At 44.1% G+C, this 144,179-nt stretch overlaps 1 protein-coding gene across 8 annotated transcripts; it reads right to left on the minus strand.

Annotated features, from left to right (window-relative positions):
- Positions 1–14,888: 14,888 nt before the first annotated feature.
- PFKFB3 (6-phosphofructo-2-kinase/fructose-2,6-biphosphatase 3) lies at positions 14,889–113,622 on the minus strand. 8 transcript variants are annotated; one of them, XM_049882032.1, is made up of 16 exons: positions 45,061–45,587; positions 36,543–36,668; positions 35,277–35,373; positions 34,424–34,490; positions 33,734–33,808; positions 33,313–33,369; positions 30,868–30,992; positions 30,141–30,348; positions 29,617–29,763; positions 29,301–29,405; positions 27,221–27,350; positions 26,425–26,487; positions 26,235–26,299; positions 23,917–24,090; positions 22,167–22,189; positions 17,670–17,748 (listed from the first exon to the last, which is right to left on the minus strand). In XM_049882032.1, exons 1-16 carry the CDS (start codon positions 45,584–45,586, stop codon positions 17,742–17,744), a joined length of 1,995 nt encoding a protein of 664 aa, XP_049737989.1. In that variant the 5' UTR covers position 45,587; the 3' UTR covers positions 17,670–17,741. The 8 variants fall into 8 exon arrangements, with proteins under 8 accessions (XP_049737993.1, XP_049737991.1, XP_049737987.1 ...); XM_049882035.1 differs by lacking the exons at positions 17,670–17,748; positions 45,061–45,587 and adding exons at positions 17,758–19,392; positions 45,597–47,455; XM_049882031.1 differs by lacking the exon at positions 17,670–17,748 and adding an exon at positions 17,758–19,392.
- Between the last annotated feature and the right edge of the window lie 30,557 nt (positions 113,623–144,179).

Here is a 144,179-nt window from a genome sequence, read left to right on the forward strand (position 1 = left end):
GAACTAGATATGAAAATTGGTCTTCTATCAAGCTGACCATCAAAATAATTTCTAAAAAAGCAAATATTCGTCTTACTAACTTCTGAAAAATAATTATTTTGCATGAAATATGTTGTTCATAACGTGATGAGTTTATTCTCGTTGTTTTAAAATAAATTACTAAATACACTTTTTTAAACTTTTGAGTTTTAGTTTCAAATACACTAAACATCAATAGATATAGCCCACATAAGCAAGGGCTCTATGGGGTCCTTAATAATCTTTAAAGCGTAAAGAAATCCTGAGACACACAAGTTCGAGAACTGCTGCACTGACTTGCTTACACTGCTTTAATTGCCCTAAATTGAACATTCCAGCAGTAGCCAAGTTTCATCCTTGACAGAAAGATAGGGATAAAACAGAAACCCCTAAGAGTTTATGGTGCCTGGATTAATCATTAAAGGAGGCTTCCCCCCGCTTTTTTTTTCCTTTTGGTGCCCTGGAGGTGTTCCTACTCTGAAGGCAATGCACTGCCGGAAGATTTGGGGTGGCAAAGCAGAGAAAGAGTATTACTAATGTTAGCAGATCTCTCAGGCAATTTTAGAAAAGGGTCAATCCTTTAGAAAAGGGTCAACTCTGGAAGCTGAGAATATGGAAACAAATTCCTTTACTATCTATGCAGGTGTGCCTCTTGAAAAGTCTTCATGTGCCCCAGGAATAGAATACACCAGGACACACTGGTCTAGAGGCGCTGTTTGAAAAAGGTGGGGATGGGAAACACATAACCTTGAGACTGAACAGTCTAGTCTCTAAGGTATGTGAGTGTCCTGAGTCACAACCCCTCAAAGAATGTGTTGTTCATTCTGAATGCAGAAAGTTCTCTTCATAGCCCTAGGGACACAAAAGCCTATTTGCTAATTAATAGGGGACTCGTATTCCTGTGGCCTGCTGATTCATCTAGCAGGGCTTGGCTCAGGCCGTGGAGTCCTCAGGCTGAGTGATTTGGCTAAAAACAACCAGCCGGCTAGTCTGATAGACCTAGAGTTTATCTCCACTTCTGACTTGGTGAAATCTAGCAGGATCCTTAGGTTTTCCCAGCTTTGGTTCCACATCTGTAAAGTGAGGATAACGACGTCTACCTTGCATTTTAAAGTACCTGGCACACAGGTTGTTATTAGATTAATGACTACCTTTTCAGTGCTTACTCTGCCAGAATTGACAAGAGCCCTATATTTATAAGATTTAGCCCTCACAAAAAGCCTGACAAGTAATTATGGTATTTCTTCACCTTTAAAAAGAGTTTTCATCTATATTTTAACACATCTGAAATTGGAATTTGTCTTACATTTGTCTTACATTGGATGTGAATATAGTTTGTTCTATTTTGCACAAAAAAGTTACTGAACTGATATTGCATCTTATAATAAAAAATAGGGTATGAATATCCCCATTTTATGAATGCAGGAATATGAAGGAACTTGTTCAAGTCCACACATCTAGTAAGTGGTGGGATAGAGAGGTGAACCCAGAACTGTCCTGCTCCAAAGCCTAGGGCTATTTCATTGTCTCATTGTACCAGGCTGATGGCTGCCCCTCTCACCAACCCCTTCAATTCCTGGGTTGTGGAAATGAACCAAATTTCACATAGACCTTGAGTGCCTCCACAGCCCTTTGTTCATCAAAACATTCTTGCCAGAACCTTCACTTAAGTTTGGATCTCTAGGAACACACAACGGACAGTTTACTTACGAGTAAACTGTCCACCCTCCCCCCACCAGAACTGAGCGTTTACTGACAATACAATATTTTATATGTGCACCTGACATTTCTTCCCTGTGTCCACTCTCATCCCCACCACTAGGTTTCTAAAAGCCCACCACCTTAACCTGCCCTTAGTTTTCATTTCAGCCTATCTATTAAGATTCATTTCATTGAATTTTATATGGCTAATGATTCCTGTATGAAAAGGGACAAGGCTTCTGCTATCAGCACTCATGCCCATTAACACATCCCAAGACCTCTCTCAGGGAGTGTGGAGAGAGTCCTCTTTAACCCTAAATGCCTGCAGTACCATGTTTTGAGGTTTTTCTGTTGTCTTTACAATGGTTCTCTTTTAATATGATTTTAGGATTATGTAAGAACAGGTAAATAAAAACTAGTACATTTACAGATTATCTAGGACATCAATACATTGATTGAAAAGGTCTGTTCACACAATGAGAAAAACTTAATCCAAACCCGTTTACACTGTGTTGGAAAAAAGTGAGTTCAAAATTAAGTTTACGAAACAATCTTAAGAAATCAAAAGTATTATGTCAGTATAGAGAGTAGAGTTTAACAATGGTTACCAATAACAAGAGGGAACAGGAAAGACGGGAATTTTGATTAGATAGCATTGAGTTTCTGTTAATGGGAATGGATATTGTCTCAGGCTGGGCTCTCTAGAGAAGCAAAACCAGTGAAGCTGATGAACCCGAGATTGGCAGGTCAGACGGAAGGCCTCTGTCTTACAGGCTGCGGATGTCAATGAATCCCAAGATCAGCATGTAAATGGGAAGGCTGCTGGCTCAAGTCCCAAGAAGTGGAGTTTTGATAATGACAAGCTGAATACAGGGTCCATAGCATAGCAAAAGCCAGCAAGCTTTGGCAGAAAGTTCATATATATTGGATGCAGGCCATACCTGTCTTCCCAAGGAAATTGCCTTTCAGATTGGCTGCTCATAACAGAGCTCATCATGGAGGAGATTATATCATCACATAACTGCCAAACAACATCTTAACTCCAAAACAACTGAAAATCATGGCCCAACCAAGTTGACCCACAACCTTAACCATCACAGATATTATGACAATGAATGTTGGTGATGGTTGCGAAACATGATTGATGCAATTGGTTTCACCGAATTATACAAATGAAAAAGGTTGAATTGGCAAATATTGTATCACCTATACTGATGCAACAGAATGTGGAAATTATCGAATGATATCATTAATACCACACACAAGTAAAATTTTGCTAAAGGTAATTCAAAAATGGTTGCAGCAGTATGTAGACCAGGAGCTGCCATAAATTCAAGCCGGATTCAGAAGAGGACATGGAACCACAGATATCATTGCTGATGTCAGATGGATCTTGCCTGAAAGCAGACAATACCAGAAAGATGTTTGCTTGAGTTTTATTGACTATGCAAAGGCATTCAACTGTGTGGATCATAACAAATTATGGATAACATTGCAAAGAATGGGAATTCCAGAACACTTAATTGTGTTCATGAGGAACCTGTACATGGACTAAGAGACAGTCATTTGAACAGAACAAAGGAATACTATGTGGTTTAAAATCAAGAAAGGTGTGAATCAGGGTTGTATCCTTTCACCAAACTTATCCAATCTATATGCTGAATAAATATGTGAAGCTGGACTATATGAAAAAGAATGTGGCATCAAGATTGGAGGAAGACTCATTAACAAACTGTGATATGCAGATGACACAACCTTGCTTGCTGAAAGTGAAGAGGACTTGAAGCACTTACTAGTGAAGATCAAAAACCACAGCCTTTGGAACGGATTACACCTCAAGACAAAGAAAACAAAAATCCTCACAACTGGACAAATAAGCAACATAATGATAAACAGAGAAAATATTGAAGTTGTCAAGAATTCCATTTTACTTGGATCCATAACCAACGCCCATGGAAGCAGCACTCAAGAAATCAAACAATGTATTGCATTGGGCAAATCTGCTGCAAAAGAACTCTTTAAAGTGTTAAAAAGCAAAGACGCTACTTTAAGGACTTTGGTGTGCCTGACCCAAGCCATGGTGTTCTCAATCACTTCATATGTATGCAAAAGCTAGACAATGAATAAGGAAGACTGAAGAAGAATTAATGCCTCTGAATTACGGTGTTGGTGAACAATATTGAATATACCATGGACTGCCAGAAGAATGAACAAATCTGTCTTGGAAGAAGTACTGCCAGAATACTCCTTAGGAGCAAAGATGGCGAGATTTCATCTTACGTATTTTGGACATGTTATCAAAGGGGACAAGTCCCTGCAGAAGGACATTATGCTTGGTAAAGTAGAGGGTCAGCAAAAAAGAGGAAGACCCTCAATGAGATGGATTGACACAGGGGCTGCAACAATGGGCTCAAGCATAACAACGATTGTGAGGACGGTGCAAGAACGGGCAGTGTTTTGTTCTGTTGTACATAGGGTTGCTATGAATAGAAACTGACTCAATGGCACCTAACAACAACATATTTTAACAATAAAAAAGTAACAAAAAGAAAGGAAATAAAATATTATTTTATTTAGATTTTGAAAACTAATGAAGGCTTAAAATTTGCTTATGTTTGTTAACATACTTATTTTTAACTCAACAAAAGTGTTTTTAACTAAAGTTATTATTCAAATTTCCCTTATTCTGTGGTGAGTCTTCCCTCACCAAGCAGAATTAATTCTTCACTCTGTACTTTCAAGGCCTTTTCTCTATGTTTTTTATCTAGTACCTATTATTCATCCAGCAATATTTACTGAGAGCCTACCATGAGCCAGGTACTGTTCTAGGCACCAAGAATACAACAGTGAACTGTCCCTGTTTTCATGGAGCTTATATTCTACTGGTGGAAGATACAAAATATATGAGTAAATCCATAGAATGTGAAATGGTAAAGAATGATACACAGAAAAATAATGCAGGTAAGTGAAGCTAAGAGTGACTTGGAAGACAGACAAACCCTTTTTTAGCATAGCCTTCGAAGGCCTTTTCTATGATAACATTTTAACGGGATGTGGAGGAAGGGTTGGGGGAGTCATGGATTTCTGGGGGAAGATCTTCCAGACAGAGGGAATTCGTGTTGGAATGTTCAAGGAACTGCACTAGGCCTGTGTGGCTAGAGCAGAGGGAGTAAGGGAAGGAGTGGAAGAGAGTAGAAGGAACAGCGATCAGAGAAGAAATGGAAAGAAATCACATATAAGGCCTTGGTAGGCCATGGTAATGCCTTTGGGTGGTATCCAAAATGGAAGCCATTGGAGGATTTTGAGAAGAATGACAAGATCTGATATACATTTTAAGAACTCCTTCTGAATATTATGTGGATAAAAGATACAGGAGGGCAGAGGTGGGAGCAAAAGCCTAGGTAGGAAAATACTGAAATATCCATGCAAGAGATGATGGTTATCTTAGGCTGGGTTCTCTAGAGGGGCAAAATCAGTGAAGCACCTATGTAAATATATATAGAAAGAGATTTATTTCAAGGAAATGGCTCTGGAGGCTTCTTCTGACTCACTTGGTTGCCGGGGCTGACGAACCAAAAATCAGCAGGCCAGACGGTAGGCTGCTGGCTCACATCCCATGAACTGGATGTCAGAGAATGACGTGTCAGATGCAGGATCAGGAGAAGGTGAGCTTTGCCAGAACATCTATATATACTGGATGCAGGCCACACCCCCAAAGAAACTTCCCTTTCAACTGATTTGCTGCTTACATCGGATCACAAAATGGAGGATGATTACATAATATCTGCCAAATCACTGAGAATCACAGCCTAGCCAAGTTGACACATGACTTTAGCCATCACAATAGCATGTTAGCATACAGCAGTAACAGTGAAGGTGATGAGAAGTGTTTAGACTTGGGCATAATTAGAAGGTACTTCAGTAGGATTTGCAGATGGACTGAATATAGAATTTCAAAGTGAGAAGCCAAAAAACACTCCTGGATTTCTGGCCATTTACTGAAATGAAGTTGATGGGTTCACACTGGAACTTGATTTTTTGTATAGGTTGTTGTTACGTGCCGTGGAGTCGGTTCTGACTCATAGTGGCCCTATGTACAACACAACAAAACATTGCCCAGTCCTGCACCACCCTCACAATCATAGCTATGCTTAAGCCCATTGTTGCAGCCACTGTGTCAATCCATCTTGTCAAGGGTCTTCCTCTTTTTCATTGACCCAAGACAGATTTGTTCATTCTTCCAGCAATCCATGGTATATTCAATACTCTTCACCAACACTATAATTCAAATGCATCAATTCTTCGGTTTTCCTTTCATTGTCCAGCTTTCTCATGCATACGAGGTGACCGAAAATATCATGGCTTGGGTCAGGTGCACCTAAGTCTTCAAAGTGACATCTTTGCTTTTTAACGCTTTAAAGAAGTGTTTTGTAGCAGATTTGCCCAACGCAATACGTTGTTTGATTTCTTGACTGTTTCTTCCATAGGCATTGATTGTGGATCCAAGTAAAATTCTTGACAGCTTCAATTTTTTCTCCGTTTATCATTATGTTGCTTATTGGTCCAGTTGTGAGGATTTTTGTTTTCTTTATGTTGAAGTGTAATCCACGCTGAAGGCTTTAGCCTTTGATCTTCATCAGTAAGTGTTTCAAGTCCTCTTCACTTTCAGCAAGCAAGGTTGTGTCGTCTGTATATCACAGTTTGTTAATGAGACTTCCTCCAATCCTGATGCCACATTCTTCTTCATATACTCCAGCTTCATGGATTATTTGTTCAGCATACAGATTGAATAAGTATGGTGAAAGGATACTACCCTGATTCTTACCTTTCCTGATTTTAAACTACACAGTAGCCCCTTGTTCTGTTTGAACAACTGCCTCTTGGTCTATGTACAGGTTCCACATGAGCACAATTAAGAGTTCTGGAGTTCCCATTCTTCTCAATGTATGTAATTTGTTATGATCCACACAGTTGAATGCTTTTGCATAGTCAATAAAACACAGGTAAACATCCTTCTGGTATTCCCCGCTTTCAGCCAAGATCCATTTGACATCAGAAATGACATCCCTTGTTCCACGTCTTCTGAATCCAGCTTGAATTTCTGGCAGTTTCCTGTCTATGTAATGCTGCAAACGTTTTTTAACTACCTCCCACAAAATTGTACTTGCATGTGACATTAATGATATTAATACCATACTGTACTTGCTATGATGCTGGAGACTATCCCACTGGTTTCTCAAATACCAGCAGGATCACCCATGGTGGACAGGTTTCAGAGCAGCTTCCAGACTAAGACATGTGTGTTAGTCATCTAGTGCTGCTGTAACAGAAATACCACAAGCGATGGCTTTAACAAAGAAAAATTTATTTTCTCACAGCCTAGTAGGTTACAAGTCCAAATTCAGGGTGTCGGCTCCAGGGGAAGGCTTTCTCTCTCTATTGGCCTTCTCATCAATCTTTCCCTGGGCTAGGAGCTTCTCAGAGCAGGGACCCCAAGTCCAAAGGACACACTCTGCTCCTGGCACTGTTTTTTTGGTGGTATGAGATTCCCTGCCTCTTTCTCTGCTTGCTTCTTTCTTTTCTATCTCAAGAGATTGCCTCAAGAACATAGTCCTGTCTTGTAGACTGAGTTCTACCTCACTATCACAACTGCCGTCCATCCTCCCTAACATCATAGAGGCAGGATTTACAACATATAGGAAAACCACACAATACTGGGAATCATGGCCCAGCCAAATTGATACACACATTTTGGGGGGAACATAATTCAATCCATGATAACAGGCTAGGACAAAGGACCTGGTGGACTATTTCTGAAAAAAATTGGCCAGTGAGACGAGCCCCTCAGGTTGGCAGGCACTCAAAATACCACTAGGGAAGATCTGTCTCCTCAAAGGAGAGTCAACCTTAATGACATGGATGGAGTAAATCTTTTAGGATCTTCATTTGCTGATGTGGCATGACTCAAAATGAGAAGAAACAGCTGCAAACATCCATTAACGTTTGTGTAGGAGTATTCCAAAAATGTAGGCATAGAAATATACGTATATATCCAAAAACCAAACTAAACCCACTGCCACTGAGTCGATTCTGACTGATAGCTACCCTATAGAACAGAGTAGAACCACTCCATAGGGTTTCCAAGGAGCACCTGGTAGATTTGAACTGCCCACCTTTTGGTTAGCAGCTGTAGCATGCCATAGGTCTCAACCAGTGTACCACCAGGGTATATATTATAAATTCAGGCATTTATTTTCTTCAAATCAACTTAATTCTGAGCTTCTTCAATTAAAAAAAAAAAAAGCCCGTTGCTGTCGAGTTCGACTCCCAGCAACTCTGCAGGACAGAATGGAACTGCCCCACAGAGTTTCCAAGGAGTGCCTGGTGGATTCAAATGCTGACCTTTTGGTTAGCAGCCATAGCACTTAACCACTACACCACCAGGGTTTCCAGCTTCTTCAGTAGTGATGTTTAAACAAACAAACAAAAAAACCTGTTGCTGTCAAGTTGATTCCAATTCAGGACAACCCCATGTGACAGAGTAGGACTGCTCCAAAGGGTTTTCTTGGCTGTAATCTTTTTGGAAGCAGATCCCCAGGGCTTCGTGGTGCTGTTGGGTGGGTTTAAACTGCTAACACTTAGGTTAGTAGTTAAGGGCAAACCATTTGCAGCACCCAGGGATATGGTGTGCTCAGGCTTCCATAAAAGAGACAGATTTGCACTTTAGGGTTTCTTCAGGTTTCTACCTGGCTGAAATTTGAGGCAAGAAATCAGTGTCTCACATCGGACTTACATGTGTGTTAGGAAGTGGGGTGTCTGGGAAGAGATGGGTGAGATATTAATATGAGGCAAAAACACACAGAGATTTATCTTTTAAGAAGTTACGCTTCCGCATTTATGACTCCTCTCCCCGTAGACTGTAAACTTCTTTGGGGTGAAGGTTACTGCCCACCATTGTGTCCTCACATCAATCCCAGGCCATAGTAAAGGCATTCGTGTGATTGTTGTTGTTGTTAGGCGCCGTCAAGTCAGTTCTGACTCAAAGCGACCCTGTATGCACAACAGAACGAAACATATCCCTGTCCTGCACCATCCTCACAATTATTGCTATGCTTGAGCCCCTTGTTGCAGCCCCTGTGTCAATCCATCTCATTGAGGGTCTTTCTTTTTTTTTCGCTGACCCTCTACTTTACAAATCATGATGTCCTTCTCCAGGGACTAATCCTTCCTGATAACATGTCCAAAGTTTGTGAGATGTAGTCTCCCCATCCTTGCTTCTAAGGAGCATTCTGATTGTACTTCCAAGACAGATTTGTTCGTTCTTTTGGCAGTCCATGGTATATTCAGTATTCTTCACCAGCACCACAATTCAAAGGCATCAATTCTTCTTAGGTCTTTCTTATTCATTGTCCAGCTTTCACATGCATATGAGGTGATTGAAAACACCAGGGCTTGTGTGACAGTTAGTGCTTATCGGATACATTTCATTCTTCTACTTATAAAGAAATTGGGTCAATGGTTCTCTACTGGGATTTCTCAGAATCTTGTAGGGCAGCATCTCTCTCCTCCAAATACCACTGTAGCAGCGCCCTCCCCCAAAACAGATGTATTGTACCTTTGAATTATGAATCAGAATGTCCCAGAGTAAGACGAGGATATGTGCATTGTAGAAAATCTCTCTAGGCAATTCTGAGAGATAAGTCAGTGGGCTCTGACTTCTGCCTATTACGCATAGTCCCTACTCGGCTGGGACCCAAGCTAGGAGGTCATAAGGCTGACTTGCCAAGATTGGTACAGTCAGTGCTGCTCCCAACTGAGGCCTGGTCAGCTATGGGGTAAGAACAGTGTTCAAGATGACAAGTCATGGGTCTCCAGGGCCAGGTGGACTATAAGCACTCAGTCTCCCAAAGACAGTAGTGGAATGCCTTGTCACCACCATTTTAAACTTGTAGAGTTGACAGAATGATTTAAGAAGGCTCTGAAGAAACAAACGGAGGAAGCACTGAGACAGGAAGAGTGTAGTCAGAGGGGACAAAACGGAGGAAGCACTGAGACAGGAAGAGTGTAGTCAGAGGGGACCATGTAGCCACCCTCCTTCAGTGGTAGAAGTCAGGTATACTTACTTGGTCCTTAGTGTGAACCTGGCTGCTCCTCCTCAAAGGCCTGAGAAAGCAGCTCAGCCCGAGTCTGTGGGACTTCTGACCTCACGGCCCAAAGGTGCTGCCCCTCTAGAAAGTAACTTGAGTTTGGAAAAGCAGCAGAGTGGTTCAGCTAAGAATCTCAGAAAGACCATCTGCCCGGGCATGAGAGCCCACCGTATATGAGCCAGGCCCTGGTCACATCACAGCATTTCACCAATACATGCCCTTGTTTTTCAAAGGCAGAATTCCTGGGTGGTACAAATATTTCAAGCATAACAACGATTGTAAGGATGGCGCAGGACCGGTCAGTGTTTCGTTCTGTTGTGCATAGGGTCGCTATGAGTCGGAACCAACTCGATGGCACCTAACAACAACAACAAATAGTTAAAGCACTCAGCTGCTAACAAAAAGGCTGGAGGCTTGAATCCACCCAGAGGCACTTTGGAAGAAAGGCCTGGAGATCTACTTCCAAAATATCAGCCATTGAAAACCCTGTGGGGCAGAGTTCTACTCTGACACTCATAGGGTCACCATGAGTCAGAGTCGATGGCAACTGATTTTTTCAAAGGCAGGTCCTCACATTCCTTTTGATTGCAGAAACTTAACTGAAATTAGTAAAGAAATACAATAAATGTGTGGTGAATGAATAAACAATAAATGAATATATAAGTAATCTAAGCTCAGTGGGTTTGGTTTTTGGTTTTCGCCCATCACATCTGCCAATTCATAAAATTCAGCAGCCTGTGGTGTTTGGGTTTTTCTGCCCAGGGTCCTTCTGGTGCATACGACAACCTATTTTCGGGTTACTGTTTAGTTTTGTCACCAGAACTAAAGCAGTATGATGTGGTGGCAAGAGCCAGGCTGGGACTAGATAGAACTGAGACCCAATCGCAGGCCACCACTTAGCAGCTGCAGATCTTGGGTGCATTACTTAACTCCACCCACCCTTAGTTGCCCTCTTTAAAAGGCTGTAAAGGTTTGTACATGGGAGCCCTCGTGGTACGATAGTTAAGAGCTCAGCTGTTAACCAAGTATGGCCCTTCAAACCCGTCCATGACTCCACTGGATGACAGCACACAACAACAGTAAGTCTGCAGTAAGGATGAAACGAAAGCCTTTGTCCAGGTATCTAAAAGGGTCTTAGTGTTTTACTTATTGCTCTGTATATGTTTTCCTCTCAATTTTATATTTTAAGATGGAGGGGGAGAAGAGGGAAGGGTCAAAATTTTCCTAGCATGCTGTTTTTTCTTTTGTCTATAATAGCTTTTTATGACCTTGAACTTGAAACATTTAAATTGTGAAATCTCAATACTTCCTTTGTAACCAGAAAAACCAAACCTGTTGCCGTAGAGTCTATTCAACTCATAGCGACCCTACAGGACAGAGTAGAACTGCCCCGTAGGGTTCCCAAGGCTGTAATCTTTATGGAAGCAGACTGCCACATCTTTCTCCCACAGAGCAGCTGGTGGGTTTGAACTACCAACCTTTCAGTTAGCAGCTGAGCACTTAACCAGTATGCCACCAAGGCTCCTTATTTCCATTGTAGTTTCTTTTATTGTTTTTTAGTTGTTCTCTGTCCAAAATTAGATATTCAGCAATATTTTCTTTTCCTTTTTAGTAGTATGATTTTTTTTTTTTTTTTTTAACACTTAGATCAATGTGTATGGTATGCTGCTATGATCTAATTAGCCTTTTGCCTTCAAATTGTTAACCAGTTCTACTGGTATTGCTTTTTACATAATTCTAAGTAAAACATTCTCAACTGTGCCTATGAGAAAAGTGGAAAGTGAGGCCAAGGGCAAGGTGAGACGCCAAACTGGGCTGGAGCCTTCTGTCCAGTTCAGCCCTGGCATGAGGAATCAAGGCACAGTCCAGCCGCAGGCCACCACCACCACCAAGTTACCATAGAGTTGACTTCAACTCATAGTGACCTCATGTGTGTCAGAGTAGAACTGTGCTCTATAGGGTTTTCAATTGAGACCTCCATTTTGAAATGACTTCGTTGTATTCAAAGGTTGCTATCACAGGTTATTTCACTGCAGCAAACCCTTCCTCAGCACTCACTTGCTCACAGCTTTGTCCCCCGCTCACCCCCCACTGATCACCTACCAGAGGGGCTTACAGGGAAAGGGAAAAGTGACACAGTGGTATTTGCTGCCTCTTCGAAGGGCTAGTAAAATTCTTGATGGGAAGAACTATTGCCAAGATGAATTCTGGGTATTACCTGGGAACTTCCAAAATCTGGACAAGAGCCCCCACCTTCTCCTACGGGCTGCTTATGATTTCCCTGAAGGCTCTGATCACCAGGGCTGGGCTACAAGCTCTACCACTATGGGGCACATGACAGAGGGAAGAGCACACCTCCTAGCCCACCAGGCAAGCAGCTTAAAGCTGACCCACGTGGTGACCTCTCATATTACTGTGGATAAACCAAGTACAGGTGGAGGTGAGTTTTTTTTTTTTTTTAATGCCATGGAGCTTAGAATCACAGATATTTGGGGTTGAATTCCTGCTCTGAAATTTACCTGCCAAGTGACCTTGGGTAAATTACTTACCTTCAGTGAGTTCCAAAAATCTACATCTGTAAAATGAGTATATTAGTAGCCTTACCTCTTAGGGCACCAGTGAGGGTCAAGGAAGATAGTTAATACAAAGTACCTAGCATTGTAGCTGTCAGTATTTGGCATAAAAACTTTATATGCTACAAGGGAATTCTAGTCTGATTTTCAAGGAACCAAGAGCCACGTAGTAGTGCCTGGAGCATTTTTAGGGCTTCAATATTTGAATGGATGCCCTTCTAGCATTATCTGGCCCCTTCCTCCCACAACTCATCCACCTGGTTACTCATTCCTTAATATTTATTCAGTAATTGTAGACCTTGCCCAAGGTCACACAGATGAATCTCTTAGAGCTTGCCCAAATGCTCGTGAAAGTTTTGCAGGTTGCCATAACCCAGCAGGCACAGGACTTTAAAATCCTTATGTTGTTGTTGTTAGGTGCCATCAAGTTATTTTCAAGTCATAGTAACCCCATGTGACAGAGTAGAACTGTCCCATAGGGTTTTCTAGGCTGTAATCTTTATGAAGCCCTGGTGCTGCAGTGGTTAAGAGTTTGGCTGCTAACCAAAAGGTCAGCAGTTCGGATCCAACCGCTGCTCCTTGGAAACTCTATGGAGCAGTTCTACTCTGTCCTATAGGATCTGTATGAGTCAGAATAGACTTGACTTGATGGCTATGGGTTTGGTCTTTGGTTTTAATCTTTATGGAAGTAGATCTTCTGCAGAGCCGCTGGGTGGCTTCAAATCACCAACATTCTGGTTAGTAGGCACTTAACCATGAGCAACACCAGGGCTTCTTAAACACGTGCATGTCCTGTTTTAAAGCAGTCTTTTAATTTCCTTGGTAGATAGCCTCAAAAGACTGACCTGATTTGGGGGCAAGAATTGTGTCCGTCGAGGCCACTGCCGTATCCCTAGCACCCAACACACCTACCACCACCACGAGTTGCCATCGACTCTCACTCATGGAGATCCCATAAGTGTCAGAGTAGACCTGTGCTCCATCGGGTTTTCAATGGCTGCTTTTTTGGAATTAGATCACCAGGCCTTTCTTCTGAGGCATCTCCGGGTGGACTTGAACCTCCAACCTTTCAGTCAGCAGGCAAGCATATTAACTCTTTGTACCACCCAGGGACTTCACCCAACACATAAGGAGAACTAAAACACATGTTCAGAACTCGAGAAGTTCTGGCTGAAGTGTGGATGTGAGTGAGTGTTTACACCTGTCACTGGGCAAGGCTTCTTGATCAAAACACTCTGTCCCATCACCGTTGTCTGCAAATACTAAGTTTGGAAGTTATTTCAAAAGGGAGGTGCCAAATTGCTGACTCCTTCCTATTCTCTTCACAGCTAGGGTTGGAAAAGCGTAAGGAATGAAGAAAGACTAATTTGGGAGTGTGACGGTTAAGGTTATGTGTCAACTTGGCTAGGCTGTGATTCTGAGTGGTTTGGCAGATAGTATATAATCATTCTCCATTTTGTGATCTGATGTGAACAGCCAATCAGTTCAAAGGGGAGTTTCCTGGGGGTGTGGCCTGCATCCAATATATACATGGATGTTCTGGCAAAGCTTGCCTTCTCTTGATCCTACACCCAACTTATCAACTCCGGTTTTTGGGGCGTGAGCCAGTAGTCTACCATCTGACCTGCAGATTTTGGGTTCATAAGCCCCTGCAACCGTGTGAGTCAGAAGCCTCCAGCCTGATGCCTGACCCACTGATTTGGGTGGGACTAGCTAGTCTCCACAACTGTGTGAGCCATTTCCTTGAAATAAATCTCTAACATACATATATATACATATATATGTATACACACACACACACACACACATTCACTCGTTTTGCTCCTTCGGAGAACCCAGCCTAAGACAGGGAATAGGAAATGTTTTTGATATGGAGCAGTAGGGGTACTCTGGAAAAAAGTCAGCCCAGTGAGAGCACTCCAGGTCACGACACTCGCTGCCTGAAGGAAATGTTCGAGTGTTTCCTTATAACCATATGTAGGTTCTCATTCAGTGTCCTTCCCCGTAGAGATGAAGATACTGAATTTCAGAAGGGAAACAACTTTGGCAACCAGTTAATGGCAAAGTAGCTATAGAAGGTCTACTGTGAGAACTTAAGAGGCTAGAAGGGGGATGCTGTGGGACAATAGAGTGAAAGAAATGCATAATGAACTATGCCTTCCTGTAATTCTGCCTGGGCCTTGTTATGTCATGCAATGCTTGTATTAGAGCTGCTGCTGTTTCAAAGAGCTAGGAGGAAAGGGTATGCAAGGAGAGAAATAAAAATGGACGTGGCTTATTATTTCCCAAACGCAAGCAACTGACCACCTATATCAGAATGGCCTGTTTAGAGGAAGATAAGAAGTGGAAGGTCAAGAACGAAATGGTAGAGTCTGGTGCAGGGACCACAAATGTCAATTACAGACTCCTCCTCCCCCCAAGAAAGGACCAGAGGCGTACTTCATCAGTGTATCTCAACCAGGTATTTTATTGGTCTGGCAACTGCAAAATATACAAATTTCTGAAAGGCATTCCCTGTTTGAAAGCTAGCATAGCTTCATCCCAGGTAATTAATTCAGACAAATATACAGAACACAGATAAGTCGTAAGTCACACATAAAAGGCCCCTAAACTAATTAACAACTAAACCCAATCTATACACAGCTTTCTATTTCCAGGCTCCCTTATACATATTAAATAAATAAATAGCACATCTGCTATCAAAATAATAAAAAAATAAATTTCAAGTATTACAAATGAAAAACATCATTGGTGTGGTTCAAACAGTTTCTCTTCTCCTCCCAAATGAAGAGCTTTGCCCAAGGTTATACTCTCAGGACAGAATAAGGAGGGTGAAACTCATCCAAAAGCAAATACACAAAGTTAAAAAGACTGGCCCCAGTTTTTTTTTGTTTTTTTTGTTTTTTTTGTGGGGTGGGGTGAGAGTAGGGAGGAGAATGAGACTCAGCCCTCTCAGGAGAAGCTCCGTGACTGTAGCTCAAACATGCCCTCCAAACACCTCCCCACAGGTCAGATCACTGGCTTTCAAGTAAAGCAGCAACCGACTTCTCTCCAAGATCTCCCCTCCCCACGCGTGCACGTTTGTGTTCTATCCTTCCCCATCTCGGCCAGCCCTTACCAAATTAAAGTTCTATGTCAGGCAAAGCCCTATTTATTTGTGTATTTATTTTAAGTAGTCAGAGAGGAGGGGAAAATCCACCCTCTCAAAGCCCTCACTTGTATAAGACTGAAAAGTCTGTATTCAAAGAAGTCTGCTCTGACAACAAGAAAGAAGCCATTCTTGCCAGAAAGTGGGACGTAAGAAAACCATTCTCAAGAGCAAAGTTGTAGGCCCTTCATGTCTAAAAATAAAACCTACACACACACATTCTCTCTCTCACACACACACACAGTATTTGACAATACTCAAGACAGTGGGAAAGGGGGATAAGAATCCAAGACTTAAGTCGTACAGGAATGTATACACAGACATTCTCTCAGGCAGACAGCCAATTAAATTGGGGCAAGGGCAGGGAATAATTGAATGGTTTGGTGTGAAAACCACACAGTTGTAGGGTATCTGAAGCATGTCCCTGTTTCCCTTGATCCTGACCAGGGAAAGTGCATTCATTCTTTAAGAGCTTCTTTCTTTCTACTCCCAGCTTCAGGTGTCTAACTTCCAGTTAACCGTTCCCTTGAGATAGGAGGGCAAGGGACGTAAGGACTCAACTGCAGAAGACAGGAAAGAAAAGTGACCTTTGGCAGCAGTTTCCAGAGATCCTTAAAAGGGTCATCTGGACAGACTCTACCGCTCAATTTAGAAGTTGTTTCTTCTGGGCCTCGAGACACCTCTCTGCCCCTACTACTTGGAGGCAACAAGGAAAAGCCAATAGGCAGAAACAAGAGTTATTTAGGGCCACCTGTCCCATAAGCCCTACTTCCATCCTTCCCCTCCCCTCTACCACCCAATATCCCAGGGGCCATGAAGGCAAGGCAAGCACTACATTTTATTCTCTTGAGTTTCCCACAGTACCCAGCACAGAGATAGGCAGGCATACAGCAGATGGTTGACAAAAACCTATGGAACTGAGCTGGATCCCGGTGGGAAACCACAGACAGCCCCTTGGAGGAAGTGGCATCTAATGAGGCCTTGCTTGGGCCACTGTCTCCACCTGGGAAACGGGGGGGTAAGAAAAGTCCTGAAGAGAAGAAGCCAGGTCCTTGTGCTTCTCCATGCCAGCTTCCAGAGGCAGTCTTTAGATTACTTGAAGACTCGATCCCTGGTCAATTTACTGGGATCTCTCTGAGATTCCCCATCTCATGGGCATGCCCAATCCCCCATTCTTTCAGAGGCTCGAAGCCCCCAAGGGTATATAACCCAAACCCAAAGTTCCTTAAAGTGCAACTTTCTCGTCCACGTCTTCCATAACAAAGTGCAAAACCAAGCAGCCCCAAGAGAGTGATGCTCTCAGGTGCCTCCAGATACAGGCAGGAAACAAGAGAAAACAAGGAGCCCCCTGTGAGAGCGAGGCCCAAGCTAGCATGTTTCGGCAAAATAGTTCATTTGTCCTTTAACATCTCCGTCCAAGGCAGAACACAGACCTGGGATGTACGTGGAAACGTGGGAGTCACGGGAGTGTCACGGCTTAGCTGACAAGCAAGTCTCAGCTCAGGGATCTCTCTGGAAAAAAGTATTCATCTCTCCATATCCCAGCGTGGCTCCCACAGCTCCAAATCCCCACATGCCCAAGTCCATTCTCCATGAGGCTTCTTCTCAGGCCACAAGGCTCCAAAGAACCATGCAAAGCTTTTAAATACCCCTTAAACTTCAGCAACTAGCATCTAGCTCTTCCTTAGTTTGTGAATTCTGCTGCCACTGTCCTCTGACCAGCTGTGAACATCCCAGGCCAAGATAAAACAAGCAAAACAGAACGGAACGGAGGCATCCAACATTCCCTCCTCCGGGCCTTCTCGCATCTTATCCACCACTCACTCACCCTACTCTCCAAGCCTCCTGAAAGTCTCTGAGGCCAGACATCCCTGGAAGACTGGAGGGGGCAGAGGACAGGGTGGTCTGTAGAGCAACACAGAAAAGGCCTTTGAGTGCCTCGGCCCCCACACGCCGCTGGAAGCGCGGGTTCTCTCCCACCTGCAGACCCCCTTATCGCCACCCCCACCCAGTCATGGAAGAAGTCCCCAGGATCGCTGTGGCCTCAGGCTGATGGAAGAGCACAAGCAAAGCTTCAGAAATGGAAATGGGCTGGAACCGGATTCGTCTCTTCAACGTCCCCTGGGGGAGGTGTCTGTGCTGCTCTGGGAGCCTTCATGTTCTGTTTCGGGGAGAAAAGAGGAGAGGGGGCAGGGAATTATTATTTCCTGTCAACTATGCCTCTCAAGCAAAAGACTCAAAGCCAAGCAACTGAGAACCCCAAACAAGAACAACCCCAGAAAAGCATGATCAACTAAGTAGGCTGAAGTGGGCCCAGGGGTGGTCCCAGAACATAAATGTAAGATAACCCATCAGAGCCACACCAGAAGAAGGGGGCTGGGCACAGTTGGGAACCCTCTTAGCAGAGAAGCCTGTCATCTGCCTGTAGGAGGTGAGGGGGGCAGGCAGAGGAATACCACCTAGCTCAAAACCAGCAGCTGTTCCGGGAAGAATGGTGAGCTGGCAGGAGCTGGGTGCTGGTATTTAAGCAAACGTCATCCTCAAGGTCCTTTAGAAATTCATGGCTGCCCTCTACCCCCCACACAGTGAGCTCAGAGGATGAGCCGGGGCCTTCTAAATAAGCATTGGCATTCTCCTCCCAAATTAGCTACCGCCACACATCCCCAGCTCTTGGGATCCAAATTCTGGGAATGCCAGACTGGCAAATGACAACACACTGATGACTGGGCTGGGTGGACACAGCAGAAGGCCCAGTCGAGGTGAGTGGGGTCTGAGGGGCCACAGCAGAGAAGGCAGGTGTCACAAAATCTCCCTTTCTAGTTCTAATAAAAGTGCTCTGAATAGGAAGCCCTACCCCTAAGAAATTGCCAGAATCAAAACTCTTCTTAGTAGAAAAATTGAATCATCTGGGGACAGATGATGGCTCCTACTGCAGGTAGAGGACTCTACCGACCCTCTGTAATCTACCCCTCCAGAAGAGAAACACACACAGGTTTTAGAAGTATTCTCTAAGACCCTGAGTGTCTCCACCGAGACTCTTTTAAAGGGAATGGGAAGAGATAGCAGAACCCAGGCAAACAGATATATAAGGATCACCATGGTCCACTCCTACGGCCAGCAGAATTGAGGCTCCAAGGCCGGAGAAGTCTCTAGGTAAGAGAATCTCAGGGCTGAGGCAGCAATGAAGCCAACTTGGATCTGGGCCTGCTCTTGCACAGACTCAGGAACCCAGGTGACCTGGTCCTCAAACCACCACAGTGAGAAACCTTCCATGAGTGGGTAGGTCTCCTGGAGGGTATGGTACCCAGAACCCTCCCATCTAGAAAGAACCACAGCCACCTTCTGGAGCTGGACAGTGAGCTGTGCTGTTTCCCTCCACAGCTGCTGGCTCTAACCTGCCCTCGGACAACACCAGCTGGGGAGCACAACTTCTGACACCCACAAATGATGGCAATGCAACAATGACAGAGGAGGACCACAAGGAATGGGCTATATCCACAGCACTCACTCACGGTGCCCCTGGCTCAGGACACATGGAGGGGGAGGAGGAGAGACAGACCGGAAAGAGGGAAAGATAGAGAGGACCTCAAGACAATGGTGCCGCTCTTAAAAGAACTCTGGCACTGAGACATATGAGCCACAAACTTCACAACGGCCAGTCTTCACACAGAGCAAGATGCCTGAGAGGCTGAGATGCCAGGACTCAGAGATGCAGTGAGGACAAAGGAGGGGCATGCACCGAGTCATTTACCTTTTCAAGGCTTAGTAAGGAGAAAACTTTGAGAAAATGTGACAGACAGTTCGTCTTTCAAGCATAGTGGGGAAAAGGAAAAAAAAAGGAGGTTAAAAAAGAAAAAATCTTCAGTAGTACTCTCTTTTCAGTGTGCATTTATTTGAAATTTAAAAACAAAGGGTGTATGCATCATGAATGCCAGAAGGCCTCTGGGTCCCCGAGCAGCCAGTGCAGACCTGGGAGAGGGCCACATTGCCCTCTGTCCTGGGCTCTCTTTCCCATTTTACTGGGAAGCCAAGATTACAGGCAACAGACCTCAGAATATGGATAGTCGGGCCACAACCCTTATGACCCCAGGGACTGTCCCTACTCCCACGTCTTTGGGTGCTAACGCTGTCCTTGAGAAGGAAACTCACTGGCTTGGTGTAGAATACAGAGTGGTGTGGCCCAAACCCAGTGACACCTAGGCGTGTCTACAGTTAGAGGGCACCAAGTCACTCACCCAAAAATCATAGCAGCTATCGGCCATTGGGCACTAACTATGTGCCAGACATCGGGCTGAGTGCTGTATCTATGTTCTCATTATCACACCACTTTATAAAGTTATTACCTCCATGTTATAGGTAAGGAAACTAAGATCTAGAATTGTGTTACTTGCCCCAGAGCTCTAAAGATAGAGTGTAGTAGAACCAAGATTCAAAGCCAGCTCGGTCTGACTTCAATGATTTTGGTCCTGGTGCCCAGGTCAGTTCCCAGAATCAGATGTGTCTACAATCCTGATGGTTAGTGCCTCTGTGAGCATCCCACTGCCAGGCTGGCCTGGGCATGGGACTCCAGGGTAGAGTCAGGAAGGACGGGTCCATAGAGTATGTTTTTGCTGAGCTAGAGGGAGTCTAGCCAAAGGCGCTATTAATCTTGGAGGTGGGCAAGTTCAACTTTAGAGAGTTGAGGATATACTGCAGATGCCACCCTCCAGCAGGAAGATTCCTTCCCTGGCAACATCAGGCTATGGTCACAGGACCAGGTTATGCATAGTTGTAAAGCCACAGGGTCCAAATCCAGTTTTCATACAAGGTGAACCCTTGATTCTCAAGTATTCCATGTATAAATGCTAGCTTCCAGGGGATAACAGAGATAATGGACTGTGAAGATCTCTTACTCTATAAAGACGGAAATTAATGGAGAAAATCCACCATTAAGTAAACAACATTTAGTCACAGCTGAAAGCAAGCAGGTGCAGGGGTGAGGAGGCCAAGTCAAACAGACCTGGGGCAGTGCCCCAGGGGCTGCAAACATCAGGTACCTCTGGGGCCAGGTAAGTAAATAGTACCTTGACTGTTCCCAGAAACTGGCAGAGAAAAAGAAGCCGCCTTTCAGAATTAGGAGACTCGTTCAAGACCTGTTTCTACTACTTCCTAGCCAGATGATCACCAGCATGTACTTAACTTCAGTCCTTATTTATTAAATGGAGACGGTAACTGCCCTGCCTACCTCGAAGTTATGTTAAGGCCCAAAGACACTGGACGTGTGCAAGCAGATTCTCCGTGAGCTGTAGAGCACCACAAAATACAGCACTGCATGTGGTACTGCACTAGAGTCCCTGGGTGCTGCAAACGCTCAGCTCCTATCCGTAAGGTTAGACGTTCAAGTCCACCCAGAGGTACCTCAAAAGAAAGGCCTGGCAATCTACTTCCAGAAAATTAGCCATTGAAAACCCTATGGAGCACAGTTCTACTCTGACACTCACAGGGTCACCATGAGTCGGAAAAGACTTCATGGCAACTGGCTTTTTGACGGTACTACCACAAGCTAAGTACGATATTAAAAAAACTATTTTCCAAAAACAAGCCACTTTTTTAAGCTCATCAGGCTGAACTCTTCAAATGTTTTCAGTTTCAGCATAAATCAGTCAAGGGAACCTAATGAGCACAAAGGGGACAATGGGGTAAGAATGACTTGGGAGTGGGGTGGGGTAGGGTGATATTTTATGGTGGCTGTTATTAAACTCTGTCATGTGAAGGCCTTGGTACCTGCTGTGGTTGGGGATTACTGAAGCAATGAAAACAGTGACTTATCCAGTGGCTGCTACAACTGGTGCTTCTCCAGAAACTTTCTGCCACAGAGCTTTGGCTGAAGGAAAGGGGGACACCAGATAGGTCTATTTGAAACCTGCACCCAATCCTGGACATGACTATTAAGGTGGAGCAGATTCAGATACAGAACCACCTGACCCAGAAGAATGGTTTCCACATGGAACCCTCCCGTGCATGGAGGGCTCCTTGGAGCCTTCTAGGGGTCGCCACCAGGATAGGGAGGGAGAGGCTGCAGGGCTCCAGGCCTACAACACACTCTCCACCTGAGTACTTCCTAGGGTATTTGCTTTGCAGATGAGGCTGTGGGTAAATTTCCTTTCAAAAGGAAGGCGGTCTACAAAGGGAGGAGAAGGAGCTTAAAAGACAGCTATAGCAGGCACAGACCTAGCCTGCCATCAAAATCTGACTCTAAGAGAGAAACACTGGATTTAAGCCAAGCCACAGACCATTCCAATTGCAAACAGCAACCCAGAACCCTGAGAGGGACTGAGCGGATGCAACCTGTAGCAGTAGCAGCAACAGAACACAGTGACAAACTGCTGGGCCGCAGTTATTCCTTGTACATCCTTTTCTGAGAAGTCGTGGAGTCCCTGCCCCCTCCTCCCATCCCCATCTTCCCTTTCCCCCATGGAAGACTTCAGACTTCACAGGAACCATCGTTAGCCTCAACATTTGAACAGGAAGGGGTTCAAACTGGCAAGCAACAAGAAAGAGGTACAAGCACAGCAAAATGATTTGGAGAAAAATACTTACAAACAGGCTTTCCCTAGCAAAGGCTGCAGAGAGAAAAAGTTGAGAGAGAAGTCAGTAGGGAGACAGGGCACAGGGGCCAAGTCATCTGAAATGAGAGTGCATTCTGTTGGGATAACGCTGTCAAATGTCCCAAACCTGGCACAGCCAACGGGTTCCAGGCTGCTGAAGGACTGTCCTTTCAAAGTCATGGGAGGTGGGGAGTGGACTAGGGCATCTGCCACTCTGTCCTATGACTGGGGTCAGGGGTCTCTGGTCATCACCTAACTCCTGTCCAGCCTTGTCTCCCCCCAAGTAGCTATAACAACGGCCTCTACACTTCTGAACAGGACCCTACATTTATAACAAAATGGAAAGTTATAGTTACACTATTTTTGTTCTTCTCGGTTTTCACAGGAAACATCCTCTGATTTTACACCGGAAGAACTATTTATTAGTGATCGCCTGGTCCTACCCTCTCATTTTAAAAGAGAAGGAAGCTGAGGCCCAGAAAGGTGAAGTAGCCTGACAATTCAAATTCTCATTAATCCTTGCCATCTAACCCTTACAGAGCACTAACTACATGCCACGCGCACCATGTTAGACAGTTGGCATGAATTACCCCCATGGACCTGCCTTTTGTAGAAGGTGTTATTCCCCCATTCCACAGATGAGAAATCTGGGGCCTAAAGAGGTGACACGACCTGCCCGAGGTCGCAAGGTGTCCTCCTCCACATCAGATTTCCAGACCCCGCCAAGTTTAAGTAAGCTGTGGGGGAAATCTGAGAAGATTTTGGTCTGGAGAGGCAGCACTGACAGTAGCCTCTGCATCACACATCCAGTTCACCAACAAATGCAATTTGGCATTTAGCTCGTTCTTTGTAAGAGACCAGGCTTGGTGGGTGGAGGTGGGGGGGACTCTTGGGAGGTAACAAAACTTGTGCCGGGAGATTTCTACATCTCACATATCTGCAAAAGGTTCTTGGCTGTCTTTGAGGAAAAGACTGGTCTTACGAAAATAAATCTTAACACCCAAAAATCAAAATCTTCTAGCCTTTAATCTTCAAAGCTAAAGAAATAAGTGAAATCTGTTTGTTATTGTTTTTTTTTTTCTTTCTTTCTCTTCCCTCCCATCCGTCTGAAGTAACTCTGTTCAGTGCGAAAGTGGTCATTTCCTCGTTACCCAGCCCTTAGAGTCAGGCTGCAGGGTTCTAAAGGGGCTGTGCTGGTTTCCGGCAGGAGGACAAGTTTCATGGGCCCCTTCTGCCTCCAGCTTTTCTGTAATGGGGAGCAATCACGAGAGAAGAAGACAGGTGAAAATACTCAGGCGTGGCCATGTGACAGGTAGAAGTCCCCAGGCCACACACGGAAGCAAAGGGGCCCAGAGGCGGAATGGAAGAGACTTCTGAACTAGAGATTGCCTACAGATTTTGTTTCAGAGAAAACTATTCACGTGGGTGGAACTCAGGCATTTCATCACTATTTCTTCTGCTCTGCCTGGTTCTGTGTCTCAGGAAGCGGGAGGCGCACTGTGTCTCAGGAAGCGGGAGGCGCACACAACCAGTGTCAGCAAGGGAGGACCCCCACGGTGTTCCAAACTTCAGAGGAACATTCTCTTATTCTCTCCCCTCCCCCACATTCCCAACCTGCTGCACACACACACATACACACGCTCCCCTGTGTCTGAGGCCATTCCTGTACCCCATGGGGTACTCTTCTCCCTACCCACAGGTAGGCGACGTGACTGCAAAGGAGGAAGAGGGAATCAACTAACTTGTCCAGGCAGCTGCGTGGGCACCTCGTGGGGCAGGCAGTTGGGCAGGGCAGCGGAAGTAGAAGCCACATGCTCCTCAAAGCTGTTGATGCGAGGCTTTTTGGTGGGTTCAGGGCTGGCTAGTGGGGTGACACTATTGCGTCTCATGAGCGGGTTAGGTCCCTTCTTTGCATCCTAAGCAAGACAAAGACAAAGGAGAGAAGGCGACAGTTACAAGGAGGGGAAAGGTAAATAAGCAAAAAAAAAAAATTTCTCTGCTTCTGGATTCTAGTGAAACAAGATTAACCAGGGGAAAGGCCCTGGGATCATGGAGTTGTGTTTGTCCTAGGACCCTCAGCTGTCAAGAACAGGGGATGACTTCCTCCTGTGCTCCTTTTCCGGATCATTTCAAAAGACACCACGTGGACAAGTATAAGTGGATGTGTGCAAAGTACAGAAGATGCAGCAGGTGAGGGAAGAAGACCAGTAAAAATTCTGCACTTCAGTTCAACACAAACAAGTTATGCAATGACAGCAGGTAGTGAGGTCCAAGAAAAGAGTTTTGCTTTTGGACTCTGAGAAAGGCACAGGGAGGGGGAGTACAGGAGAGAGGCCGGGCTCTGAGGATGACAGGAGGCAAGGCTCACTGGTAACCACAGTGTGGCAGGCACAGAGGAAGAGAGGAAAAGGCGTATCTGCTGGGCTTGCCTTCCACTGATCAGCTGGTCCGGCATCCAGGACCCCTCCCTTTCTGCAGAGTACACATGGAACAACTCATGCTCCACATAAATGCCCTGATTTAGGACAGGAAATGAAGGGTTCGAAATCAGCCATGAAACTAAAGACCCAGAAAACCTAAGGGAGGCAGAAGCCGCCAGCCAGGCCCAAACACCAGCCTTGTGATCAACATAACAGGCTGCTATGGGCTGAGGATGGGCCTTCCTTCTGGAAAAGTTTAAGAAGAATGTAAGCCCCATATCTCAGATGAGGCGGGCCTCTCCTACCTAGTAGCAGAGAGGGCTCTGAAGTCCTGCAGACCGTCATTCTGCAGCTCATGGCCCGGTTGTCTTAAGTCCAGGTCTGCATTTGCCATGACCCTGCCCAGTCCTCCCCAGGGAAGTGTTCATGGATCACTGGAGCCGAGTTCAGGCCCAACCAAAGCACTGGGGCAGCAGACTGGAGCCAGGCTGAGAGCCCGCACCAGCCACACCCTCCCCAGCCAGGGCTGCTCCTCACACAACTAACGGCAATGCAGCAGGCAGTTTACCACATTGAAAAGAGGTGGTCAGAGGCAGGTGCTCAGCCAACCAGCCAGGCAACTGCTAGCGAGTGTAAACTAAGCCGACATCTCACACACACCCCCTTAATGCCGAAATCTTGTAGCCAAGCTCCTTGACAACAGGGAAGTCACCTGCTTTGGAGGACTCCATGGACAGGATACCACACTTGGTGAACCAGGAAGGGTTAGACTAATACTGGCAAAGCGTTCTGTCTTAACAGCCTGTACAATGCTAACTCAAAGGTATTTGCACCACATACACCTGGGCAGAACTCTGATCTGCTTAGGTGAGAGACCCCATCTGAGGAACCACCAAATTTCGGATCTCCCAAGGTGGAAGTCATCCAAAACCAAACACTGGGGTCCTTTGAAAAAAAACTTTCCATTCACCATCCCTTATGTCTCTAACTCCCAAGTCGTATCTGTTTTTCTCTAGTCCCACTTCCTTTTTCTGTGTTATCATCACCCTTGTAGTTCTGTACCTAAGCACATACAGATGACTCAGCTGATGCCCAGTCCTGCTTTATCTAGGAACTCTGAAACCTGAAAACATAGTTGTAGCTGCCTGAAAGGGAAAGGCAACAATAATTGTGCTAGGTTATTTTTAAAAGAGAAAAATTTATCTCCCTCTTTAATACTGACTTCTTAAGTCGGGTAGAAATGGAGAAAAAGAGCACTGGGGAGAAAAAAGAAAATACAAAAAGCTCCCAGAAGCCACAAGAAAGATGGGAAGAGAATACAAAGAAGTGGAGAAAAAAGAGGGGAAAGAGTCAGCAGGCCTATTTCAAACAAATTACAATAGTGACAACATGACTGATATAATTGGTGTCACTGAATTGTACATGTGAAAAACGATGATAGGGCAAGTGTTAGGTTATATTTTTTTAATAACAATTTTTAAAAATTACTATAGTAAGAACCAGCTGAAAGGTCCATAAGCAACTCAATCAAGACTTCGTTCTTCTTAAGTGTGTAAGCCCACTGGTCCCTTACTCCACAGGAGTCCTTCACATGACAAAGGACAAGGTGGGGATGCTGAGGGAGTAGGAGGCACACTTACCTCTGACCTTTCTCGGTGTGTGCTCACCGACTCCACATTCAAGTAGATGGATTCCACCCGGCAACCTGGGCACAGGGAGGGGAAAGAGCACAGCTTCTGTTAATAAGGGGTGGGCCCTACTGAAAGCTCCATAGCCACCAGGAACCACAGTGACAGGGGAGTGTACCTTGGCAATAGCTACGTCACTTACCATAAGCAACAGGTGTCAGTTTCAGGACTGTGTGAAGAGGGCATTTCAAGTAGGGCATCTCCTCTGAAAAGAAAGCAGATATGACCGCACGATTAGATATGAGACTTCAGGGAGGAGGATTTACGCACTGACACCCACATTCACACTTCACAGTGGGAGCTCCTGACATGCCCGTGTCCCCAGAAGCCAGGCCCAGGCAGGGGAGCTGTCCCCCAGCACACAGACCAGCACGAAACAGAAAAAGATACCTAGCCTAGGAACAAAATAAAGAAATCCGCCCCTACACAATGTCAGAATTAGAGTTTAAAAAAAAAAAGCACCCCCAAAACAATAAGGTTGTCTTGGGATTCAACTGAACCTTGGGCAGACACAAGACTTACCTATTAATAGCATCTTTAGAGTATTCTGGGCTGTCTGTTCCCCAAAGGTGGGTTGAAGACAAGAGTCTCCCCCACTTCAACTTGCCTCAAAGATCCTTAGATTTGGGAGGCCAAGGGCTTTTGGTGGCTGTTTGATGATGCTACTAAGCCCACTGTATATCAAACTGGGTTCTGAAGCATTTCCCAAGGGCTAGCAAGGAGACTTGTGTCAGAGAAGACCCCTCTGTGGGCGGTGCGGCCAGACACACACTGACTTTAACATTCAGCAACACAACAGAAACAGCGTCTTGGTGGGAAATGATGTGGTATATAGATATGCCACACTCAAAGGTCAGTTCCCCTCCTCCCTCCTTGAGTATGAAACCTCCCTAGTTCCTGATTTCCCCACATAGAAAGCTTCAGAGGATGGGCAGTACCTGCACTTTTATCTAGAAAGTAGGCTAAGAGGCAACGTAGGACGGCCTGGTGGCAGATCACCAGCACATTCTCCTGCCGCTCCAGCTCCATGATCACCGGCTCCAGGCGCTGGACCAGGTCCTGGTAGGACTGCAAGACAGAGGGGCAGGGCCCTGAGTCAGAGCAGAACCGCACTCGAGAAGACGGGAGCTCTGGCACCCAGCCACACCTTTCTCACCATCATAAGCCAGGCAACACTCAGTCGCTCAATTAATACCCTGTGATGTTTTAAATCTGCATCCCAACACAGGGGCTGGGCTGAGTGCTAACCTCTTACCAGGGAGACCTAGCACAAGCAGCTTCCTCGAAAAGGCAAATCACCTCTACCTTTCTCTCTGAGCAAATTCCTTTTCTAATCCTCAGCATGTGGAAAGAGACGGGTAGCTGAGAAGAGGTATGGAATATTACTTAGCCATAAAAAGGCATGAAGTACCAACGCATGCTACAACATGGGTGACCTTGAAAACATTATGCTGAGCAGTCAGCCAGCTATATAAAAGGTCATATACCACATGGTTCCATTTACATGAAATGTCCAGAATAGGTACAACCATAGAGACAGAAAGCAAGACTAGTAGCTGCCAAGGGACAAGAAGAAAGGGGAAATTGGGACTGACTGCCAGCAGGTCTGTTATTTTTTTGGGGGGGGGGGGTGATAGAAATATTCTAGAATTAAACAGTGGTAATTTTTTTTTTTTTTTTTAATGATTACATGGAAACCCTGGAGGCGCAGTGGTTAAAAACTATGGCTGCTAACCAAAATGTCGGCAGTTCAGATCCTCCAGAAGCTCCTTGGAAACCCTATGGGGCAGTTCTACTCTGTCCTATAGGGTCGCTATGAGTCGGAATCAAATCCACGGCAACGTGTTTGGTTTTTGGTTTTAATGATTACACAACATTCTAAATATACTAAAAAACACTGAACTGTACACTTTTAAATGGTTAAAATGGTAAATTTTATGTTATATGAATTTTATCTCAATAAAGAATAAAAATAATAATAATGGGTAGGCTTGTGACTTTAACACAAGACCACCAAGGTTACTAGTCACACGGGTCCCTCTGCTGCCATCCTTCCCTCTCTTACAAACCCGGGTCCTGTGACTAAGGGTCAGTGTGACCCCGTGTGTCCTGGCCCACAAGGGATTCATGCTATGACAAATGCTGAGGAGGGTCACAGGACAGACCCCTGCTGGTGTCCCCGCCCCCCAAGGCTTGTGGCCAGAACCCCAGGCACCCACTGCATCTGAACACTCTGCCCAGTGCTCGCAGCAGCTGCTTCCCCAACCAAAGTGAGTCTTACACCTGGCTTGGGAAACTACCCCTACGTGAGCACCAATGTACGTCAGTACAAGTGACAGACGGTAACACGTCCACAGCTGGTATGTCAACCAGCTCGCCTGCAGTCAAGTGCAACACCTTTGTGTCAGGTGGATAATCACCAGTTATCTTCTTTCTTCCCCATATCATTACAGATGTTGTTTGAGAAACACTTCTGTCACTTTTCACTGAGTGGAAAATGCGACTGTGCTTCTCCTGGAGTTGTTTGCAAGCTTCAGTGTAGCAAGACTCAATTCAAAGGTGAAGGTGCTGGCAACAGGCATCCAGAACACATTAGAAGCTCAAAAAATACTGGTTAGATGTCAGATTCCGTCTTCCTTGGAGCTGACCACTCAGCCGTCCACAATCAGTACCAGGGATCCCTCCAGAACCCTGGTGGTGCAGTGGTTAAGAGTTCAAACTGCTAACCAAAAGGTCGGCAGTTTGAATTCACTGGCCACTCCTTGGAAACCCTATGGGGCAGCTCCACTCTGTCACTATGGGTCGGAATTGACTTGACAGCAACAGGTTTCTTTGTTTCATTTTTTGGGGGATCCCTCCAGGTCCCTAGTAGCCCTCTCTTGGCCTCTGCTAAGGTGCTTCATGAGCTTCTCCACACACAACACACACAGTATACACTTGATCACTATTTGCTGAGTGAAAAAATGACTACAGATGGAAAAGAAGGGCCAGAAATGAGGCCGGCCCCAACACACATACCTCTCCAGTGGGATAGCGGTAATAGTATTTGTCCTGTTCACGCAGGGTATATTCCTCAGGGTAAGTCTCCTTGATCTCCTCATAGGTCATCTCCTCACAAACACCCTGGCAGAAACACCCAGAGGTCACTCAAGAGAACACGCCCAAAAGGGTCAATGCAACCCCTGTGAGTCTGAAAGAGATCTCAGGAAGTCCCAATGCCCAGGGGTGATCTGTACGGGTACAGGCTGCCCTCTTTCTAGCTGGTTCCAGGGAAAAAGGCCTCCATAGCCCCTGTCCCTCCAGCCCTCCCACATGGCCAGATCCAGATACTCACAGCATCAATCTCGTTGAGTGCCTTCCACTGTTCGTAGGGGAGTTTAAGGGCTTCTGCTGTCTGGATGGTACTTTTCAGCTGGCTGGTCCATACCTTGAGGTCCTTCAGGTTCTGTTCCTCAACAAACTTGCTCAGGGCATTGGCAAACTGAGAGGGTATGGGATGATAGGGGAATACACACATTGGACACCAGGGCTCCTGCTCCTCCGCCAAGAAGCAGTGGCGAGTCATTCACCCACCACATTAAGGACTATCACGCTACTGTAATCAGAATGGTGAAGAGCCTGGCAGCAACTAGCTCCAGCCCCTAGCAACTAGGACTAGCCTCCTACATGCACACCAGATCGCCCCTCCTCAAAGCCCCAGCAGATCCTTGCCTTCTCAGTACACACACACAGTAAGCACACTGAGGCAGCAGCAGCAGGAAATGCAACACCTTGCCCACTCCCACGGACCTCACAACTTCCCTAAAGGAAAGGAGACATACCCCTCCTTTCCTGCTCTATCCCTCAACTTCCTCCTACCTTCTTGCCCCTGCTGGACAGGCCGGAGTCGCCTCCAATCTTCCCTAGGAGGTTGTACTCGTTCTCCCCGTGCCGACATAAGTAGATGGTGCGGGGCTGCACATGGATATTCATCAGGTAGTACACGATTCGGCTCTGGATGTGGTCCTGGACTCTGTTCACCAAGAACCTCCGACCAACATCGATCACCTTGATGAGTGACAAGTCCCTGCATAGAAACGCCACCAAGGATCAGCCAACAGAATGTTCTACCTGTCAGCACAGCACACCTAGCCTCATGTACAAATCCCCTGGCCCAACTTCCAGGAGACTCATTCCTCAACAGAACTGCCAAGTCAGACTGTGAGCTCCTTGAGAGCAGACTGAACCTATTTTCTACAAGAGCCAGAGAGCAAAAGCATAGCAACCAATTTCCATAGTAGAAGGCCTGGCCAAGAGGTTGGCTGGGGTTCCCAGAAGAGGGGGACAGATAAGCAAGAGAATGGAAAAGAAAACATCGGGGGACAGTAGCAAGACTAAGACTCAAATGTATGTTTACTTTCTATACTTTTATGTACTATCTGAAATATTGACTATGAATGCGTTCGTAATCAGGGAGGAGGCGAAAAGACATTTTTAAAGAGAGTACGTAAAAGTCCGCAGGAGCGCATGCTTTGTGGGAACCTCAAGAAAACAGTAAAAACCCAAACATGGGTACTTGAGAAAAGAGTCCCCTCTTAGGAATTACCTGTCACATTTATCAGGGTCCAGGGGCTGATAGCTGGCTTCATAGCAGTTAATTCTCTTCATAAAGTCTTCCATGGCTTCTGCTGAGTTGCAATGTTTATAATCCGGACTGGAGATTTTCACTTCCTGTAACACCACAAAGAGGCAGCTGACAGATGAGTCACGCTGGGAGGCTTTTTGCTTAGATTAAGCAGGATTTGGTGCTTTCAAAAGGGGGGATGTACAGAAAGTCTCAGAATAAAGGTTATCCTAGCCAGTGTTTAAGAGAAAAAAAAAAAGCTGGGGGCTGAGTCATAACTTGATTATTTTATAGTGAGGGTACCAATGGGAGATAGAGAATTGCTGGTTGGAAGGCATGTGCCACCCATTCAGCCCTCAGGGAGGACAGAGACAGGACATCCGTGAGGATTCCTTAAGGAAAACCTCTGAATAGTCCACCATTTAGGAACTGAGTCACCACCAGACAGCCTAGCCCTGAATCCAACCCAATTCTACATTAGCATTTGCAACATTCCCTATACCAAAGGGTGGGTTGTTGGTTATAAAAGGCATACTCCATCGCTGCTAGAGAGGACCCTGGCCCTGTATTCCAGGTACAACTCCTCCACCAACCCACAGACCAAGGCAGCAAACACTTGTAGTAAGTCTGTTATTAACTATGTAGCTGGTGTACAACACCAGCCCTTTGCTTCTCTACCCAGAACACGTGTCTCTCCTGCTCAGGGGCACTCGCTGTCATGGGAGAGGGTGCAGAAGTGACACTCAGACCAGCCACAGCCTGTAACTGAGCAGTAGGTCTGAGCAACCTGGTAGATTTGGGGAAAACCCAGAATTTTTTATATGCGTGCAAGCTTTTTTCCTTCAACAACTACTACAGTTTTGAAAGAAAGGCAGCCACTCTTCAAAAATCTTCAGTTCACAAATCCTTTCCATCCTAGCTCGGCCGCCCACATAAAGAACACAGTGGGCAGACTGAACCTGCAAAGCGGCTCTGAGGCTTAGTCAGAGAAAGAAAATTCTGAACACAGAGGGTCAGGGCAAATGACTAAATGTGCTAAAAGGGACTAAGAGATGAACGGTAATCTCCTGGCTAAGCACGCTGGTGACAGCTCTCTGGGGATAAATCACTCAGTAGCTGCACTCTGCTTCACTACCTAGTGAAACTAGTAAAGCCAAACCAAGGAATTACAGCAAAACCCTTTGTTTAGATTACTGCAACATCTGCTTCCTTGTACTTTGAATCACTTCCTTGGAAGCCAATGAAACTCAACTGAACTGATTTTCCACAATTCAAATAGCCCTTCCTGAAATATGAACTTCTGATTTAGAAATGCTTTGAAATATTCCCACTGCCATGGAGAAGAGGTCCAACACAAGAAGCTGATGAACGCTTAGCATCCTTTTAAAATTTTTGCTATAGAGTCCCTGGGTGGTACAAACGGTTAATATGTTCAGCTGTTAAGAGAAGGATCAGTGGTTAGAATCCAACCAGTACGCATCTCAGAAGAAAGGCCTGGTAATCTACTTCCAAAAAATCAGCCATCAAACACCCTGCGGTGCCCAGTTCTACTCTGATAACACAGGAGCTGCCATGAGTCAGAATCCACTTGACAGCAACTGGTTTTCGGTCTGTCCAGGATTACCACAGAGTTCCCCGTAGAAGTATTAAGACTGCTCTGCTTTATAGATTCATCCTATTCTGATATATTTAAAGTGGACATAAACTTATCTACTCCACAAGAAAGGTGACCTGTGGTAAAGTAACCACTTCTGTCAATGTTTGTGATATGTTTTGCTATCAACTGATAAAACTTAAGAATTAAGCTGCCAATTACCCTCCATGTATAGAGCCAACCTCCCCTTGACACAGGGGAGACTGGCCATATACATTGATGCATCTGAAGAGATAATTTTACTATCCCACTTCTTCCCAAACTTGGAAACTCTGACTTCAGTTTAATGAATTCTATACGCTTTGTCAATACACAATCATTCTTACCTATCAGGGACCTTAATAGCAAAAGAGATCAGCCTGCTGCCTACCTTCCCATCTGGCAGGGCTGAGCTTCTGTCTCCTTTCTCCCAAGCAGCTCCCACACACACCATCTGGGTCTGCCAAGCTACTGCCACCTACATACACTGTTCCCAGTCCTCCCCACTTTACCTTTCATGGCCCAGAAAGGACTGTGCTCACTGCTGACTGTCTGAAAAGACCCCAGGAAGAGCCAGCCTAGGTCATGGAACATGCCTCTAAGTTAAGAAATACTGCTTCACAGTTCTAACCTCCCAGTATCCCACCTCTCAAACAAAATCAACAAAACGGGGAGAACCAGCTCATTCTGAAAGTTTAGTCGACTTTCAGGGCATGGCCTACTGTCCTCTGATTGCAAATATCCTGGCAGCCTAAGCTACCACACTAGAATCGGGGTTTTCTGCTTCGTCTTACCATGATGTTAGAGGCTACAACTGTAGGGTCATCACATACAGACTCAATGAAAAACACCTGGATGGAAGCAAAACAAACTATTAAGAAACAACAAATGCGTACGAGGAAAACACCAATGTTTTTATCATTGTGATGTAAGTATCACATACAAGAAAGAAGGACTCCATTCCTAAATTCCCAAATACATAAAAGACCCACTAATTCAATCCCATTGCACCCTCCTCAACTCAGAGAAGCATTCCACCTCCAGTCAGGTTGACCCTAAGCATCCTAACACAGGAAGGCCATATTTTTAGGCAGCAGCAGGTTAGGTACCAAGTAGGAAGCAGAGGTGCTCCAGACATGGTAACTGGCCCCTCCCAAGGTCTTCTCCTTTCTCCTGTGCTCTCTGGGACAAGAGAAGACACGAAGCTTGACTCACCTTGAAATCATTTTCTTTGGCAAAATGAAGGATCATGTGTCTCCTCTCTCTAGTAGTATTGGTGGCATCGAAAACCTGATAGGGAGACAGAAAGGCAGGCAGTGAAGACGAATCTAATTTGAGTTCAACAATATTTAGCAAAAACCCCAAGTAGGTCAGGTAGGCCTGTCACCTCCATGAATAAGCCAAAAATGTTGGTTCAAGAAGAGATTGTGCCCTGCCCAAGGCCTCTCCAGGAGCATGCCAGCCCTCCCCTCTCCCACTGCCCACAACTCGGAGGGACAGAAGGGGACAGGGTGGGAACAGTTATTTAAAACAAACAAAAAGTTACATGCAATGGGAGGAAGATGTATGGGGAAGATCCACTAGCTACTGTGGCTGGCAGCTCCCCCAGGTCCTCCCAGCCTTGGTGGGTAGTGGCCTAACTGCACATGGAGAAGGGAGTGAGCAGAGCACTCCAGCTGCTGTGTCGAGTCCACCCCCACCAACCACCTTGCTAAGCCACTGTACTGCCCTAACCTCGTGGTTCCCTCAGCCCTTGGGGCCAGTGGCACTTGTCCCTGCTTGTGATGCCTCAGCAATGGCTCTTGGCACTTCCTCAGGCCAATGTTTACATTTACTCTCTTGAGGATGCCAACCTGATATGGGATTAAAAATAAAAAGCAAGACCATGGCATTCCCTAGACTTACCGCAATTTGGCCCCCTTCCTGTGTCAGGTACATTTTGACATCTCTCAAGGCCGCTAAGGCACACTGCCTGCAACATGCAAGAAAGAGAAGCCAAGCATTAGGGAGGGCCCATCTGGATTGGGTAAGTCCCAGTGACCCGCCTCACCAACCCCAATAAACAGAGTAACTGCAAGTTCTGTCTCTAAACTGCCCAGCGCTGTGGCCAAGCTCGCCAAGCCTTCCTCGGGGTTAGCCCCCTGAGTCCCAGAGGCTCCCCAGGGTGAGGTCCAGCGTGGAAGTACTTCAGTCACCCTCAGGAAGTGGTGCTCATGCCTGGATGAACAATGGAATCCCCTGGGGGCTTTCAAAAAACTGATGCCCAGATCCAATGAACAACTTCTAATTGAACTGGATTGGGGTATGGCCTAACATGGGGATTTTTAACAAGCTCCACAGGTGATTCTACTGAACAGCTAGGATTGAGCACTATTGCCCTAGGGTTTGATGATCACCTGTGCTTTAAAAAAAAAAATCCTTCCCAAATGTAAACAGATAGTTTTCAGTGAACATTATTTTGATTATTCTTAACAAGGTAGTATTGCTGTTGCTCTGTATCCCATCAGCTGAGTTAGAAGATTTGGGATCACATTAAAGCAAGGAGTCTCAGACTGGCCCAGAAGCTTGTCCTAAGCTATACTGTAGCAGCTGCTGCCAGCAGAGCTAGGGCCAAATCTGACAGCCATCAACCCTATCTAGATAAGCCAGAGGCCACAGAGCCACACTGCAGGCCAGCTTTCTCTTCCCCTTATAGAAAATGTTTTAAAAAGGCATAGCAAACCAAAACCCAAAGCCTTCAAGGCAGCTTATGTCTCACTTTCGCACTCTCATGGCCTCTTCATTCTCAGGGCGAAAGAAGTCATAGGAGCTGTATTTCTTCACAGCCTCCCGGCGATACTCCCCGACGTTGAACACTGTGGATGGAAAAGGCCAGCATGAGATGACCAAGCAGGATGAAGGGGCCTACTCACAACTGGAAACACAATCTCAAAAACAAACAAAACCCCACCAGTTTGAATTGGGTCCAGTCTCTAAGCCCAGTCACACAACATTGTGGACCACAGATTGAGACTGTAACAACAGGGTCAGTCACAAGTCTAGTGAACACAGGGGTGATGATTCGGGCCAACAGTCTCCAAAAGTGAGTGGGTCTCACACCCACTGCCAGGTACAACCCAGCTGCTCTTCTGCTGACTCGGCAGCCAGAGCCAAGGTTGTTGCTGTTGTCCGGTGTCATCAATTTCCAACTCTTAGCGACCCCAAATGACAGAGTAGAACTGCCTCCTAGGGTTTTGTAGGCTATCATCTTTATGGGAGCAGATCGTCAGGTCTTTCTCCTGAGGGGCCTTAAGGTAGGTTCGAATTGCCAACCTTTCAATTAGCATCCAAGTGCTTTTACTGCTACGCCACAGGGGCTCCTTCAACGTCAATAAGGCTATTTAATTCTATTTTCCCTAGTGCGTTTAATATGGATTGGGCACTCAGTATGCGTGTAGCACCATGTTAGGCACAGCGGTGGAGAGAAAATTTAAGAACTAGTCCCCATCCTCAAGACATTTCCCATCAGGTTGGGAAGAGTAGACAAAGAACCAAAGAATATAACCAAGAGTACAGAGCACTGTATGACAGTGAGTAGAGAAATATTACAACTAAGTGCTATGGGATTTTAAAGGAGAGAGATCTGCATGGGCTGAGGTGGTCAGAGGGGGCTTCATCAAGGAAGGGAAACCTGAATTGGGCAGGATTCAGAAGAGTGGGAAAGAGGAGAGCAGCAGTGACAATAAAATCCCAACATGAAAGGGCATGTGTGCAGCAGAGACAGGTGACACAGCTGAAAGGGGAGGTGGGATTAGAATCCGATACAGGCAGACAGGCCAGCCCCACAGTAGTTCTACACCATCTGTACCAGCAACTGGAAATGATTTTTTTTTTTTTTTTTTCGGTACACAGTAGAGCTGCCCCCACAGAGTTTCCAAGGAGCCCCTGGTGGAGTTGAACTGCCATCCCTTTGGTCTGCAGCCATAGCACTTAACCACTATGCCATCAGGGTTTCACAGCATTCAGTGGATCTACCCAGCCTTACCTTTTGTTGGGACGCCAATCCAGTTGAGGTAGCGAGTCAACTTCTTCGAGATGTAAGTCTTCCCCCGGGCTGGGAGGCCAACCATGACAATCACTGTAGGGGAGTTGGTCAGCTTCGGCCCGCAGGCTGTAAAGAGCAAAAGGAGGTGTCGTTAACGAAGTGGTGAAAGTTGGTGAACAGAGTCCTATGCCCAACAACAAACTTTAAAGAATTTTCACAGAAGCAGCCTTATTTCATTCCCCATCTCAAAGCGCCCAGTATTTCAGACTCAACCGGGACTAGGGCCCCCTGGTGGCCAGAGCGTCTAAGTCACACCTCACAGTTCTATCTTGGTTTCAGGGTCTGAGTCCCAACACCAAATTCCCAACCGGATACCCAAGTGCCCTGGACCCAGCCAGGGAATCTTGTTATTAATGCTACAGTGGAAGAGCACTCCTCAAGGATGTGGGAAAAAGCATCACCAACACCAATAAAGGCGAGGCTAACAGTAGGAGGCGGAGGTTTCCAAGTGCGGTATGTAAGCTGATGTGGCAGGCATGAATGGGACATGGGAGGCAGGCCCCCAGAGAGCCAAAACAGAGAGAAGCCAACCATCAATTCCCGAACTTCCACACAGTAGGTCTGGGTGAACTTTCTATAAAAATATATTTTTTTAAGAGGACAATTTTAAAAAAAGAATTTATCAAAAGAAAGCAGACCCACCCGTTACCGTCAAGTTGACTCTGACTCATAGCAACCCCATAGGACAGAGTAGAACTGCCCCACAGAGTTTCCAAGAAGCACTTGCTGGATTCAAACTGCCAACCTTTTGGTTGGGAGCCGTAGCACTTCACCACTATGCCACCCAGGGTTTCCAAACGGCTCCCAGTGAAGGCTGATGGATAAATTCCTCCATCCCTGAGACTCTCATGCCCTTCCCTGATACTCCCCTTCCCTGCTGCCAAGTTCTGATTGATGCCAGAGCCCCGATGAATGAAAGGCGGGTCAGAGGGCAGGGGGCCTGGCTAAGACCCAGGCAGGGGCCTGGCTCCACCATTCATCTCTGGGAAACCCAGAGGCTTTTGCTTGTGAATTTCTTTGCTTCAGTTACTGAAATACAGGCCCACGTTCCTCAGAATCTCAGTAAGACAAAATGCCAGGGAGGGAGGTTTCCAGGAGTTTTAAAAAGAACCCTGTTCTGGGAATGTATGGCACAGTATTTCCTTTGCTGTCATCTTGCCCCTGAGATGAACAGGCAGCTCCCACATCCTAGTAACAGGAGTGAGCAGGTGCCCTTCCACTGGAAGCAGGAGACCCGCTGCCTGACAACTCCCAACCCGGGCAGAGCTGCGGCTCTGCAAGGCTGCGCTCACTGGCTGCCGAGATGGGCCAAGCCCTCCTTATCAGCTACACGAAATCGCTTCACAGGTGGAGTGGAGGCCACACAGGGTGCAGAGAGACCTATTAAAGCTCTACCCCAAATCTGCCCACAAGTCAGAATTAGAAAGAGGCTCTGATATGCAAGTATAAGCTGGTGAGTGTCAGTGTGGGGGAGGAAGGAAAGCCACCAACATCATCGCTGATAGGCGCCTTGCCTCCTGCACGGATTAAGGAGGAAGCCGCTGGGCATCCCATCACGGTTCCATGCTCAGCCTGTTGACCAAGCTGAGACACATGTTCAAACGCCCACTGTGCTATTCTGGGATCTGTTTCCTAGACTGCAGGCTAGGGTAAGGAGGAAGCAAGCATAATAGACAGGGGGCTTTGGATTGTTTCTTCCCCAGTATTTTTAGACCATTCAGTGGGGAGGAGGTAGAAAGGCTATCAGGAGACATTCAGGAGCCACAAAAAAGCATTGGCCAGTATTCCCTGGGCTTCCAGGGACCTTGGAGCAAACAAGTTCCTAGAAAACAGAAACATTTCACTGCCCAGGATGAGACAGCAGGGGTACACACATGACTGGTACCAATGGGCTTGCGTATGTCCCAAGGGGCAAGCAGAGAGATGACAGTCTCCCTGAAAACCAATGGGAACATAAGACAGACCCTGTTGTGTCCAGGATGCATTCTGGCAGCTGCAGCCGACACATCAGAAAAGTGACAGTGACTGCTGAAGTTTTCTCACTTGTGCCAGGAAACAATACCCACTCCACCGATCCTTCCCCCAAGGCAATGGCTCTTCCCCCTGGTTTAACGGATACCCCCCCCACCCCCCCCACCCCCCACCCCCCTACCCCATGCCATTGCTCTCAAGAGCATTAAAACATGCTCAGGGACAGGGGCATATGCATACACACTCAGCTGTGCACATGCATAAGACATTTTTATTGGAATAATGCCAAGGAGCCAGAGGTAGAGGATGGGCGATGTATCAAATTGGGGATTCTGTCTATCCACTAATCTTATGGACAAATCTCCTCTAAAATTAGACACTCTGAGGGGGGAAAAAGGCCGTAAAAGGCACGATGGAGTACCTAAAGCCAGGAGTTAGGGTTGAATTTCAAGCCCAGACAAACCATCACTCCCTTACTTGGCAAAGCAGAAACTTTATCGTAAACGCTAACCTCAAAAAGAAGGAGCTACGTGACTTGTGCAGTCCTGGTGGTGTAGTGGTTAAGAGCTCGGTTATTAACTAAAAGGTCAGCAGTTCAAATCCACCAGCCACTGCTTGGGAACCCTATGGGGCAGTTCTGCTCTGTCCTGTAGGGTTGCTATGAGTCAGAATCAACTCAACATCAACAGGTTTGGTTTTTTTTTTGGTTTAAGACACTTGTGTTCTAGAAGCAGGTAAGTTACACTTCATTAAAAGTTCAAAAGGAAAAAATGAAAGGGGCTGTTTATGACAGGCAAACCAAGGACCAGTTGCCATCAAGTAGATTCCACCTCATGGCAACCTTGTGTGTGTCAGAGTAGAACTGTGCTCCAAACCAAGAAGGGATCCGTAAATGCCTAACTGAATTTAGAATGTTGCATCTTTACAATAACCACCACCACCTATTCCAACCAAGCCAAGTGCAAAATGAAAATGGCACACAAAGACCTGCTTTAATCCTGTGGTTACACTACTGCCCTAAGAAGGTCTCTCTGGGAAGCCAGCTTAACATGCTAGGCCCTCAGGAGAATGGAAGGCAGGAAACATCAGCACAGAAAGGGATCAGGGGAACTTGATTGTTGTCTACTGGGCACAATCCCCTTCTCTCTCCTGTTATCAGATCAGCCTGGTGCATCCTAGGAGTCTGCTTATTAATATCAAGAATTAACATCATAAGTGAGCTTGACTCAGGGAAGGGGGGGAAGGGGGGGTGGACACAGGGACTCAGCTTTCCAAAAGCTCTTTCAAATGCCTTCTGTACTATCTGATTGCTACTGAGTACATGCATTAATTTGTGTACATATTTAAACTAATGTGTAATCTTGTCTGGAGAGTGGCCTTCCCAACCTGGGATTGAGCCTTTTAGCCCATCATGTGACAAACTCGGGAGGCAAAATAAGAACAGCACAGTGGTTAAGACTGCAGGGTCTGGAGTCAAGCAGTGTTCAAGATTCAAAGCCTGGCTACCACTTCCTTGAACCTTGGGCAAGTTACTTAATCTCTCAGTGTCTTAGTTTCCTTTTCCGTAAACTGAAGGAATGCCTCCTAAGGGTTGTTGTGTGGATTAAATATAACGTTAAAAAAAAAAAATTGCCACTGAGTCAATTCCAGCTCGTGGCATCAGAGTAAAAAAACTGTGCTCCATAGCATTTTCTTTTCTATTTAATTGTTGTAAAAATATATATAACACAACTAGACAGTGCCCGGCTGCCACTAATGACCGTTCCAACCAGGAACCCAAAAGATGGTCCCAGAGCTCTGGTGGAATAGTGGTTAAGAGCTACAACTGCAAACCAAAAGGCTAGCAGTTCAAATCCACCAGCCACTCCTTGGAAACCCTATGGGGGCATCCTACAAGGTCTCTATGAGTAGGAATCAACTCGACAGCAATGGGTTTATTGAGGGTAGAATGGGAGAAAAATGTAGAACAAAACTCAAATTTGTTTAAAAAAAAAAAAAAAAGGCCAGACTTACTGGACAGGTAGAGACTAGATGAACCCTCAAGACTATCGCCTTGAGTTACTCTTTAAACCTGGAACTCAAGCCACTCCCAGAGGTCACCTTTCAGCCAAATAATAGATTGGCCTGTAAAATAAATAATATCACCCATGAATACTGTACGCCTCAAAATAATCATCTAGAGGAAACCAGATGGTTAACATTTACCCTAGACCAAAGAAGAGAAGGCTAGGGGGGACAGGAAAGCTGGATTAATGGAAACACGACAACCAAAATGAAAATACTGAGAATGCTGATACATTGTGAAGAACGTAACCAATGTCACTGAACAATACATACAGAAATAGTTAAATGAGGGCCTAATTTCCTGTGTAAACTTTCATCGAAAACACATTAAAATACATATTTGTTAAATACACACACACACACATATATATAAATGACACGATATTTGTCAATTGCTCCACAGGGTTTTCAGTGGCTGATTTTTCAGAAATAGATCACCAGACCTTTCTTCCGAGGTACCACTGGATGGACTGGAACCTCTACCATTTCAGTTAGCAGCTAAGTGCATTAGCCATTTGCACCACCCAACAGAATACATGAAAATGCTTAATACAATGCTCTCGATCAGTCTCAGCCATTCTGGCTATCACTATTCTACCACTATTCCAGACATTCGACAACTAAGACTCACAAATCAAGATTGTTGCCTGAGGCCACAAAGCAAAAACAGTAAGTGACAGAATCAGGGCTCAGCCTAAATCTTTTTCACTTGAAATCAGGCCTTTGAACAGGTTCAGAACAATTCAGTAACTGCCCATGTAAATGAGGACTGGGAAGCGCAAGCACTGCATAGCAACCAAATCTGTTGGCTATTGGTTTTGACCTGAGGAGGAAACAAACAGCGGTGCCTGCTAAAAGTCCATGGCAATGGGTGTGGTTGTTTTTGTTTTTTTTTAAACACAGGAAATTGGATTATTGGCAGGCCTGTAGAGAGCAACACACATTCAAAGCAGCACAGTTGGCCGCCATCTTTGAGCAGAGCACTGCTGTTTATTTCCTAACCCACTGCCATGGAGCCGATTCTGACTCATAGTGACCCTACAGGACAAAGCAGAACTGCCCCACAGGGTTTCCAAGAAGCGCCTGGCGGACTCGAACTGCTGACCTTTTGGTTAGCAGCCGTAGCTCTTAACCACTATACCACCAGGCTTTTTTCTTACTCGAGGCAAAATCCACAGCAACAGATTTGGTTGCTTTGCAATGCCTAAACTGCCCTCCTTTACATCAGCAATTACTGATCTGTTCCTGAACATCTGTACTGGTTCGAAGCCCTGCTTGAAATCCTCTAAGTGCTCTTTCCTAAACTAGTGGTTTTCAGCCAGTGGCTAAACCAAGGAAATCACCTGAGGACCTTTAAAAACTAGGAAGCCTGGCCCTCATCTCAGGCAATTCTAACTTGGTTTGGGGTTCAGAATGGGTTTAGTTTTTTGTTTTCAAAACCTTCCCAAGCGATTCTGATGTGCCGCCAGAGCTAAGAATCACTACTATAAACTGTAGTGGCCACCGACAGATAAGGTATGGCTTTCTCTTGAACATCCCCATCTCTCTTCAAGTTAGAATATCAGCAATGGGTTTAATCTCCTTAAGGACATGAAAGTCTTTGCATCAGTGTTTGAATACTAAATCGATCTTTCTTCCCTGCTGGTCTAGTCTAAATCCTTGAGCAAAGATTAATTACCACTTTACCTCGTTTCAGAATAATAAACAAATAACCTCTGCAATGACCACTATCAACATCTCCTTCACACTCATCGATGGTGGTGACTATCTAATGCCCACAAGCAGCAAACCTTGTCGCAGGACCCACCACTTGTATGGAATCCCTCATACCCCAGTGAAGTAAACAGTAATGTAACCCACTTCACAGATGAGAAAACTGAGGTTCTGAGTGGTTAAACAACTCATCCAGATAACGCAGAGGTTCTCAATTTTTAGTGATAATAAAGAGAAAGAATAGCCGGCTCTTGCCAGCCATTAATTCACTTCCCTGTCGATTAAGTGCTGGCTCACAAGTCCAGTAAGTCTCCCCAAGTTATGGTTTGCATTTGAAGGAAGCTGCCAGTTTAAGAAATATTTACCACAATGTTGGTGTAGCAACCCCCAAAAACCAAACCCACTGCCACAGAACCAAATCCAACTCTCAGAAACTCTATAGGACAGAGCAGAACTGCCCCCACAGGGTTTCCAAGGCTATAAATTCTTAAGGAAGGAGACTGCCACATCTTTCTCCCAAGGAGCGTCTGGTAGGTTCAAACTGCCAGCCTTTTGGTTAGCCACTTAACCCCTGGGCCACCAGGACTCCCTGGTGTAGCAACAAGGCACACAATTAATGCGCTTCAGAGGGGGAAAGTGTCATCGAACTAATCAATCTCAGGCTTTTTGTTGCTGTTTTACTGTTCCCTGTTTGAACAGAATGTTCTCCATGCCCTCCTTTAGTTAATAAACCTCAGAGGAATCTGCTGTAGATGACTCATAAAGACAGTAACAGCTTTAGGAGGAGGAAGAAAACCCCATCCAATGATCCAGTACATTAGAAAAGAGGAGAGGAGGGGAAGAAAGGGATCAGGAAAGACACCAGTAAGAAATATCCTCTTTTCTCCATTCCAGTGAAGACTATATAAGCTGAAAAAGGCACCACTACTTGAAATAAGGACATGTCATAAATACCCGGGCTGCAGACATTTTTATAAGAAAGAATTTCTATAAAAAAGAACTACATGCAGGGATTCCAGGAGTGGGCAAGGATAAAGGACTTAATCCATCAGCTTTAGGCACTCCCCCTTGCTGCCCCGCCCACCCCCTCAAGCTCAGCAGGATTTTTAGGTAAATCCCTCTTCTGCGTGTGAGACGTGCTGGCTCACGGAGTCTAATGGATTGGTTTCTAAAGCCCGAAGGAAAAAAGCATCGTGTTCTCACAAAATCACACTACTGAGCTAATGCCAACCAATCTCAGTGCCCTTCGCAGAAGCTCAGAACTCAGTCTTTCCTCCCAGACCTTGCACCCACCACCTTGAACCTATGGGGACTATATGTGTGTGTCTGTGTACATGCGCACATACAAACACGCAGGCACAGATATAAAACCAACCTATATTTGCAGGACCAATTACAGCTTACTAAAAAAATAATGTTAGTATTATTCAAAAGTAAAAAGGGGATGGTGGCTGCTTCTGCATCTGGCCTTGGCAAATCTCCAAATTTAAGGAGTTGCATTCCACACTACCAACGTGTTTAGAAAGAATAAGAGATCTGGGGAAGCCTCAGTTTAGTGAACTATTTACAATAGCATATCTGAAAGGGTTAAGGATTAAGAAATCATTTCCAGGTCTGCATACCTCTCAGCCCTTCACTACCTTGTAAAGAAGCTCACTTCTGAAGGGAGAAAAAGACTTGCATTACCGAAGGGCCCCCAAGCCTTTGCTACCAGCAGAGGAAGACAAGCTGGTGGAGGTGTGGCTATCCAGTGTGTCAGGGAGCACCTTGCCAAGTCCCCACCCCACAATGACCACGCGAGCAGTGAGTACCACGGGGCCCAGCTCTCCCGGCCTCCCCAAGAGCAAGTCTGGGAGGGGCAGGCGGGGATACCAGTGATCAAGACACCGGCAAAGCCAAAGGCTCCCTGTCACATCCCGCGGTATCACGTCTCTGCTTAGAAACGTGGCAGCACAGAAACTCAACAACACGCCTCCCGCTCAGGCGCCATTAAATGACTAAAAGCCACCTCAAACGGTGTGTACCTCGCCCAGCACTGCAAACAGGGAACAGTTGCGTTCCAGACACCAAACACCTCAATCTTATTCATCTGACTGGCTCAGAGGCGAATCTCCCTCCTTGACAGTTTAACCTGGAAAAGGCGACGTTCGCCTTCTAATCATTCTAATAGCACTTTTAAGAGGAGTCTCTGTGTGTGTACAAAGCTAGGAATGGATTCCCAGATAAAACTTTCCAAAGCATTTATGGTGGAAGACAGATGAGATCGGGGAAGACCAACTGCCAGCAAATTCCAAGTACGATGGAGTGTGTGTGTGTGTGTGTGTTCGTGCGCGCGCGTGTGTATGTAAAACTCCGCCAACTATGCAGTCATGTATCGACTAACCCCCTCCAAAACCGAGGGTAAAGGCTTGGTTTCAGGTGGGTCTTCCATCGCTCCCAGCACCGGGGCCCCAGCAGTCACTGCTGGATGAACCACGAGGGCCCAGAGCCCCTAAAGAAAGACAAAGAAGAAGAAAATATGAACACAGAGATAGAAAGAGAGAGGTAGTCGGAGACTGAGAAAGGAAGGTAGAAAAAGAAAAGGGGTAGTGATAAAGATATGGAGAAGAGGCACCGGCCGCCGAGTCACGAGGCCGGACTCCGCCCGGCCCAGCGCTCGGGGAAGAGTGACCTGGCGAAGGGGAGATTGTGGGCCATCTTTCCAAGTTACCCGAGTGAATGGCTTTCGGCAATATCCTGCGTTTCCCACCCCCAGCCACTCCCGAACGCTGGGTCCGCGGCGATCGCCATTTCCGGGTTTCCTCTTTCGATTTCTGGAAAGCGCCGCCCGTCGCCGCGCACCGCCCCCCCTCCGCCCTCCCCTGAGACGCAGACTGAGGCCAGCGGCTCGGCCCCGCCGCCACAGCGCCGCCCGACGCCCAGCGAGGGAAGGCGCAGCGCCGGCCCGGCACCTGCCCTCCGCATGCGCCCTCGCCGCGCGCGGTCCACTGCACCACCTCCCCCGGCCCTGCGCGAGGCACGGCGAGACCCCAATCGCACCCTCCGCCGGCCGCTCCGCGAGCCCGAGGAAAAGCGGCGGGGCGCCCAGCACTCCCGGCCCCGCGGGGACAGCCCTGCTCAACGCGCTCCAGAGGAGGAGAATCCGCACAAAAGCGTCTCTTCGGCGCTGGCCACACAATGGCCCCTTGCTCTCCACGCGGCGCGCCCCACCCCTGCAGCCCGGACTCGGTGCACATCTATACTCACATCTGGGCAACGAGGGGCGATGGTCGATAGGAATCCATATCTTCTGCACTCGGCTCTGAGTCAGCTCCAAGGGCATCTTCACTGCCTAGTCTCGGGCGGCCCTCCAACCCTCACGAAGTACTCAAATTTGGGGGAGAAGGCGGCCTGCTGACCTCAGGAAACAAAGAGAGGATGCCTGCGCGGGAGCACGGTCCCCGGGCGCTCTCCCTTAGCGCTGCTTTCTGAAAAAGTGCTTTGTGTTAAATAATTAACGCTGGCAACGTGTGTGAGGCTCCGCACCACAAGCCGCTGGAAGAGGGATGGGGATACAGGAGCTGCACTTGCAGCGCCCACAGGGTCGGGCTTGTGTACTTTGGGAAGCCCGGGCGCTCGCACGCCGGGAATGCTCCGGGCGGCGTGACAGCCGCGGTCTCCACCGGGTATGGCCGGAATGTGCACCAGTTGCGAGCCTGCTGCGCTTCGCTTCCCCTCCTGCTCGTCTGCCTCTCAAGCTCTGCGAGGATGCCCCGCGCACCACTGGTATTTTTAAGAGTTGAAGCCGGCAGGGCGCACACGTCAGTCTTGGGGCGGGGACACATTCTTTTGGTTCCGGCCCCTTTTCACGTGGGGGAGAAGAGGGGGGTGGGGAAGCCAGGAGGCGTCCCTCTGACGCCCCCTACAGGCCCTTGAGAGCAGCGCTCCCTGCTCCTGCAACCCAGACCCAGTCCTGACTAACCCCGCGCTCCCACTTCTGATAACCCCCTAAAAGTAAGGCGGGACCACGTCCAGCCCTAGATGACGGTCTCTTAACTTCTCTAGCCTCCTATTTATCCCCTAAGGACAACTGACACAACTTCTTAGAATAATTCCAGTCCGTCGCCTCAACTGCTGAGAGGAGAGAAGCTGCGCTGTTCCTTGTGGTCCATGGACCGCCCTCCCCTCCGCAACAGAACAGAATCACCTGGGATGCTTGTCAAAATGCATCTTGGTGATACAGCCTCTCTGGGAGTGGGGCCCAACACTCTGCATTCTTACGTAACATGCGCCCCGGGTCAGACACAGCCTAGTTGAAGACGCAGGTTTAGGGATAAAGGTTCCAGCGCAGGAGGAGGAGGGTGAGGGAGAGTCTGCTACCCTAGAGGGAAACTGGAGGGTAGGATACTGAGAGCACCTGTGGGGAAGAGCTCTCAGGGTCGTTCCTTGCCTACAGGTGTCCCCTAATAATAGCTGAGTCATCACCCACCACGACCCCCGCTACTACCGCAGGAAGAGGACTTCCTTGGTCCTTCGTTCACACCTCGCTCACTTTCCTGAATCCCTCAGAAACCTTGACTTGTGCTGAACTTGCTCCCACCACACTCAGCCCCAAGACCTGGAGGCCAGGCTCCTGCGGGCTGCCTATGTTGCTGGGCATGAGGGGGACGCAGGAAAGCCTGGGAGGCTAAACTGACAAGCTCCACATTTTGTTTTCCACACTCACCAGTTACCGAATAGTATATAAACCTTTTTCTCTCCTAGTAAAAGAGTAAATAAAATGAGCCACCAATCTGACTTGAAATGCATCATTACCTGACTAAACGCCCAGGAGTAACTATCGGGAGGCGGGCACCTTGATTATGCAAACCCCTAAAATTCATGACATTTACCAGCACAGCTCTAGATCTTTTCCTCACCAATTTTTGGGGTATGTTTGTGTGTGTGTGCGGGGCCCTTTCTAAGTTTCCGTTCCTCTCAGTTTAGCATCGATTCGCGACATCTGACAGTCGTGTAGTCAGATTAGTCCTGGTCTCGTCAAGATCTGGGGTGCTTTTAGCGGGGCACTGTCGTCTGCACGGTTCTATTACATTCATGTGAGGCTAACGGGCATCACGTTAGCATGCAATGCATAAGTACAGAAGCGCTGCCCTGCAGAGAGATGCATATTTCAAACTGAGGTTATGCTGTGATTGGGAGAGAAAACAGCTCCGCTCCCAGAAACATACACTTCAGTGGAAAAGCAGGAGCAGAGGCTGCCACACGTAGCTCACGTCCCGCATGCCTCGGCTGGGAGGGCGCCCGCACCCTGGCGGCAGCTGCGGTGCAGCGCCCCAGCGGCGGTGCAGGGAGGGGGCGGCTGGGACAGCTGCTCCCGCGCATGCTCCACCTCCTGAGCCTCCTCTCCCAGTCCCCCTCACCACAGCCCACCCTAGGACTCTACCCTGGTAAGCATCACCCTCTAGGCGGGTCCCGGGATGTCTCCCCAACCCCACAACCCGGGACCCTGCCCCGTGCCGCCCCTCCCGGGAGTCCCTGCTTTCGGACAGCTTTGCTGACTGTCTGGTTTCGAGTGCTCAGGCAGCTGTTCAGAAACCTGAGTGCATTGCAACTGGGCTTGTTTTTCTGCAGTGGGAGCAAATCCCAGAGATGACACCCTATAACTCCCAAAGGACAGTCCAACTCCACTCTGGAAATAAGAGTGGGCTGATTCTAAGAGAAAAACAGCAGCAAGCAAGGCCTGCACAAGGAAAAGTTCCTGCCCCCAGGGGTTAGCTGGGGTCAGGTGAGGGAGGGAGGCTGTGCATACCGAGAGCACTTTACCCTCCACCACCTAGCACTTGCCTCTCATATAATAACCATGTACATGCGTTCCAGCTTTCCCATTGGGATTTTCTGCCCAAACTTACAGGCAAAGCAAGCGAAGGAGGTGTCATTCCTTCCTCCCTCCAAACTTGCAAACTGTAGCTAGGTTCAGCTGAGAAGGGTGTGGGGGACACACCAGAGGAGACACATCTTTAATCTCATGGCCTAGACAACAGTACCTGACCAGGGGTCAGCTCTTAGGGCAAGGGGCAGTTCGTGTTCCATTTGCACTACCCCTGGCACTTTCCCTGCCTGTATGTCAGTAATTCCCTGGGAGTCCATCTCTCCAAAGTAAAGACTAAATTCTTCACAGTCACCTCTTGCACCAGATATGGATGCAGGCAAATGGATGTTAATTTAATCGTCCCCCCTGCTTCTGATATGGACATGGCTGGGAATATGTGGAGGATAAGGGTGAACTAACATTTGCTTAAAAAAAAAAAAAAAAAAAAGGCCAGCTAGAATTCCTTGTGATGTTTACAGCCGTAAATTAGTGTAGAGTCCTAATGGGAAATACAATTGCTTCACTACAAAATCATTTAAGTACACCCAACCGGTTCAGAGTTTACCGGTTTAGACACCCTCTTAACTTTTCCTCTAGTTCCGCTCATGGCCCCATCTTGACTCCACCTGTCGCCCTCCAGCCCTTTCACCAACTTCTGTCTCCAGCCTAGAGAGCATAACTGCATTCCTCAGAAGACAGAATGTAAAAATTTCTTCTATACAATATTTTTATAGCCGTGACTACTCCAAGTACTACAGGAGATTGTCAATTTTTCTTAGATTCTGTGATTCATGGCCCTAGAAACTATTAGACATAGATGAAACCCTTAGGAAAATCCAGTCAACCCTCATTTTATGAGTGATTAATGGTGGTTTAGAAATTACAGAAGTCAAGTTCTGGGTCAAAGGTCAAGGAACGAAGCCCCTCAGGGAAAGGTTTGGGTTTGGGTTTTTCCTAACACAGACAGCAGATCCAGAACAATTGAGCTCTGTGTCAGGAATCGGCAGAGAAAGACCATCATTGTGTAGAACGAGACAGGAGCAGAGCAATTATTTAAAATGATACTCTAGTATATTCATTTATTAAGACCTTACCAAGTGCCTGGTGAGGTGCTTATGGAGGCTGATTCATTCAGGTAGATTTGGCCTTGGAGAAAGGAGGAGAGAAGTGAAAAAAGATGACCTTCTGTCTTCCCCTTCTCCTCTGATACCCAGTGTCATCTAACCCGTACCCCAATCCCAAATGCTACTGTAACAACAAAAAGCAACCCCATTTCCATGATCCTGTGCCAGCTAGCCAGACTTAAACCGTGCTAATGCCTACCTCCACCCCAGTGAGGAAATGAGAGAGATAACAATCTGCACCAGGCTGTGAGCAATCAGAAGTCGCTAATTAGACACAAAGTGTCATTACTTGTTCCCTTGAAAAATCCCATGTTTGACAGGGTAAAAGGAGGAGAAGCCCTGGTGGTACCTCAGTTAAGCACTGGGCTGCTAACCAAAAGGTTGGTGGTTCAAATGCACCCAGCAGCTCCGTGGAAGAAAGACCTGGTGATCTTCTACCATAAAGAGTACAGCGTAGAAAGCCCTACAGACCAGTTCTACTATTGTCACATGGGGTCGCTATGAGTCACCATGACCCAACAGCACACAACAACAACATGAGAGGGTGAAGTGAGATAACTGACTGAATCCAAACCCTGTATCAACACCCATGCAAAGGGAGGGAGAAGGGCGGTTTGGTTTTTCTCTTCTTTATTGTGGTGAAAACATATATACCAAAACATAAGACAATACAACAACTTCCACATTTATAACTCATTGACATTTTTTACATTTTTCATGTTAAAAAAAAAAACAAACCCAGTGCCGTCGAGTTGATTCCAACTCATAGCAACCCTATAGGACAGAGTAGAACTGCCCCATGGAGTTTCCAAGAAGCGCCTGACGGATTCAAACTGCCAACCCCTTGGTTAGCAGCTGTAGCACTTAACCACTACACCACCAGGGTTTCCATTTTTAGGCCACCATTATTGCTATCCTCATCCAAAACATTTCACCACCATTAACATAAACTCAATGACCTCCCCCAACAAACCATCTCCATTTCCCTCTCCCCCCAACCCTGGTAACCATTAATAATCTTTGGCTTCTATAGATTTGCTCATTTCATGAAAGTGAGATCATACAGTATTTGTCATTTTGCAACTGACTTATTATGGGTTTGGTTTTTTTTTTTTTTTTTTTGGTTATTATGGTCAACATAATGATTTCAAGGTCATCCAAGTCGTAGCATGCATCAGAACTTCATTTCACTTTATAGCTACACAATATTCCATTGTATGTATATATTCGTACTACATTTTGTTTATCCATTCATCTGTTGATGGACATTTCAGTTGTTTCCACCTTTTGACTATTGTGAAAAGCGCTGCAATGAACACTGGTGCACAGGTTTCTGCTTGCGTTCTTGCTTTCACTTCTTCTGGGTATATACCTAGGATTGGGATTGTTGGGTCATATGGTAATTCCATGTTCAACTTTTTGAGGAATCACCAAACTGTTTTCCACAGTGGCTACACCATTTTACATTCCCACCAGCAATGGATGACGGTTCCAGTTTCTCCACAACCTCACCAACACTTCTTATTTTGCATTTGATTGATCATTGCCATTCTAATGGGGGGTGAGGTGATATCTCATTATGGTTTTGATTTGCACCTCCCTAATGGCTTTTTTTTTTTTAATGGCTAATGCTGGTGGCAATGCTGGTGGCATAGTGGTTTAGTGCTATGGCTGCTAACCAAAGGGTCGACAGTTCGAATCCACCAGACGCTCCTTGGAAACTCTATGGGGCAGTTCTAATCTGTCCTATAGGGTTGCTATGAGTTGGAATCGACTAGACGGCACTGGGTTTGGTTTGGTTTGGTTTGGTTTGGTAATGGCTAATGATGTTGAGCATCTTTTCATGTGCTTGTTGGCCAACTGAATATCATCTTTGGTGAACTGTCTGTTCAGGTCCCTTGCCTATTTTTTTGATTGGGTTGTGTGTCTTTTTGTTGTTAAATTATAGTTTTATATATATTTTGGATATTAGGCCTTTATCTGATATATGGTTCCTGAACATTTTCTTCCAATCTGTAGATTGTCTTTTCACCTTGTTGATAAGGTTTTCTTGTTTTTTGCATTTTAATAAAATGTTTGTAACGCATACATGAATCAGAGATAGAGACTGTCTACACAATGCCACATCAAGGGTTTGAAATTCCAATTCATTATCATTTCTACAAATGCTATATGCTTTTTTCCTCTAATCAAGTGGGCTTAAATGTTTCATAATTGGCGTTACAACCACCATCTGGCATTGGGTGAATCAACTCAAATTGTATAACTTAAGTTCCACCAAACTGTTCAGCAAGTTTCCATTTCCCTCTGCCCAATCCATGTTACTACACCTCCTGCAGCCCTTTCTTTTTTTTAAGGCACATCATTAAGCTTGGGGCCATGCTCCTAAAGCTCTCAGCTGGGGTTTCATATCTAGCATCACACTTTGCCTACTGCTTTGACAGTATTTTACACTCCTTGTAAACAACCTCAACCAATATCAAGGCATATATCCTATTGAAAAGTATTATTTCATGACTTTGAAATATTTTTATTTTTTATAAAAGTTACACTGTAGTCTAGGAGTCCCTGGGTGATGCAAATGGTTAAGCACTCAGCTACTAACTGAAAGGTTGGAGGTCCAAACCCACCCAGAGGCACCTTGGAAGAAAGACCTGGCAATCTACTTCCAAAAAATCACCTATTGAAAACCCTAGGGAGTATAGTCCTACTCTGACAAGCATGGGGTTGCCATGAGTAGGAATTGACTCAACAACTGGTTTTTTAATACTGTATTCCAGTCAACAGTATTGTACCAATGCCAACTTCCTGGCTTTGGTCTTTTACTACTGTCATACACGATGTCACAATCGGGGGAAGCTGGGTGAAGGGCTCAGGGACTCTATGTACTACCTACTTTTGTAATGTCTTGTCATTTCAAAATAAAAGCTTAAAAAGATAAATTTTGAAAAATCAATTGTGGCTTAGTTTACTCAAATTCTGAAAAAATACATAGATTGTGTAGACTCAGGCGTTGAGGAAAGAAGAAATTAATGGAAAGGTAGTCAAGGTATTATAGAGCTCTGATGATTTACATGTGTTCCTAATACTTTTGCTTCTTGCAAATTACACACACACACAAATACACACAAATGGAATTTGCATGAATCCTGCACCTGTGAAAAAACAGAATCGAGCTCAACCTGTGCTTTAATTTGGGGGATGAGTCTATTTCTGGGCTTTATGTAGATCTCTGGGAGAATATCGGTGGGTTTGTAGTCTTTGTCACCAGACTGCATGTTTAAGACAAAATAAAGAAGAGATGGTCACAGAGAGTTCTGCCTAGGCCTCCAAGAGGTTTCTGAACCTGTCCCTCTGAGGTGAAAGGTGGCACAAAGATGAGCAACTACTCAAGAAGCTCACTATCCTGGTACACATGGGTCACCCTGTCCATCTTCTTCCCAGCATGTATTAAAAAAAAAACTAACAGGAGCTGTACGTCAGCCAGTCTACAAGAAACAAGCTTGCGGTGCAGTAAGTTTCTCTTTATATATGGTCTTTGTGGCCTTGGGCTTATAATTCTGCCAAAACACATGGATGGGCCACTATCTTACAGGGATTGGTTAGTCTACTGTGTAAATAAGGTGCATAAAACCCTTGCGGGGATTGGTTGATTATATGCAAAATGAGTGACTTTTTTAAACAAATTTTTTTTAACTTTGGTGAAAGCGTACACAACAGAACATACACCATTTCAACAATTTCTACATGTGCGATTCAGTGACATTGGTTACATTCTTCAAGTTGTGTTAGCATTCTCACTATTCTTTTCCACATTATTCTACCACCAGTATCTTCATTTGTTTCTTCAAATAGTATGGTTTATTCTGATGGCTTTACATTTTTTGAAATTTTATTTATTTTGTTGTTGCTGAGAATAGATACAGCAGAACATATACCAATTCAACAATTTCTACATGTACAATTCAGTGACGTTGATCACATCCTTCGAGTTGTGCAAAGTGAGTGACTTTTGGTCTACTGAGGGGATTGGTTAGTTCGTGGTCTTCTTGCGGGGCCATGCCTTGAAATCGATAAGGAGCTTGCTATATAAGCAGCTTACCAAAGATGTTTTTAGAGACAGACACGGGGAGAGAGAGAAGGAGCTGCAACACTGAAGACAGCAAGAAGCAGGGTGAGACGGCAAGAAGTGGTGAAGAGACACAGAGCCTGGTGACAGTAGGCCTGAGTAGGCCGGGTGAAATTAGGCCAGAGCAAAGGGCCTACCTGCGGGCACAGCCGAGAAAGATCTGAGAGCTGTCTTGGTTGGAAGCTGTCCTCACTGATGAACTGTGTATTGTCTCCTGAGTTGTTACTGTTACTTCTGAGTCGATCCTGATTCCGAGTTGCACTGTTACTTCCCTAATAAACCATTTAACTGTAAGTAGTTTGTGAGTTCCGTGAGACGTTGCAGCAAATTACCGAACCCCCCAAAAAGAGGAAGAGTACTGAGGGGAGGGAGAGTAGTTGGTGGTAGAGATGATGGAGTGGTACAGCAGCTTGGAGAAGTTGGACATTTAAGACATCTTTAACCTCCACCTCATAGGAACCAGCTTTGTGCTGATTCTTACTAAAGAAATTATTCGTTTAAAGCTACGAAGGAATTTCAATGATCTCGGGTCCAGCCAGGGAAGAGAAGTAGGTGATCAAATAGCTGTCCTCATGGTGTAATGCCAAGCCTCATGCTGAGAATTACAAAGAAGTATCCCCCATATATAAAAGCTTATAATTTAATACATGTAAATGTATTAGAATAAAAGTAGGAAACTATGAGAGAGGTGTTATGTAAGAATATGCCAAACGCAAGCTAAGGATCACTTCATGTCGGGATAGTAAGACAAGCTACCCCATAATTAGAAGTAGATCAACCAAGAATTTCATATCCCTTTCATTGTTCTTCAGGTTTTCTCTACTGAGTCCTAAGACAAGCACAGACAACCGAAAGTCAAAATCGCTCATTTCTTTCTATCTTCAACAAGTATTCACCGTCAGCCAGCTATACCAGGGGCTATAAAGTCAAATAAGAATGGTCCTTGTCAGAATTACGAATTCAGTTTGGAATTTCATAGTATCTCCCCAACACAAACACACACACACATTTTGTCCTTAGATTTGATGAAACTTAAGCTCAGATATATTAAATGAATTGCTTAGGATCATATAACTAATAAGTCAAGGAATAAAAAACAAGATTTTCAGGTAGTCTGGTATATTCTTTCAAGTTTCTCTCAATTAAATCACTTTCCAACTAGAACACTCAATCTCCTCAATAACATTGGCAACAAAACTTTGGATTCAAGTGTTTTAGATAAGAGTCTGTAAGTTAACTAATGTGGAAATGAGAAAAAGAATCATCCTAAGAAATTATTACTTAGAAGACTAATATTTACAAATGACCCCACCATGTAAAGTGCTACTTCACACATGGGAACAGAAAACCAGCCTCTCAAAGAGATTCACAGGGTCCTTTATGCTTCAGCAGTCACACTTGGAGAGTCCTTCCACCTTGTGATGCAGAAAAGTCACAGTAAAGTCAATTTAAAAGGAAGCAGCAGTTTTATGGAATAAAACTGAATCAGCATTAAAAAAGAAAAGAATGTGGAGGAAGTTTTGGGCTTTTGTGTACTTCTCAATAGTTTCGGAAATACCCTAACTTATTAGTAAAGGGAAAGAAGAGAAGAAATACGCCTAATTTCCATCAGTATTCAAGTTATTAGGTACATCTCAAAACTCTGTTGTTAAAAAGTACCTTTTTATGGGATAGCCTACCTCATGCAGGCATTCATGATATGACATTTCCACAATCCGTAGAGCAGCACTCTACTATGTGAGCCACATACACAACTGAAAATTTTCTAGTTGCAGGAAGAAACAGGAGAAACAATTTTAATAATATATTTAGCCAAACATATCCAAAATATTATCATTTCAACATGTTATAAATATAAAAAATATTGAGATACCTTACATTCTAGTTTTGGTACTGAATTTTAAAAATCTGGTTACATCTCAAGAGGTTACGAATCCCTGACCTGGTTTGTAATGAGAAGGGAGCAAAGGAGATACCAAAGGCAGGACCTTACATCTGAGATAGGTTTCAAACTATTTATTTGCCACCACCCCTTCCCAAAACTAAAAAAAGAGGGTGAATCAAAAAATTTATTCTGGAAAATCCCTCTCGAAGGTGTGAAAACAAGAGGTAGGTGGGGTAAAGAACAGCAGGATATCAGAAACTGTAACCACACTATATTATGTTAAAAAAAAAAAAAATACCCATCGCCGGCAAGTTGATTCTGATTCTGACTCATGGCGACCCCGTATGTTACAGGGTAGGGTTTTCTTGGCTGTAATCTTTACGGATGCAGACTGCCAGGCCTTTCTTCCATAGTCAAGTGCAAACCAGTTGTGTAACCTTGTAGTAAGGGGCCCTCATATCTTGGAAAAAAAGTTACCTTCTGAGCGAGAATAAATTAATAACTTATTGAGAAACTGATGTAACAGGCTACCTTGGCCCATGATAGTAGCAATTATAATAGCTGGCATTCTCTTTTCTCTGTTCCACCATGTACAGTAGCCTTCTAATGATCACGCACCTTCTATAACAGAGAGAATTTGCTGGTAAGCCAACCTAAATATTCTGACTCACAATTGTGATCCTCCTGGAAATGTATCACATTGGAATCCTAGTTTATATATCATACTCATTCTCTTTTACCAGTTTGGTTTGTACCTCAGTCTTCTAAGCTTGACTGTCTATGGGTACACTGCCAAAATCCAGCTTCTACAGAGGAAACTCTTCGGACAAAACCCTGGGCCACAGTGACCTCACACAGATATGGCTAGCCACCCAGTGAGGTGTGGCTGAGGGGCTGGCCAATTCGCTCCCTGACATCTCAATCTTGCTTCTTTTCATTGTAAGCCATGGAAATATACCCTAGAATATTTGTGCCTTTGTTTCCCACTAGAAACATTTCTCAGCAACAGTATTTTGTAGACACAGGCACAAAATATTGATTAAAAAAAAAAAAAATCCAGAACTCTGGTAAGACCCAAATAAATTGATATAACAGCTCTAGGTAAAGCTGTTATGAGGTAGATGAGACCATGGCTGCTACTAATCTCTAACCAAACCAACCTGTTGCCGTTGAGTTGATTCCGACTCATGGAGACCCTATAGGACAGAGGAGGACTACCCCACAGGATTTCCAAGGCTTTAAATCTTTATGGAAGCAGATTGCCGCATCTTTCTCCCAAGGAGTGGCTGGTGGGTTCAAATGGCCAACCTTTGGGTTAGCAGCAAACCGCTTTAATTGAACCGCTTTAATCCCTATGCCAGCAGGGCTCCTAACTAATCTGTAACCCCGTTGCCCATTGCCATAACAATCAATATTGCTTTGTTTAACAGTTTAAGGAAAGACAACAATCCCAGCTCCACCCAAATATGGGGGGCTCAGCTTTTAATCTGCAGGTAGCCACTTACCACCCTTGTCAGGGATGGTATAACCCATTTCTCACCTGGCCCTATGCTCCCATCCATCCTCCAACTCACCAATAACTTCTTTGATGTTAAAAGATGGTGCATGAGGAGAGAGAGACGGAAGGATATATGAAAATAGGGGTATTAAACTTGTCAAAGTCAGGACAGTTTACTAGACAAGGAAAAGAGGATGCTAGAAAGAATAGGAAAAAGCGAACCCAATAGACTTGAGATGAATGGAAATACACCTTCAGTCCAGACCTCTCCGTCAACAGTGTAGGTCTGACATCCAGCTGTCAGGCTTCATTGGGAGGCCTCCCAGGCATCAAACATGAAGGGTGAAGGGTGAGAGAAAGAGAAGGCGTTAAGAGCTTTAGGACCTTCAACAACCCATTTCACATCAAGTCACAGTTTCCTCAACTCTAAAATGGGGACAATATCTCTCTAATAGGGTTTTTGTATGAAAAGCACACAGCTGAGTGCCTGGCACATAGTAGTGCTCAATATTTGGTACAAGAACTGTGTGCAAACTGAACCCATCAGCTTCCCACAGAATCTGCATCTCTTCCTGAACTCTCTAAACCAGTTGGTGGCACCTAAGCTAGAAAACTGAGTTTCCCTGACTCCTCCACTGCTTCCTCTTTCTGTCCCATTCCATACAATTCAGTCAAACCTATCACGTATTTAAAGGTTCCGTTTCCTGAGGCAGACTGCCAGTTACTTTCCAATATCCACTCTCCTCATCTTCCTTCGCTGCAGAACCCCAATATTTAGCTGTCTAACTAAATCTTTTTCTGGACCTCCAGGTTAGATATGGCCAAGTGACGAAGTTGAGGCTATAGGAGAATGCTCCAAGCTCCAAATAGCTTCACTCATCTCCCCACTAAGCATCTTCCTCTGCTACTGCAACAGCTTCTCAATGAGGAGCAGGAATTGTGTTTCCTAACAACAAGCTTACTGCTCTCCTTCCAGACCACGTCCTTCCTATGGAACCACAGAACTACAAGGGCCCTTGGCTATCTCCTCCTAGGTCATCTTCCCACTGCGTTTACACACTCCCTCCCCAACAGCCCTCACAAGCAGCCTCAGCTTGACCTTCTGGCTTCAGGTTGCTTGTTCCATTATTAGGCAGTGCTATAGGGTCGCTATAGGGTCACTATCAGTCAGAATCAACTCGACGGCACTGGGTTTGGTTTTTTTTTGATACTGGTTAGAAAGATACATTTTACACTGAGCCAATTTTATCTTCCTATAACTTTCCTCCACTGGCTCTCATTCTGTCTGCTGGAGCCGTACAAAATAAGCCTGTGCCCTCTTCCAACAAGAGAAGCTTGCCCTCAAACATTTGTAAGTGGCTATTGTGTTCCCATTAAAAGGTGCATTCTCCTGACAAAGGAGCCCATTCCTGGACTTTAAAACAGCATAAACACAGTTTTCACATGGCACATAGCTAAGTGGACCAAAAGAGTGAATTTGCCTCATGGTATGGTGTTAACAGAATCAGGTTCTATGAAGAGCTAAGTGTTGAGTGGCACTATTAGACCTACGGTAAATACCAAAATGAGCTAGTGACTCAAAATTATTAAGACAAAAATTATAGGAAACCTGTGACTAACCTAGGTTTACATACTCAACCACTACGAAGCAGGCTTGTCTCATCTCCAAAGCTTACTCCAGTGGGAAAAGGGAGCAGGGAAGAGATAGCGTGGTGTGGGGATGAGAACGTGGGCTGGGAGTTAGGAGACCTGGATCCTGGTTCTGACCCTGTCTAAACCTAGTCATAGGACTTCCCATTCCAGACCCCAGTTCCCTCATCAGCTGATGAGGCGTCTAACCACAGCTAGATGGTCTTTAAGCATCTTTTCTACTTCTCCAGCAGCAAAGACCAATGAGCCTAATGTTCAAAATGAAACAGAAATTGGAACTTTATAGTAATTACTAGACTATTGGTGACTTAAAACAAGGACAGCTATTCATCCTTGTATCACTGGAGCCTACCACAGTGTCAGGTTCACAGGTGTTCAAAATACCTTTGTTTAGTGAACAAACCATCATACCTGTAATGTACTGACTCACACCTCATGGATGGGAGTAGCTTCCATAAATCCTCTAGAAACCACAAGGTTCTGAGGTACATAGATGGCCACTCCATGTGACCATCGGCTGGTTCATCTGTAAAATGAGGATAATAACTGCCCTGTCTACCTCAAGAGGTTGTTATGAGGATCAAATCTCTTTGAAAAACTGCACAGTTGTTAGTAAATACGTAAGAATTAGCATTTCTTAATTGAGCAGGCCCACCCCCAGGCTGGTGGTTTTAGATGTCTGAATGTTGTTGTTGTTAGGTGCCATTGAGTCAATTTTTCACTCATAGTGACCCTATGTGACAAAGAAGAACTGCCTCATAGGGTTCTCTATGCTACAATCTCTTCAGGAACAGATCACCAGGTATTTCTCCCATGGAGTCACTGGGTGGGTTCACCAAACTCTTATTTAGGAGCTGAGCACTTAACCATTGCACTACCAGAGATCCTTTGATGTCTGAATAGATGTTCTCGAATCTTTACTGCTCTGTGATTCGGTCTCCTCAACAGATCAACTCACACACTCCCCCCTCAAGAGTGAGTGGTAAAGCCAAAATCAAATTGAGGTTCCTAACCCAGGACTTTGGTGAGAGCAGTGACTGACAACCAGACCGACCACCTTGTGACTGGGAAAGCACACCACGGTGCTCAGCAGAGGAATCATGCAGTTGAGAAAGTGGGGAACGGGCACTATGTTGCAAGGCCTGCTCACATGGGGTGGTGCAGACAGTGTGGCGTCGTGCAAGCCTGTGATTGACAAATCAGAACAGGCACTCTTTCCCTTCTCTGTTCCCTCTCGTAAGTCTTATTTCTCGCAGTGGAAAACATTCTAAAACTAGAGCTTAATCAAGCCTCCCCTCCACCCCTGCAAAAAAAGCCGATTTTGGAAAGAGATGCTGACTAAATGTTGCAAAACCATCCACAGCTGGGCTGTATTAATACATGTGTAGCATTCAAATTACAGAATATGACTGTAATGGCCTATGATCAGACCAAATTGAAGTATCACGTTCAGTTCTAGTGACTCCTTTTAAGGAGAACTTTAACAAGCTCATATACCTGCAGAGAAGGACAATCAGGATGTTGGAGACATCTGGAAACTGCCTGTGAGGAATAGTTAAAGAACAGACATGTGATAAAGAACAAGACAAGGAGATAAAATGCTATTTACAAGTAAAGGAGGAGCTGCCCTGCATTCTGTGTTGTTCCCGTGAGCAGAAAGGAGATTGCTGACTAGAAGGTAGACAGAGAGGGCCATCAGCTGTCCTACAGTGGACAACAATGGTACAGGGACCGTAAGTGCCTGCCCCATTATGATTCCCAGCAGCAGCCAGACTCTCATCTGTCAAAAACGTTGTACACGGGTTCCCACAACAGCTTACAATGAAATTAGCTGGCTTCTGACTACCCCTGCACATCAGGGACCCTAAGATTCTGTGGTTGCCCAATGCCCAGTCCTAGCTCTGCCTCTCCTATCAATGGTGACTTTGCACAATCACTTCCCTGCACTGCAAGCTTGGAACGATCTCAATGGTCCTTTTCCATTTTAAATGTTAGAACTGCAATAGTAAGTAAATCTGGGTATCAATCTGCTGATGTAGCATTTAGTCATACATTTGACCAACTTGGATAGTCAAAGGGATGGCAGCCAACTACACAGGCTGGGTGAGGCATTCTTTTGACGAGTCCCTTGGAATGCAATGGCTCTTGAGTGATTCCTGCTGATGTCTCAATTTTTTTTTTAATATTTTATTGTGTTTTCAGTGAAAGTTGGTTTCTTAGCTATCACATGCTGCTACAACAGAAATACCACAAGTGGATGGCTTTAACAAACAAATTTATTCTCTCACAGTTTAGGAGGCTAGAAGGCCAAATTCAGGGCACTAGCTCTAGGGGAAGATGTTTTCTCTCTGTTGGCTCTGCAGGAAGGTCTTTATCATCAATCTTCCCATGGCCTAGGAGCTTCTCAATGCAGAGACCCCAGGTCCAAAGGACATGCTCTGCTCCTAGCTCTTCTTTCTTGGTGGTAATGAGGTCCCTCTCTCTCTGCTTGCTTCTTTGTTTTATATCTTAAAAAAGACTGACTCAACAACACACAGCCTAATCCTGTAGATTGTGTCCTGACTCATTAACATAACTGCCTCTAATCCTGACTCATTAACATCATCGAGGTTAGTATTTACAACACATAGGATAATTATATCAAATTACAAAATGGTGGACAACCACACAATAACTGGGCATCTTGGCCTAGCCAAGTGGACATATATTATAGGGGGACACAATTTAATTCACAACAGTTGGCATCTCAATTTGAACTGGACTACCAATTCTTTCCCATTCATGCCTTGGAGTAGTTGGAGAGTATTATGGTACCTCTCAACCAAACCAAGGGGGCAGTAATGCTTCAATGGTAGAATTCTTGCCTTCTATGCAGGAGATTCCTGGCCAATGAACCTCAAGCACAGCCACCATGTGTCTGTCAATGGAGGCTTATGTGTTGCTATGACGCTGAACAGGTTTCAGTGGCGTTTCCAGACTGAGAGACTAGGAAGAAAGGCCTGGCAGTCTACCTCTGAAAAATCAGCCAATGGAAACTCTATGAATCACAAAGGCGGACTCAATGGCAGCTAAATACAAAAGCAACCAAACCAAAGACTCCTAGCTCAAAACTCCAGACCAGAAAGACGTTAGTTTGTTGTCTAGTGATTATACCTCAGGGATCCACAAAATTGTGATATGAGGTTCGCATCCCAAGTACAAATAGTTCTGTTTCACTTTCAAATATTTTAATATATATATATTCTTTAAATATTTTTCTTGTGGCAGCCTTAGAGATCTCACCCTCAGATTTCCCTTCAAGAAAGAACTTGTTTATCAGCTGCAAGGAGTACAATTAAAGGAGCCTCCAAGTGTAGCGCCTCAACAGCCACTGTAGTCTATGAGCTGAGGTAACTCTGCCCAGGCAGCGCCCAGGCAATGTCTGAGCACAGCAGGGCACTGGGTCCTGGCCATTCTGCCTCACGTGGGACTCCTCTACAGCCAGTCTTTGCACTGGAGCTCCCTTTCAGGTGGGTTAAGATTTTCTCCAAGCTATCTAGCAGTCTAAGGCTCTTCCTACTCAAGCCTGCTTCCTTCCCCTTCTCCTTTCACAAGTATCAGACCTGCAACCCTCTCATTTTTCACAATAAATCTTTTCCATTTTTGACTCCATCTTGATGTCTGCTTCCTGGAGGACACAACCAACAGATTTCCCTTTAAAACGAAAGCATTTAAGAGCCTCCAAGTGTGCATCCACTGAGCACGTGCAGAGGTTAGGGAGCTAGATGAGTGTACTCCTACCATTCAGTTGGTTTCTCACTCAGATGAATATCACTGGCCACTGTGGTAGATTTGGTCATTGTCCAACTTTAAATTGATTTAACCTTAGTTAATTAGTATTTAATTTATACCCATAATTAATCATTATTTCAAAGTAAGAAGCACAGGAAACACCAATATTGAAATGGAAAGTAAAGAGAAATTGGGGAGGAAATGTCAAGAAAGATACCTGAGCCTACTTTAAGGGATTCCCACTGGCCAAATCTGGTACAATATGACCAACAAAACAAATAATGATAAACCAAAACGAAACCCGTTGCCGTCGAGTCAATTCCAACTCATGGCTACCCTATAGGACCGAGGAGAACTGCCCCATAGAGTTTCCAAGGAGCGGCTAGTGGATTTGAACTGCCACCCTTTTGGTTAGCACCTGAGCTCTTAACCACTGTGCCACCAGGGCTCTAAATAATGACAGTAACAGGTTATACTCCAGGAAAAAAATAAGAATCTGTAAATGCATTCAAATATAAATAAAATAAATGAGTAAATAAACAAATGTAGAAGAAGAAAGTGCTTTTTCCTTACAGTGGCCTGCCAACAAATAAATGTAAAAGGGCTGGTGGAATCTGCAAAGTCACCATCCGTTAATCATCTTTGTAATAATTGTCTCCAGCAAGAATCATCAAGTGGGTGAAAGTCTGATAAGAAACAGGACATTTGCAGTCTTAAAGTTATCTCCCCGGAAGATACTTATTACAAAGAGAAAAGCCACAAACCTACAATAGGGAAAACTGTTAGACATCACCTTAAGCAAGTGATCAAAGTTAAAATCACCAGTAATGCAACAAAGAGTTATCTGGCGCCTCCTGATAGATGGACCGAAGACACATCACTACTTCTGCCAAAAACATAGAACCTAAATATAACCGTAAGAAAGCAAAAGTAAAACCCAAATTGAGGGATATATTCTTAAAAAAAATAATAAATGGCCTGTACTCTTCAAAAATATCAAGGTCATGAGAGACAAGAAAGGCTGAGAACTGTTCCAGATAAAAGGAGTTTACGGAGACTTCACTATGAGTCGGAATCCACCAGACAGCAAAGAATAATTATAATATTAATCACTGTTAAAACAGCTACTATTTATTGAGCACTTACTCCAGGCCAGGCCCCCTGGTTTTACACGTATTTTCTCAACAACTCAATTAGACAGGTAATATGATCTCCATTTTTCAGATAAGGAAACCCAAGCTTGGGGAGGTAAAAATCTTGCACAAGGTCCCACAACAGGGATTCTAATTCAAATGTGTCACATCTCAAAATCAAAAGACCAAGCTATTAACCACTGTGCTCTACCATCTTCCTGAAATGAAATCTTCTTTAAGGAAATCTCTATATAATTCTTGAGGAGGCAGCTCTTCCCCAGTCATCTTTTGAGTGCCTTCCAACCTGGGGGGCTCATCTTCCAGCATATATCAGACAATGTTCCACTGCTATTCATAAGGTTTTCACTGGCTAATGCTTTTCAGAAGTAGACTGCCAGGTCTTTCTTCCTAGTCTGTCTTAGTCTGGAAGCTCAGCTGAAACCTGTCCTCCATGAATGACCCTGCTTGTATCTGAATACCAGTGGCATAGCTTCCAGCATCACAGCAACATACAAGCTCCCACAGTATGACCTTAATGACGTGGATGGAGTAAAGCTTTCGGGACCTTCTTTCTCTGATGTGGCACGACTCAAAATGAGAAGAAACAGCTGCAAAAATCCATTCATAACTGGAACCTGGAATCTACAAAGTATGAACCTAGGAAAACTGGAAATTGTCAAAAATGAAATGCAATCCAGATGCATTGATAATTACTGGCGATTGGAATGCGAAAGTTGGAAACAAAGAAGAAGGATCAGTAGTTGGAAAATATGGCCTTGGTGACAAAAACAATGCCAGAGATCAAATGATAGAATTTTACAAGACCAACAACTTCTTCATATGAAATACCTTCTTTCACCAACATAAACGGCGACTACACACATGGACCTCGCCAGATGGAACACACAGAAATCAAATTGACTACATCTGTGGAAAGAGACAACGGAAAAGCTCAATATCATCAGTCAGAACAAGGGGCTGACTGTGGAGCAAACCATCAATTGCTCATATGCAAGTTCAAGCTGAAACTGAAGAAAATCAGAGCAAGTCCACGAGAGCCAAAATATGACCTTAAGTATATCCCACCTGAATTTAGAGATCATCTGAAGAAAAGATTTGACGCATTGAACACTAGTGACCAAAGACCAGACGAGTTCTGAAATGGCATCAAGGGCATCATCCATGAAGACAGCAAGAGGTCACTGAAAAGACAGGAAAGAAAGAAAAGACCAAGATGGATGTCAAAGGAGACTCTGAAACTTGCTCTTGAGCGTCGAGCAGCTAAAGCAAAAGGAAGAATTCATGAAGTAAAAGAACTGAACAGAAGATTTCAAAGGTCCTCTCAAGAAGACAAAGTAACGTATTATAACGACATGTGCAAAGAGCTGGAGATGGAAAACCAAAAGGGAAGAACACGCTCAGTGTTTCTCAAGCTGAAAGAAATGAAGAAAAAATTCAAGCCTCGAGTTGCAATAGTGAAGGATTCCATGATGAAAATATTAAACGACGCAGGAAGCATCAAAAGAAGATGGAAGGAATACACAGAGTCATTATACCAAAAAGAATTAGTCAATATTCAACCATTTCAAGAGGTGGCATATGATCAGGAACCGATGGTACTGAAGGAAGAAGTCCAAGCTGCTCTGGAGGCACTGGGGAAAAACAAGGCTCCAGGAATTGATGGAATATCAATTGAGATATTTCAACAAACAGATGCAGCGCTGGAGGTGCTCACTGGTCTATGCCAAGAAATACGGAAGACAGCTTCCTGGCCAACTGACTGGAAGAGATCCATATTTATGCCTATTTCCAAGAAAGATGATCCAAACGAATGTGGAAATTATAGAACAATATCACACGTAAGCAAAATTTTGATGAAGCTCAGTCAAAAGCGGCTGTGGCAGTATATCAACGGGGAACTGCCAGAAATTCAGGCTGGTTTCAGAAGAGGACATGGAACCAGGGATATCATTGCTGATGTCAGATGGATCCTGGCTGAAAGCAGAGAATGCCAGAAAGATGTTTACCTGTGTTTTATTGACTATGCAAAGGCATTCCACTGTGTGGATCATAACAAACTACGGATAACACTGCGAAGAATGGGAATTCCAGAACACTGAATTATGCTCATGAGGAACCTTTACACAGATCAAGAGGCAGTTGTTCAGACAGAACAAGGGAATACTAATTGATTTAAAGTCAGGAAAGGTGTGCGTCAGGGATGTATTCTTTCACTGTACCTATTTAATCTGTATGCTGAACAAATAATACGAGAAGCTAGACTATATGAAGAAGAACGGGGCATCAGCGTTGGTGGAAGACTCATTAACAACCTGCGTTATGCAGATGACACAACCTTGCTTGCTGAAAGTGAAGAGGACTTGAAGCACTTACTAATGAAGATCAAAGACCACAGCCTTCAGTATGGATTACACCTCAACATAAAGAAAACAAAAATCCTCACAACTGGACCAATGAGTAACATCATGATAAACGGAGAAAAGACTGAAGTTGTCAAGGATTTCACTTTACTTGGATCCACAATCAACAGCCATGGAAGCTGCAGTCAAGAAATCAAAAGATGCATTGCATTGGGCAAATCTGCTGCAAAGGACCTCTTCAAAGTATTGAAGAGCAAAGATGTCACCCTGAAAACTAAGGTGTGCCTGACCCAAGCCATGGTATTTTCAATCACATCATATGCATGTGAAAGCTGGACAATGAATAAGGAAGACAGAAGAAGAGTTGACACCTTTGAATTGTGGTGTTGGCAAAGAATATTGAATATACCATGGACTGCCGAAAGAACGAACAAATGTCTTGGAAGAAGTGCGGCCAGAATGCTCCTTAGAGGCAAGGATGGCAAGACTGCATCTTACATACTTTGGACATGTTGTCAGGAGGAATCAATCCCTGGAGAAGGACATCATGTTTGGCAGAGTACAGGGTCAGTGGAAAAGAGGAAGACCCTCAAGGAGATGGATTGACACAGTGGCTGCAACAATGAGCTCAAGCATAACAATGATTGTAAGGATGGGGCAGGACCGGGCAGTGTTTTGTTCTGTTGTGCATAGGATCACTATGATTTGGAACTGAGACTGGATGGCACCTAACAACAACAACTATATGATTCTAGTAGCCTTAGGGTAGAGACAGGAGGGTGTGGGTTATAGATAGGCAAGAAATGAGGAAGAACAGCAGGACTGGGGATGGGAAAGGTCTGCCAGGGAACCCTAGCCAGGAGGGGCCACCCCACCCTTAGAGGAAGCAGCTGTGTGCGAGCCACTCCCCTGCACTGCCCCTACTACTTCCCTCTATTTGCTGGTCCTCAAATATTTTTTGAGGTAGAACACAAAGCCTCTCATTTCTTAGTCAGACATACAATGCAAACTCAGGATGAATAACATTTTAATGAAAACAAGATACAGTAAACATGGAACTAGCCAGTTATCAAATATAAAAGGTGGTACCTGATCACTTCCTGTCCCTCCCCAGCCTCGGGGTGGAGGGGGAGGCAGTTCAAGAGAAGGAAGGGCTTGGAGCCCTAATTTGAAGGGTTGGAGGAAACCAAAAAAGGAAGAAAATCCCGTGTTACAGCAGCTTAGCTTTGGGCCAGCCTGGGATAGAGGAAGGCTGTGCCTAGACAAGGGTATTTTTGGTGCTTCCTACAATCTGTTAAAATTTGTTGATGCATTATATAATATTAAAAGGAGCTTTCATCCCAAAGGATTCAATAACTGAGAAGCCCCTGTATATTGTCTCAGAGATGTGAGGGCCCTTGTTTGAAGAACACTTGGGCCATTTCAGTCCTTTCCATAAATGAAACAGAGAACCAGTCACTTGGCCTGTTATCACATCATCGCCTTCAGGGACTCTGGAGAGGTTTTACAACTTGAATAGTTTTGTCTGAAACGATAAGCTTAACAAGCAGTGGACTACAGTTTGTCATTCATGACTCAAAATTATCCATCACACATGTATTACTTAATAAATGGAGGCCACAGGCTCTAATGTGCACTCCCAGAATTCGGGGCAACGTTAGACAGGTTCATCTCTGCAACAGATGCTAAAGCGTCAGTGTAGAATGGGTGTGTTAAGTTATCTGCAGACAAAGCCCATCCTGCGATGCTTTATAAATGGACTGCTGATGAAAACAGGGGCTGTTTCTACAGTCTCCCAGGAGAGTGAGAATAACTAACTAGTCGTCCCTCTGAAACTCAGGGTGCTGCTCACACTTCAAGGAGTCCTGGTGGTGCAGTGGTTAAGTGCTTAGCTGCTAACTGAAAGGTGGGTGGTTTGAATCCACCAGCTGTTTCTCAGCAGAAAGATGTGGCAGTCCGCTTCCGTAAAGATTACAGCCTTGGAAACCCTATGGGGCAGTCGCGGTCGCTATGAGTCAGAATCAACCCGACAGTAGTAGGTTTGGTTTGGTTTCCCACACTTCAAGTCCTAATATTAATGCATAGCTTTTTTTTTTTTTCTTACACAGCATGCTAGGAGACTACAAAAAAAAAAAAGAAAGAAAGCCAGATGTGACTCCCCCCACTAACAGTGTCTAAAGATCAGGTGACCTGTTTCTCACGACTCCGCAAGGTTCTTGGAGGGAACGTTCTGATAGAAATCTCTCTGGAGCTGGTTTCTCAACCTTGACACTACTGACATTTCGGGCCAGATAATTCTTTGCTGTGGGGAGCAAGCCTCTGCACTGCAGAATGTTTAGCCATATCTCTGGCCCCTACCCACTAGGTGCCAGTAACAACTCCCCAGTTGTGACAACCCAAAATAACTCCAAGCCAAAACTCATTGTCACCAAGTTGGTTCTGACTCATAGTGACCCTACAGAACAGTGTAGGACTGCTCCATAGGGTTTCTAAGGAGTGGCTGGTGGATTTGAACTGCCTACCTTTTGGTCAGCAGCTAAGCTCTTAACAACTGTGCCTCCAGGGCTCCGAAATAACTCCAGACATTGCCAAATATTCCCTGGGGGAGGGGCAACATCACCCTCATTTGAGAACCATTACCATAGTGTCTATTAAAGTGATCGACTGCTAACCGAAAGGTCGACAATTCAAAACCACCAGCACTCCACGGGAGAAAGATGTGGCAGCCTGCTTCTGTAGAGATTTACAGCCTTGGAAACCCTATGAGGTGGCTATGAGTCAGAATCGACTCAACGGCAGAGGGTTTTACTCTAGAGTAGGGGATTTTTCAGGCTATCACCCCAAGTTGATTCCAACTCATAGCGACCCTACAGGACAGAGTAGAACTGCCCCCTAGAGTTTCCAAGGCTGTAATGTTTATGGAAGCTGACTGCCACATCTTTCTACCGTGGAGCAGCTGGTGGGTTCCAACTCACAACGTGTTGATTAGCAGCTGAGCTATTAACCACTGCACCGCCAGGCTCCTCCAGGCTATCACAGCTGTGTGGATATGTGCCTCAGAGCATCTAACCCTCTGCTCCTCGACACCTGTTTCACAGAGGTCTTGTGGGCGGATGGAGATGTGATGCAACATCACCAGGAAACCTTCTGGGCATATATAGTCACCTAAATATTTCTTCCAGCCTATAGAGTAAAGAGTACTCTGCCTAATAGATTCCTCATGTATATTAAGAACCCAGTCTCCTGGCCATTTAAATCAGTTTTTTGTGTCTTGGGTTTTCATAAATTGAAATCCAAGGCTGATTGATTTGTTGGGTAAGACAGGGGGAGGAGGGGGAGGAAAAGTATCTAAACACACAAAACTGGTTACTAAACCTGAACCATGGTATAGCTCAATGGCTTTTAACACCAGCAGCACCTAAGAATCATCCAGAGAACTTTAAAAAAATACCCACTGTATAAACCCCATTCAAGATCAATTAAATCAGCACTGCTGGGGTGAAGCCTAGGCTTTGCAATTTTTAAAAAGCTTCTCAAGTGATTCTAATGGCTAGACAAATAAAAATTCTATCAGCCCGGCTGGCCAGTTATCACTACCTCCTAAACACAGTACCAGTTTTGTTGCTAAGCATGAGGCTAGGGCTATGGGAATATAGAGATGTCCTGGTGGCACAGTGATTAAGCACTTGGCTGCAAACCAAAATGTCGGTGGTTCAAACCCATCAGCTGCTCTGCAGGAGAAAGATGTGGCCGTCCACTCCCATACAGATTACAGCCTTAGAAACCCTATGGGGCAGTTCTACTTTCTCCCATAGGATGAGTTGGAATCAACTTGACAGCAGTGGGTTAGATGGTACCTGACTAAAGAGATTTTATATCTTGTTGAGGAAACAAGAGATATATGTACAGGAAGCAGTTATAAATAAATCATAGTAGAGTTTGGAAGTATTTTGGGGAAATTCTAGAATAAATCAATGCCTTGCAGTTGGTGTTCATGCTATGTCTGCAGCCTTTTTTTTTTTTTTTCTTATGCGGCTTATGACAAGCCATTTAGCAGGCTTAAAAGTTTTGTGTGTGTTTGTTTTGAGGAATGAAGGTCTGGGTTGACCTCAAAGTAGGTTGGGTAAATTCTTAGGATACTAAAACTACTAGGTAGTTTCCAGAGAAAATTCCCTGTTCATGCCTGCTACTATAGCCTATAAAAGCCCCCTCAGGAGTCCCTTCACCCCAGATAGAAGGAGCCACTGGGAGTCCCCCAGTGTGAACAGCAAGTGTGGAATGTAAGGACTAAGTCACCCAGGGATGGGGCTGGGTGGATACTACTGGCTCATCCTGAGTTGTACAGTATTAAAGGCTGGGTAAAGATGAGGGAAGCTAAGGGAAATAGTCTTAACACAGGTTCCAGAACTTTTACATCCAGCTTTGACCACCTATTTCCTCCCAAGAGTTTATTTTAACCCATTTATCAGCAGACGAAAACACATCTGGGTTTCCTCAGATCTCCCCTGGATGTGTTTATCACTTATCTCACACATGCTGAATCCTACGATATAAAGTGGCTTTCTTCATCATCAGCTTTTTTTGATCGGCTCATTTAATCCTCACAATGGCATACGGACTGTCTTCATTATCTAGCACAGCTATAACAGAAATACCACAAGCGGATGGCTTTAAAAAATGGAAATTTATTCTCTTACAGTCTAGGAGGCTAGAAGTCCAAATTCAGGGTGCCAGCTCTGGGGAAAGGCCTTCTCTCTTTGTTGGCTCTGGGGGAAGGTCTTTGTCATCAATCTTCTGGACTAAACGCTTCTCAGCGCAGAGACTCAGGGTCCAAAGGACGTACTCCACTCCTGGTTCTTCTTGTTTGGTGCTAATGAGGTACCTCTCCTCTCTTCTTGCTTCTCTTTTTTATATCTCAAAAGAGCCTGGCTTGAGACACAACCTAATCCTGTAGGTTGTACCCTGCCTCATTAACATAACTGCCTCTAATCCTGCATCATTAACATCATAGAGTTTAGGATTTATAACACATAGAATAATTACAGCACATCACAAAATGGTGGACAACCACACAATACTGGCAATCATGCCCTAGTCAAGCTGACACACATTTTGACGGGACACAATTCAATCCATAACAGTGAGGTTGACAGGATAGGAATCATTATAATAATGCTCACTTTAAAGACAAATACACTAAGACTCTGAAGTTAAGTGACTTCTCCAAGGTCCTTTATTAGTTAATCGGGGGAATCAGGTGTCACACACAGGGCTTCTGCCAGGTCCACTGGTGAAAACCTCCCCTCCCCATCAACCTGGAGGTCGTATGCAGAAGAGGAAGCTAGGGGACTTAGTTTGGTGCTCCAGTCTCTTCCTTCCAGGCTACCCACTTTCTGACACCCTAACCCCAGAAAGCAGAGTTGATAGGAACAGACCCTATTGTGGCAAGACACGGGCAACGGATTTAGCAGCCAAGAACAATAACAACAGTGATCATAATCACTTACACAGCACTTACCACAGGCTAGGCTTTATTCTGTGTCATATATATTAACTTATCCATTCTTCACCAAAACCTATGAGATTTGCATTATTTTATCTCCGTTTTACAGAAGAGGGAACTGAAACACACAGACATTACAAAATTTACCTAAAATAAATCACAGAGCTAGATAATGATATAGGTGGGATTTGAACTCTGCCATCAGGCTTTACAGGTTTCCTCTTATCTCTAGGCCACAGCCAAAAGATGAAGAGGCGCGAGAGATTCCTGGGAGAGATGATGAGACTAGAAAGTACAGAGCATCGGAGCAGAACTGACCCTGAGGGCGTGTGCATATGTGTGTGTGTGCATGCTTGGGTGCACACTCTGTCCTCTGGTACTCCAGACCCTGCTGAGCTTCACCACGTCCACTTTCCAAACCTGAGGCCCAAAGAGTGGGTCCAGGGGAACTGAAAGCCACTCTGGCTAACCCCAACTTGAAGAAAGTAGAGACCCCAGGGCGTTGGCAAAGGTACTGCACTGTCTGGCAGAAATCCGAGTACTCTGCCCTCCCTTCTCTGGCCCTGGACTGGATGCAAAACTTCACATTTGGGTATCATTCAGTTCAGCTGACAACTCAGTGAAAACACAAGGTGGGGCTTGCCTCTCTCTTCTACAGGTTTCCACGGGCACCAAGACTGCATATGCTTGGCCTGGTGTGATGAGGCCTGGGTGAGGGTGCTAGGAAGGGGGCATTCTGCTTTACCAAGGTCAAGGACATATTTCTACTCCTAACAGATCAAAGCTTGCTGTTATGCCAGTTGTTTTGTACTTTAGAGTGGAAAGCAGATGGGAGGCCACTGGACACTGGTCCTAGGAGACCCTAGAGAAGGGGCTGGGCCTCTTATTTCAGAGTCTCCTCCTTCTCCCCAACGTGGAACTAGGACGGAGAGAGGCTGCCCCACTTGCACACTGGCCTCCAATCCAGCTGGATGTCTTCCTGCCTGTTGCCCTTTTCTGGCCCAGTATTAGCTGCAAGACAACTTGTTATTAATGATCCACGGGCTATTCTCATTCTTCCCCATCTTATGCCCCAGTCTCTCCCCTGCCCACACCTGAGCAAACACGGCTGCTGTTTTCTGTGCCTCGGGCCCTCTGCATTCTAGGACCCCTCATCTCCTCCAGGGTATGTGTGTGTGTGCGTACACTGAAGATGGAGGAGTAAGAGAGAAGGAAGTGGAGAGAAAGAAGACCGTGGGGTGGGGAGAGGAGGAGGAGGAAGGCAAGACATGAGGGGGGCAGAAACCAGGGACCATGCTCCAAACTCTTTTAAAGGATTGTGAATATCAGCCTCTATGTTATGTGGCAGGGATATCTCCTAGTTTTAGGAACACATACAACAATCTTGTTATTTGTCCAAGAACTAATACACAGAGTAGGACATGCTAGTTTGGATTGTTAAAAGTAGACAATTAGAATACAAAACTGCATACATCAGATGATCAACTACATTGAAAACGAACCAGAATGAAATACAACAAAATGTTAACAATGACTACTTCTATGTGATGAAATTATGAACAATTTACTTCTTTCTTTATACTTTCCTGTACTTTCTAAAATGGGCCTGTATTATTTTTATCATTCAAAAAAAAAATTGCTTTTTTCAAAATTATGTGAACTGCAAACATTTTAAAAGCTGATCACTTTGTATGGTTGATTTCCATGAGCCCAGGAATTTTGATGCTGGTCATGACCATCTCTTAGATTAATTTTGCTGGAAGCTTTGATGGAACCCTGGTGGCACAGTGGTTAAGAGTTCAGCTGCTAACCAAAATGTCGGCAGTTTGAATCCACCAGCTGCTCCTTGGAGATCCTTTGGGGCAGTTCTACTCTGTCCTATTGGGTCACTATGAGTCTGAATCAACTGGAGGGCAAACCCAAGTTTTTTTTTTTTTTAATAAGCTCTGTTAATGATGGGTCCCAGTCTTGAGATGTTCACATGATTGGTTGTCATTCAGGTAGCTCATGGTCATCTCACAACTTATCAAACTAGAATAAACACTGAATTTAACTATCACCACTCCACCCTATATATTCTATTATTCTGGTATCTATATGTTTGGAACAGTGTTCCCTTCCTATCTCTCCAGCTCCCTTGGCCTTGGCTTCTCAGTTAACCACTGGAAACACAGCCTGTGACAGGTGAAAGTCACAGGATGGGCTCTTACCCTTCTGGCACCTTTTGCAACATCCCAGGGCAGAGGGAGGAGGAGGAGAAAAATCCTGCTGTACATCGCCCAGGGGCTTGCTGGGGAACTGTCTGAATGATTTGTTTTTACCTCCCTTATGCCTCATTCTTTCTTCCTAGAGATGTGGGCCTTTCGGCACAGAAGGGAACAAATTGTTAACTGATAAATGATCAGATAGTTACAAGTACAGAATAAGGAATTGAGACAAATAGCTCAAAAGCAGCATAGAGCTGCAAGGCCTTGCCTGCTTCACCTTCATCTGCCACAGCTCTTCCCCAGAAAGGAACCAGACTAATTGGGTTCAAATTCCAGTTCCACCACTTACTAGCTGTGCAACCTTGGCCAATATCTTAATCTCTGTGCCCCAGATTTTCCACCTGTAAAACAGGGTACAGAATAGAGCTCAATAAATGTTTGCTGTTTTTATTCTTAGCTGATGACCCACAACGAGATGGAATGACACAGTAGCTGTAACAATAGGCTCGTGGCAAGGATTGTGAGGATGGCACAAGACCAGGCAGTGTTTCATTGTGCTGTACATACGGTCACTATGTGCTGGGACTCAGGGGCACCAAACAATACCACCACCACCTTCTATTGGAGGTGCCAGGTATTGTGTTGGTTGCTTTACATAGATTACATAGATTATCTCTAATCTTTAGGACTACCCAACCAGGTAGATATTATTGCTGTTTTAGTGATAAGAAGAAGAAAAAAAAAAAACTCAGAAAGATTAAGTAATTTGCCCAAGGACACTAAGTGGTGGAGGGGTGGAGGACTTTGATAGCAGTTATCTCTGAGAGGGAGGAGGAAACTGGGGCTAGTGGCCATTTCCCAAGGCAGCTAGCTAGCTTCAAAGGCAGGGCCCAGCCGTAATTAATGCCCTCCATCAATGTTTTCACCAAGCCCACTTTCCAGAAACAAATGACAATGCAGGAACGCCAAGGCAGAGGAGACAGCCAGAGGCTGAACATACAGAGGGGCACCAAAGAGCCCACTGGCCTTAAAATATTTCTTCAATATGCCAGGGCTGAAATTGCTCTACCAGCAATAAATTCTTTTATTTCACAATCAGAAACCAAACTTAAAGCAAAGACCTGTATCCTCAACCTCAGGAGAAAATAATGTCTGGCTTCCTTCCATTCCAGAGAAGTATCTAGAGGCCTGGTGTGTCAGGCCCTGAGGGAGAGGAGAGAACAGCAAGGGAAGGGGGGAAGGAGTAAGTTCTGTCCACTTCACAATTCAGGGGCTGGCTGATCCTGCTGCCTGGGATGCTCTTCCCCCAGATACTCTAGTTCATTCCCTCACTTCCTTGTCTTTACTGCAAAGTCACCTCTCAGTGAGGCCTTTGCTGGCTTATCTAAATATGTCATTGTTGTTAGGTGCTGTCAAGTCAATTCCTACTCATAGTGACCCCATGTGATAGAGTAAACTGCCCCATAGGGTTTCCTCAGCTGTAATCTTTACACTAGCAGATCGCCAGGTCTTTTCTTCCATGGAGCCACTAGTGGGTTCAAACCACTGACCTTTAGATTAGCAGTTGGGCGCTTAACCATCGCACCACCAGGACACCTTTCTAAAATGGAACTTGTGTTAAATTTTACTTACTTCATGTTTCCCTTTCCTGCTTTATTTTTTCTCCTAAGCATTTATCCACTGCACTGGGCCAATCTGCTACAAAAGACCTCTTTAAAGTGCTGATAAGCAAAGAGGCAACTTTAAGGACTAAGGTGTGTCTGATCCAAACCAGGGTGTTTTCAGTCACCTCATATGCATGTGAAAGAAGTACAGCCAGAATGCTCCTTAGAGGCAAGGATAGCAAGACTTCGGCTCCCATACTTTGGACATGTTATCTGGAGGTACCAGTCCCTGGAGAGGGACATGATGCTTGGTAAAGTACAGGGTTAGTGAAAAAGAGGAAGGCCCTCAACAAGATGGATTGACACAGTGGCTGCAAAAAAGCGCTCAAGCATAACAATGATTGTGAAGATGGCACAGGACCGGATGGTGTTTCGTTCTGTTGTACATAGGGTCACTATGAGTCAGAATCAACTTAACAAAAACAACAACAAGCATTTATCACTATCTAACATGCTGTCACAGACTGAACTGTGTCACCCCAAAATATGCGTTGTAAATCCTAATCCCTATACCTGTGGATGTAATCCTATTTGGGAATAGGGTTTTCTTTGTTATGTTAATAAGGCATTATTAGTGCAGGATTATCTTAAATCTAACACTTTTGAGAAATAAAAGGAGTAGATTACACAGAAGCAAACAAGCACAAACAGAGGGGAAGATAAATGCCACATGGAGATCTCCAAGGAATCAAGGAATGTCCGGTTAACACAAATTGAAGAGAGATCTTCCCCCAGAGACAAAAGAGAGAGAGCCTTCCCCTGGAGCTGTTGCCCTGAATTTGGACTTCTAACCTCCTAAACTGTGGGAAAATAAATTTCTGTTCATTAAAGCCACCCACTTGTATTTCTGTTACAGCAGCACTATCGAACTAAGACACAAGCTTTGTGTTTTGTTTTATTATCTTGTTTATTGTTATTTCTCCTCCATGAAAGCAGACATTTTTGTCCCTTTCTGTCACTGATGGATCCCCAAAACCTAAAATCAGGTCTGGCACATAGTAGGTGCTCCATAAATATTTGTTGAATGGATGAATATATGAACAACAGCTCTGCAGGTCAGCATGGAGCCGCAGGTTCCCAGGCAGGTCTACAGTAATCAGAGGGAAAACAGGGATTTGAATAAAAGTTGCCTCTCTAACCTACAGCCTGGCAGTCACTGGCTATTTCCCTTGTACATGCGAACTAAAGAAGAGATAAAGACTGGTGGTTTGAGTAGAAAAGCAGAAGACAATTTAATCTCAATTGAAAAGAAATGAAACAGTAGCTACTCCTGGCACCCTAGTTCTTTATACTAAAAAGGACCATATATTCAGGCGTCACCCAGCAAAGCCCTGCAGAGGAGTGACACTGAGACACAAAGGCTGAAGGGGCCCTTCCCTGCAAGCGAAAACGTAGCACGTGACACTGGCCACGACTTTTCCTCTCATTTCATGACAAGATCACATTCTAAAAACACTTATGAAAAGAGGGAGTACTTCACTCCAGGTTTATCCCGTGTAAACCCTATCCCCATACTGTCCACCACCACCCAAGGTTGAGTTCTTGGTCTGTTCAGCCAGGCCTCTGCAGTCCAGTGCTGGCAATCCTGACTCCAGAGAAGCAAAAATAAGCCTGACAACTGAGCTCTGTTCTTGGTTTTCCTTGGCTGGTGACTGCAGGTAGCCCTAGGCCAAAACCCAGGAGATCAACACAGGAGGTTAGCCCTCAGCATGGAATCCCCACCCTGCAGAACTTGAGCTGGACACTTGATGTTCTCTGCCTCAGTGATGTGCAATATGGGTCAGGCCAGGTGTTGGAAGGACTGTGAAGCTATGACAGGAAATACGCTTGTTTATTACTTACTGAAGGTGACTTTTCTAAGAACAACTACTTTGGACTGGGAAAATACGTTATATGGCTAGACAGGAAAAGGTCAGAGAGGTCTGTTTCTTCTGGTAAACACACCTGGATCAGGGAAATGATGTAAATAGCAAATCTGTGTTCCTAATATAAGCACCAGAATGAGTCACAGATCTCCAATTGCCTTATTTTACAGATAAGGAAACTGAAGCTCAGTGAAGCTAGTATGGGTTGCGGTAAAAATGGTTTGCATTCAAGTAATAATATAAAGGTTGGCAGTTCAAACCAACCCAGCAGCACCACAGAAGAAAGGCCCAAAGATCTGCTTCCATAAAGATGACAGCCAAGAACACCCTATATAGTAGTTCTACCCTGTAACACATGGGGTTGCCTTGAGTCTAAATCAACTCAAAAGCAATAGATTGTTTGGATTTTTTTTGTATTTTGTTTTGTTTTTTGGAGTAAGGAACACCTGGTTATCACTGATTCCTCCTTTTACTGTTTAACTTGCTTTTCTCAAGCCTCGTAATGAATAAATCACCCAGTTCTACCTTACATAGTATTTCTCAAATAACTAATATATGTTCTTTCCATTCCTACCAACTCCAGTCATTTAAACCCTAAGAACTTAACCTAGACCATATGCCTTTTTGCTTCTCATCTCTTTGCCTCCAGCCTCTCCTATTCCAATCCATTCTGCAAACCACTGAAAGGCTCATTTTCCTAAAACAATACTTAGGTTCATTCTCCCTCTCCTGGGAAACTGTTACTGGCTCGCTACTTCCTCCTAAACCAATTTCAACCTCCTCAGCCTTCACTGAAGGTCCTCTACAATGGGGTCTCATACAACCTTTTCCCCATTATTTCTTCTCCTTTTCAGCCATTTGATGTTTTCCCCCAAACACCATGCTTTCCCCCTATTCACCTCTGCATATCTATAGAGCATTCCACCAGAAATCCCTCTGCCTTCCTTTTTGTGTAATCCCTCCCCATTCTCCATGTCTATTAGCACCTCTCCCTCGTTGCACCCGTTAACTTTTATTTCCTATATTACATAAAAGACCGTGTTGTCTGCACCCTTTCATGTGGGTTGTTGTGTGTGTGTTCAAATCTACACTCTACGCTTCTTTAGAGCTTGAATACTCGGACACAGCACATACCACAATTCCTTTATAGAACCCAAAAACCAACCCCATTGCCATCGAGTTGGTTCCAACTCACAGGACAGAGCAGAACTGCCCCAATGGGTTTCCAAGGCTGTAATCTTTATGGAGGCAGGCTGCCACATCTTCTTCTGCACAGTGCCTGGTGGGTTCAAATTGCTGGCCTTTCTGATACTAGAAGGGCCCTAGAGGTCATGGTCCCCAGACCTTCTGTTAGCCCAAGACTGAAACCATTCTCAAAGCCAATTCTTCAGACAGGGATTGGACTGGAGTATAAGACAGAAAATGATACTGGTGAGGTGTGGGCTTCTTGGCTCAAGTAAACACATGAGACTATGTGGGCAGCTCCTGTCTAGAGGCAAGATGAGAAGGCAGAGGGGGACAGAAGCTGGCTGAATGGACACAGGAATATAGGGTGGAGAGGAGGAGTGCGCTGTCTCGTTAGGAGGAAAGCAACTAGGAGTACACAGCAAGGTATATATACGTTTTTGTATGAGAGACTGACTTGATTTGTAAACTTTCACTTAAAGCACAATTTAAAAAAAAAAATCACTGGTCTTTCAGTTAGTAGCCAAGCACTTTAAACACTGTGCCACCAGGGCTCCTTCCTTAACAGAAAGTGGGTGCTAAAAATATGTTGATTGACTAGATACACATGGAAGCAAAAAATAGGGACAACCTTCTTAAGTTCTCCCTCTGGTTTGGAAGTGTGCACTCAGCATTAAGAACATGAAGAGTATAGAACATGGCCTTTCCCTTTCATGGGCTGCTGGGCGAGCCAGATACGAACAAGATGACAGCAACATAACGGTTTCTACTATAAAAGTACAAGGCCTGATGGAAGTACCAAAAATAATGCTCCAACTCTGCCAAAAGAAGTCAGGGAAGGCTTCATGGAGGAAATGGTGTGAGGCGAGTTCTGAGGGGCAGGATTGAGAGACGAGGACATCCCCAGTAGGAGGACGCGCATGGGTAAAGCCATCAAGATGGGAACACAGATCATGTGTGTGGGATAAAGGACCTAGCTTTATCCTAAATAAGGTGGCCTTTGTTCTTGACTCCGGAAAAATAACCCTTGGAAAAACTGGGGTGCCTTGGTTTGGGACTTCCAGGCCACGGCTAAGAATGTGTGCTGGCCAGTGGGAGCTAGCCATACCAAAAAAGACTCACCTGAGAGGCCGATAACAACAAGCCTCAGGAGGCATGATTTGGCCTATCATACAGGACTGACAGAAAAAAGCCCAGAACACTAAGACTCAGAGGGCTTCTGGGTTGGGGAGAACTACAGTCCTGGGCTCCTGGCTTCTTTGTCTCCCCCCATTCTAATCTGTGTGCCTGTTTGCCGCCCCCTCTCAGAGGATTCTGGTCTTCATCGCTGGTTACACCCAGCACATTCACGTTCTCTGCAGTGAGCTACAGAAGCCACCTAGGCCAAGAAGCAGATCAACAATGGGAAGCACATTACACATCCTTTATGGGAACAGATCCCAGCAAATTCTCCGAGGGTTCCACTGAGTGGGGACTTCCTCACAGTGTTTCAGGGAGGAGACGTCATAGCATCTGTTCCTGACATCCTCGTGGTTTCTGGGTTTCCCTCTATGACTAAGCCTCCAAATGGAATATTGCAGGAAAAGGGGGGGAATACAGTAGTCCAACTCATACTTTCTGAGTAAGCCTTCCAACTAAGGAATTTTGGGTCCCAGCCCAGACCTACTGAATCAGAATTTGCATTTAACAAGATCTACAGATGATTTGTGTGCCTGTGCGTTTTTTTTAGTTCTCTCCCCACTCTGTAATCGTTTCTTTGAGCTGTGGGATCCAAACTTTTTTTGATCACAAACTACTACTTCCTGTTATTTATTTCCAAATTATACATATGTGCTACTGTACTGATACATTATGTACATTATAAAACTTCCATTAAAATTAGAAAATTAAAAAAGGATGAGTTAAAAAAAAAAAAGAGAAGTTGTAGTATTTTCTTCCTGCCCTGAAAATAACCCTTTGGGAGCCTACAGAAGGACATGAGGCAGATCCTGCCTTTTTTGGCTGCTGAATTAGTGGGAGGAGTCCCTCGGTGGCGAAATCGGTTACGCACTCAAATATTAATCAAAAGATTGGCAGTTGGAACCCACCTAGAGTTGCCTTAGAAGAAAAGCCTGGTCATCTGCTTCTGAAAGGTCACAGCCTTGACACTCCTATGGCGCAGTTCTCCCCTGCACACATAGGGTCTCCGTGAGTCAGAATCTACTCAGTGGCAGCTGGTTTGGCTTTGAGTTTTTTGGATTAATGGGAGAGTTCTTAATGCATAGTTGCACAGTCCCCAGTATTTGTAATCTCCTCTGACTTCTCTGAAATCACTTTCCACCAGGCTCTCACTCCTTCACTACACCCCCCAACCCTGCTTCCCACTGCTCCTGCCAGCCAATGACTCTCCCTCCCTGCTCCCCCTCAACCAGTACCTCCTTACATGCCCACACCCTTCCCTGGCCACTTCTATTCTTAATCTTCCCATTTGCACCATCCACGATATTGCTAAATTTTGTGGCTGCAGGTTTCTAGACCGGTTTAATTTCTGTCTTCTATATATTTGTTAGAGGAACTAGAAAGGAAACAAAGAAAAGATGGAGAAGTGCGAAGATGGGAATGAGTTTGGAAGGTAGATTTCTTTTTTCAGGTTGAAGCAACTAGTGTTCATTTTAATTTCTAGGTCACCAAACAATCCAAGAAGTCACTCAAGACAAGGTGACTAGTCAAGCTATAACCAACTATAGAGGTTTTAAAATTTCCTCCAGGCACGCCACCACCACATGCCTTGGAATGAGTATCTATTTCCAGAGCCCCGGTATATAGCAAACACAGTTCTCTTGCTTGAAAGCAAAACCATAGTCTCCACATTAAAGAAACAGAGGGTGGGCCTCCGAAGCGGGTCCCCCACACCTTCAAAATAACCACAAGTAGTAGTCCAGAAAACTCAGTGCAAAAAAGAACCCCCAAATGTTACTAATTTTAAAGTCCTGCAATTAGGGAATAGGAAAAATAAAGTCCTACTAGAGAGCAAGCCATGTACACCATCAATGTGTCCACGCTCTCTGCATCCTAGATCCAGAACCTAAAAGAAGCTGGGAAAGTTTAAGAAAATTACATCCAAAAAATAAAAACTTTATGAAAGCAAAATTGGGAGTCAGGCAGGAGCCAGACCTTCTTCAGGTCTCAATGTTTGTGGCCAGTTTTGTACACAGTTCAGTGACTAGGGTTTCGGGCCAGGAATAAACATTTAGATGGTGCCAACTTTTTCAGAATAGTTTTTAAAGATTTTGCAAATTTATATGCTCCTCTGCCCTCAGCAAACCGCCTCCTTCCTGTTCCTCGCCCATCCCCCATTCCACCAGTCAGCTTTGGCTAGCTTCTTCCTATCTGAGGATCATAGCCAGAGCTGCCTGAGGAATAGATACAATAGCCCAAGATCAAAGTCAAATATCCCAAGGCTACATTGGTCCCTTCAGTATTTACTGACAAAGCCTGCTTCTTAGCCCCTCCCCAACAACTCCATAGGCTTATGGCCTGGTTTTGAGCTGCTTTTCCCCTACTCATTGCTAAAATTAAGATTTAACTCTGCTTGTAGTGGAGCACTGGTGGCACAGTGGTTAAGAGCTCAGCTGCTAACTAAAAAGTCACCAGTTCTAATCCACCAGCCACTGCTTGGAAACCCTAGGGAGCAGTTCTACTCTGTCCTATAGGGTTGTAATGAGTGGGAATCGACTCAATGGCAACAGGTTTTTTTTTTTTTTTTTTTTTCTGCTCATGGTTACCAGAGACCTCAATACAATCCCACAGGCACAAAAGTGAGAAAGAATAGGAAAAAAAGCTCCCCCCAGGTGTCTCTACCACCAAAGGAGGTCCACTGTGGCAAGAAAGTATGACAAGAGACTGTTGGAGAGCTTTTGGGAGGACAGGATAGAGAGGCATTCAGCAGGACTTTGAAAGGCTCTGCCTTGGGCAGAGTACTGAAGACCACCTGGTTATCTCCCTGGGCAGGCCTGAATGCTAGGGCTCAAAACAGACCTGAGAGACCAGTTATCACCTGACAGCAGGTGCAGCTGCTGTGCTGATCATCCCATCCCTTTAAACTATACAGAGGTGCACGGTAGTAGAAACCCCCGAGTTGTTAACGCTGGGCTGAGAGCTCCTTTAAGACAAGAATAAATCCGTTGCAGTTGAGTCGATTCCAACTCATAGAGACCCTATAGGGCAGAGAAGAACTGCCCCATAGGGTTTCCAAGGAGTGACTGGTGGGTTCAAACTACCGACCTTCTGGTTAGAAGCCGAGCTCTTAACCACTGTGCCACCAGGGCTCCAATACAAGCAGGTGCCAGCCCTGTTTGAAGTGCTTTGTGCTAGTAGTTCAAGACAGGTTAGGAAATGGAGGCACAGGGACATTATAGAGCCCCTCCAAGGTCACACAGGAGCAAGTAGTGGAGTGGTATTTGAACCCAGGAAGTCTCACTCCAGAACCATGCTCAACATCACACCATTCTGCCTCTCACTTGCCTGCACAGAGCCTGGGCGGTTCAGTCTCATTGAATGAATCCCCTTCACCTTGTAAGTGACATCTTATAATTGATGTCTGAAGCAGCACACTTTATGAAGGCTTATGAACAGGAGGGTCGCCCAGGTGGGTGACCAGGGCATCAGCTCAGTAAATGGGAGCAAAAGCCCAGGATTCCACTCCCGTTCGGTTGACTCCGACTCCCGACTCAGAGCGGCCCTACAGGACACAGTAGAACTGCCCTATGGGATTTCCAAGGCCGTAATCTTTACAGAAGCAGACTGCCACATCTTTCTCCCTCAACCGCCAACCTTTCAGTTAGCAGCCAAGTCCTTAACCACTGGGCCACCCTTCAAAAGCAATACCTCAGTCACCCACAAACCTCCCACCACAACCACAGCTGCCCCTACCTGACTTGTCCTTTTGTATGAAAATGCTGGGGGTGGGCGGAAGGTTAAGGAAAGCGGACTACTAGATTTTTCCCATGCCCCTACCCATAAACTGTGCCCTAAGTCCATCGGTAAGATTTCACCTTTTGAGTTAAAGGTCTTTAAGATGAGTTAAAATACAAACTGAGCTATTATCTACGATTTTTAAATGATACAATTGAAGGATCTGAAGATTTGATAAGTGTAGGAGAGTACTTGAGACCTAGGCACTTACCAAGGGGACAAAGTGGTCAGAAGGAAGCTGGCAAACACAAACATGTTTTAGCTTCTTTACAGTGTGGCTTAGGGCTGGGCTTCACTACCTCTGTAGATCTCTGACTCCTTAATACCCTGAGGGCAGAGGAGAGAAATGAGACCAAGGAAGTTAAGGATAAAACAGGAGACTAAAAGGAGGGAAAAAGGACCTTCAGAAATGACTTCCAGGGCTCTAAAAATTGTGTTCAGGGCAGGTGATCAAGTAGGGACTCTGCCTCTGGCAAACTTCTCTACAGAGAGAGGGCTCAGTTTGGTATTTTGTCTACTGGTAACCAAACATCCTACTAGGTAAGTTCTTGCTAAGAAATTGTAACTAGGTCTGCTATAGACCCAAGAAAAAACAGATAGACCCCACCCCTGGACTCTCTGTACCCATTCCATAACCTCTACTTTCTCTCCAGGGATGTTAAGATGGCTCATCTTTGACAATTTAATAAATGTGGTGGAAACAAAGAGAGACTTCTAAAGTGCTCTTGTTTTTTTCAGAAACCATAAAGATATTAACTCATAAATCCAAGTTGTCTGAGAGGACTACCTCCTTTACTCGTCTTCCCTATAGGCTTAAACTCTAAAATATCAAACAGTGGGGGCCAATGAGCCGAATTAGACCAGCCCAGGTGTTTCCTCCACGACTGGTGTGCAGTGGTTAAGAGCTAGGCTGCTAACTAGTAGATCGGCAGTTCAAACCCACCAGCTGCTTCTTGGAAACCCTACGGGACAGTTCTACTCTGTTCCATAGCGTCACTGTAAGTCAGAATCAACGCAATGGCAACGGGTTTTTGGTTTCCTATATATAGTGTTAAGAGGGCCTGGTGGTACAGTGGTTAAATGCTTGGCTGCTAACTGAAAGGTCTGTGGTTTGAACTCACCAGTCTCTCCACAGGAAAAAGATGGTGGCAGTCTGCTTTCTGACAGCAATGGATTTGGCTTTGGTTTGGTATATATAGTGTTGCCTAGAGGGCTTAGATGAACTCAGGTGAAGCTATTCATTCCTGCAGTTCTCAGCTCTTACTGGGTTGATCCCACTTTTTAGTCCGGTCTAGGCACATGGGGAAGCCCTGGTGGTAGAGTGGTTAAGCTCTGGGCTGCTAATCAAAAGGTCAGCAGTTCAAACCCCCCAGCTGCCTTTCAGAAGAAAGATGTGGCAGTTTGTTTCCATAAAGATTACATTCTTGGAAACCCTATGATGCAGTTCTGCTCTGTCCTACAGGGTCACTAGGAGTCAGAATCGACTTGACGGCAATGGGTTTGTTTTTTTTAGGCAGATGGGGTGATGGAAGGGAAGGACTGTCAGATGTGAAAACAGGGCTAGGAGGAAGTGGGAAGGTGAAGGACAACTTGATGCTGTGATCGCATTTGTTAAACACAAAGTCAAGATTATTATTTTAGCAGGTACAACGGCACTTGCAGGGAAGCTGTCAGAAAACTGCACTCTGCTGGAAAATCTGACTTGCTGTTGAGACAGAAGGCCTCTTTCATCCCTGAGCAGCCCTTACATCCTCACCTGGGCCAGGACAGTCTCCCTCTTTACCTGAGTTACAGAATCAGTGACATAGCTAAAGAAGGCTGGACGAATTCTTTAGTCCAGTGCGATCAACCAGTGCAGAAAATCACTGGCAGTATCATTACTCCTGAAGTAATCCATTCCATTCCAATAGATGCATCAAGAAAAGGCAAAGGCTTGGAGTCTAGCAAATCAGGATTAGAATCTTAGACCCACTATTCTCTAATATAGGTAAACACCTGATACCTGGCCCTTGGCGAGAACTCCATAAACGTTCACCCCTTCTCCTTCTTTGTAACTGACCTGAGATTTGCCTCCTGTAAGTCTCCCTTCTGTCCCTCGAGCCCGTGTGGCACAACCAGTCCAATCTAATCCCTTGTTCACAAGCAGACTTTCAAATCCAGGTACTTGTAACCGCAGAAATCTTGTGTTGTCTGGGTTAAACATCCCCAGTTCTTTAACCATCACTCATGACTTTATTTCCTGACCCTTCACCAGCTTAGTCACTCTCCCCAAGTTTAACTTCAGGCCTTAACAAAGAATTGGATGTAATCATGGTCCCAATGCAATCTAGGCCCGTGGGAGCCTCAGCTTGTTTGGGTCTCAAACTTGGGGCCAAGAGAGGTCCTACAGTTCTCAAACACTATGTACTCAAGAGGCAGCTGCAGTTTCATCACCTGAGGGCCACAGTTGCCCTCGACTCTCAGAAGGCCTCCTCTCACAGGGTTTCAGTGGGTTGTTTACACGTTATCGGACATGGTGTCCACAAACATCGGGACTGGTACACCCTTCTGCCAAGCAGGAAACGTGTACCATGGAGCGGTTAGTAGTATTTACTCTCTAAGCAAAGATAAAAACACTGCATGCTCTTATGCTATCTTCCAAATTCAAAACTATATATATGTATATAATAACGCACATACATATATATACATATAAGTATGTGTGTATGTATACATATTTTGTTTTTTTGGTGGTGCAGTGGTCATGAGCTACAGGTGCAAACCAAAACGTCGGCAGTTCGAATCCACCAGCCAGTCCTCGGAAACCCTGTGAGACAGTTCTATTCTGTCCGATAGGGTCGTTATGAGTCGGACCCGACTCAACAACAATGGCTTTGGTTTTTTGATATCTCATTTCATTTGTCCTTCCTCTTCTGCGGCTTGCGCTCCCGCCCCGGGCCCCACCCGACTCCGGGATTCAGCTAAACCACCTGCCCAACCTATTTCCTCTGGCGTATTTACAAAGCACAGCCGCTCCCAGGACTTCTTGGAAAATATCCTTGCAGAGGAAAACAAAAACAGACCGCAGGAGGGAAAAAGCCCCCGGAGTCGCCACAATGTACCGCGGCTGCGCGCTGGTCCACGCCGCGCTCACGAGCCCAGGAAAGCGGCTGCGGCAGCGCAGGGCAGGCTGGGGCGGGCGCGCGGCGCGCACGTGAACGCAGCGTGCAGCGCGACCGGGCGGGGCGGGGCGTGTGCTGACCGGCCCGTGCGGTGAGCCGTGCGCCGCGTGTCGCGGCCAATCCGCGCCAACCACCCGGCTCGGCCCCGCCTCGCCCGGCGGCTGCGGCGGGTCCCCGACTGACCTGTTCTGGGGAGGTGGGGCCAGACTTGGCCAGCTGGGCTCCACCAAATTCCGCGCCGGAGTTTGCCTGGTCCCGGCAGAGAGGGCGGGCGGGCGGGCGGGCGGCCCGACCCGGGCTACCGCAGCGAGAGGAGGAGGCTCTTCTGCTTGGCCCCACCGCGCCCCTGGCCGGTGTACCCTGCAGGAGACCCTTGAGTAGAGGGACCGGCCTCTCAGGTTAGCGCGAGGGTGCACTGCACCTTCCCCAAAGCGGAGTTTTCTGGAGAGGGTACCGAGGGGTGTTTGAGCATCTTGACCTCGGTTTTAGAATCTTGGGCTGAGCATCGTCTGTGTACAGCTACCGCCGCCTGCTGCTTTTCTGCGGGGTCTTTTCTCCTCCGTGACCTCCCAGCTGGAATCGAGGCTCCCAGAGCACTGTATCTTCTGCTTACCCACCACCCCTTTATCATATTCTTTGATTACCTGCATTACCTTCGCAGGTAGACTGTATGCTACGGGCACAAAATACAACGTCCATAGTAGCTTTGGTCATAATAACCCAAGTTGAAAACAATGCAAATGTCCATCAATAACAGAATGGACAAATTCGTGGTACCTTTGCAGAATGAGTGCTATAAAGCACCAAAGATGAACCAAGTACTTCTACATGCAACAACAGGGATAAATCTCATAAAATTTTGACCAAAAGAAGCCACTTAGAAAAGAGTCTGTAAAGTATAATTCCACCTATGTGAAGTTCAAGAAGGAGCAAAAGGTTATCTATAATGAGAGAGGTCAAAATAGTAGTTACTGCTGGAGAAGATTTTTTTAATTTAAAGTGGCACAAGGTAGCCTTCTGGGAGGATAGAAATGTTCTATAGCTTGATCCCGGTGATGGTTAGATGGATGTGTGCATATGTAAAATTGACTGAGATATGTATATTTACATATGTTTAACTTTTTGGGTTTTTTGTTTGTTTTTAAGTTTAAATGTAAGCCAGTAACAGCAAAAGAGAGTGATTAGGTCTTGATGTGAACCACTTTTTAGATGTACGGGTAGGGTAGAGAAATGCCATTTTATATTTCCAGACTGCCTGTCATTTATTTTGTTCAACTTAGCACCTATATAAAGAACCCTGATGGTGCAGTGGTTGAGCATTTGGCTGCTAACAGAAAGGTGGGTGGTTGGAACCCACCAGTCTCTCCGTAGGAGAAAGATGCATAAAGATTTACAACACTGGAAACCCTATGGGACAATTCTGCTTTGTCCTGTGGGGCCCGCTATGAGTTGGCATCTACTGGGGCAACAGGTTTGGATTTTTCTTTGGTTTTAGCACCTATGTGTGCTCTTCCTGGAGGACCGGTTACTTAAAAGGCCATATTTAGCTTTTTGGAAAAGAAATTTTCCAAATAATTTCATTTTTCTGTTAAAACACATATAATTGGTAAAAATACAAAGCAAGAATTTTAAGATTAAGAAAATGTTACTGTTATATTGAATGAAGTGTGACATTCAGTCTTACATTTACCATACTTTTCTCGATGCTTGTCCATTTTATTTAGAAAACCATCACTATAGTAGTCACAAACGGTAATCTCATTGCTTTACAACTATTTTATAAACAATAAAAATGTGTAACTTTGGGAGCTGCTGATCTTTCAACAAGTAGGGAAAATTTCATTCTCTTGATTTTTAGACCTCAGAGAGAATCGGATTAATCATAATTTTTGGTTCATCTTTCATTAATGATCTTTTTTTTTTAATTTTATTGTGGTAAAATATATTTAACAGAAAGATTTCCATTTTAGCTATTTTTAAGTGTATAATTTAGTGACGTTACTTATATTCACCATGTTGTGCAAACCATCACCACTATCCACTTCCAAAAGTTTTTCATCACCTCAAACAGAAACTCAGTATCCCTTAAGCAAAAACTCTCCATTCCCCTCTCAGTCCCTAGTAACCACTAATAAACTTTCGTCTGTCTGCATTTGTGTATTCTAGATGTTTCACATAAGTGAGATCACACAGTATTTGTCCTTTTGTGTCTGATCTGTTTCACTCAACATCTTCTTTCAAGGTTCATCCATGTCATAGCATGTATGAGAATGTCTTTTATTTTTATAGCTGAATAATATTCTAACGTAGGTATATACCACATTTTATTTATCCACTCATCTGTTGATGGACACTTGGATTGTTTCCGCCTTTTGTCTATTGTGAATAATGCTGCAGTGAACATTGGTGTACAAGTATCTGTCTGAGTCCCTGCTTTCAAGTCTCTCGGACATTTATCGAGTGGAACTACTGGTCACTGATCTTAGAATCACCCTCTTTTGTATTTTTTCATTAAATAATACAACAGACAGCTATGAACCCATTAGCCAACTGGCATCTAAATTATTGATAATAAGTTACCTCTCCCTATATGTTCCTCCATCCCCTGCCCCTGCCTCCCTTCAAACAGAAGAAACCATTATCCTGAATCTTGTATTTTTAAAAGAAATGTATGGAGCCCTGGTAGTGCAGTCATTAAGCACTCAGCCATCCGTAATACTGAGTGTAGTTGTACATCTGAGTGTAGCTCATAATAGTGTATTCCACCATGTGACTATACTAAGCATTATTTCGTTTTTCTCCTGCTGATGTGCATTTGGGCGTTTACAGGTTTTTCTGTTAGAGGGCTGCTATGAACGTTACTGTATGAACATCGGCTGCACAAAAGCTTGTCTCCGTAACACACCTAGGAATGGAGTTGCTGGCCTTATGGTATGTGAATTTCAACTTTACAAGATAATGCCAAACTGTTTCCAAGGTACCTGTACCAATTTATGCTCCCACCAGCGAAGTATAAGAGATCCTTTTGATCCACATTCTCCAACAGTTAATACTGTCAGGTTTCTTAATTTCTGCCAAGCAAATAGGGATAAAATTGTGTCTGTTGTTATGGTCTTGATCTGCATTTTCCTGATTACCAAAGAGGTTGAATTTCTTTATTTCCTTACGTTACATACTACCTGGTTTTTAAAAGGTTTTGTCATTTAGTTATTTCTAATAGAAACCAGAGAACGGTACATATCTATAAATGCAACAAAGAACTATCTCCTTGCTCCATAAAGTTTGTTCTTCTATAGTATGGGTTAGGATTTTACTGTTATGCTGTGTAGCAGTTATTGGTATTCATTCCAAATTTTTTTTTTTTTTTTAAGTTTTAGAATAAAGCCATAGTGATAACATGATCTTTTGGTTCATTCAATTGACTTTAAATGAAAAGTTTTTATATAATCCATGATTTGAACAAAATATGACTTCAGCCTGAAGTGGATTCCCTCTGTTGTTCTCCACTCATATCTAGGCCACAGGAAATAATATGACAGCAGCAAACATGATTCTTGGTAAAGCCTGTGCTAACTGACTCTGACTTATTTTTATTACAAAGGAATGCCATTCAAGTTTTAGATTTTTCAGAAAAGAAACTAGGCAATTTGAAGATTCAGATTCCTTTATTCTTACTATGAGGCAGTACCTTGATAAAATTTTATTTTGATTTTCTGATACGTCTGTGTCATGGATTAAATTGTGTCCCCCCAAAATATGTGCCATCTTGGTTAGGCCATGATTCCCAATATTGTATGGTTGTCCTCCATGTTGTGATTGTAATTTTATGTTAAAGAGAATTAGGGTAGGATTATAACACCCTTACTAAGGTCACACCCCAGATCCAACGTAAAGAGAGTTGCCCTGGAGTGTGGCCTGCACCACCTTTTATCTTACAACAGATGATAAAAGGAAAGGGAAGTGAGCAGGGGTGGGGTCAGACCTCATACCACCAAGAAAACAGTCCTAGAAGCAGAGCATGTCCTTTGGACCTGATTTTCCTGCGTAGAGAAGCTCCTAGTCCTGGGGAAGATGGATGACAAGGACCTTCCTCCGGCGCTAACAGAGAGAAAGCCTTCCTCTGGAGCTGACACCCTGAATTTGAAGTCTAGCCTACTAAACTGTAAGAAAATAAATTTGCCTTTGTTAAAGCCATCCACTTGTGGTATTTCTGTTAGAGCAGCACTAGATGGCTAAGACAGTCTGTTTGGCAGAATTGGTTTTAAAAATATCTTGCATGGTTTCAAGCTATAGCCCAGGGCCATAAAATTAACTTGGATTCTTTCTTTCTGTCGTGCAAACATTAATGAGACTTCGAAACCTACTTCTCTAAAATGAGGCCATGTAGCTGTCATCAAGCTGATGGCACAAGGGTTATCTGGTTTGCCTGGGACCGAGGAGACTTAGGATACGTGACTTTCAGTGCTAAAACCAGGACAATCCCTGGCTAAACAGGCTAAGTCAGTCACTCTTTTTGAAAGCTAAACTGATCAGCTGGTAGCTCGGCTAAGTTTGTTCAGGAAGCATTCCTAGAATGGGGTTTTATTCTCCTCCCCAGTGGAACCCTTCACAATTTATGGAAAATGAGGAAAGAGCAGAAATTTAATTGAGTACTATTTATATACAGTATTTGCTGTATAAGGAGCCCCAACGAGCCCTGGTGGAGCAGTGGTTAAAGCGCTGGACTATTAACTGAAAGGTCTGCAGTTCAAAACCTCCAGCAGCATCTCGGGAGAAAGATGTGGCAGTCTGCTTCGGTAAAGATTTATAGCCTTGGAAACCCGATGGGGCAGTTCTACTCTGTCCTTTAGGATCACTAAGAGTAGGAATCAGCTCAACAACAGTGGGTTTTTTATTTGCTGTATTTACTATGTAAGTCCTGGTGGTGTAGTGGTTAAGTGCTACGGCTGCTAACCAAGAGGTCGGCAGTTTGAATCTGCCAGGTGCTCCTTGGAAACTCTATGGGGCAGTTCTCTGTCCTACAGGGTCACTATGAGTCAGAATCGACTCGACGGCAGTGGGTTTGGTTTTTTGGGAGATATTTACCATACCTCCACTATATTCGCTATTTACATGGAAACACTGGGAATGTAGAAAACCTAGAAAATGCTTTCCTACCAACTTGGAAAATACCTACTCAGTGCCCATAAGTAAATCATACTAAAGCTTTGTACATGCCAATAATCATCAACCTTGATTTTAAGAACCAGTTTATTCTTGAAGTATCTGTCTGTGATTGACCCAAAGCACACTCAATCTCTGAATGTCTGCTGAGCCCCAGTCCTTTTGAACCATGGACAGTGTCTTAGTCATCTAGTGCTGCTGAAACAGAAATACCATAAGTAGATGGCTTTAACAAACAGAAGTTTATTCTCTCACAGTCCAGTAGGCTAGAAGTCTGAATTCAGGGCACCAGCTCCAGGGGCTTTCTCTCTCTGTCGGCTCTGGAGGAAGGTCCTTGCCATCAGTCTTCCCTTGGTCTGGGAGCATCTCAGTGCAGGAACCTCAGGTCCAAAGGCAGCACTCTGCTCCCAGTACTGCTTTCTTGGTGGTATGAGGTCCCCCTGTCTCTCTGTTTGCTTCTCTCTTTTATATCTCAAAGAGATTGGCTTAAGACACTATCTAAAATTGTGTATCTCATCAATATAACTGCCACTTATCCATCTCATTACATCAGAGTGATAGGATTTCCAACACACAGAGAAATCACATAAAATGGTGGATAATCACACAATACTGGGAGTCATGGCCCAGCTAAGTTGACAGATATTTTGGGGGGACACAATTCAATCCATGACAGACAGAAACTAAATCACTGCTCAGGGAGGTCAGTTTCCTGGTATAGGCTGCCCAGAGCAAACAAGAGCATCTGTCAAAGATAGAGCAGGAGCAAGTGGCTGCTACTGTGGTAGCTGCTCAGCACGTAGTTACTGAGCTCGCTGTAACCTACCACCTCTACTCTTCCATGCAATGGCAGGTATTACCAGCTGTAGGAATCATGGTTGACTTCACTCTTTCTCTCACCCCACATCCAGGCCATCCACAGATCCTGCCATCTCTATACTCTAAATACATTCAGAATCCACCCACTTACAAGCACCATCAACTCTACCACCTTCACCTAAGCCATCATGGCCTGTCTCCTGGATAACAACTCCTACCTGGTCTCCCTGCTTCACCCTTGTCACAACAGTCTGTTCTCAGGAAAACTGCCATATACAGTGTCTGTGTTCTATAATATAAAGTTAATTCATATCACCCCTCTCCCCTCTACTAAAAGCCTCCAATGGCTTCTCATCTCACTCCAAGTGCAAGGTAAAGGCCTTACAATGGCCCATAAGGATCTACATGATCCGCTCCCCCTGCCCCCCAGCCACCTTTCTGGTCATCTCCTACCTGGCTCTCCCACACTCACTCTGCTTCAACTGCACCTTATGTTCCTCCCACATTCAAGCCCATGTGGGCCTCAGGGTCCTTGCCCTTGAACTTCTCTTGGCCTGAAATGCTCTTCTAAGATAGCAGGGTCCACTCTGACTCTCAGTTTCTGCCCAAATGTCACATCTCAGAGACCATCCCATTTACAACAGCAGCCCACCTGACCCAGCTCTCCCTATCCTTCCTCTGTCCTGCTTTATTTCTCTCCACGGCACTCATCCACATTGGGCATACTGTATATTCACTTACTTATCCATTTATTGCCTGTCTTCACCCATTAGAATGTAAGCTCCAGAGGGCAGGAATTTTTGTCTGTTTTACTCATTGTATCCTCAACACTTAAAACCACACCTGGCTTACCACTTCACGCCCACTACTGGCTATTATCAGAAAAATGAAAAATAACAAGTGTTGAAGAGGATCCAGAGAAACAGGAACCGTTATACATTGCTGGTGGGAATATAAAATGGTACAGTCACTGTGGAAAACAGTCTGGCAGTTCCTCAAAAAGTTAAACATAGAATTACCATCTGACCCAGCAATTCCACTCCTAGGTATATACCCCAAAGACTTGGAAGCAGGACCTGAAACAGATACTTGTACACCAACGTTCACTACAGTATTACGCATAATAGCCAAAAAGTGGAATCAACCCAAGTGTCATCAATATTGAAACAGTTGTCCCTGGATGAAGAAATTATCAGTGCTTTTAACTTTTTTGTGCTTTCCCTATTTACTTTATGAGCAGTACACATCAGTGTAGGTGCAGCTTTAGAGTACTGAATCAACTCTAGAGAGTTTAAACAGAAAGGTACTTATTACATGAAATTAATGCTGAAAGACAGTCTCTAGGTTCAGTTTTCAGAAACAAATTCTGGAGCCACATTGCAGAACCACCAAGCAGATTGCCTCTTGTGACATCAGGAAGCTCACCGCCAATTGAGAAACTGCCCCTACCGCGCGGCGCCTTGCTCAGGAAGCCCCCTGGGAAAAGTCAGGTGCCTCAGCAGCAGTACCCAACTCAGGGCCTCTGCCTCACTTGCACTATCCAGATCTTGCCGGAGAACCAAGATCACATCCAGAACCCTAACTGTAAGGAGTATCTGGGAAATGTAGTTTATAGTTTCCCATCCTCTGTAGTACCAGGTGAAGCGCCAGAACAGTATTTTCAAAATGGAGAGCTACAGTCCATTAAAAAACAAAAACACAAACCCATTCCCATCAATTTCATTCCAACTCAGTGACCCTATACAGCCCATTAGTGGCCTTGAAGTCAACCTATTGGAACAAGACCAGAACCTTTTGTAATGAAATGGAATAGACTGGAAAAGCATCAGAGTATACCCCATATTCTAAGGATAAGTATTGTTTTGTGAAACTTTCTGTCTAGGCATTAACCCAGAACTATTAACTCAGAATTTCTGGGGGGTGGGGCCCAGGCATGAGAATGTTTTAAAAGCTCCCTGGTTAAATTCTAATGTGCAGCCAGGAATAAGAGCCACAGGAGTCTGGTTTTGTTCTGCAGAGAAATGATGCTTCTGTACCCATTGTTCTAAGCCAGCATCTGGCCGCCAGAACAGTCACATGATGGTGCTGAGAGCCAGTGTGTCCCCAGAGTCTGTCTGCATAGAATGGATCTTTCCAATGGCCTGGAGCAGACACACTGTCTCTTCCTGTTTCAGAGTCCACACTTCCTTTGAAGACACCTCACTAAGTTCCTGTTCACCACCCACTGACTGATTAAACCTTTCTCTACTCCTGTGACTACACTGGCCCACTTCCCCAAGCCTCCTGGATAACTTAAGCACCGAGGGGAGAGGGCTTCCTGGATCCTATGGCTAGAGTTCAGAATCTCAAGCAGACAGTCAAGATAGCAAACCAATTTAACCCAAAGACAGAAAACAGTTGTTACCTCAAAAACATCGGTACCACTTCAGCAACCCTGCCCACCAAGGGAAGAGAGCCCAAAGAAAGGGCCTGCTACCTCTGAGAAATCTGCTTATTTTCTGCATGCTAAGGACAGGTGGAGGAGGGAAGCTCTCTTTCTGACAAAACTGATGGTTAAAACACAAGATGGGGGAAATGTGTTTGCTGAACTGTCACGTCAGGAATAGCTTCTGGAACAATATCTGTATAGGCTACTCAGAGGTGGCAGACACAACCACCAAACCCTCCTGCTCTTCAGACATCCCTTGCCTGCCTGCTTATGAGGGCTTCCCCTTCCTCAGACCCTGGACACAAGATGCAGCCACGAGTCATATACACTGGGGAGCACCCGGAAGAGGGGCAACATTCTATAGATCTGCAGCCAAGTCCCCTATTACTGTTGTTCCACTCTACTGTCCTCATCAACCAGGAAGAAACCTTGGAAATAATTCCTCTCCAGGTCATGAAATTAGTGAGCAATTTCTGTGTACTTTATCATCTTCTGTATTTTCTAATATTTGAATATATTTACAAAAATATAGGGCTTCCTATTTTTTTTTTCCTAATAAAATCTCTTCATCTGCCCAACTGTGAAAATGCACTACGTAGTCACTCTCCACTGAAGGGAAAGACCTGTTAGTAAGGATTACTTTAGACTCTGAGAAAACTATCAAAGGATTCTTTGCCTAGAGCTACCTGAAGGAAGGGCCGGCCCACGATTATGGTGGCCTGACATCAGAGACAGAGTTCTAGACTTGATTAATAGGAAGAAAAGTGTAAGTATCCCTGGAGCTTGAATTCTGACATAAAATTCAGTCATCAAATCAAAGTCTAAGGAACATATGGACCGGACAAAATTGACAGTTAAAACACAGGATGGGGGAAGTGTGTTTGCTGAACTGTCACGTCAGGAATGGCTTTTGGAGCAATATCTGTATAGGCTACTCAGAGGTGGCAGACACAACCACCAAACCCTCCTGCTCTTCAGACATCCCTTGCCTGCCTGCTTATGAGGGCTTCCCCTTCCTCAGACCCTGGACACAAGATGCAGCCAGGAGTCATACACAATGTTTGGGGAGCACCCGGAAGAGGTGCAACATTTGCCACTTGTCTGGAAACCTGGCCTCTTGCCTGGAGGTGCTGGGAGATAACAGGCCCAGGTGCCCAGGACAAAGTCTTCAGAGGCCAAAGGTACAGACACAATTCTTTTTTGCCTCCTGCAGCCAACTTGGCCACACAGGTTGGGAGGTTAGAGATGCAGTGTGTGTGACAAGTGTCAAAGCAGTTGGGAAGCACAGATCTTAAAAGAGTCAGATGGAATCTTAGTTCAACCTCCTTTTACATAAGGGTAAACTGAGGCCCCTAACAACAACAAACCGAGGCCAAGTGATCCTAAGTAACTTACTTGCGATCACCCAGCCAGTTACTGACAGAAGTGGACTTGTCAGTACCTAGTTTCCTAGCTCCCAGGTCAGTGTTTTCTCCCCAATACCATGGTTATTTCTATACACACTCAATTCCTCAAAAGAGGCAAGTCCAGGCACTCCTTTGATGCTTCATGCAGCTTACCACGTCATGACTTCTACTGCCTGTGGTTACCTGCCCAAGCCTCTTTCAGAACTGTCCCAACAGTAACAATTAATAAACACTTTTTTTTTTTTTTTTTTAACAGACTAACTGGTCTGTAAAAATGACCATATTTCTGTGGAATGAGTGACGGTTCGAACCTACCAGCCTGTGAGAGAAGAGACCTGATGATCTGCTCCTGTGAAGATTTCAGCCTAGGAAACCCTGTGGGGCAGTTCTATTCTGTCCTATAGGGTCACTGTGAGTTGGCATCGACTAGATGGTATACAACAATACAACAGAACAAGAAACCTTTCTTGAATGAGACTCCCATGTCTGAATTAACCAATACACAGAGTGTACTCATGCTTGTAGCATCACGTTTTGTTTTCAGAAATTGATACTTCAAACAATAAAATAGTGGTCAGAGTAAAAATCAGAAATGGGTTTGTCCTCCTTACATTTATGGCTTGGCACTGTCTTTGTTTTAAATTACATATGGGAGGATGACCATAATCTTTTTAGTGTTGAGGGCTTCTAAAGGCCTTAATTTGGCTCTGCAAATATCCATTCCAAAAGAAAATGGAGTTTTTAACACATTAACCAAGTACAAGACTTTATAAAGCACTTGCTACCACCAGGCACAAAAAAAAAAAAAAAAAAGATACAGGCCCTAATTCAAATAGCTCACAAAATTAACATAGAGAAGGCATTCTGAAGACAAATTGGTGTTCAGCTCTGGCTTTGGGGTAGGATATACCTGCAAGAGCCACCCTGTGCAGAGAGTAGTTAGAAAAGGTGTCACTGTAGATGTGAACTTGAGCAGGGCCTTAAAGAATGACCCGAAGCATATATGCGTGTGTGTGTATGATTATAGCGAGAAGGGTGGAAGGCATTTGGGAAGGTGGGGCTCAGCTTGAGAAGGGGAGAAGAAAGTGAGGGAGGAATATTACAGGTGAATGGCTGAGAGGAGGCCCTAGGCTGGTCACTTGATGGAGACTAAGGAATACACCGGACTACTGCAGAAACTATACTAATGGAAAAATCTTAGAAGGGTGCAGCTAAGTGATAAAAGGTTAGCAGAGAATTCCTGTGATAACCTGCAGAGAGGAAACCTGGAGGACAGAAAGCTCCTGATCAAACTGAGCTTGCTCAGCCTGGTTGCCAGGTGCCCTCCCAAGGTTGATGTCACATGCTCCCTTTTCCTTGGGGAGCATCCTGCAGTGGATGTCAGGGGTAGATTCTCTTGAAATGCCCAGGGAACCATTTCACAACCAGCAACCTCCTCCGTGCCAAGGAGAGAAGAGGTAGTCTGTAGAACATGTCATGGATTGTGTCAACTTGATTAGGCCATGATTCCCAGTATTCTGTGGTTGTCCTCCATTTTGTGATTGTAATTTTATGTTAAAGAGGATTAGGGTGGGATTGTAATACCCTTTCCCAGGTCACATCCCTGATCCAATGTAAACAGACTTTCCCTGGGGTGTGGCCTGTACCACCTTCTATCTCTCAAGAGATAAAAAAGGAAACGGAAGCAAGCAGAGATGGGGGGACCTCATATCACCAAGAAAGCAGTGCCAGGAGCAGAGCGCATCCTTTGGACCCGGGGTCCCTGTGTGGAGAAGCTCCTAGTCTGGAGGAAGATTGTTGAGAAGGCGGACAGAAAGAAAGCCTTCCCCTGGAGCTGATGCCCTGAATTTGGACTTTTAGCCTACTTTACTGTGAAGAAATAAATTTATCTTTGTTAAAGCCATCCACTTGTGGTATTTCTGTTATAGTAGCACTAGATAACTAAGAAAATAACCTACTGAGGTAGAAACCCAGAGCCGAGTATAGTGCCTAGCACTGCATATGAACTTAACAAAGGAATGAAGGCATCAGTACCCACCCACCCCTCCCTGTGTACTATGTCGTTTCAGAGTCTGCTCTTTGTAATTCCAGTGTGGAGACAAAAGAAAGAGAGGTCCCAGATTTAGGGCCCAAAAGTGCTGACCTACCTTTGACTCAGTTCCTGTTGCAAGTGGCCAACCTACAGGAATTCTAAAAGAGATTCATCCCTTGAGATGGTGTATCCTGTTTTTCCATCATGTTCCCTCAGCATCCATGGAAACTTTGTGCCTAGCAAGGACCAAAGCTCTCCTGGCAGCACCTTGTGCAGCTGTTGCCTTGACATCTGGATGGCCCATCATTCTCAGTGACACTCCTACCAGGGTTTATGAGTTCAGCACCTATGACAGCACTGCCCTCCAGACCCTGTTGACCTGCCATCTACGTTGCTTTTCATCTGCATTGCATCCATCCTCAAAGATAAGAACGGGTGTTAGGAGAAGATTCAGGCATCTGAATCTGTTTCTCTACTTGTCTCTAATGTGAAAGAAGCTGTTGATTATGGTAGGCTTATCATACTATATGGTTTCTGCCTGACATGTTGTTGTTAGGTCCCTTCAAGTTGATTCCAATTCCTAGAGACCCCATAGGACTAAAGAGAACTGCCCCATAGGGTTTCCTAGGCTGTAAATCTTTACAGGGGAACCCTGGTAGCACAGTGGTTAAGAGCTCGGCTGCTAACCAAAAGGTAGGCAGTTTGAATCCACCACCTACTCTATCCTATAGGATCGCTGTGCTTCTGAATTGACTCGACGACAATGGGTTTGTTTAATGTTTACAGGAACAGATCACCAGGTCTTTTCTTGCACAGAGCAGCTGAGGCTGCTTATGTACAACCAGACACCTCATGAGATTTGATTTCTTGGTTTGGAGGTTTAGGGTCATAGTTTCATGGGACAGCCAATTAATTGGCTAATAATTTGTTTAGTGCTTCTGTTCTACCTTCTAGTTCCTTGCATACTGCCTGAGGTCTCAAAAGTTTGCAAGCAGCTGTCTAAGGCAAAACAATTGGCCTCTATTCACCCGGAGCAAAAGAAGGAGTGTCGGGAACAGAAGGAAAATATGGACTGTGTAGCTAATTGCCTCCATGAACAACTACTTCCTTTGCCATGAGACGAGAAGAACTGGATGGTGCCTGTCTATGATTACTGAACATTTTGATCAAAGATTCTGTAGAAGAATGCTGATCAAAAGGGGGAAAATGCAGAACAGAATTTCAAATTCTCATGAACTCCAGGCTTCCTGGAGCCATGAAGGTTAGATAAACCCTTGAAGCTATTGCTCTAAGAAAATCCTTAAACTTTAAACCAAAAATATCCCCTGAGATCACAGCAGAGTCCCGAACAGAGCAGAAGAAAAAAGTAGAACAGAATTCAAATTCACGAAAAAGGACCAGACTTACTGATCTTCCAGGAACTGGAGGAACCCCTGAAACTATGGGCCCCAGACACTCTGCTAACCCAGAACTCAAACCATCCCTGAAGCCCACTTTTCAAACAAAGATTACACAGGCCTACAAAACAAAAAATAACGCACGTGAGGAACATGCTTCTTAGTTCAAATATATGGCTCCTGTCCAAAAGCAAGATGAGAAGGCAGGAAGGGACAGCAATTGGACGAATGGGCACAGGGAACCTGGGGTGGAAAGGAGGAACATGCTGCCACATTGTGGGGATTGCAACCAATGTCACAAAACAATATGTGTATAAATTTTTGAATGAGAAATTAACTTGAGCTATAAACTTTCACCTAAAGCACAATTATATATATATATATATATATATATATATATATATATATATATATATATCCCCTGAAGTCTTCTTAAAACCAAAAAATCGTTCACCTTAATTAGTAAAAAAAAAAGTCTGCCTTGAGCATTATGCCTTTTAAGAACTATATATATAGGATCAAATTGACATCAGTAACTTGAAAGATTATGCAGGAACCTTAGGGGGCAGTGAGTTTGTGTTAATGGAGAAGGAACAGCTCAGAAAAGGACAGTGAGTACGGTTGTGCAACTCGAAGAATATAATCAATATCACTAAATGGTACATGTAGAAACTGTTGAATTGGTATATGTTTTGCTGTGTATATTCTCAACAACAGCAAAATAAATATTTTTTTAAAAAAGAAACCTTGGGTAATTATGAGCCCAAGAGACAGAAATGGCCACATAAATCAGAACCTACATCAGCCTGAGACCGGAAGAACTAGATGGTGCCCGGCTACAACCAATGACTGCCCTGACAGGGAACACAACAGACATCCCCTGAGGGAGCAGGAGAGCAGTGGGATTCAGATCTCAAATTCTCATAAAAAGACCAGTCTTAATGGTCTGACTGAGACTAGAAGGACCCCAGAGGTCATGGTTCCCAGACCTTCTGTTAGCCCAAGGCAGGAACCGTTCCCAAAGCCAACTCTTCAGACATGGATTGGACTGGACTGTAAGAAAATGATACTGGTGAGGAGTGGCTTCTTGGATCAAGTAGACACAGGAGACTATGTGGGCAGCTCCTGTCTAGAGGGGAGATGAGAGGGCAGAGGGGGACAGGAGCTGGCTGAATGGACACAGAAATACAGGGTGGAGAGGAGTATACGGTCTTATTAGGGGGACAGCAACTAGGAGTATATAGCAAGGTGTCTATAAATTTTTGTATGAGAGACTGACTTCATTTGTAAACTTTCACTTAGACCACAATAAAAAAAAAAAAAAAAAAGAAACCTTGGGATGCCGTTGTCTGAAGGCATTTTTATAGCATTCTGGACCTGAAGAGCACTTCAAGGATTTAGTCAAGACCCCAATCTTCAAGTACAGCCACATCTAAACCACCTGAGAAAATTCATCTATCTTACATTTCAAGTTCTCCAGAGAAGGCACTGCCTCAGCCTCCCTTCATAATCCATTTGCCTATTTAACCACCCTGTTATAACATTCCTTCCTGGGTTTAGCCTACGTCCTTCCTGCCCTTTTTGTTCTTACGAATTTCTCCCATGTTTCATGTCAAGACATTTTCTTCTCCTTATTCAAATCCACCTCAAAACCTACTTCTAAAGATCTACTTCCCAATCCAGAGAGCTTGGCCAAAGGTCCAACTTCTATCCTCCCTCTGCAGCCACCATTACCCTGGAGACTGGCAAAGAAGAGGTGTGAGCACTGAAGGCAGTGCTTGCATGTCTTTCCCACCTGCCTAGGGCCAAGAAGGTCATTGTCAGCTGCTACTTGAGTCCCACCCTGAGTAGGGGCAGCATGGCTGCTCAATTCCAGCCACCACCATGACACCAACACAACCACAACCTGTTGACAGTCCAGTGTGGTCTGTCAGGCCACACAGCTCCCAATCCAGAGTCCATTTTTTTTTTTAGTTGGTGCTTTCTGACCCAAAACTGCTTTGTTCTCGAGGCAGAGCCAAGATGGCGGAATAGACAGAGGCTTCCGTCGAGCCCTCTTTACAACAAAGACCGGAAAAAACAAGTGAAACGAGTATATTTGTGACAAGCTGGGAGCCCTGAGCATCCAAGGCAAGCTTAGACAACGAACTGAGGGGCAGGGGAAGGAAGAGACGGTTCAGAAGCGGAGAGGAGTTACCAGACCTGAATTGCGGGGAGCCCTCAGGCACCATTCCTGGAGCAGCAGCAGCGGCGGCAGCGGCGGTGGGCTGGTCCTAGCTTTGGGCCGCAGTTTCCTCAGGGAGAAGCAGCCAGCCACACAGCCCACTTACACCTCCGGAACCTGAGGAGAAGGGTGCTCTCGGCAAAAGCTAAGTACTTGCATATATTTTACCGTGCCCCCCACCCGCCAAGCCGGCTTCAGCAGCTGAATCCCTAGGCCTGAGATAGACCCTGTTGAGCACCTGAAGCCATCCTCCCGGCCTGGGGGAAGGAAAAAATTTCCAACTCGGGGGAAAAGATAATTTGCTAGCTCCATTAACTGGGGGAGCTCAGGACAGAACGGGCTCTTGTCCAGGCATAAACAGTCCGTGGACCTTGAGCACCTTTCCCTTCTGCATGAACCTGTGTGGGCCTATTTTAGGAGAATAGGCCCTTGTTGGCAGACTCCAACCCTTTCAGTGGTGTGGTGGAGAGGTAGGTGTTTGAAGTTTCACATTGCTTTACCTACTAAACAAGGTCCTCACCTACCCACAAAAGGGACCTAAGGACTGGTGGCTCCACTTGGGTCACCCAGCCACCCACAACAGGGGCCCAGGGATAACTGGTACCTCCCAGTCCTTACAACAAAATCTTTGGATGCCCATGGTCCCTCTGCAGAGCCCACCCACTAGCACGCTCTAGGGAACAGAGATGCGTTTTCCTCAGAGACACTTGGGGGTCAGTTCTCAGCCCCCTGCCTTGTTCAGAGCGTGACCCCCTGCTGCAATCAGATATGGGTATATACACCAATCACTCCTGCCCCTCTAAAACTGTAGGACAGAGCCTGTACCACACACTTCATATCAGCTACCTGGAAACCTGAGCTGAATTCATACAAGAAAACTGAATGGACTCCTAGACTGATATACCTGATAACAGCTCTAGCCAGCTGGGAACAGGACACCAGAGCTCCAAAGGTGAAAATAATCAAGCTAGCTCACTCAAGCAACCCATGGGGGTATAACAAAACAAAACAAAGCAAGCAGCTATGACACAGTAAGCAAGCATAAACTAATACAATAACTTATAGATGGCTCGGAGATAACAGTCAATATCAAGTCACATAAAGAAACAGGCCATGATCACCTCAACAGGCTCTCAAAACAAAGAATCCAGGGATCTTTTAGATGAAAGTGCATTCCTGGAATTACCAGATGCAGAATACAAAAGTTTAATATACAGAACCCTTCAAGACATCAGGAAGGAAATGAGGCAATATGCAGAACAAGCCAAGGAACACACAGATAAAGCAACTGAAGAAATTAGAAAGATTATTCAGGAACATAATGAAAAGTTTAATAAGCTGGAAAAATCCATAGACAGACAGCAATCAGCAATTCAGAAGATTAACAATAAAACTACAGAATTAGATAACTCAATAGCAAGTCAGAGGAGCAGAATTGAGCAAGTAGAAGCTAGAATTTCTGAACTTGAAGATAAATCACTTGGCACTAATATATTTGAAGAAAAATCAGATAAAAGAATTTTAAAAAATGAAGAAACTTTAAGAATCATGTGGGACTCTATCAAGAGAAATAACCTACGAGTGATTGGAGTACCAGAACAGGGAGGGATAACAGAAAATACAGAGAAAATTGTTGAGGATTTGTTGGCAGAAAACTTCCCTGATACTGTGAAAGATGAGAAGATATTTATCCAAGATGCTCATCGAACTCCACATAAGGTAGATCTTAAAAGAAAGTCACCAAGACATATTTTAATCAAGCTTGCCAAAACCAAGATAAAGAGACAATTATAAGAGCAGTGAGGGATAAAATAAAAGTCACCTACAAGGGAGAGCCAATAAGAATAAGCTCGGACTACTCGGCAGAAACCATGCAGGCAAGAAGGCAATGGGATGACATTTAAAAAATTGAAGGAAAAAAAATCACCTGCCAAGAATCATATATCCATCAAAACTGTCTCTTAAATATGAAGGTGAAATTAAGACATTTCCAGGTAAACACAAGTTGAGGGAATTCGTAAAAACCAAAACTACAAGAAATACTAAAGGGAGTTCTTTGGTTAGAAAATCAGTAATATCAGGTATCAACCCAAGACTAGAACACTGGGGCAGAGCAACCAGAAGTCAACGCAGACAAGGAAATCAAAAAAAAAAAAGCAAGATTAAAAAAAAAAAAAAGCCCAACACAGGCTAACGGCGATGTTATTATATAAAAGAAGACAACATTAAAATAATAAAGAGGGACTAAGAAATGTAATCATACACCTTTCATATGGACAGGAAGATACTGCAATACAAAGAAAAGTTAGTTATAAATTTAGAAAAACAAGGATAAATAATAAGGTAACCACAAAGGAAACGAACTATCCTATTCATCAAAATAAAATATAAGGGAAAAATACAGACTCAGCAGGAAAAAAATCAACAACAACAAATACGAGGAAAGGACAATATATAAAGAAAATCTACTCAGCACATAAAATCAAGTGGGAAAAAGAAGCTGTCAACACACAAAAAAAGACATCAAAATGACAGCACTAAATTCATACCTATCCATAATTACGCTGAATGTAAATGGACTAAATGTACCAATAAAGAGACAGAGAGTGGCAGAATAGATTTTAAAAAAAGATCCATCTATATGCTGCCTACAAGAGACACACCTTAAACTTAGAGACACAAACAAACTAAAACTCAAAGGATGGAAAAAAAAAATTATCAAGCAAACAACAATCAAAAAAGAGCAGTAGTGGCAATATTAATTTCTGACAAAATAGACTTTAAAGTTAAATCCATCCGAAAGGATAAGGACACTATATAATGGTTAAAGGGACAATACACCAAGAAGATATAACCATATTAAATATTTATGCACCCAATGACAGGGCTGCAGATACATAAAACAAACTCTATCAGCATTGAAAAATGAGATAGACAGCTCCACAATAATAGTAGGAGACTTCAACACACCACTTTCAGTGAAGGACAGGACAGCCAGAAAGAAGCTCAATAAAGACACAGAAGATCTAAATGCCACAGTCAACCAAGTTGACCTCGTAGACATATACGGAACACTCCACCCAACAGCAACCAATTATATTTTCTCTTCTAGTGCACATGGAACATTCTCTAGAATAGACCATATATTAGGTCATAAAGCAAACCTTAGCAGAATCCAAAACATTGAAATATTACAAAGCATCTTCTCTGATCATAAGGCCGTAAAAGTGGAAATCAATAACAGGAAAAGCAGGGAAAAGAAATCAAACACTTGGAAACTGAACAATACCCTGCTCAAAAAAGACTGGATTTTAGAAGACATTAAGGATGGAATAAAGAAATTCATAGAATCCAATGAGAATGAAAACACTTCCTATCAGAACTTTTGGGACACAGCAAAAGCAGTGCTCAGAGGCCAATTTATAACAATAAATCCACACATACAAAAAGAATAAAGGGCCAAAATCAAAGAACTATCCCTACAACTTGAACAAATAGAAAGAGAGCAACAAAAGAAACCCACAGGCACCAGAAGAAAACAAATAATAAAAATTAGAGCTGAACTAAATGAGATAGAAAATACAAAAACAATTGAAAGAATTAACAACACCAAAAGCTGGTTTTTTGAAAAACTCAACAAAATTGATAAACCATTGGCCAAACTGAAAGAAGAAAAACAGGAGAGGAAGCAAATAACCCGAATAAGAAATGAGATGGGTGATATTACAACCGACCCAACTGAAATTAAAAGAATCTTATCAGATTACTATGAAAAACTATACTCAAACAAATTTGAAAACCTAGAAGAAATGGATGAATTCCTAGAAACACACTACCTACCTAAACTAACACAAACAGAGGTAGAACAACTAAATAAACCCATAACGAAAGAAGAGATTGAAAAGGTAATCAAAAAACTCCCAACAAAAAAAAAGCCCTGGTCCGGACCGCTTCACTGCAGAGTTCTACCAAACTTTCAGAGACGAATTAACACCACTACTACTAAAGGTATTTCAGAGCATAGAAGAGGATGGAATACTACCAAATTCATTCTATGAAGCCACCATATCCCTGATACCAAAACCAGGTAAAGACACCACAAGAAAAGAAAATTATAGACTTATCCCTAATGAAGGTAGATGCAAAATTCCTCAACAAAATTCTAGCCAATAGAATTCAACAACATATCGAAAAAATAATTCACCATGACCACGTGGGATTCATACCAGGTATGCAGGGATGGTTCAACATTAGAAAAACAATTAATGTAATCCACCACATAAATAAAACAAAAGACAAAAATCACGTGATTTTATCAGTTGATGCAGAAAAGGCATTTGACAAAGTTCAACACTCATTCATGATAAAAACTCTCAGCAAAATAGAAATAGAAGGAAAATTTCTCAACATAATAAAGGGCATTTATACAAAGCCAACAACCAACATCACCCTAAATGGAGAGAGCCTGAAAACATTCCCCTTGAGATTGGGAACCAGACAAGGATGCCCTTTCGCACCACTCTTATTCAACATTGTGCTGGAAGTCCTAGCCAGAGCAACTAGGCTAGATAAAGAAATAAAGGGCATCCAGATTGGCAAGGAAGAAGTCAAAGTATCTCTATTTGCAGATGACATGATCTTATACACAGAAAACCCTAAGGAATCCTCCAGAAAACTACTGAAACTAATAGAAGAGTTTAGCAGATTATCAGGATACAAGATAAACATACAAAAATCAGTTGGATTCCTCTACACCAACAAAAAGAACATCGAAGAGGAAATCACCAAATCAATGCCATTTACAGTAGCCCCCAAGAAGATAAAATACTTAGGAATAAATCTTACCAGAGATGTAAAAGACTTATACAAAGAAAACTGCAGTACACTTCTATAAGAAACCAAGAGAGACTTACATAAGTGGAAGAACATACCTTGCTCATGGATAGGAAGACTTAACATTACAAAAATGTCTATTCTACCAAAAGCAATCTATGCATTTAATGCAATTCCGATCCAAATCCCAATGACATTCTTTAATGAGATGGAGAAACAAATCACCAATTTCATATGGAAGGGGAAGAGGCCCCGGATAAATAGGACATTATTGAAAAAGAAGAACAAAGTGGGAGGCCTTACTTTACCTGATTTTAGAACCTATTATACAGCCACAGTAGTCAAAACAGCCTGGTACTGGTACAACAACAGATACATGGACCAATGGAACAGAATTGAGAATCCAGACATAAATCCATCCACATATGAGCAGTTGATATTTGAAAAAGGCCCCAAAACAGTTAAATGGGGAAAAGACAGTCTTTTTAATAAATGGTGCTGGCATAGCTGGATATCCATCTGCAAAAAAATGAAACAAGACCCATACCTCACTCCATGCACAAAAACTAACTCAAAATGGATCAAATACCTAAATATAAAATCTAAAACGATAAAGATCATGGAAGAAAAAATAGGGACAACATTAGGAGCCCTAATACATGGCATAAACAGTATAGAAAACATTATAACGTATGTAGAAGAACAACTAGATAACTGGGAGCTCCTAAAAATCAAACACTTATGCTCATCCAAAGACTTCACCAAAAGAGTAAAAAGACTACCTACAGACTGGGAAAACGTTTTTAGCTATGACATTTCTGATCAGTGCCTGATCTCTAAAATCTACATAATACTGCAAAAACTCAACTGCAAAAAGAGAAATAACCCAATTAAAAAATGGGCAAAGATATGAATAGACACTTCACTAAAGAAGGCATTCAGGTAGCTAACAGATATATGAGGAAATGCTCATGATCATTATCCATTACAGAAATGCAGATCAAAACTACAATGAGATTTCATCTCACTCCAACAAGGCTGGCATTAATCCAAAAACACAATAAATGTTGGAGAAGCTGTGGAGAGATTGGAACACTTCTACGCTGCTGGTGCAAATGTCAAATGGTACAACCACTTTGGAAATCGATTTGGCACTTCCTTAAAAAGCTAGAAATAGAACTATCATACGATCCAGCAATCCCACCCCTTGGAACATATCCTAGAGAAATAAGAGCCTTTACACGAACAGATATATGCACACCCATGTTTACTGCAGCACTGTTTACAATAGCAAAAAGATGGAAGCAACCAAGGTGCCCATCAACAGGTGAATGGATAAATAAATTATGGTATATTCACGCAATGGAATACTACGCATCGATAAAGAACAGTGAGGAATCTGTGAAACATTTCATAACATGGAGGAACCTGGAAGGCATTACGCTGAGTGAAATTAGTCAGTTGCCAAAGGACAAATATTGTATAAGACCACTATTATAAGAACTTGAGAAATAGTTTAAACTGAGAAGAAAACATTCTTTTGTGGTTACGAGAGGGGGGAGGGAGGCAGGGTGGGAGAGGGGTATTCACTAATTAAAAAAAAAAAATAAGAACTACTTTAGGTAAATGGAAAGACAGCACACAATACAGGGAGGTCAGCACAACTGGGCTAAACCAAAAGCAAAGAAGTTTCCTGAATAAACTGAATGCTTCCAAGGCCAGTATAGCAGGGGCAGAAGTCTGGGGACCATGGTTTCAGGGGACATCTAAGTCAATTGGCATAATTAAATCTATTAAGAAAACATTCTGCATCCCACTTTGAAGAGTGGCGTCTCGGGTCTTAAACACTAGCAAGCAGCCATCTAAGATGCATCAATTGGTCTCAACCCACCTGATCAAAGGAGAATGAAGAACACCAAGGACACAAGGTGATTACGAGCCCAAGAGACAGAAAGGGCCACATGAACCAGCAACTACATCATCTGAGACCAGAAGAACTAGATGGTGCCTGGCTACAACCGATGACTGCCCTGACAGGGAACACAACAGAGAACCCCTGAGGGAGCAGGAGAGCAGTGGGATGCAGACCCCAAATTCTCATAAAAAGACCAGACTTAATGGTCTGACTGAGACTGGAAGGACCCCGGTGGTCATGGCCCCCAGACCTTCTGTTGGCCCAGGACAGGAACCATTCCCGAAGCCAACTCTTCAGACATGGATTGGACTGGACAATGGGTTGGAGAGGGATGCTGGTGAGGAGTGAGCTTCTTGGATCAGGTGGACACTTGAGACTAGGTTGGCATTTCCTGCCTGGAGGGGAAATGAGAGAGTGGAGGGGGTTAGAAGCTGATGAAAAGAGAGAGTGGAGGGAGAGAGCAGGCTGTCTCATTGGGGGAAGAGAAATTGGGAGTGTGTTTTTTTAGCAAGCTGTATATGGTTTTTTGTGTGAGAGACTGACTTGATTTGTAAACTTCCACTTATTAAAAAAAAAAAAAAAACTGCTTTGTTCTTTGGAGAAACCCCAAAAGTATGCCCCCTGGACACCCTTTTAACTGAGCACTGATGTCGCTCCTGAGGTTCACCCTTCAGCCAAAGATTAGACAAGTCTGTAGGGCCAGCAATAACACACGTTACGGACGTGCTTCATAGTTCATTCATGTTCAATCATAGCACACCAGCCCAAAAGCAAAGACAAGCAGGTAGTAAGGGACAGGAAAACTAGACAAATGGAAACAGGGAACCTGGGGTGGAGAAGGGGAGAGTGTTAACACGTCATGGGGTTGGCGACCCATATCACAAAACAATTTGTGTATTAACTGTTCAATGAGAAACTAATTTGCTCTGTAAACTTTCACCTAAATCCCCCCAAAAAAACTGCTTTGTTCTGACATCTGACTAACGCCTCCTTGGCACTTGTTGGAGAGCATAGGAGGTTAACTCCACTACATCTGTGGTATTCACCTAGTACCTAGTGAGTGCCTGGTACATACAAGTGCTCAGCCTAGAGAATGAACAAATAAATGCCATGTCATACCATCACTTAACTTGGCCCCAGTTAAATCCAATAACAATTTGTTGAGCTCCTCCCATATGCAAGGCACAGAACCAGTAGGTAAGATCCTTGGGTAATGACCTTTGTTTGTCCTGCCACCTCCACTCTCCACCAAAAGGTAAATGCACCCAGGTCTCTGTCCCAGCAGACTGACCTGTATGCACAACATCAATGGGCTCTGGCTTCAGCTGAGTTCTACCAATGCTATGAGGTCAGAGGGAGTGAGGTCTGGATGTCCATTGTCCAAGTTTCCTCCCTGAGGAGTTACCACAAGCTGCCTGCGTCCTTCCAGGGGAGGCCACCACTCCTATCAGGCAGCTGTCGCTAGTAACTGCTCTGCCCCTTACACTTTTAGGCCTAGGGAGGGTAATGACTAGTGTTCTGCACTACCCTTTGTGGTTTTCCTATACCCTACCCAAACCTTGGTAATAGTCCCTTTATTAAACTCTTCTCAACTTACTCAATACAAGTATGCCATGTGTTTCCTGCTGGGGCCCTGACCTAACCCTGAAGTCTTACGCTTGTCAAGACACAGAGACAGTGGGAAATGGAAAAGGGCATTGGCAGGCATCTCTTCTAACCTTCTATCCCACTGAGGAAGTCTTTCTCCATCTGGCTTCTCTGGTTTGGGGGTGGGGGTGGAGGTGGTAGCAAAGTCTTTTCTTTTCCTATGGCTTTCTACATTATTTTCTGAATAGGTAATACATTCCGATGGTTCAAAATTCAAAAAGTATAAAAGAATGTATCTACTGAGATCTCCACCACTTCTGAACAGTTCCAGGAGTCGAGTACTGCACTCTCTCTCTCACAAGCCAGACCTTTTCACTTCCAAGCAGTTACAGATGACATTTCCCCACTGTACTGAACTAAGCCCTGTCTCCCTCTAATATCTACTTGCTGTACAGTCACTGATGGTATAGTGGTTAAGTGCTATGGCTGCTAACCAAAAGGTTGGCAGTTCAAATCCGCCAGGAGCTCCCTGGAAACTCTATGGGGCAGTTCTACTCTGCCCTATAGGGTCGCTATGAGTCGGAATCGACTTGACGGCACTGGGTTTGGTTTGGTTTTGGTACGGTCACTATGAGTCGGAATCAACTCGATGGCAATAGGTTTTTTTTTTTTTTTTTTTTGGTGCTTACGTGTAAATTCAAAGGGATCACAACTCAATAAAGTAGGGAAGTTCTGCCTTAGATGTAAAGTCCTCCAGAGTCTATCCATGTCCTAGCTTACATCAAAAGGTTAAACAGCATTTATTCCAAACAACAACTTCTTCTCACCCTGGGACCTTCAGGAAGTAGCATCCACAGAACGGGTATACAGTATTTTCCTCTCATTGCAGTTCTGCCTCTTAAAGATTGAAAAAAAAAAAAAAGCTATACCTGGTTGGCAGTTTGCAAGTGTTTTTGTCCAGTGTGATTTAACAAGGCACTAAAATATACTGTCATAAAGCAAAATTTTCACAGATAAAAAATAATTTAGTAGCCCAGTTATTTAGTGCCTAGCTGCATGAGGCAATGTCCTGAATCCTGTGGCTGGTAAATAGATGTCTTTACCTTGGAGGAGTTTGCCATCAGAGATTAAAATGACAAGAGCAGGCAAAGGAAGTAATGAACTCCGCAAGATAAATGACTGTTAACACTGCATTTAAATGAGGGGGAGGAGCTCTGAGAGCCTGGCGAAGCAAGGTACCCACATAATATAACGGACAATGACGATGACATTGAAGAAGGTGACCATGGGACTAAATGGCATCAGCTGACTGAGGATGGAACAGATCTCATCACCCTTGTTTTTTAGCTGTCGGCTTCCTTCTCACCACCCTCTCCCATCTTCACATCCTCAACAGGGCAGGCAGCATCAACCACCTCCCTCCACAGCAAGGGGCTCATAATGGCATCTTAGCAACCTCTGTTTAAAGGACAAATGCCAGTATGGTGTCACTAGCAACCTGACAATCTGAATTATGAGAGAAGTTGAGATAGAGGCAAGAAAGGTGGGATGAAGCAGTGGCATCTCTAGGGGGATATGGACTGCACTAGATGACACTGTCAGAGGGGGTGACACCAGAATGACTGTCTATAAAAATATCCCTAGAGTTATAACAACAAAAACATGTTTCTGTAAACCCAGTTTACATGTATCAATATACCTACGAGGCTAAACTCTATGCTAATTTACTTTTTGAACCTTCTAATGTGCTCCTGTCAGAGTTATCATTATTACCTGACTACAATGATGCTTTGAATCACCTGTTTCAAGCACTGATGTTCTCCTTGCTTGCAGTGTTTTTATAGTCTATGATTTTGTCAAATTTTCTGGTGTTTTAGCTATAATACTGTGGTAATTAGCATGGGGGGGTTACGCCATGAGTTATCAGCACTGGGTGACACCAACCCTAGTGACGCCACTGGGGTGGAGGGAGTGGGACAGAAAGCCACACAGCATGCATCCTAGGTATCCGAGGAGCTGAGGCTGCTTCTGTCAGTTCTTTGGGGTCAACTGTACTCAAGTGGGGGTGGGGGACGGAAGGGCGTCTTGGGTCTTGAGTGACAATTGGTCGCCCGAGCCCAAGCCCCTCCCAACACAAATAGAAAACGTAGAAGCCAGACAGCCCCGAGTTTGAAATTAAAATTAAGTCCCCTCATCCTCAAAGGCAGTCTGGCAACTCCTATTTCTATCGCTCTATCTTCTATCCTCAGGCTCTGACCTGAGGGCAGCCCCAAAGTTCCAGCCCAGCCCTAGCAGGGCGAGCTAGACAACCTGGAGGAGTGGCTGGGCCTCCATCACCGCCTGACTTGTAAAATGGGGCCAAACACAACCGCGACCCCCTTCCCGGGTAACTGAGACTTTCTGGCAGTCCTTTCGCACCGCCATGTGCAAAGGAGAAAGTCATGAGTGAAAGAGCGTAAATGCTAGAGCAATCGCAGAGAGAAAGGGCCTGCAGAATCTGGACCAAGTGGGGTGCTTGATGCAAGCAAGCGTGCCAGGCAGAAGGTCTTGCCGGAGGGCACCTTCCTAGGCCAGCTGGTCTCACCGATCCTCACACAGCCGTCCCTATTACAGTTGTTTTCATTTTGCTTATGAAGAAACTGAGGATTCGAGTGGTTAAATGACTTTGTCATTGTCATAGGGCTAGAAAAGTGGAGTGGGAGAACTCTCACACACATCTGCCTCTCCACCACAGCGCGGCCTCCCCCGCCTCTCCAACCCCTCTCCAGGACGCAGACTGCAGTCAGAGTGAGCAACCGGTATCAAACGCGCAAAGCTCCCACCAAGGGATAAAACTAAAATCTCCAGGAGAGAACACTGAAATTCTCGACCCCTACTTAGTCAGCTTTTCGGGACTTGAACGCAGCAGAACAGGGGGTTTTGTTAAAACTCCCGCGACTCTCGGCGGACGCTCTGCGCACTGCCCTCTGCCCTCCAGCGCTGCGCAGTCTCGGGCAGATGGTTTCCGCCGCGGAGTCGCCGGCCTCCCCACGAGGTTTCCCGCGGGCGCAATCGGGGCTGCGGGGCCGAGGGACCAATGCGGCACCGAGTCTCGACACCGAGCCGGCGGGCCAGCACCCAAGCATCGCAGCAGCGCTCCCGGGCGCGTGGGGCTTTCCGTACCTGACGGCGGACGGAGGCTCCCGGAGCCCAAGCCCGCACCGCCGGTCAGTGCCCGGCCACAGCGCAGATCTCACGTCCCCCAGAGAGCCGAGCATCTGTACCCACACCCTTCAACAAGTTAGTTTTGGAAGCCAGAGACACTCTGCCTACCTTTCCTGAAGGGCATCGCGGAGGAGGGCTCGGAGGAAAGGTGTGGTCTGGAGCGGTGGTGGCGCTTACTGCGGTGGCGCTCACTGCGGTACTGGCCCTGAGTCGGCAGGCGGCCCTGGACACTGAGGGAGGGAGACGTTTAAGTGCCAGCCCCGCGGCTCGGGGGCGCTTGTGGATGGCAGGCGCCGGTCGAGGGAGGAGGGAACGGACATATTTGGTCAAAGCCTTGGCGCGTCACCCGAGCGGAGGGAGGACCGCTGAGAACCAGGAAACGTAACGCCCAGGCGGACACTTTCGGAAATTGCTTAACCCCTCCCCTCCTGGTGCTCCGCGGTGCGAGGATGGAGGGTGGGGCAGGAAGAGGCTGGAGGCCCCAGGATGTTTGCAAGGCGCCCCGCCGGCGCTGGGAGCCCGGAACCGTTGTCCCCCCCACTCACCTGGCCAGGTGCGGCAAAGAGCTTCTCCGCCAGTCTCGGGACTTGGCTGGGGGCCGTGAGCCGGCCAAGCGAGGGAACTGGAGCTGCGTGCGATCTCCCTTTCCATCTGACACCTGACGGAAAGAAAAGTTCTTCCTGGTCAAGGATGAAAATCAGCTAATTCATCAGCTCTTTGGGACTGTTTGGGGGCATCATCCCTAGAAAGAGTGTCAGGGCGGGGAAGGATTTTATCCCATTTTTGTCTTTATGTCCTTCAGGCAAATCGAGTAGGCACAGGGGATGTGCTGAAATGGCTAGTTGACTTGAACTGAAATTAAATGAGGGCTGGAGGGAGCAACTCAAAAAATACATCTCTAATAACCTTCCTGGTTACCCTAATTTAAAAATCGCCCGTACTCCCGGTATCACTGCCCTGACAAACTTATTGTATTTGTGAGGTCCGTGCAGGCAGATTTTTCTTTTTTGTTCACTGATGTTTCCCCAGAGCCTAGAACAGTGCCTTGTGCACACAGCTCAATAATTGTCAAAAGAAATAATGGAACTTGAGGAACTGTGAGGAGACGTGGTTGCCCAATGGTTAAGCACTGGGCTGCTAAGTAAGAGGTCTGCAGTTGAAACCCACCAATGTCTCTGGGGAGAAGAGACCTGGCCATCTGCTCCTTTATGGATTACAGCCTAGGAAACCCTGTGTGGTGGTTCTTCTCTGTCATACTGCTATGAGTCTGAATAGACTTGAAGGCATACAACAAGGAATTATACACAGAGAAATGGGTGGGGGGGTCATCTTGTACATTCCTACTAACTTTATCTCTGTTATAAGACCAACTGAGAAAATATCTTATGTGGTGGGCTCAAATGTCTCAAAGGCAGACCATCTTTCAGGTCACACATCACACACCAGTTGCCTCTGAGAGGATTCTGACTCATAGTGACCCTATAAGATAAGATTCAATTCCTATGAATGGTGCTGTTTTATATTGCACTCTGAAGAAATAATGGGAAGAACTGTCTTCTCATATCACTTAATAGTTACAGCGCCCATGCAAATAGCAACTGCTTACTTTCTATGTGGTGAAATGAACAAGGGGAAGAAGCTGAAACATTGTAGCCAGTATCTTCTATATTTCTTTTGTCTTTTTTTTTTTTAAACTGTGTGTGTGATTTAGGTGAAAGTTTACAGAGCAAATTAGTTTCTCATTAAGCAGTTAATACACAAATTGTTTTGTGACATTGGTTACCAACGCTGCGATGTGTCAACACTCTCCCCTTCTCTACTCCAGTTTCCCTGTTTCCATTCGTCCAGTTTTCCCGTCCCTTCCTGCCTTCTCATCTTTGTTTCTGAGCTGGTGTACCCATTAGTCCCATATACATGATTAAACTATGAAGCATATCCCTCACACATATTATTTTTGGCCCTATAGACCTGTCTAATCTTTGGCTGAAGAGTGAACCTCAAGAGTGACCTCAGTACTGAGTTAAATGAATGTCCAGGGGCCATACCCTTGGGGTTTCTCCAGTCTCTGTCAGACCAGCAAGCCTGTTTTTTGTTTGTTTGTTGTTGTTGTTTTTGTGAATTTGAATTTTGTTCTACACTTTTCTCCCTCTCTGTCGAGGTTCCTCTATTGTGATCCCTGCCAGAGCAGTTGGTGGTAGTAACCGGGTATCATCTAGTTGTTCTGGGTTCAGTCTGATGAAAGTTAGGGTAGTTGCGGTCCTTTCTCTCTTCTTAATTGAAATCAACTTTTAACTTGTTCTGTTCTTTGTAAAAGATAGGCCTGTTATCTTTTATGGATAACAGCCCAAGCTCCTTTCCCCTTTTGAAAGATGCCAGGGAGAAGGAAGCAACTGTTGGATCAGACAGTTTGTCCCCAAGTTGACTTGGGAACATGGCGGCTGGGTAGAGCCTTCCAAAAAGACACTGTTGTGTGACCCTGGCTAGAGACCTGGATTATGTGTGAGTGCTCAGGCTTCAGCTCCTGTGCCATGGCCTTGGTGAGTGTGGGTGTCACTGTGTGTGTGTGCATGAGTGAGAGGAGTGGGATGTGGGAGAAGACCCAGATTCAGTGTTATGAGCTATCATCAGCACCCTCTGCCCTTTTCCCTTGTCGTAACTACAGTGTCAGGTGGCCGTGGCATTGACTTAGTTGCCAAAGAAGGCAAATCCCATAGACGTAGTTGCCATGGAAGGCAAATTTTATCTAAGGCCACTGGTCCAGATGAAGAGTGCGTAAGGCTCGGGTGTTGTGAAGGCTGAATTTCTGCAACTTGCTGCAGCTGCACGTAATAGTAAAACCTGGATGGGTCATTCCCCCTAGTTGGCACCTTTACCCCTCTTTGGATGTTTGTAGGGATATGTGAGTGATGTACCTGATGTACTTTGAGTCTGTGTAAGTCTGTGTAGAAAAAGAACATTGGAACTCATTACTACCTTGTTTCTGTTCCATGTTCAGGTAACAGCCCTCTCAGATTTATGTTGTTTAATAGTCCCTGGGATGTTCATTCTTTCAATACAAATCAGACCTGGCCAACAAGGACTAATGTCAATACCTAATAGTTCAAAAAGTTCTTCTGCCTTGTCCCTTGCAGAAGGCAAAAAAAAAAAACCCTGCTGAAATACAACAGAGACTCCCTGGTGGAGCAGGAGAAAAGTAGGATGCAGACCTCAAATTCTTGTAAAAAGACCAGACTTAATGGTCTGACTGACACTAGAGGGACCCCAGAGGTCATGGTCCCCGGACCCTCTGTTAGCCCAAGACTGCAACCATTCCCGAAGCCAAGTCTTCAGACAGGGATTGGACTGGAGTATAAGACAGAAAATGATACTGGTGAGGAGTGTGAGCTTTTTAGCTCAAGTAGACCCTTGTGGGCAGTGTCTATGTGGGCAGCTCCTGCCTGGAAGTGAGATGAGGAGGCAGAGGGGGACAGGAGCTGGTTGAATGGACACAGAGAATACAGGATGGAGAGGAGGAGTGTGCTGTTATATTAAGGGGAGGGCAGCTAGAGTTACATAGCAAGGTGTGTATAAGTTTTTGTATGAGAGATTGACTTGAATTATATACTTTCTCTTAAAACACAATAAATAATGAAAACAAACAAACAAAAAAACCCTGGTGAGTGGGAAAGCCTAGGCAAATTCACTCCAGCGATAAAGCAGGGGCATGGAGGACTAGATTGCAAAGCTAAGCCATCCAAGGCTGAAGAGCTAACTCTTCACAGCCAACACCATTTGGAGACATGGCAAAGGTAGTGGGGGCGTGGCCCCTCTGGTTTTTAGATGGGGAGAAAAGATTTGAAGCAATTTTAAATTGAGAATAGATTCCGAGGCCCTGTCAACATTATGGTATCCCTCACAGAACCAAGTAATTTCATCATTGTTCACCAAACTTCCAATTGCTTCTGCTGACATATCTGTTCTAAGTCTAATGGACTATTGATTTGAACACTGTTGCTCTCCTAAGGAGCTCTTAGCACATCAAAGTGGTGTTTTCGACATCCATCCGAATTGCTAGAAATCTGGAGGAAGGGTTGCCTGACCAGGCTCAACTCTCCTTCCAGTCCCCGGTTCTGTCATTAATTCAGAATGGTCTTTAAGTAACATGATTTGGTAATCAGAGTTCTTTAGTACAGAGGTTCTCAAGCTTGAATGTGCATAAGAACCAGGCGGCAGGCTTGTTAAAACAGATTGCTGAACGCCTACCCCGGAGCTTCTGATTCAGTTGGTCTAGGGTGGAGGCCAAGAATCTGTGTTCCTAACAAAAGTCCCAGGTGATGCTGATGTTGGTAATTCAGCTAGTTCAGGGACCAGACTGAGAACAGAAAAGGAAAGGCTTGATTTACGTCTGCAGTTGTTCTTGGGTTGTGACTCAACTGTGAGATGACGGGGCCCTGTAGGACCTATGGCACAGCAACCTTGGGGTGACTGGGAGGCAGATTTCTCCACTGACCACCAAGTTATAGGATACTTAACCCCTATCTGGAGCCCTGGTGGTGCAGCGGTTAAGAGCTCTGCTACAACCTAAAGGTCGGCAGTTTGAATCCACCAGCCACTCCTTGGAAACCCTATGGGGCAGTTCTACTCTATCCTATCCAGTCACTATGAATTGACATCAACTCCATGGCAACAGGCTTTTTTTTTTTTTTAACCCCTATTCAGGAGCCCCTGGGTGGTGCAAAGGGTTAGTGCACTTAGCTGCTAACCCCAAGGTTGGAGATTCAAATCTACCCAGAGATGCCTCAAAAGAAAGGCCTGGTAATCTTCAGAAGAATCAGCCATTGAAAACCCAATGGGGTACAGCTCTACTCTGACACACGTGGGGTCGCCTTCCTCAGAATGGACGGCAACCAGTTTGGATTTTTAATCCCTTATTTAGGGCACCTCTTCCTTGGGACAGATGAGAGAACTACAGACCAGAATATTTTATCCAGGGCACAGGAAATGCTGATGAGCCACCTTTCTCTCCTGGTATCAGTGCCCAGTTATGTTCTGCTCTGCCCAGGCTCTTGAGGCAGGAAGTGCCTCCAACTCATAGCAACCGTATAGGACAGAGTAGAACTACCCATAGGGTTTCCATGGATTCGAGCTGCGGACCTTTTGGTGAGCAGCCCTAGCTCTTGACCACAGCGCCACCAGGGCACCTATTCCTACCATAGCCTTTCCTCGTTCAGATGTTTGCCTTTTTTTTTTTTTTTTTTTTTAGTTTTGTGTGTGTGTGTGCTTTAGGTCAAAGTTCATGGTGCAAATTATTTTCTCATTCAAAAATTTATACACAAATTGTTTTGTGACACTGGTTGCAATCCCCACATTGTATCAGCACTCTCCCGCTTTCCCTTTCCTCTCTAGGTTCCCTCATGCCCATTCATCTAGTTTTTCTGTCCTTTCCTGCCTTCTCATCTTTGATTTTGTGCAGGTGTTGCCTGCTTGGTCTCCTATATGTGATTGAGCTAAGAAGTACATTCCTCGCATGTGTTATTGTTTGTTTTACAGGCCTGTATAGTCTTTGGCTGAAAGGTGGTCTTGGGGAGTGGCTTCAGTTCTGAGTTAACAGGATATCCAGGAGCCATAGACTTGGGAGTTCACCCAGTCTCTCTCAGACCAGTAAGTGGGGTTGTGTGTGTGTGTGTGCGTGTGTGTGTGTGTGTGTGTGTGAATTTGTATTTTGTTCTACATTTTCCTCCTGCTCTGTCTGGGACCCTCTATTGTGATCCCTGTCAGAGTGGTCAGTGGTGGTACCCAGGTACCATCTGGTTCTTCTGGGCTCAGACTGGTGAAGGCTGTGGCTTATGTGGTCCATTAGTCCTTTGGACTAATGTTTTCCTTGTTCTTTTGTTTTCTTCATTCTCCTTCGCTCCAGATGGGGTGAGACAAATACATGTATCTTAAATGGCCACTCGCAAGCTTTTAAGGCCACAGATGCTACTCACAAAGTAGGATGTAGAAAGCTCTGAAACTGTGGCCCCCAGACACCCTGCTAACTCAGAACTGAAACCGTTCCTGAAGCCCACTTTTCAAAGATTACACAAGCCTATAAAACAGAAAATAACACACGTGAGGAACATGATTCTCAGTTCAACCAAATATGTGAGACCAAATGGACAACTCCTGTACAAAAGCAAGACAAGAAGGCAGGAAGGGACAGGAACTGGACAAACGGACACAGGAAACCTGGGGTAGAAAGGGGGAGCATGCTGTTGCATTGTGAGTGTTGCAACCAATGTCACAAAACAATATGTGTATAAATTTTTGAATGAGAAATTAACTTGAGCTGTAAACTTTCACCTAAAGCACAATTAAAACAAAAAAATAATGTAGGATACAGAACATTTTCTTTATAAACTATGTTATGCCAATTGACCTAGATGTCCCCTGAGACCATGGTCCCCAGCCCTCCACTCGGTCCCTCAGGGTATTTGGATGTGTATAGGAAGCTTCTATGGCTTTGCCTTGGTCAAGTTGTGCTGATTTTCTCTATATTGTGTGTTGCCTTTCCACTCACCAAAGTTAACACTTGTCTACTATCTAGTTAGTGATTCCCCCTTCCCACCCATCCCCTCCATCATAACCATCAAAGACTGTCTTCTTCTGTGTGTAAACCTTTTCCTGGGTTTTTATAATAGTGGTCTCATATAGTATTTATCCTTTTGTGATTAACTTATTTCACTTAGCATAATGCCCTCCAGATTCATCTATGCCGTGAGATGTTTCACGGATTCATCATTGTTCTATATCATTTCATATTATTCTGTTGTGTCTATGTACTATAATTTGTTTATCCACTCATCTGTTGATGGGTATTTAGGTTATTTCCATCTTTTTGCTGTTGTGAATAATGCTGCAATGAACATGGATGTGCACATGTCTATTCCTGTGACGGCTCTTATTTCTCTAGCGATATATTCCTTGGAATGGAATTGCTGGATCGTATGGTATTTCTATTTCTAGCTTTTTAAGGAGGCACCGTATTGTTTTCCATAGTGGTTGTATCATTCCCACCAGCAGTGCCTAAGAGTTCCAATCTCCCCATAACCTCTCCAACATTTGTTATTTTCTGTTTTGTTGTTTTTTTTTTTTTTAGTGCCAGTAATGTCGGGGTGAGATGATATCTCATTGTAGTTTTGATTTGCATTTCTCTAACACCTAATGATCCAGAGCATTTCCTCCTGTGTCTTTTAGCCACTTGAATGTCTTCTTTGGTAAAGTGTCTGTTCATATCCTTTGCCCATTTTTTAATTGGATTATTCGTCTTTTTGATGTTGAGGTGCTGAAGTATTCTATAGGTTTTAGAGACTAGATCTTTGTCAGATACGTCATAGCCAAAATTTTTTTCCCAATCTTTAGGTCGTCTTTTTACTCTTTTGGTGAAGGCTTTGATGAGCATAACTGTTTAATTTTTAGGAGCTCCCAGTTACCTAGCTTATCTTCTGGTGTATGTGCATTGTTAGTTATGGATTACATTCTATTTATGCCATGTATTAGGGACCCTAGCATTGTCCTTTTAGTTAGTGGCTGAGCTCTTAAGCACTGCACCACCAGGGCTCCAGCTGACCAGCTGACCATAGGTGGATGGATTTACATCTGGGTTCTTGATTCTGTTCCATTGGTCTATGTGTCTGTCATTGTACCAGTACCAGACTGTTCTGACTACTGCGGCTGTATAGTAGGTTCTGAGATCAGGTAGTGTGAGGCCTCCTACTTTGTTCTTTTTCTTCAGTTAAGCTTTGCTTATCCAGGGCCTCTTTCCTTTCCATGTTAAGTTGGTGATTCCTTTGTCTGTCTCATTAAAGATTGCTGTTGGTATTTAGATCCGGATTGCATTATAGCAGTAGATCGCTTTCGGTAAAACCGACATGTTCACAATATTGAGTTTACTTATCCATGAGCATGGTATGTTTTTCCATTTATGTAGGTCTCTTTTCATTTCTTGCAATGGTCTTTTGTAGTTTTCTTTATATAGGTCTTTTACATCCCTGGTTAGATTTACTCCTAAGTATTTTATCTTTTTAGGAGCTATTATAAATGTTTTCCCCCCCACCCCCTGATTTTTCAAAGTTCTCTTTGTTGGTGTATAGGAATCCAACTGAGTTTCATACGTTGATCTTGCATCCTGCTGCTCTGCTGAATCTTTCTATTAGCTCCAGTAGTCTTCTTGTGAAATCTTTGGGGTTCTCTGTGTAATAAGATCATATCGTCTGTGAATAGAGATAGTTTTACTTCTCTCTTTCTAATTCGGATTCACTTTATTTATTTATTTCTTGACTTATTTCTCTAGCTAGGACTTCCAGCATAATGTTAAATAGGAGTGATGACAAATGGCATCTTTGTCTTGTTTCCGTTCTCAGGGGGAATGCTTTCAGCCTCTCTCTGTTGAGAATGATGTTGGCTTTTTTTTGTTGGGAGTTGTTTTCCTTTTTTTAATCTCTTTGATCTCTTCTCGTTATGAGTCTGTTCAGATTTTCTATCTCATTTTTTGTTATTTTAGGGAGGCAGTGTTTTTCTAGAAATTTGTCTATTTCCTGTAGGTTCTCAAATTTGTTGGAGTACAGTTTTTCATAGTATTCTATTATGATCCTTTTTATTTCACTTGGGCCTGTTGTAATGTACTCCCTCTCATTTCTTATTTGGGTTATTTGCTTCCTCTCCTGTTTTTCTTTTTCACTTTGGCCAGTGGTTTGTTGATCCTTTCAAAGAACCAACTTTTGGTCTTGTTGATTCTTTGTATTATTTTTCTGTTCTCTATTTCATTTATTTCTGCTCTGATCTTTATTACATTCTTTCTTCTGGTGCCTGTGGGCTTCTTTTGCTGTTCTGTTCCTATTTGCTCAGGTTGTAAGGCTAATGTTTTGCTTTTGCCCATTCTTCCTTTTTGATGTGTGTTTTTATTGCTATAAATTGACCTCTGAGCACTGCCTTTGCTGTGTTCCAAAGGTTTTGGTATGATGAACTTTCATTCTCATTTAATTCTAGGAATTTTTAAATTCCCTCTTTGATGTCTTCTATTACCCAGTTGTTTTAAAGCAAGTTGTTATTCAGTTTCCACATACTTGATTTTTTTTTTTCCTTTGTTCTTCCCATTATTGATTTCCGCTTTTATGGCATTGTGATCAGAGAGAATGCTTTGTATTATTTAGATGTTTTGGATTTTATTTAGGGTTGCTTTGCACCATAAATTGTGGTCTATTCTGGAGAATGTTCCATGTACATTGGAAAAGAGTGTATACTTTTCTCCTGTTGGGTGGCGTGTTCTATAAATGTCTATGAGGTCAGTTTTGTTGACCATGGCTTTTAGATCTTCTGTATCTTTGCTGTGTTTCTTTCTAGATGTTTTGCCATTTACCAAGAGTGGTGTGTTGAAGTCTTCTACTATTATTGTGGAACTGTCAGTTTCTCTTTTCAGTGCTGTTAGAGTTTGTTTTATGTATTTTCGAGCCCTGCCATTGGGTGTGTAGATATTTATTATGGTTGTGTCCTCATGGTAGATTGTCCCTTTAATCATTATATAATGTCCTTGTCCCTTTAATCATTATATAATGTCCTTCCTTGTATTTTATGGTTACTTTTGCCTTAAAGTCTATTTTATCTGAGATTAGTATTGGCAGTCTTGCTCTTTTTTGGTTACTGTTTGTTTAACGTATGTACTTTTTCCCATCCACTCCTGCTCTTTTTTGGTTACTGTTTGCTTGATATATTTTTTTCCATCCTTTGATTTTTAATATATTTATGTCTTTGTGTCTAAGGTGTGTCTCTTGTGAACAGCATATTGATGGGTAGTGTTTTTTTTTTTTTTTTTTTAATCCATTCTGCCACTCCCTGTCTCTTTACAGGTGCATTCAAGCCATTTACATTCAGTGTGATTATCAATAGATATGTACTTATTGCAGTCATGTTGTTGTGCTTTTTTTTTTTTTTTTTTTGTGGTGCTGACGTTTTCTTTGTTCCTCTTACTTTCCTGTGCTGAGTTCCTTTTGCTTTTAGATTTTGTTTTCTTTTATTTTTATAGATTTTATGTTTACTGAGTCTTTATGTTTTTCTTCTTTTATATTTTGATGAGTACGTTTGTTAACTTTCTTTGCAGTTATCTTGAAATTTAACCTCATCTTCCTAAGTTTGAACCATTCTTTTATTACTTGTTATAGCCTTGACTTCCTCGCCATTTGAAAGTTCTATGCCTAAACCATTTATTCCCTTTTTTATGGTTTTGACATTGTCATCGTTTACAGATTGACATCTCCATTCCCCTGTTTTAAGTCTTTTACTTGTGTTTTATTATTGGGAGTTCTTTACCTAGGTTAATATCTACCTGATGCTGTCCTGTCTCCTAGAATTGGGTTGTTGTCTGGTATTGTTGGTTCTCTAACCAAATTACTCCCTTTAGTATTTTTGTAAGTTTGACTTGGTTTTTATACATTCTTTTAATTTCTGTTTATCTGGCAGTGTCCTAATTTTTCCATCATATTTGGGAGAGAGTTTTTCAGGATATGTTATTCTTGGTTTGCAGTTTTTTTCTTTCAAGGTTTTATATATGTCATCCCTTTGCCTTCTTACCTGCATAGTTTCTGCCGAGCAATCAGAGTTTAGTCTTATTGTTTCCCATTTGTGTGTGGCCTTTTTCTTTCTTTCTTTTTTTTTTTCTTTCCTTTTGAACTGCTCTCAGGATTCTTTTTTTGTCTTTGGTTTTCACAAGTGTGATTATGATATGTCTTGGTGACTTTCTTTTGGGGCCTATTGTATATGGGATTCATTGAGCTTGGATGGTCAGCTTTTCATCTATCAGGATATTTGGGAAATTTTCTGTTAGCAAATCTTCAACAATCTTCTCTGTGTTTTCCATTTTCTACCCTTGTTCTGGAACTCCTATCGTGTGCAAATTTTTGCTCTGGATTGTGTCCCAAATAATTCTTAAGTTTACTTCATTCTTTTCCCTGATTTTTCCTTAAAGTGGCATCTGTGGATTCGTCTTCAATCTTCCTTATTCTGTCTTCCATTGTTTCAAATTTGCTCCTAAAATCCTCTATTGAGTTTTCCATTTCTGAAATTTTGTTGTTTATCTTTTGGATTTTTAGTTGCTGTTTTTGTATGAGTCCTAATTCTTTTTTTTGACATTTTGTCCTTGTATTATTTCCCTGAATTCTTCTGTTGCTTTGTCTGTGTTTTAGCTATGTTTTCATTTGTGTTTTCCATGATTTTGTCTACTTTTTCCATGATCTCTTTCATAATCTCTAGGAGAGCCCTAAATATTAGTCTTTTGAATTCCCTTTCAGTAGGTCCACTGCCTTTTCTTCTACTGGAAGGTCATATGATTCTTTATTTTGGTCACTTTCTGGAGCCATCTTGTTCTGCTTTTTTATGTTTTGATATTTTCTGTTGTGTCTGAGATATTAAAGCATTATTTTCTTTATTGATTTTATGTTCATTTTTTTCATCCTTTTGTTTTGTTTTGATATGTCAGGGTGGACAGGCTGAATGTGCTTTGCTGCTTGTTTGTCTATGGGCATGGTAGCTATTGCCACTTTGTCCGGATGGGCATGGCAGCAGCAAGAAGGGTGAGTCCACTTTGCTGTTCACTGCTTTAGTAAGGTTGGTTCAGCGGTGTGGGAGCGTTCACAGCCCCTTACCAGATGGGCAGGGTTGTTGGACAGGCAGTGGTACAGGCTTGCTTCCCACCATTCAGCAGCTGATCAAGTGGCAGGAGGGGAGGGGCGGTGCAGGTTTCGTGCAGTAGTGGGTCTGAGAGCCAGGGAGACTGTAGCTATAGCTGTGGACTGTGGGCTGGTGGAGAAGGGGGGTGGCATATGGGGTTAGGTGGAGGGGAGAATGAAAAGAGAGATAAAAAAGAAAAAGGAAAAAAGGGTCAGTGTGGCAGTAGTCAGCAGGAGAGGGCAGGGCAGACCTGTGGACTGGCAGGAAGGGGAGGGAGGTGGCGCACAGAGCTAGGTGGGAGGGAGAAAGGAAAGAAAGTCAGAAAAAGAAAAAAATTAAAAAATGGCTCCATGGTGGGAGCCAGCTGGTGGGGGCAGGGCAGACCCAGAGCAGTAGTGAGCCAGCGTACCAGAGGCACTCTATCTGTGGTGGCACAGCAGGGGCTAGCAAGAATGGGGGAAGATGGTATATGGGTCTAGGTGGGACAGTGAAAGAAAAGTAAGAAAGGAATAAAGACAAAAAAAGGAAAAATAAAACGGTGGTGCGATAAGGGCCAGCAAGTGGGGATAGAGTAGACTTGGGACCTGTGGGATGCGAGGGGAGGTAACACATGGGGCTAGACAAGAGGAAGAAAGAAAATATGGAAAAGAAAGAAAATGAAAAAGAAAAGAAAGAAAAAACATGGTGGCATGGCGGGGGCCTGTGGGTGGGAATGGGGTGAACTGGTACATCAATGGCTCTCTAGCCATGGTGGTGTGGTGGGGCCTGGCAGGAAGTGGGGGAGAGGTGGCAAATGGTGTCAGATGGGAAGGAGAAAGTAAAGGAAGAAAGAGAAAAAAAATGGCAACATGTGGGGGCCAGCGAGTGGGGGTGGGGGAGACCTGGAGGCTGGTGGGAAGGGAGAGGAGGAGACATATGGAGGGAGAAAAAACAAAGAAAAAGGCAGTACGGTGGAGGCCGGCGGGTAACAGTGGGGTGAACCTGGGGCAGCGGTGGGCCAGTGTGCTGGTGGCACTTTGGTCACGGAGACTCAGCAGGGGCCAGCAGGAAGGGGAGGAGGTAGCATATGGGGCAAGGTGGGAGGGAGAAAGGAAAAAAAAAGACTAACAAGCAAACACACAAAAATCGTGGTGTGTCGGGAGCCAGCAGGCAAAGGAGGGAGGATATGGGGTGGTGGTGGCTCTCTGGCCGTGGCGGTGCAGCAGGGGCCTGTGGGAATCGGGGAGGTGGTGTATGGGGCTAGGTGTGAGGGAGAAAGAAAAAGAAGAAAGAAGGAAAAAAAAAAAAAAGGCCATGTGACAGGAGGGGGCAGAGTGGCGGGGGGAGGTTCGTTTTATGGATCCGGGATGGAAGGGTTCCTGCTGCTACTCACCAGAAGAGTGAGTGGTGGGAAAGCATTTTTCTCTGATTACCAGGTGCTTTGTCTCCTGTTGGCAGCTCCATGAAGTTGCCTTCCCATACTCCCTGTCCAGAATCATTACTGGTGTGTTCCAAGATGGTGATGCTGTGCCATGTTAGTTGGCAAGGAACCTCCACTCTGTATCTCTCCTTTTTCTCTGTTTTCTGTCAGTTTCTTCTTCCATTAGGTGTTTGATCTCATTCTTTATTCCTTCATTTGATGCTTAGGGTTCCAGGATTGAGGTTTGTACCTGTTTTACTTAGCTTTTCAGGTCTTTGCTGCAGAGGGATGGCAAGATGTGTCTGTCTAGGGTGCCATGTTGGCTCTGCCCTCCATTATTTTATCTTTAAGCCTTTCTAACTATAGAATGTAAGGCTTTGTCTCCCAGTGAAGAATTTCAGATCATAGGAAGTCAATTGTGAACATTTTGATGGGGAGCAGGGGACATTGGTAGTGAAAAATATATTAGAGAGAAGGAAGGAAGAAAAGAACGAGGGAGATAACGGGGTGCGTGGGTGCATGGACCAGCAAGGTCCATAAAGTACTTCGGAGCTAATTCCTTTATACAGCCCTTCACGTGCCCTTTTCCCATTCCCACCCCATGCCTCTGCCAGACCCCCTGACGAGGAGAGTGCAAAACCTGTTCTCACTGCAAAATCTGGCTCCCCACTGCCTGGCCTTCCTCCCACACTATCCTCCTCTGCGTGGAATAGTCCCTGTGGTTTAGATCTTCTGATGCCTTAAGCTTCCCAGCGCCATGGTGTTTGCCAAAGAGTTTAAGAGGCTGTGGGGTGAACACAAAGAGAAGGGGTTAGGGTACAAAGAGAACAAATCTGGGTTTGAATCCCTGCTCTGTCACTTCCTATGTTGTGTGACCTATCCTCTTTGAGCCTCAGTATTTTGTCTGTAAAATGGGATAATACATTCTTCATGGATTGTTGTAAAGATTCAACAAAATCACATTTGCCTAGAGCATAATAAGTGCTCAATAAATGGTAGCTGTTATTATTATTAATAATATTATTATTAGAGCTTGAAGCAGGGAGAGGCTACTTAAGAGTCCTCAGGTAGTGGGAAGCCTGGTCTCAGAAGAAGAGTGACGAGATGGGAGCATTTGTGTGGGCACAGGGTGGGAGTGCGTAGGCTGGCACAGGAAACGTGGGCCCTGAGATACAGTGCAGTTGAGTAGGGCAAGAGAAATCCAGCTGCTGGGGGATGAGTTCCTTGATTTGTTTTTTACTAGAGTGTGTGTGTGTGTGTGTGTGTGCACGCACTGGGTGTGACTGTGAAAGGATTGATGGTACGCAGGATCAGAGAAAGCTATAACCTTTAAAATTATATGGAAAAAAAAATAATTATATGCATGCACCTAGCTCGGGATCTTGGTTTCTAAATATACCATTTTCCACCTCCTTCCCCCTGCCCCCCCAAAAAAGGAATGAGTATTCTTGGAGAAATGGAAAGTTAGGCAGGAAAGTACAAGATAAGACCGGAACATCTTGTGGTGCCAAAAAATAAGTGCTAAAAAAATTATGGGGACATATCCAAAAGACGCAGGGGCCAATCTGAAGGGCTCCTCTGGGACAATTTGAGCAACAAGATAAATCATGGTAGTAATAGATTATAACCCATAGAATAAAATAAGAATCCATGAGTCCATACTGATGTAAATGAATATATGACTGGGGGAGAGGGAAAGTTTTTCTCATAGTAAAATTCTAACTTATAAATGTACATAGAATCACGGAAAAATTGCTATTTGGCGAATCTTCCAGTTGTCAAGCCAATTCCAATTCACGGCAACCCCATTTGCGTCAGAGTAGAACTGTGCTCCATAGGGTTTTTGTTTTTTTAAAAAATAATTTTTATTGTGCTTTAAGTGAAAGTTTACAAATCAAGTCAGTCTCTCACACAAAAAACCATATACACCTTGCTACACACACCCAATTACTCTCCCCCTAATGAGACAGCCTGCTCTCTCCCTCCACTCTCTCTTTTCGTGTCCTTTTCGCCAGCTTCTAACCCCCTCCGCCATCTCATCTCCCCTCCAGGCAGGAGATGCCAACCTAGTCTTAGGTGTCCACCTGATCCAAGAAGCTCACTCCTCACCAGCATCTCTCTCCAACCCGTCGTCCAGTCCAATCCATGTCTGAAGAGTTGGCTTCGGGAATGGTTCCTGTCCTGGGCCAACAGAAGGTCTGGGGGCCATGACCACCGGGGTCCTTCCAGTCTCAGTCAGACCATTAAGTCTGGTCTTTTTATGAGAATTTGGGGTTTGCATCCCACTGCTCTCCTGCTCCCTCAGGGGTTCTCTGTTGTGTTCCCTGTCAGGGCAGTCATCGGTTGTAGCTGGGCACCATCTAGTTCTTCTGGTCTTAGGATGATGTAGTCACTGGTTCATGTGGCCCTTTCTGTCTCTTGGGCTCGTAATCACCTTGTGTCCTTGGTGTTCTTCATTCTCCTTTGATCAGGTGGGTTGAGACCAATTGATGCATCTTAGATGGCTGCTTGCTAGTGTTTAAGACCCGAGACGCCACTCTTCAAAGTGGGATGCAGAATGTTTTCTTAATAGATTTAATTATGCCAATTGACTTAGATGTCCCCTGAAACCATGGTCCCCAGACTTCTGCCCCTGCTATACTGGCCTTGGAAGCATTCAGTTTATTCAGGAAACTTCTTTGCTTTTGGTTTAGCCCAGTTGTGCTGACCTCCCTGTATTGTGTGCTGTCTTTCCCTTCACCTAAAGTAGTTCTTATCTACTATCTAATTAGTGTATACCCCTCTCCCACCCTCCCTCCCTCCCCACTTTTGTAACCGCAAAAGAATGTTTTCTTCTCAGTTTAAACTATTTCTCAAGTTCTTATAATAGTGGTCTTACACAATATTTGTCCTTTTGCAACTGATTAATTTCACTCAGCGTAATGCCTTCCAGGTTCCTCCATGTTATGAAATGTTTCACAGATTCCTCACTGTTCTTTATCAAAGCGTAGTATTCCGTTGTGTGAATATACCATAATTTATTTATCCATTCACCTGTTGATGGGCACCTTGGTCGCTTCCATGTTTTTGCTATTGTAAACAGTGCTGCAATAAACATGGGTGTGCATATATCTGTTCGTGTAAAGGCTCTTATTTCTCTAGGATATATTCCAAGGAGTGGGATTGCTGGATCATATGGTAGTTCTACTTCTAACTTTTTAAGGAAGTGCCAAATCGATTTCCAAAGTGGTTGTACCATTTGATCCATAGGGTTTTCAGTAGCTGATTTTTCAGAAGTAAATTGCTCTGCCCTTCCAAGGTGCCTCTAGATGAACTCAAACCTTCAGCCTTTTAGTTAGCAGCTGAGCACATGAACCATTTACACCCCCAGGGACTCCCACAGTAATGATTACTTCAGATAAGAATCATCAATAGAGCTCATCCACCAACAGCTAGATTTCTCTTGCCCTACTCAACCACACTGTATCTCAGGCCTCACATTTCTGGTGTCAGTCTATGTGCTCCCACCCTGTGTCCACCCAAGTGCTCCCATCTCGTCACTCTTCTTCTGAGACCCAGGATTTCCACTACCTGATGACCCTTTACTTAGCTGCTCCCTGCTTCTAGCTCTAATAATAATATTATTAATAATAATAGCAGCTAACACTTACTGGGCACTTACTGAGTAACTTATGAGAAACAGGATATTTACAGTCTCAAAGTATCTCCCCACAAGATAATTACTGATTACAAAGGAAAAAATAGTAATTTTGCAGTGAAGAAACCTGGCAGACACCGCATTAGCCAAGCGAACAAAGTTAACATCATTGGTAATGGGACAAATAGACATCACGTGCCTCTTCGGATAACACAATGAGAAAAATACAACGTCACATTATTCGTATGCATGCCAAAAATAAGTAAACTGAATCTAATCATGAGGAAACACAAGACACCTAAAGTGTGGGACAGTCTACAAAATAATGAACCAGCATTCTTAAAAAGGAGCCCTGGTGGTGCAGTGGTTAAGAGCTTACCTGCTAACCAAAAGATCTGCAGTTCAAATTCACCAGTCACTCCTTGGAAACTCTATGGGGCAGTTCTACTCTGTCCTATTGGGTTGCTATGAGTCGGAATTGACTGGATGGATGGCAATGGGTAACGGATTCTTAAAAAATGTCAAAATCGTGAAAGGCAAAAAAAGACTGGGGAACTGTTCCAGAATAAAGTAGACTAAGGAGACCTGACAACTAAATGGAACGTTAGATCCTGGACCACAAAAGGACATTGGTAGGATAATTGACAAAACTTGAACAGTTTTACATCAATATTAATTTCCGGATTTTGATAATTATACTGTGATTATGTAACATTTGGGGAAAATTTGGGTGAAGGTATATGGGAATTCTTTGTACTATTTTTACAACAGTTTTGTAAGTTTCAAATTAGTTCAAAATGAAAAGTTTAAAAAATTAAAAAGCAATTATAGATAGTGGAGAACTCACAAAATGAGAAAAGCCCCAAAACTGATTTAGCTGTGTAATCAAGTACTAATGAACATTACTGATGTAAGCTGCCTAATTTCCATGTAGCACAATGAGGAGCATGTCTCTCATTAAATGAGTGTCAGATTTACCTGAGTGGCACAATGGTTAAGCACTTGACTGCTAACCGAAAGTTGGTCAGTTCGAATTCACCAGCAGCTCCGTGGGAGAGAAGACCTGGCGATCTGCTCCTGTAAAGATTACAGCCTAGGAAACCCTCTAGGGCAGTTCCACTCTGTCCTACAAGGCCACTACGAGTCAGAATTGACTCAAAGGCATACAACAACAACTTTTTACTTTGTTAGATTAGAAAAATCTGCTTTCTTCCATTAAAATGGTGTTTAATTTTTACTAGTTTACTGTTTATACAGTATGGTCATCTGCTTCAAACTTTAAAAAATCTGTAGGGAACATTGCTTCTCTAGATAAACCTGAGTTATAATGGCTTATCTTTCTACAGGCAGAGATGAACAGACATTCCATGCTGAATGACCAAGATTTTCTTGTCATTGTATGATCTTCCCATCACCTTACAACCTCCACATCTTATTTTACATTGGTTACGTAACGCAGAGACTAGCTATGTGGCTTTATTTAGCCTCACTGTGTTTCAGTTTCCTCATCTGTAAAATGAAGATAATAACAATATCTAACCAGACAGTTGCTGAGAGGATTAAATGAGATAAGATATGTATATCAGATAGGGTGTTTGGTTGCAAGCAGGAGATACAACTCTGGGTGATTTAATTAGAAAAGGAATTTATTGAAAGGATATTGAGTAGTTCATGGGCCCTCGTGGTACAATGGTTAAGCGCTCAGCTGCTAACCAAAAGGTTGGCGGTTCAAACCCATTCAGTGGCTCCACAGGAGAAAGACCTGGCGATCTGCTTCTGTAAAGGTTACAGCCAAGAAAACCTTATGGGGCAATTCTACTCTGACACGTGGGGTCCCTATGAGTTGGAATTGACGACACATAACAACAACATTGAGTAGCTGATAGGTTTTTTGGAAAGGTCTGGAGAACTACTCAAGGCAGCCAAAACTATAGCCAGATTCATACCAGAGAACCAATCTGGCAAGCACAGAGAACTAGGCACATACAGTTGGCATTGTACCCTGAATGCTGATGCTGGCACTGGTGTCCCTGGTGACCCTGGAAATTGGATGTTACTGCCACTGCCAGAGAAGATTCTTTGCTGTCTGTCCCTGCTTCTTTGTGCACTAGTTACTGTTTTAAGCACTGGGCAAGGCGTGCCTGGTGCAGGCATGTCACATTGACCCAGTGTAGGTCTGGTGCAGGCATGTCACATTGACCCAGTGCAGGTCTCACAGTCACACCCTAGCTAGCTGCAAGGAAGGCTGGGGAAATTAGTACCTGACGTTTTCAGCCTCTATAATGGAAGTGGGCTCATAAATCTCATATGGTGAGGAGTTCCCCAGCCTAGGAAATAGCCTCAGACGGTGGGCAGAAAAAAAAGAAGCAAGAGGAGGAGGAGACAAAGTCTTTGAAACAGAATTCAGCACATGATAATGCCACAATTTTAGTTGTTGTTACTTCCTGGCTTTCTCTCCCCACATCTGGCCTTCTCCCCTGTTTCTCTCCCTTGGATTTCCACGAGACTTAAAGAGGCTAGTGAAAAAAAAATGAGATGCAAAACAGTGAAGTGACTTGCTTGTAAGAAAAAAAATTGCAGTCAAAGAAAAATGCTGTGGCAGAATTAGCTATTTCAGAGCTGGAATGAATGTTAGAGATCCTCTTTAAACCGAACCTCCCATTTTACAGATAAATTCATTTTATAGAGGCATTCCAAGGCTCAGTGACATGCACGAGGTCACACAGCTAGCTGACAGCAAAGCTCTGAATTCAGGGATCCCACTGCACTGGGCAATCAGGTGACCTCAGGCCTGCAGGCTCTGCAAGTATCAGTCATGGTTCCAGCAGCAGCCACTGACTGGAGTGTGGGCCCCTGGATTCCTGCGGGGCAGCGAGGACAGCAGTTCCACCCACAACAACACCCATGGCAGCCCTCCAGAAGCTGTAGTGCTGAGTTTATTCTTAGGCTGAGGGTAAGGCCACTTCCCTTCCCTCTTTAGCTTCTCCAACAGGAGAAATGGTTGTAACTTACTACGATTACTAATCCCGAAGTAACTTTTACTCTTCCTGCCCTTCCAAAAGTTTTAAAACCAATTCCCTATGTTAAATCCCCTCTGTTTGAAATACCTAGTGTGGGTTCTACTTTCCTGACTGAAACAGATATAGCATAAAGAAAAGTATAGACTTTAGAATTAGAGACCTGATTTTGCTACTCACCATCTGTGATCTATTTCTATCTGTGATCTGGATATGTTAAGTAACTTCTTTGAGCTTTAGTTTTTTCGATTTGTACAGTGGACATATGGATACTTCTATTCAGGTCTGTAGAATAGATAATAGTATATTACCAATGCTGAATTTTTAAATTTTAAGATGTCTATTGTGGCTATGTGATCATTAAAGTTGTGTGTCACCTTGGCTGGGCGAAGATTCTCAGTGGTTTGACAGTTATGATGTAGTTTGGCAGTCGTATAATGATGTAATCACTTCCACAATGAGATCTGATCTAATGTGATCACACCCGTGATGGTATCTACCATAAGTAGTCAATCAATTGAAAGGGAGTTTCCTCGGGGGTGTGGCCTGCATCCAATATACATTGACTTTCTGGCAAAGCCCGCTGGCTTTTGCTCTGCTCTGTATCCTGCATTCAGCTCATCAGTGTCTGACCACCAGTTCTTGGGACTTGGACCAGCAGCCTGCTGTCTTGCCTGCCAGTCTTGGACTCATCAGTCATTGCAGCCGTGAGCCAGCAGCCTGTAGTCTGACCTGTGGATTTTGGATTCATCAGCCCTTGCAGCTGCATGAGTCAGGAGAATACTCCAGCCTGATGTCTAACACTTGACCGGTGGATTTGGTACTTGCCAGCCTCTACAACTGTGTGAGCCATTTCCTTAAGATAAATCTCTCTTATATATATGTTGTTGTTAGGTGCCACTGAGTTGGTTCTGACTCATAGCGACCATACGTACCACAGATGAAACGCTTCTGGGGCCTATGCCATCCTCACAATCATTGTTATGCTTGAGCCCATTGTTGCAGCCACTATGTCAGTCCATCTTGTTAATGGTCTTTCTCTTTTTTGCTGACCTTCTACTTTACGAAGCATGATGTCCTTCCCAGGGACTGATCCCTCCTGATAACAAGCCCAAAGTATGTGAGATACAGTCTTGCCATCCTTGTTTCTAAGGAGCATTCTGGTTGTGCGTCTTCCAAGACAGATTTGTTCATTCTTTTGGCAGTTCATGGTATATTCAATATTCTTCACCAACACCATGATTCGAAGGCATCAATTCTTCTTCAGCCTTCCTTATTCATTATCTAGCTTTCACATGCATATGCATGGCTTGGGTCAGGCCCACCTCAGCCTTCAAGGTGACATCTTTGCTTTTTAACACTTTAAAGAAGTCTTTTGCAGCAGATTTGCCCAATGCAATGCGTCTTTTGATTTCTTGACTGCTGCTTCCATGGGCATTGATTGTGGATCCAAGTAAAATGAAATCCTTGACAATTTCAATATTTTCTCCATTTATCACGGTGTTGCTTACTGGTCCAGTTGTGAGGATTTCTGTTTTCCATATGTTGAGATGTAATCTGTACTGAAGGCTATGGTTTTTGATCTTCATCAGTAAGTGCCTGAAGTCCTCTTCAGTTTCAGCAAGCAAGGTTGCATTGTCTGCATGACGCAGGTTATTAATGAGTCTTCCTCCAATCTTGATGCCCTGTTCTTCATATAGTCCAGCTTCTCGGATTATTCGCTCAGCCTACAGATTGAATAAGTATGGTAAAAGGATACGACCCTTACACCCACCTTTCCTGACTTTAAACCACGCAGTATCCCCTTGTTCTTTTTGAACGATTGTCTCTTGATCTGTGTACAGGTTCCTCATGAGCATGATTAAGTGTTCCGGAATTCCCATTCTTTGTGATGTTAACCATAAATTGTTACCATCCACATAGAGGAATGCATTTGCATAGTCAATAAAACACAGGTAAACATCTTTCTGGTATTCTTTGCTTTCAACCAGAACCCATCTGGCATCAGCTATAATACCCTGGTTCCATGTCCTCTTTTAAATCTGGCTTGAATTTCTGGCAGTTCCATGTTGATATACTGCTGCAGCTGCTTTTGAATGATCTTCAGCAAAATTTTATTTGTGTGTGATATTAATGATATTGTTCAATAATTTCTGCATTCTGTTGGATCACCTTTCTTTGGAATAGGCATAAATACGGATCTTTTCCAGTTGGTTGCCAGGTAACTGTCTTGCAAATTTCTTGGCATAGACAAGTAAGCACTGCATCTGTTTGTTGAAACATTTCAATTGGTATTCTGTCAATCCCTGGAGCCTTGTTTTTTGCCATTGCCTTCAGGCAGCTTGGACTTCTTCATTCAGTACCATCCGTTCCTGATCATATGCTACCTCCTGAAATGGTTGAATGTTGACCAATTCTTTTTGGTATAGTGACTGTGTATTCCTTCCATCTTCTTTTGATGCTTCCTGCGTCGTTTAATATTTTCTCCACACAGTCCTTTAGTATTACAACTCGAGGCTTGAATTTTTTCTGCAGTTCTTACAGCTTGAGAAATGCCAAGTGTGTTCTTCCATTTTGGTTTTCTATCTCCAGGTCTTTGCACGTCATAATATTTTACTTTTTCTTCGCCAGCCACCCTTTGAAATCTTCTGTTCAGCTCTTTTACTTCATCATTTCTTCTTTTTGCTTTAGCTACTCGACGTTCAAGGGCAAGTTTCAGAGTCTCTTCTGACGTTCATTTTTGTCTTTTCCTTCTTTTCTGTCTTTTTAATGACCTCTTGCTTTCTTCATGTGTGATGTCCTTGATGTCATTCCACAACTTGTCTGCTCTTCAGTCATTAGTGTTCAATGTGTCAAATCTATTCTTGAGATGGTCTCTAAATTCAGGTGGGATATACTTAAGATTGTACTCTGAGTCTTGTGGACTTGTTATAATTTTCTTCAGTTTCAACTTGAACTCGCATATGAGCAGTTGATGGTCTGATCCCTAGTCGGCCCCTGGCCTTGTTCTGACTGATGATATTGAACTTTTCTATTGTCTCTTTCAACAGATGTAGTAGATTTAGTTCCTGTATCAAGGCCCATGTGTATAGTCACCGTTTATGTTGTTGAAAAAGGTATTTGCAATGAAAAAGTTGTTGGTCTTGCAAAACTCAATTATGCGACCTTTGGCATTGTTTCTATCACCAAGGCCGTGTTTTCCAACTACAGATCCTTTTTCCTTGTTTCCAGCTTTCACATTCTAATCACCAGTGATTCTCGATGCATCCTGATTGCATGTTCAATCAATTTCAGAGTGCAGAAATTGGTAAGAATCTTTGGATTCTTCATCTTTGGCCTTAGTGGTTGGTGCATGAATTTGAATAATAGTCGTATTAACTGGTCTTCCTTGTAGGCGTATGGTTATTATCCTATCACTGACAGTGCTGTATTTCAGGATGGATCTTGAAATGTTCTTTTTCACGATGAATGCAACGCCATTCCTCTTCAAGTTGTCATTCCTGGCATAGTAGACCATGTGATTAATCAATTCAGAATGGCCAATACCAGTCCATTTCAGCTCACGAATGCCTAGGAAATTGGTGTTTATGCATTCCATTTCATTTTTGATGATTTCCAATTTTCCTAGATTCATACTTCTTACATCCCATATTCCAATTATTAATGGATGTTTGCAGCTGTTTCTTCTCAGTTTGAGTCATGCCACATCAGCAAATGAAGGTCCTGAAAGCTTGACCCTACCCACATCATTAAGATCAACTCTGCTTTGATGAGGCAGCTCTTCCCCAGTTGTATTTTGAATGCCTTCCAGACAACCTGAGGGGCTCATCTTCTGGCACTATATCAGACAATGTTCCACTGCTATTCATAAGGTTTTCATTGGCTAATTCATTTCAGAAGTATACCATTAGGTCTTTCTTCCTAGTCTGTCTTAGTCTGGAAGCTCAGGTGAAACCTGTCTGCCATGGGTGATGCTGCTGGTATTTGAATATTGGTGGCATAGCTCCCAGCATCACAGCAACACACAAGACCCCACAGCATGACAGACTGACAGATGCGTAGGGATCTCTCTTTATCTATTATGTGTGTGTGTATATATGTATATATGTATATATATATATATATATACTTCACTGGTTTTGCTTCTCTAGGGAATCCAGCCTAAGACAGGCTATATAAATGAATATTTTTGTTTATAGAGGTAAGGGGCGTGGTATGTCTCAAATGGTTCAGGAAAAATTATATACACATGCAAATATATGTATATATATACATAGAGAGAGAGAATGATATAGCAAATATGCAGTTGGTGAACAATTGCTCAGTCTATGTGAAAGGTACACAGGTTTTTGTTTGAAATTATTTAAAAAATAAATGCTTTCAGGAAGGAAATGACTGACAGGCTATCCATACCAACTGACCTTTTCAATAGCATTTGCATTTTAATGTAGAGGTGTTGGTTTTTCACTGCTGTGCAAAAAATTGCTACAAACTTAGCCACTTAAAACAACACCCATTTATCAGCTCATAGTGTCAGTGGCATCACTAGGGTTGGTATCGCCCAGTGTGGTAACTCATGGTGTGACCCCTCCATGCTTATTACCACAATATTGCAGCTAAAACACCAGAAAATTCGACAAAATCAGTGACTATGAAAACAGATGAAACCATGTGACTTGATGCATCATTGTAATTGGGTAATGTTAGCTTTGACTGGAGCACATTAGAATATTCAAAAAGTAAATTAGCATAGGGTTTTAGCCTTGTAGATATATTGATATATGAAAGCTGGGCTTACGAAAAATGTTTTTGTTGTTATGACTAAATACAGGAATATCGTTATTAAAAAATAATAAATTTCTGCTGAAACATTGCACAAAATTTTTAGACAGTCATTTTGGTGTCACCCCCTCTGACAGTGTTACTGGTGTAGTCAGCACCCCTCACACTCCCCTAATGACTCCACTGCATAGTGCTGTAGGTCAGAAGACCAGCACAGCATGGCTAGGTTCTCTGCACAGGGCATATCACAAGGCTGAAATCAGTTCTCCTTAGGAGGCTCTGGGGGAAAATCTGCTTCCAAGCTAGTTTTTATTGGCAGAAGTTCATTCCTTGTGGTTATAGAAATGAGGTTCCCATTTCCTTTCTGACCTTCAGCTCCTATAGGCTGCCTGCATTCCTTGCCATGTGGCCCCCTTCATCTTCAAGTCAGCAAGGGTGGGTAAATCCTTATCAGGCTTTGAAGCTCTGACTTCCTCTTTGGAACCAGCCAGAGAAAACTCTGCCTTAAAATGTTCTGTATGATTAGGTCAGGCCCACCCACAAAATCTCCCTATCTAAAGGTCAAAGGATTTGGAACTTTAATTACATCTGCAAATTCCCTTCATAGTAAGTAGTACCTAGATTAGTGTTTGACTGAATAACTAGGGAAAGGTGTGTGTACGTCAGGGACCAGGAGTCTTGGGGAGCAATATTAGAATTCTGCCTACCACACAGAGTAATTTCCTTAAATCAAATAAATGAGTATTAATTGACAGCAGGTTTGTGGTTAGGGGAGAATAGACTACTTGCAATGAGGGTGGGGGCTCCCCAATACCCCTCAAGTCAGTCTGACCTGGTCCTACTTAAGGATGTTTCTCTCCCTAATAATTCTTTTGTTTAAATTCTAATCCTATCTATACCCCTGACTGTGTTGGAGTATAATTAATTATTCTTTCCCCTTCTTTCAGTTGAAATTTTAGAAATCAAGATTTAGTCTCTAGGGGGCAGACTCTTTTAAAATCTGTGATTAATGTCCCTGATGGAAGGAGACTACCCATTGTATTTGTTGTTCAACTGTCCTTGCAATTTCATAAGCACCAAGCCACTAAAAAAAAAAAAAATTTTTTTACAGCCATGGAAATTGAAAATATGTGGCCCCAGACTGACCGGACTACCACCACTCGTCTGTCAGTTTGTCATGCTGTGGTGGCTTGCGTGTTGCTGTGAAGCAGGAAGCTATGCCACCAGTATTTCAAATACCAGCATCGTCACCCATGGTGGACATGTTTCAGTGCAGTTTCAAGACTAAGGCAGATTAAGAAGAAGGATCTGGCCATCTACTTCTAAAAAAAATTGACCAATGAAAACCTTATGAGAAAATATTGAAGTTGTCAAGGATTTCATTTTACTTGGATCCACAATTAATGCCCATGAAAGCAGCAGTCAAGAAGTCAAACAACATATTGCACTGGGCAACTCTGCTGCATAAGATCTCTTTAAAGTGTTGAAAGCAAAGATATCACTTTGAGGACTAAGGTGAGCCTGACCCAAGCCATGGTATTTTCAATTGCCTCATATGCAAATGAAAGCTGGATAATGAATAAGGAAGACCAAAGAATTGATACCTTTGAATTATGGTGTTGATGAAAAATATTGAACATGGCACAGACTGCCAGAACAAGTCTGTCTTGGAAGCACAGCCAGAATGCTCCTTCAAAGTGAGGATGGCATGACTTCATCTCATGTACTTTGGACATGTTATCAGGAGGGACCAGTCCGTGGAGAAGGACATCATGCTTGATAGAGGGTCAGTGAAAGAGAGGAAAACCCTTAACGAGATGGATTGGCACGGTGGCTGCAACAATGGACTAAAACATAGCAATGATTGTGAGGATGGTGCACGACCAGACAGGGTTTCATTCTGTTGTACGTGGAGTTGCCATGAGTCAGAATCAACTCGATGTCACCTAACAACAACAGCAATAGGCTGACCAGTGCTCCAGAAATCTGGGACAATTAACCCTTTCTTCAGGAAGGAAGAGTAACTAGAGTGAGACTTTACTTTTGCAAGATGCTCAGAGAGTTTAACTTGGACTTTTGAAGCCCACCTAGCCAAAATGGGGATTCAGCCATTGGAACCATCAAAGCCCAAGGTGACTCTAAAATGTAATCAGTCTGCTTTATGAAGCCTAACGCTATGTCAAATTTATAACTAGGCTTTTCTTTTTTTTATTTTGCAAAATGCTTTTGTATGTATTTTTTCATAGCTACCTGATGAACTTTTGATTCAACAGAGGCAAATATTAACCCCATTTCACTGATGGCAAAGCTGGGCTCGGGGGAAGTGGCTTGCACTGGCTGCTTAGCCAGGCAAGGGCACAGCAAAGCCTCAATCTAGGTCTCTTGACCAATGTTGCTGTTTCTGCAATGACTTCCTCCAGGGAGCTGTGTTTTCCTCTCTAGTTATTGTCCTAAGGCCTGGATGTTACAGTCGTTAGAGGGTTAGCTTAGCTGGGAACTGAGGGCCTTGGAAACCTTATAGGGCAGTTCTACTCTGCCCTATAGGGCATTATGAGTCAGAATTGACTCTACAGCAATGGATATAACAGGAATTGCACAACTTAAAAAAGGGATTGGTCTCATAGTCTGTCCCTAGGTTTGTCATGTGACTTCCTGATTCTTCTGCTTATATCCACTACCAGGTTGTGGCTAACTTTCTTCATTGCTTCAAGTGATTTTTGTATTTTATGACTCTGTCAAGGTATTTAATTATCTTTCTAGGTAATGTCATGTCATTTGCTCCTTCAAATCGATGAAGTTCTATCATAATGCCTTTGAACCTGATAGAATTCTGTATTCTGTCCTGCCTGGCACGGCCACAAGCCTTTTAGATAGTAAAATGATATCTGATTGGATTACTCAGGTTGTGGCCTTTGGTCACAGCGTGAGGGATAGGCTAATGACCCTGTTGTATTACCTGTTCTCAAAGATCTTGAACTGATCACAACCTTTCTAAGCCTCAATTTCTTCAACTGTAAAATTGGGGTAATAATGCCTACCTTGCATGGTTTCAATAAGGATAGTGTTTGTAAAGGGCCAAGTACAAATAGTAGATGCTCAATAAAAAGCAGCCACCGTCAAAATGAAACAGAATGTAGGAGAGTTTTGGTGAAGATTAAGTAAGATTACTTTTAAAGGGTCTGGCATATAGTTGGCTCTAAAGAAACAATAGCTTTTATTTAAAAACCATAGCTGGCAGGTAATGATGGTATTACAAGAAAATGCAACATTACTTTTACTCTTTTATTATAACTATGTAAAATATATAAAAAGGAGCCCTGGTTGCACAGTGGTTAAGCACTTGGCCACTACCCTGAAGATTGGCGGTTCAAACGCATCAGCCACTCTGTGAGAGAAAGATAGAGCGACCTGCTCCCGTTTAAGGATTACAGCCTTAGAAACCTTATGGGGCAGTTCTGTTCTGTCCTTTGGGGTCGCTGTGAGTCAGAATCAACTCAACAGCAATGGGTTTTAGTTTTTGGTTTATGTAAAATACATGATTGGGGTAGTGGCAAAAAATACACTATAATAGTGGTTTTCCAGACTTTCTGAATTATGGGTTATATTGTTTTCATAATAAAATGTTTAAAAATAAAAGGAAAGCTAATTTGTAGATGTGCTGCTTTCTACCTGCATACCTCTTTGAGCCCCAGTTCAGGTTACAAGCCACCAAACTGTCAACAGCAATTCTCTCATGTGAGTATGAGCAATTAAGATTTTCGCCCACCCTTGCCAGAAAGCTATTTCAGTTAGTGCAGATGTAAGAAAACCAAATCATCTTTTTATTAATTCTGGTGTGAAACTAAGTCATGACTGTATTTCCAGCTAAGTTCAGGTCAGAAGAGCTTTTAAGCTGTTGCAAAGGCCTTTGCTGCAAAGATGACATCAAGAATTGGCCAGGGCAATCCTGTCTGGAGGCGAGATGTGAAGGCAGAGAGGGACAGGAGCTGGTTGAATGGACACAGGGAATAGAGGGTAGAGAGGAGGAATGTGCTGTCTCATTAGGGGGAGAGCAGCTAGGAGTACATAGCAAGGTGTGTATAACTTTTTGTATGAGGGACTGACTTGATTTGTAAACTTTCACTTAAAGCACAATTAAAAAAAAAAAAAAGAATTGGCTAGGGAATTAACTTCTCAGTGGTGTCATGTCCCTGAGATGAGCGGCATCCAGCAGTCCTGTCTGGGGCCTCGGCTCAGGCACCGCACAGAGCTTTCTCAGGAAGTGCACAGATGGGAGGACAGCTAGTGGCTGGAGAGAAGGATGCACGTGTGAACAGAGAAAAGGAAAAGCATGAATCAAGTCACAGACCCATGAGGTAAGGTCATCTCACTAATGCCTGCTGTGATAACTAGGACTCTTGGTTCGGAAGGGCAGCTATCTTACTCAAAAAAGCTTAGGCAAAAGGAGAATTTTTTAGAAGAATACTGGGGTTACTCATAATGAAATAGAAGGAAAGGAAGAGCAATCAAACCACAGCAAGTCAACCAGCTTTGGGAACAGTTGGCACAAGGGCTTCTCATACAAAGCCAGGACTCCTCCCCTCAGTCTTTCATCACTTTTTTTTTAAATTGTACTTTAAATGAAGGCTTACAGAACAAACTAGCTTCTTATTAAAAAAATTAGTGCACATATTATTTTATGACATTGGTTACCAACCTGAAGACATGTCCACACTCTCACATCTCGAACTTGGGTTCCCTATTACCAGCTTTCCTGTCCCCTCCTGCCTTCTAGTCCTTGCCCCCAGCCTGGTGTGCCTGTTTAGTCTCATCTTGTTTTATGGACCTGTCTAATCTTTGGCTGAAGGGCAAAACTCAGGAGTGACTTCATTATTCAGCTAAAAGGGTATCTGGGGCCATACTCTTGGGTTTTCTTCAGTCTCTGTCAGGCCAGTAAGGGAAATCACATCAGATGACAATATGGTAGACAATCATACAATACTGGGAATCATGACTTAGCCAAATTGACAGATGTTTTTAGGGGGACACAATTCAATCCATGACACTCCCTAAGCTCTGTATTAAACTTAAAAAAAAAACAGGAGAATAAGATAGCCTGGGATAGTCAGGGAGGGCTTCCAGAGAAAGCTAAGCAGCAGGTTGCCCATTTTTCTTGCATAGTTAACCATCTGTAAGGTGGTCTCAGCCACGGCTCAAGGATGCTCTGAAGCCATAGTCCCTAAAGATATTTCAGGTTGATTTAATTTGGTTACCTTGGATTAGAGACTATGGATTTCATTCTGCTTTACACAGATGAACCTGATGATTGAGAGGAAGCACCAAAAAAATGACCCCTTTGGGGCTGCAAAACCGTAGATGGACTGTCAAGTCTTCTGAGGGAAATGACAAGACACCACAGAGAAAATGGTCACCTCCTCAAGACCGCAATGGCAGCAATGTCTCTGTCCTAGACACTAAGGGTCTTGTATATCTTTGAAAGCAGGACTCAAACTCAAGTCATTTGGAGCAACTCCCCTTTTTTTCTTTCTTCTTCATGCTTCAAGTTTGTTTAAAATTTGTTCTCTGAATTTCAGAGATAAAAGAGTTTGTACAACAGAACAAAATCATACGGGATATTGCAAACTGTGTGTTGTTAAAGTGCACATATACAAACTAAATATTTGAATTTGTACCAATAAAGTGATAACATCTTTATTTTAGAACCATTTTTAAGCAATTCTGTCTTTAAAATTAGCTTTTTGAATAGGTAACAAGATTAAGTCATAAACAGTCCTCATTGTGAGACTGTAGGCCTCCAGTAGCTCAGACGTTCATTCAAAGGCTGCAGTAGCCTGAGGTGGGGGAAAGCCCACTTCTTAAAGTGCCCAGTTGGTTGGCTCAGCTTATTACTGAAGCACCTCAATCATGTCCCAGTTCAGGTTACAAGGCACCCAACTGTCAACAGCAACTCTGTCATATGAGTATGAGAATTGCCGCTTTCACCCACCCTAGCCAGAAAGCTATCCCAGTCAGTGCAGATACTGTAAGACAACCAAATCATCTTTCTCTCCTCATGGAACTAATAACTTTGTTAATTCTTCTGTGAAAGTAAGTCATGACTATATGTCCAGCTAAGTTCAGGTCAGTCTATGAGAGCTTTTCTTCACCCAATTAAGAGTCTAGAATTAGAAAAAGGCCCTTTTAACATGACTTTGACGAGACAGTGCAATGAGAAGAGGGAATTGATGGGATCATGCATAAGGCATAAAGGTGGGAAGGATACAGGGAATTAGAAGTGTTCTGCTTTACTTCTCAGCAACATTTATTCCACATGGTTTACTCCCTGTTCCAGAGAAACAAACAAACAAAAG

The sequence above is a fragment of the Elephas maximus genome, chromosome 4 (genome assembly GCF_024166365.1).
Source record: "Elephas maximus indicus isolate mEleMax1 chromosome 4, mEleMax1 primary haplotype, whole genome shotgun sequence".
NCBI lineage: Eukaryota > Metazoa > Chordata > Mammalia > Proboscidea > Elephantidae > Elephas > Elephas maximus.

Coding starts and splice junctions, on each gene's coding strand:
- PFKFB3 (XM_049882030.1), bottom strand. CDS start 45,586: ATGTGCACCGAGTCCGGGCTGCAGGGGTGGGGCGCGCCGCGTGGAGAG. Junction 33,370..33,733: donor CCAAAGAAAATGATTTCAAG/GTGAGTCAAGCT, acceptor GCTTCCATCCAG/GTGTTTTTCATTGAGTCTGT. Junction 17,749..23,916: donor CCACGCAGCTGCCTGGACAA/GTTAGTTGATTC, acceptor TCCCCGAAACAG/AACATGAAGGCTCCCAGAGC.